This window comes from Trachypithecus francoisi, unplaced genomic scaffold, assembly GCF_009764315.1.
Source record: "Trachypithecus francoisi isolate TF-2019V2 unplaced genomic scaffold, Tfra_2.0 Lachesis_group12, whole genome shotgun sequence".
Classification (NCBI taxonomy): Eukaryota; Metazoa; Chordata; class Mammalia; order Primates; family Cercopithecidae; genus Trachypithecus; species Trachypithecus francoisi.
In genome coordinates, this window is record NW_022681457.1 from 10478938 (window position 1) to 10586921 (window position 107984).

Below are 107984 nucleotides of genomic sequence, written 5' to 3' on the forward strand. Positions count from 1 at the left end.
CTTTGGGAGGCCGAGACGGGCGGATCACGAGGTCAGGAGATAGAGACCATCCTGGCTAACACGGTGAAACCCCGTCTCTACTAAAAATACAAAAACTAGCCGGGCGAGATGGCGGGCACCTGTAGTCCCAGCTACTCGGGAGGCTGAGGCAGGAGAATGGCGTGAACCCGGGAGGCAGAGCTTGCAGTGAGCTGAGGTCCGGCCACTGCACTCCAGCCTGGGCGACAGAGCGAGACTCCGTTTCAAAAAAAAAAAAAAAGAGAGAAGGTACTTTGTAATATTCTCCCCACCCTGAAGAACGTGCTTTGTACGCCTATCCCAAACCTATAAGAACTAATGACAATCCCACCATCCTTTGCTGACTCCTTTTTCGGACTCAGCCCACCTGCACCCAGGTAAAATAAACAGCCTTGTTGCTCACACAAAGCCTGTTTGGTGGACTTTTCACACGGCCGCATGGGACACCAGCATCCCTTGCAACTGGGTATGACAATGTAATTAACTTCTGTCCATGAGACTGAATAGGAATAAACATGTCTCCTTCCATTTTACCCCTGTCTGCTGCCTGCCACAGAGTGGGAACTATCTTACCCTGTGAGCGAAGGCAACCCACCGGGGAAGGTAGCCACAGAGTAGGATGAGCTTGGACCCAGGCAACGTTACAAAAAAGAGCCATCATCCCAGCTCAGACTTTTACATGTGAAAGGAATCAACTATGGTCAGCCAGGCAAAGTGGCTCACACCTGTAATCCCAGCATTTTGAGAGGCTGAAGTGGGAGGCCTGCTTGAGCCCGGGAGGTCGAGGCTGCAGTGAACTGTGATTGCACCACTGCACTCTAGACTGGGTGACAGAGTGAGACGCTGTCCCAAAAAAAGAAGGCGGCGGCCGGGCACGGTGGCTCAAGCCTGTAATCCCAGCACTTTGGGAGGCCGAGACGGGCGGATCACGAGGTCAGGAGATCAAGATCATCCTGGCTAACACGGTGAAACCCCGTCTCTACTAAAAATACAAAAACTAGCGGGCGAGGTGGGGGCGCCTGTAGTCCCAGCTACTCGGGAGGCTGAGGCAGGAGAATGGCGTAAACCCGGGAGGCGGAGCTTGCAGTGAGCTGAGATCTGGCCACTGCACTCCAGCCCGGGTGACAGAGCGAGACTCCGCCTCAAAAAAAAAAAAAAGAAAGAAGAAGAAGAAGGCTGGGCGCGGTGGCTCACACCTATAATCCCAGCACTTTGGGAGATCGAGGTGGGCGGATCACGAGGTCAGGAGATCAAGACCATCCTGGCCAACATGGTGAAACCCCATCCCTACTAAAAATACAAAAAATAAATTAAAAAAAAAATTAGCTGGGTGTGGTGGCCCGGGCCTGTAATCCCAGGTACTCGGGAAGCTGAGGCAGGAGAATCGCTTGAACCAGGGAGGCGGAGCTTGCAGTGACCTGAGATTGCACCGTTGCACTCCAGCCTGATGACACAGCGAGACTCCATCTCAAAAAAAAAGAAAGAAAAAGAAATCAGCTGTTGTCTTGGTCCATTTGGGCTGCTGTAACAGAATACCTTAGACCTGGTAATTTACAAACAATACAAATGCATTGCTCACAGTTCTGTAGCCTGGGAAGACCAAGATCAGGGTGCCAGAAGACTCAGTGTGGAGTGAGGGTCTGCTCTCTGCTTCACGGATGGTGCCTTCTTGCTGTGTCCTCACACAGCAAAGGGGCAAGGGGCTCCCTCAAGCCTCTTTTAGAAGCACATTAACCCCATTTGTGAGGACTCTGCCTTCATGACCTAATCACCTCCTCAAGTCCCATTTAATACTGAAAGAACACATTCCTCAAGACATCACATCCTCCCATATGCATCCACTTCCTGGGCCCGACACAAACACATCACAGCCTTGAGCACATCACATCCCCCCATATGCCTGCCCGACACAAACACATGAAGAAAAACAACACCTGGAGAAGCTCCAATAAGGTTACAACCGTTTGTCAAAGCGCAGGAACCGATAAGAAGGCTGCTAAAAGCATAACTTAACATGTAAACCAATTGTAATTCTGTAGCCTAGAGAAATGCCTTGTTCCTCTGTAACCTGACAAGTCCTGTTTACCTCGAGCTATAAAAAGCAAGCGCACGCATTGTTTGGGGCCCTCTTGAATGCTGTGTTACGGAGGGACCAAGTTCGAACTTGCATTAAAGATCCTTGCCGCTTGGCTTTGACTCTGGACTCTGGTGGTCTTCTTCGGGGAACAAAAGGTCTGGGCATAACAATACTCTTGCATTCATTAGCTTCCAACATATACATGCCGGGGGATTCGTACATTCAAAGCAGAGCAACTGTCTGGTTATTTGGAATGTAGGGCCCAGTGGCCAGACCCATATGGTCCCTAATACACATCCCGAATGGAAAGTCACAAAGGCAGAGCAGCAAACAATAATTATTAATTTGTCACTGAGCTGATTCTCCCATACGAAACTTTACGTGTCACTTTTTAAATGTCCTTTTGCACTTTGTGTGTGTGTGTGTGTGTGTGTGTTTGTGGTGGAGTCTTGCTCTGTCGCCCAGGCTGGAGGGCAGTGGTGTGATCTCGGCTCACTGCAACCTCCCCAGTTCAAGCGATTCTCCTGCCTCAGCCTCCTGAGTAGCTGGGATTATAGGCACCACTACACCCAGCTCATTTTTTTTTTTTTTTTTTTTGTAATTTAGTAGAGCTAGGGTTTCCTAGAGATGGCCAGCTGGTCACCCACTCCTGACCTCAAGAGATCCTCCCGCCTTGAGCTTGGCAGTGAGCCGAGATTGCGCCACTGCACTCCAACCTGGGCGACAGAACAAGACTCCATCTCAAAAAAAAAAAAAAAAAGAAAAAGATCCTCCCACCTCGATCTCCCAAAGTTCTGGGATTACAAGCAGGAGCCACCTCACTTGGCCTGCTTTTGAGTTTCTTAATTTGGATATACTTTACATATCATAAGATGTATCATCTCAAGTACAATTCAGAGTTTTTCAGTATATTCACAGGTTGTGCAACCGTCACCACTAATTCCAGAACACGTTCGTCATCGAAAAAGAAACGCCATTCTCTTCAGCCGTCATCTCTACCCACTGTCCTCCAGCCCCTCAAAAACATGAACCTCCTTCCTGCTTCTATGGATTTGCCTATTCTAGAAAATTCATACAAATGGAATCATATAATATGTGGTCTTTGATGTCTGGTTCCTTTCGCTTAGTATGTTTTCAAGGTTCGTGCATGTCACACCACGTCAGCCCTTCATTCCTTTCCGGGGCTGAACAACATTCCACTGTGTGGATGAACCAACGTATGTTTATCTATTCATCAGTTAATGAACATTTGAGTTGCTTCTGCCTTTTGGCTATTATGAAAAATGCAGTGGGCCAGGCACGGTGGCTCACGGCTGTAATCCAGCACTTCGGGAGGCTGGGGCAGGCGGATCACCTGAGGTCAGGAGTTCAAGACCAGCCTGGCCTACATGGTAAAATCCTGTCTCTACTAAAAATACAAAAATTAGCTGGGATTGGTGGTGGGCGCCTGTAATCCCAGCTACTCAGGAGGCTGAGAATCGCTTGAACCTGGGAGGTAGAGGTTGCGGTGAGCCGAAATCGCACCACTGCACTCCAGCCAGGGTGACAGAGTAAGACTCTGTCTAAAAAAAAAAAAAAAAAAAAAAAAAATGCTGGGCGCAGAGGCTCACACCTGTAATCCCACTACATTGGGAGGCCAAGGCAGGCGGACCACCTGAGGTCAGGAGTTCGAGACCAGCCTGACCAATATGGTGAAACCCCGTCTCTACAAAAATACTAAAATTAGCCAGGCATGGTGGCGGGCACCTGTAGTCCCAGCTGCTTGGGAGGCTGAGACAGGAAAATTGCTTGAACCCGGGAGGTGGAGGTTGCAATGAGCTGAGATCATGCCACTGCGCTCCAGCCTGGGTGACAGAGCAAGACTCTGTCTCAAAAAAAAAACAAATAAATAAATAAAAATGCTGCGGCCGGTGCAGTGGTTCACTCCTATAATCCCAACACTTTCGGAGGCTGATGTGGGAGGATCACTTGAGCCCAGGAATTCAAGGCTGCAGTGAGCCATGATCATGCCACTGCACTGCAGCCTGGGCAACAGAGCAAGACCCTGTCTCTAAAAATTAAAAATAAAGGCCGGGCGCGGCGGCTCATGCCTGTAATCCCAGCACTTTGGGAGGCCGAGGCGGGCGGATCACAAGGTCAGGAAATCGAGACCATCCTGGGGAACACCCCGTCTCTACTAAAAATACAAAAAAATTAGCCAGGTGCGGTGGCGGGCATCTGTAGTCCCAGCTACTCGGGAGGCTGAGGCTGGAGAATGGCGTGAACCCGGGAGGGGGCGGAGCTTGCAGTGAGCCGAGATCACGCCACTGCACTCCAGCCTGGGCGACAGAGCGAGACTCTGTCTCAAAAAATAAAAATAAAAATAAAAATAAAAATGCTACTATGAAATTCATGTGCAAGCTTTTGTGTGGACAAAGGTTCTTGGTTATCTTGGACATCCATCTAGGAGGGGAACGGCTGGGTCCTGTGGAAAGGCTTTCACTTGTTGAGGAACCGCCAGATTGCTTGCAAAGCTGTTGCATTTTCCATTCCCACCAGCAGTGAGTGAAGGTTCAGTCTGCCATACTCTAATGATTATTGGTGACACTCTTTCAAGCAATGGCATGTTGGTAATAAGAAGTCAATTAACCACAAGAGACCAGCCACATATCCACAACAGTAAAGTCAGAGAACCCAGCAGGTGTCTGAGAGGAGCGTTTATTTCAAGCTATCGAAGGGACTAACACTCCGACACTTCCCAGGTGGGTAAGAGCAGGTCACTATCCGGGGCGGCGACCTCACTTCCAGCGGCCTCCAACGCGGCCCTTCCCTGCCCCCTTCCGGCTGTAGAAGAAGGAGGTGGTATCAGGAAGAAGGGGCCCCTCCAGTCTCTGAAATGGGCCCCAGGCCCTCAATTCAGAAAGCCCATTCCCCAAAATATTAGCCCTCCCTGCCCGGAGGAAGCCGTGTGCAAAACAGCTGTCATCCCTTTGGGTTCTACGACTGGGGGGCAGCGGCTGGTGGCCACAGGCCTCACTGACACGTGGGAGCTGACATTTGGGGGTGAGTGCAGGGTGTTCATGAGGGAGCTGATGAATATTTATGAGTCAGGGGCCAGGGTAGGGGGAGGAAGGGTTGGGTGATCTGGGCCTGGGTAGGTAACATGCAGGAAGGGCCGGGGGGAAGAGACAGGAAACGGGAGAAGAGGAGAAGGGAGAGGGAGAGGAGCCAGGAAGACATCAGTGGAGAAACAGAGAGAGAGAGATTCAGAGAAGACCCTCTCGGCTGGATGCAGTGGCTCCCGCCTGTAATCCCAGCACTTTGGGAGGCCAAGGCGGGCAGATCATGAGGTCAGGAGTTTGAGACCAGCCTGACCAACGTGGTGAAACCCCGTCTCTACTAAAAATACAAAAATTAGCCGGGCACGGTGGCGTGCACCTGTAATCGCAGCTACTGAGGAGGCTGAGGCAGGAGAATCGCTTGAACCCAGGGAGGCAGAGGTTGCAGTGAGCTGAGATCGCACTGCTGCATTCTAGCCTGGGTGACAGAGAAAGACTCCGTCTCAGAAAAAAAAAAAAAAAAAAAAAAAAAGAGAAGACCCTCTCAACCTCAGTACCGTAGATATTTGGGCCAGATCATTCTTTGCTGTGTGGGGCCCTGTCTTGGGCATTGTAGGACGCTGAGCAGCATGCGGGGCTCTGCATTCTAGATGCCTGTGGCCCCTTTCCAGGTGCAACAGCCAAATGCCTCCTGACACTGCCCAGTGTCCTGCGGGGAATGAGACTGCCCCTCCCCTCCCCTGCCGTGGATTTAGAGGAACATAGAAAAAGGGGCTGGTTGCAGTGGCTCGGGATTACACCTGTCATCCCAGCACTTTGGGAGGCCGAGGTGGGCGGCTCACCTGTGGTCAGGAGTTCGAGACCAGCCTGATCAACATGGGGAAACCCCGTCTCTACTAAACAAATACAAAAATTAGCCGGGCGTGGTGGCGCATGCCTGTAATCCCAGCTACTCAGGGGGCTGAGGCAGAAGAATCGCTTGAACCCGGGAGATGGAGGTTGCAGTGAGCTGAGATTGCACCTTTGCACTCCAGCCTGGGCAACAGAGCAAGACTCCCTCTCAAAAACTAAAAAGAAAAAAAGAAAAAGACAAAGGGACTGAGACCCAGGATTCCGAGAGCAGAGAGAGGAAGACAGAGAAGGAAGAACAAAGAGAAAGGGGCAGAAATCCAGAGGCAGTGGGGGATGGAGCCCACAGAGGGAGGAAGGAGAGGCCTGAGAGTCCGCGGGACGGTGGGGACGAGAGCAAGGGCTTGAGACAGGATCACACTCACAACTTCTGGGCATGGCTGATGCGGTTGTACAGCACATTGATCTGTGGAAGCAGAAGACAGATGCTGGGACAGCCGGTGGGGACGTGGGGACGGGCCACCCACCCCTGCATGGAACTTGCTGGTCCCTCCCAGCCCAGCCCTACCCTCCCTCCCTGCGGAGCTGAGTCTCACCTCATATTTCTGCTGTTTCAGCTTCGCCATCAGGTCGAACTTCTCAGACTCCAGCTGGTGGATCCAGTTCGACAGCTCCTGGGCTTTCTCCCTGGTAAGGCAGGAGGGCTGTGATGGAGGCAGCCAGGCAGGCCAGGCCCTAGGCCCAGGGACGGAGAGGAACTCGGACCCAGAGAGGTTGTGGGAACCACCCAAAGCCACACAGTGAGACTGTGAGTTCAGCGTTGTCGGCACCATTTGTTAATATTTGAGGCCAAGAGTTTTACGATCTGTGCCTGCTTTCTCTGTATCCGAGCTGGAGCTCTCGCATTTCCCAAGGGGAGAGAAGGGTGTCACGGTTAAGAGACCAGGCTCTGCGGCGCACGCCTGTCATCCCAGCACTTTGGGAGGCAGAGGAGGGCAGATCGCTTGAGGCCAGGAGTTCAAGACCAGCCTGGGCAACATAGAAGACCCTATCTCTGCTAAAAATAAAAAAAAATTAGCCAGGCATGGTGGCATTCCCCTGTGGTCCCGGCTATTCGGGAGGCTGAGGCGGAAGGAACCTGGGAGGTTAAAGCTGCAGTGAGCTGTGATTGCACCACTGCATTCCCGCCTGGGCAACAGGGCAAGATGCAAGAAAAGAAAGGAAAGGAGAAAGGAGACAGGAAAATGGAGAGGGGAGGGGAGGGGAGGGGAGAAGAGGGGAGGGGAGGGGAAGGGAGGGGAGGGGAGGGGGGAAGAAAAGGCAGAAAGAAAAGAGCAAATCCAGGCTCTGCAGTTAGAAGCCCCCGGTTCAAATCCCAGCCATGCCATTCTCTGGTTTATGAATATGTCAAGTGACTTCCTTTAGAATCCTGTTTCCTTCTCTAGAAGATATGGAAATAAAACTATGGAAGAGATGGCTGCTTGCCTACCTGTTAGCCCTTCTCCCTTTCTTCTAGAAATAGAATCTTGTGCAATAGGCTGAGTTGAAAACCGACTCTTCCCAATCTCCCTTGCAGGTAGGGGTGGCTAATGGGACGAAACTAGGTCACTGGGTGGTGTGGGAGGCAAGTCACCCAGGTGCCGAGGCAAGAGACGGAGGGCACGGGCCGTTCCAGTATAATAAAATAAATAAAATAAGAATAGTTATACTAGATATAGATCATAGATATGATTATATATGAATATCATTAATCATTAGCTTGTAGCAATTACTCTTTATTCCAATATTATAATAATCCTTGCTCTATAATCATAACCTAGGAAAAACCAGGCCATATGGAGATAGGAGCTGAAGGGACATGGTGAGAAGTGACCAGAAGACAACCGTGTGAGCCTTCTGTGATGCCCGGGCAGGGCCACTAGAGGGCTTCTTGGTCTAGCGGTAACGCCAGTGTCTGGGAAGATGCCCGTTGCCAAGTGGACCGGGGTTGAGCGGTAGCGTCAGTGCCAAGGAAAAGCACCCGCTACTTAGCAGACCAGGGAAAGGGAGTCTTCCTTTCCCCAGGGGGTATAGAGAAGACGCTACTCCTCCACCTCTCGTGGAAGGCCTGACATCAGTCGGGCCCGCCCGCAGTTATCCGGAGAACTAACTGTCTCCCCGTGATGCTCTGCTTCAGTGGCCACGCTCCTGGTCCGCTTTCTTTTTTTGTTTTTTTTTTGAAATGGAGTCTCACTCTGTCGCCCAGGCTGGAATGCAGTGGCCAGATCTCAGCTCGCTGCAAGCTCCACCTCCCGGGTTCACACCATTCTCCTGCCTCAGCCTCCCGAGTAGCTGGGACTACAGGCGCCCGCCACCTCACCCGGCTAGTTTTTTGTATGTTTTTAGTAGAGATGGGGTTTCACCGTGTTCGCCAGGATGGTCTCGATCTCCTGACCTCGCGATCTGCCCGTCTTGGCCTCCCAAAGTGCTGGGATTACAGGCTTGAGCCACCGCGCCCGGTCTCCTGGTCCAGTTTCATGTTCCATCCTGTACACCTGGCTCTGCCTTCTAGATAGCAGTAGCAAAATTAGTGAAAGTACTAAAAACCTCTGATACGAAGAAATAATGGTGTAGGCTGTGTCCTCTCTCTCTCTCTCTCTCTCCTCCTCAGCTGCTAAACAGGGAAGGGCCCCCTGTACAGTGGACACGTGACTCACGTGACCTTGTCAATCACTGCAGATGGCTCATACTCCCTACTCTGCCCCCTTGTCTTGTATCCAATAAATAACAGCACAGCCTGGCATTCGGGGCCACTACCGATCTCCACGTCTTGGTGGTAGTGGTCCCCCGGGCCCAGCTGTCTTGTCTTTCTTTGTCTTGTGTCTTTATTTCTACAATCCCTCGTCTCTGCACATGGGGAGAAAAACCCACAGACCCTGTGGGGCTGGACCCTACAGGGAGGGCTTCCAAAAAAGATCTGTGGCTCTCCTCTTACATCTTCTTTCTGCTGCTTGGATCATAAATGTGATGGCTGGAGCTCTAGCAGCTATATTGGACTATGAGTGATTTTGAGGATGGAACTATTGGGCTAAAAGTAGTCAGTGAGAAGAAAAAAATAGGAGTCTGGGTGTCTGATTTTGTAGAATTGCCAAACCAGCCCTGGACTAAAACCTACCCCTTCCTTCCTTCTTTCCTTCCTTCCTTCCTTCCTGCCTTCCTTCCTTCCCGCCTGCCTTCCTTCCCACCTGCCTGCCTTCCTTCCCACCTGCCTGCCTTCCTGCCTTCCTGCCTGCCTTCCTGCCTTCCTGCCTGCCTTCCTGCCTTCCTGCCTGCCTGCCTGCCTGCCTGCCTTCCTGCCTGCCTTCCTTCCTACCTTCCTGCCTGCCTGCCTGCCTTCCTGCCTTCCTGCCTGCTTTCCTGCCTTCCTGCCTGCCTTCCTGCCTTCCTGCCTGCCTTCCTGCCTGCCTTCCTGCCTGCCTTCCTTCCTGCCTGCCTTCCTGCCTGCCTTCCTGCCTTCCTGCCTTCCTTCCTGCCTTCCTGCCTGCCTTCCTGCCTCGTTCCCTCCCTCCCTCCCTCTTTCCTTTTCTTTCTTTCTTATAGGGTCTCACTTTGTCACCCAGGCTGGAGTGCAGTGACATGATCACAGCTCACTGCAGCCTCGACCTCCCAGGCTCTAGTGATCCTCCTACCTCAGCCTTTTTTTTTTTTTAGACAGAGTCTTGCTCTTGTCGCCCAGGCTGGAGTGCAGTGGTACGATCTTGGCTCACTGCAACCTTCGCCTCCCAGGTTCAAGTGATTCTCCTGCTTCAGCCTCCAGAGCAGCTGGGAATACAGGCGCAAGCCACCGCTCCTGGCTACTTTTTGTATTTTTAGTAGAGATGAGATTTCATCAGATTGGTCAGGCTGGTCTCGAACTCCTGACCTCAAGTGATTCGCCCACTTCAGCCTCCCAAAGTGCTGGGATTACAGGCATGAGCCACCGTGCCTGGCTGACAATACTTTACACGCATCATGTGCACAGGAAGGAGGGCCCACCACCCCTGCAGAGGGCTTCCAGGAGCCTGCGGTGCACATCTTTTCCCAACTCCACAGTCAGTGTCCTCATACAGTAGTTTAAAAGGAGCAAGGTGGAAGTATTTACACCATGGGAATGGGCATGTGCTAAATCTAGACGTTTTGCCCCCTGGAGAGCAGCTGTTAAACATTTACCATCAAGCCACATTACAGCACAGTAGCAGAGTATGGACTATTGCACCAGACTGCCCGGGTTCAAATCCCAGCTCTTCCACTTGCTAGCTGTGCAACCCTGGAAGGGTTACCTAACCTCTCTGTGCCTCAGGCTCCTCACTATTAACACGAGGATAATAATAGTATCTACCTCACAGGGTTGTAAGCCCTCCATAGGAAGCTGCTGCTGTAATTATTTTTTTTTTAAGGATGGGGTCTCACTACATTGCCCAGGCTGGTCTCCAACTCCTGGCCTCAAGCAATCCTCCCATCTCAGCCTCCCAAAGTGCTGGAATTACAGGCATGAGCCACCAGGCCCAGGCTGTAATTATTATTTCTATCTCACTGCCCTTTCACGGCTCTGTGAGGTTGATTATGTGATTACATCCTTATTCTGCCAGTGAGGAACGGGAGCCCTAGAGAAGTCAGAGAACGTGCCCAGGATCACAAAGTAGTAGACGGAGCTGGCACTGAGCCCCGGGCAGGGGCTTTTGGTGCAAGTGGCAAACCCGATCACTGTGCCACTCTGGGGTGGTTGACGTTTCTGAGCCACAGCCCAGGCTAGAGGACAGAGATGCAGGGGGGCTCCTGAAGCAAGTCCCCGTCAGCCTGCCGTCCTGTGGCTCATCTTATCATGAGAGGCGGGTGGTCTTGGCTCTAGAGGTGAGGGATGCAGCTGGAAAACTCTCACCCGCGTTCCTAGTTTGAATTTAGGTAAAAGGTACAGCCCATCCTGAGCTCCAGGGCACATCACAGCGTTAAAATCTCCTAAACTCGGGGGCAGGGAAGTCATCTTGTCTGGCTTCCCCAGTAACACCTGTCAGATGCTACAGGCCACAGCAGCCACGAAAAGTGGGTTCTCTATCAGTGACAGGTTTCACAGAGAAGGCAGCAGAGGCCCAGAGAGGGGAAGCCACTTGCCCAAAGTCACACAGCACCGGAGCTGAGACCCGGGGTATCTGCCCACCCAGATGTGGGTGTGAGCTCCTTTATCCCCGTCTCACACCCAGGCCCTTGCAGCCCTGAGCCCCCCACAGCACTTACCGGAGCTGTTCCTCCCCCATGTAGTCAATGTCCAGAGGCTTCTTACGCTCAGACAGGATGCGCAGCTTCATCTCCCGCCCTGTCTGCCGCTTACCACGCTTCTGTTCTGCCTGAGGGTTGGGGAAGGGGTACCGTAAACTGGGGGTCACATCCCACAGACCACCGCCATGTCGGGACCCACAGGTCAGATCCCACAGACCACTTCCATATTGGAACCCACAGGTCTGCACCCCAGGCCTTTCTTCACACCTAGGAGTCTAGGCCCACTCCCTCCTCCCTCAGACACACAGCCCCTCCTCTCAGACTGAATTCAAGCCCCAGACCCTCTCCCATTAGGAACCAGAAGTCTGGCCCCCAGCCCCTCCTCCCTCAGACCCAGGAGTCCAGGCCCCAGCCCCTCCTCCCTCAGACCCAGGAGTCCAGGTCCAGCCCCTCCTCCCTCAGACCCAGGAGTCCAGACCCCAGCCCCTCCTCCCTCAGACCCAGGAGTCCAGGCCCCCAGCCCCTCCTCCCTCAGACCCAGGAGTCCAGACCCCCAGCCCCTCCTCCCTCAGACCCAGGAGTCCAGGTCCAGCCCCTCCTCCCTCAGACCCAGGAGTCCAGACCCCCAGCCCCTCCTCCCTCAGACCCAGGTGTCCAGGTCCAGTCCCTCCTCCCTCAGACCCAGGAGTCCAGGCCCAGTCCCTCCTCCCTCAGACCCAGGAGTCCAGGTCCAGCCCCTCCTCCCTCAGACCCAGGAGTCCAGGCCCAGCCCCTCCTCCCTCAGACCCAGGAGTCCAGGTCCAGCCCCTCTTCCCTCAGACCCTGGAATCCAGGCCCCAGCGCCTCCTCCCTCAGACCCAGGAGTCCAGGCCCAGCCCCTCCTCCCTCAGACCCAGGAGTCCAGGCCCCCAGTCCCTCCTCCCTCAGACTCAGGAGTCCAGGCCCAGCCCCTCCTCCCTCAGACCCAGGAGTCCAGGTCCAGCCCCTCCTCCCTCAGACCCAGGAGTCCAGGCCCCCAGCCCCTCCTCCCTCAGACCCAGGAGTCCAGCCCCAGCCCCTCCTCCCTCAGACCCAGGAGTCCAGACCCCCAGCCCCTCCTCCCTCAGACCCAGGAGTCCAGGTCCAGCCCCTCCTCCCTCAGACCCAGGAGTCCAGACCCCCAGCCCCTCCTCCCTCAGACCAGGTGTCCAGGTCCAGTCCCTCCTCCCTCAGACCCAGGAGTCCAGGCCCAGTCCCTCTCCCTCAGACCCAGGAGTCCAGGTCCAGCCCCTCCTCCTCAGACCCAGGAGTCCAGGCCCAGCCCCTCCTCCTCAGACCCAGGAGTCCAGGTCCAGCCCCTCTTCCCCCAGACCCAGGAGTCCAGGCCCCAGCCCCTCCTCCCTCAGACCCAGGAGTCCAGGCCCAGCCCCTCTCCCTCAGACCCAGGAATCTAGGACCCAGCCCCTCCTCCCTCAGATCCAGAGGTCCAGGCCCCCAGCCCCTCTTCCCCCAGACCCAGGAGTCCAGGCCCAGCCCCTCCTCCCTCAGACCCAGGAGTCCAGGCCCCAGCCCCTCCTCCCTCAGACCCAGGAGTCCAGGCCCCAGCCCCTCCTCCCTCAGACCCAGGAGTCCAGGCCCCAGCCCCTCCTCCACTAGGAACCAGAGGTCTGGCCCCAAGCCTCTCCCCCCTCAGAACTTAGACCTCAGGCTCCTGCAGGCTGACTCACCTTGACCAGGTAGCCGCCGAAATGGGCCCCCATGTTGGACAGCACCTTCTTTTTCTTGGCATCATCCTCTGCCCGCTTCTTGGCCTCTTCCTCTTCCTTCCTCATCTTCTCCTCCTGTGGGAAGGAAGGGGTTAACCTCATGGCTGCCCCTCTAGGCCTGAGGGAGGAGGGCCCTGGGATGGGAAGGACGGGGCTCAATTCAGTGCTGAGTGGAGCTGGAGCACAGGGATCAGCAGGCCGGGGAACATCAGAACCAGCAGAGACACAGGTGTCTCCTCCCAGCCCGGCCAGCTCTCCCCGTGTGGTCACCTGTAAGTTCCTTCCCCTCTATGGGTTTTTTTTTTTTTTTTTGAGATGGAGTCTCACTCTGTCGCCCAGGCTGGAGTGCAGTGGCCAGATCTCGGCTCACTGAAACCTCTGCCTCCCAGGTTCAAGTGATTCTCCTGCCTCAGCCTCCTGAGTAGCTGGGACTACAGGCACCCACCAACACGTCTGGCTAATTTTTCTATTTTTAGTAGAGATTGGGTTTCACCATGTTGGCCAGGCTGGTCTCAAACTCCTGACCTCAAGTGATCTGCACACCTCGGCCTCCCAGAGTGCTGGTATTGCGTGAGCCACCACGCCTGGCCCCCTTCCTGGGTCTTAATATCCTCTCAGAAAAAAATGGAAATGAAGGAGAAGGGGAAGGAGAAATGCCTGCTTTTTCTGCATGCCTCCAACCTGAAACAGCCAATAGTGAACTTTGCTATGTGACCTCACTCCAGATGCTCAGCCTGTCTGGGGCGCAGTTGCCCTTAGTCTCAGGAGATGAGAATGTCTGTTTTAAGGGGGTCAAGGAAGGTAACTGGTGATAGGCCAGGGACTGGGGAGATTAAAGAGGCTGATGGCTTCGAGCCTGAAGAAGGGGTTCTAGAATATTTAGCAAAGGAATTACAACATTTGAGAAACTCTTCATTGCGTGTTCCAGAAATAGTGGCTTGTCCAGGCTGAGCCCCCTCTCCTTATGGTGGACATGAGGCTTTTTGTACACCCAGTACTCCGTACCTGAATTAATTTCCTTTCTTTTTTTGAGATGGAGTTTCCCTTTGTCACTCAGGCTGGAGTGCAGTGGTGCAATCTCTGAGCTGCTCACTGCAAACCCCACCTCCTGGGTTCAAGTGATTCTCTCCTGCCTCAGTCTCCCAAGTAACTGGGATTACAGACATGTGCCACCATGACCAGCTAATTTTTGTATTTTTAGTAGAGACAGGGTTTCACCATGTTGCCCAGGCTGGTCGCGAACTACTGGCTTCAAGTGATCCACTTGTCTCCCAAAGTGCTGGGATGACAGGCGTGAGTCACCGTGCCCAACCTTAGTTTCTTATCACTGCTATAACTTGCAAACTTAGTGGCAGAAAAACAATGCAAGCTTGTTGTCTTACAGTTCTGCGGATCAGACATCTGAAGTTGGTGTCACTGGGCTGAAATCAGGTTGTGAACAGAACCAATTTTCTCTGGAGGTTCTAGGGGAGAATTCATTCCCTTCCCTTTTCCAGCTGCTGCCTGCACGTCTGGGCCCATGGACCTACCTCCATCTTCAGAGGCAGCCATGTAGCATCTTCAAATCTCTCAGTATGACCCTCTGGCCTTCCTCTCATAAGGATCCTTGTGATGATCTTGCCCCTCCCCACAAATATTCCAGGACAACCGTCCCATCTCAAGATCCTTAACTTAATCACATCTGCCAAATCCCCTTCTCGGCTAGGTGATGGGCAGGTGGCTTGTGCCTGTAATCCCAGCTACCTGGGAGGCTGAGGCAGGAGGATCACTTGAGCCCAGGAGTTTGGGAACAACGTGGGCAACATAGAAAGACCCTATCTTAAATAATAATAATAATAATAATAATGGCCAGGCATGGTGGCTCATGCCTATAATCCCAGCACTTTGGGAGGCCAGGGGGTGGATCACCTAAGGTCAGGAGTTCGAGACCAGCCTGACCAACACGGAGAAACCCCATTTCTACTAAAAATACAAAAATTAGCCAAGCCGGATGGTGGGTGCCTGTATTCCCAGCTACTCAGGAGGCTGAGGCAAGGGAATCGCTTGAACCAGAAGGCAGAGGTTGCAGTGAGCCGAGATCACGTCACTGCACTCCAGCCTGGGTGACAGAGCAAGACTGTCTCAAAAAAAAAAAAAAAAAGTAAAAAGAAGAAAATGGAAAATCCAGGCTGGGCATGGTGGCTCATGCCTGTAATCCCAGCACTTTGGGAGGCCACAGCAGGTGGATTGCTTGAACTTAGGAGTTGAAGACCAGCCTGGACAACATGGCAAAATGCTGTATCTACAAAAAATTAAAAAAAAAAAAAAAACGAACAAACAAAAAAAACTCCCCGGGCAGAGTGGCGCATGCCTGTAGTCCCAGCGATTCTGGAGGCTGAGGTGGGAAAATCGTTTGAGCCCGGGAAGTCCTAGTTGTAGTGAGCTAGGATCACACCACTGCACTTCAGCCTGGGTGACAGAGCAAGACCCTGCCTCCAAATAAATAAATAGATAATAATAATAGGCCGGGTGTGGTGGCTCATGCCTGTAATCCCAGCACTTTGGGAGGCTGAGGCAGGCGGATCACCTGAGGTCGGGAGTTTGAGACCAGCCTGACCAACACGGAGAAACCTCGTCTCTACTAAAAATATGAAATTAGCCAGGTGTGGTGGCGCAGGCCTGTAATCCCAGCTACTCAGGAGGCTGAGGCAAGAGAATTGCTTGAACCTAGGAGGCGGAGGTTGCAGTGAGCCGAGATCGCGCCATTGCACTCTAGCCTGGGTGACGAGAGTGAAACTCTGTCTCAAAAAAAAAAAAAAAATAATAATAATAATAATAATGGCCGGGCACGGTGGCTCAAGCCTGTAATCCCAGCACTTTGGGAGGCCGAGACGGGCGGATCACGAGGTCAGGAGATCAAGACCATCCTGGCTAACACGGTGAAACCCCGTCTCTACAAAAAAAAAATACAAAACACTAGCCGGGCGAGGTGGCGGCCGCCTGTAGTCCCAGCTACTCGGGAGGCTGAGGCAGGAGAATGGCGGGAACCCGGGAGGCGGAGCTTGCAGTGAGCTGAGATCCGGCCACTGCACTCCAGCCCGGGTGACAGAGCGAGACTCCGTCTCTTTAAAAAAAAAAAAAAAAAAAAAAAAAAAAAAAAAAATAATAATAATAATAATAGGCCGGGCGCGGTGGCTCACGCCTGTAATCCCAGCACTTTATAGTAATAATAATAATAGGCCGGGCACGGTGGCTCACACCTGTAATCCCAGCACTTTGGGAGGCTGAGGCAGGCAGATCACGAGGCCAGGAGATGGAGACCATCATGGCCAACATGGTGAAACCCTGTCTCTACTAAAAATACAAAAATTAGCCAGGCCTGATGGGGAGCACCTGTAGTCCCAGCTACTCGGGAGGATGAGGCAGGAGAATTGCTTGAACCTGGGAGGCAGAGGTTGACGTGAGCTGAGATCACACCACTGCACTCCAGCCTGGGAGACAGAGCTCGACTCAGTTTCAAATAATAATAGTAGTAATAATAATAATAATAACAAAATGGGCACCTGGCTGAAGAAGTAACATTTGGACTTCCAGGGCAGGGGAGGCACCCACCGCCAGCTTAGCCTGACGTTCGCGTTCCTTCTCAGTTCTGAAGCGCTGTTGCTCGGCTCTCTCGGACCGGCGCCGCTCCTGGGGAACGGGGAAGAATAAGGGGGTGCAGGGACGTACCCCCAGTCATCCCTCCCCAGAGTAGGCTAAGAGTGGAGATAAACAGGCTGGAGGGTGGCCACCGACTTGGGTGAATTCCCGAAAGCCTCAGGCTCAGCTCTGTACTAGAAGGAAAACCATTATCTGCATTTCCCAAGATGCAAGGGATCCACATGGAGAGAGGAAGACTGGGGGAACCCAGACTCTCGGCTCACAATGCGCTCTTTCAAGGCAATCAGCTCCTCTTCCTCCTTCTTCCGCTGCTCAAAATGCACGTCGATGAGCGTCTGCAGCTCCAGCAGGTCCTTCTCCATGCGCTTGCGGTGGATGTCCTGCAGGACACACGGGGAGCCCGTCCTGGGAGACCCTGGAGAGGGCAGCAGCCTCCCAGCGTCTCCCCCATGCAGGACGGCGAACTGAACCGTTTCCCAGGACGGTGTCCAGCAGGTGGCAGCAATGCCTCGTGTTTGACACCAATCAACTCTTCCAAAGACGGGAGTGGAGAGCGGGGACCTTTTCTCCCAGGCTGCAGTGAAATGGGGCGATCTCGGCTCACGCAACTTCCGCCTCCCGGGTTCAAGCGATTTTCCTGCCTCCGCCTCTCGAGTAGCTGGGATTACAGACGCCCGCCACCACGCCCAGCTACTTTTTGTATTTGTAGCAGAGACGGGGTTTCACCATATTGACCAGGCTGGTCTCGAACTCCTGACCTCAGCCTCCCAAGGTGCTGGGATTACAGGCATGAGCCACCGCGCCCGGCCCGGCGCCTTTTCATGATTGGCACAAAAGCCCCTTGAAGAGTAGCAACTGTGCCTGGGGAGGGGTCTCTGACACTTACATCGAAGTCAACACGCTCCCCTTCTGGGATCTTTGGCGGGATCAAAGGAGGCACCACAGGGCGGCTGGGTGGACAGAAACAGAGAGACCATGAGTGACCCGACCTCCCTGAGCCACCTCCCACCTCCGGGATGCGCTGTCTGGTGAGGTAGCCGCCAGCCCCCTGAACATGGAGGGCCCCAACTGGGGCAGGCTGTCAGTGAAACACACAGAATCATGTTTTATGCTGATTACATGTTGAAATGATGAAAATTTATGTAACAGATTTTTAGAACTGTGCTATGAAAATTAAATTTTCCTATGTTGTTGTTGAACTTTAAAAATATACCTAGTAAGAATTTTTTTTGTTTTTTTTTTTGGAGACGGAGGCTTGCTCTGTCTCCCAGGCTGGAGTACAATGGCGTCATCTCAGCCCACCACAACCTCCGCCTCCCAGGTTCAAGCGATTCTCCTGCCTCAGCTTCATGAGTAGCTGGGATTACAGGTGCCTGCCACCATGCCTGGATAATTTTTGTATTTTTAGTAGAGATGGGGGTTTCACCGTACTGGCCAGGCTGGTCTTGAACTGCCGACCTCAGGCGATCTGCTTGTCTCAGCCTCCCAATGTGCTGGGATTACAGGTGTGAGCCCCCATGCCCAGCCATTTTTAAATTTTTTGTAGAGATGGTGTTCCACAGGCCAGGCGCGGTAGCTCAGGCCTGTAATCCTAACACTTTGGGAAGCCGAGGCGGGCGAATCACTTGAGATTAGGAGTTCAAAACCAGCTTGGCCATCATGGTGAAACCCCATCTCTACTAAAAATACAAAAGAAAAAGAAGAAAAATTAGCTGGGCGTAGTGGTGCATGCCTGTAATCCCTACTACTCAGGAGGCTGAGGCAGGAGAATCGCTTGAACCCGGGAGGTGGAGGTCCTAAGGAAGGGGACCACTACTCCTCCTGCTGCCCTCCTCCCCCGACCTTGCCTAGTTCACAAGACAGGAGGAAAGAGAGAAACAAAAGTAAGATAAATAGCCAGACAACCTTGGCACCACCACCCAGCCCTAGGAGTTAAACAAAGTAATAATAATAACATCAACCCCTGGCCTAAACTACTTTTATTATCTGTAAATTCCAGACACTGTACGAAAAAAGCATTGTAAAACTTTCTGTTCTGTTAGCTGATGCACGTAGCCCAGCCACGTTTCCCACGCTTGCTCGATTTATCACGACCCTTTCACGTGGATCCCTTAAAGTTGTAAGCCTTTAAAAAGGCCAAGTATTTCTTTCTCGGGGAGCTCGGCTCTTAAGACGCGATTCTGCCAACGCTCCCGGCCAAATAAAAAACCTCTTCCTTCTTTAATCCGGTGTCTGAGGAGTTTTGTCTGCAGCTCATCCTGCTACAGTTGCAGTGAGCCGACATCGTGCCACCGCACTCCAGCCTGGGTGACAGAGGGAGACTCCATCTCAAAAAAAAAAAAAAAAAAAAAAACCAAATATATATATATATATATATATACACATATATATAAATAGATGGCGCTTCACTATGTTGTCCAGGGTGGTCTTGAACTTCTGAGCTCAAGTGATCCTCCCGCCTCAGCCTCCCAGAGTGCTGAGACTACAGGCGTGAGCCACCACGCCCAGCCTTTAGTAAGAAATTGTAAGTGATGTGTGTGTCTTGCCATCTATTCTATTGGGTGGTGCCGCTCTGAGGCTCAGCCCTCAGCCTGCTCTGATTTCCTGCCACTTCCTTGGAATTCTCTTTTCTGGGTTTCTGAGACCGCGAAGAGCGATTCCAAGATGAAGGGGACAGGACTTAGGGGCTGCTGGGCAAGGGGAAGGAGGAGGTGAGGACAACTCCCAGCGGTCTCTGGGCCAGGCAGCCAAGTGCACAGCGGGGCTGTCATCTCCATCTTGGAAAAGTTGATGAGCTCCTTCAGGGCGTCATGTGTGGGAATACAATATGGCTTACCATATTTTACAGGAATAAATACTGGCTTGCCTCCCACCCCTGGGGCTGTTCCATCCCTGTCTCCTGGCCCCCCACACCCCCGTGAGCTGCCAGGGAGCCTTCCTTTTCCCTTTTCTCATCATCAACGCCATTCACTCCAATGACTTCTGGTATCATCAACTGCTGAGGACTCGCCAAGTGTCTCTGGTCCAGACTCTCTCCTAAGCCCCAGACTCAAGTTAACAGGTATCTCCTGAACTTTTCCCACCTTCCCACACACGACGTCCTGACGGAGCTCACCAACTTCTCCGAGAAGGAGATGGCAGCCCCACTGTCCACTTTGTTCCCCAGCCCAGAGACCCTTCGGGGTTGCCCCCATTGCTTCCCTCCCCTTGCCCAACAATCCCCAAATCCTGTCCCTTTGCCTTGGAGTCCCTGTCAGTCCATTTCCTCCATTTTTTTTTTTTTTTTAATATTTTAGATGGAGTTTCACTCTTGTCACCCAGGCTGGAGTGCAATGGCACGATCTTGGCTCACTGCAACCTCTGCCTCGCGGTTCAAGCGATTCTCCCGCCTCAGCCTCCCAAATAGCTGGGATTACAGGTGCCCACCACAATACCTGGCAAATTTTTTTGTATTTTTAGTAGAGACAGGATTTCACCATGTTGGCCACGCTGGTCTCAAACTCCTGACCCCAGGTAATCTGCCCCCCTCAGCCTCCCAAAGTGCTGGAATTACAGGCATGAGCCACTGCGCCCAGCCCCATTCCCCTATTTTTATTTATGTTTTAGAGATGATCTTGCTCTGTTGCCCAGGCTGGAATATCGTGGTGCAATCACAGCTCACTGCAGCCTCCAAATCCTGGGCTCAAACAATCCTCCTTCCCCAGCCTCCTGAGTAGCTGGAATCACAGGTGTGTGCCACTGTGCCCAACTAATTTTTAAAAATTTTTTGTAGGGATGCAGGGGATTTCATCTTGTTACTTAGGCTGGTCTTGAACTTCTATCCTCAAGTGATCCTCCCACCTGCCGCTATGCAGGCAGAGGGCACAGTGTGTGCGAAGGCTCAGGGGTATAAAAGCACGGCATGGCTAGAGAACCATGAAATGCTGTGTGTCTGTCAGTGGGGAAGGGAGATGCTGGAGAGGTCGGCTGGAGCCAGATGGGGAAGGCTTTGAATGCAGGCTAGTGGCTTTGACTTCGTCTTAACGGTGGTGGGGAGTTGAGGAAAGATTCTGAGCAGAGGAGGGGCGGGGTTAGCTCTGGTGTTAGAAAGGTCTCTTTGGAGTCATGGAGGAGGATGAGCCACAAGCTGGAGGCAGGGAGGCCAGAGAGGAGGCTGGGGTGATAGTAAAGGCTCAAGGGGAAGAGGGACCATTAGGTGGAAAGAAGGAAACAGACTGGCTGGCCATGGTAGCTTGTGCCTGTAATCCCAGCACTCTGGGAGGCTGAAGTGGGAAACTTGCTTTAGGATAGGAGTTCGAGACCAACCTGAGCAACATAGCAAGACCTCAGCTCTACAAAAAGGAAAAAAAAAAAACAACCAAAAAAAGCCAGGTGTGGTGGCACATGCCTGTGGTCCCAGCTACTCGGGAGGCTGAGATGGGAGGATTGCTTGAACCCAAGATGTCCAGGCAGTGAGCCAGGATTGGGTCACTGCACTCTAGTCTGGGTAAGAGAGTGGAGACTATGACGATGATGAAGGAGAAGGAGAAGAGGAAGGGGAAGGGGAAAAAGAGGAAGAGGAGGAGGAGGAAAGAGGAGGAGAAGGGAGGATGGAGAGGGGAAGGGGGAGGAGGGGGAGGGAGGAGCAGGAGGAGGCGGAGAAATGTTGACTGCTGTTTCAATTTCCTCCCTCCATCTCTGCCTTTCTCACACCCTATCTCTGGGGATAGAGGGAATATTTAGGAAGATGTATGATTGGGGACCCCCACCCTGTAGGATCTCACCTTGGTTTGGGGCGCTCCTCTTCTGTTGGTGGTGGGGGATACAAAGAGATAATTAGCAAGAGTTTAGAGGAGAGGGACTAGGCCCGACACACCCTGGGGAGGGACCCCCCAAGCCTCGGCCTCCAGGAGCCCAGGGAAGGACTCCAGAGTCCAGTTCTGGAGGAGGGGGATGGGAAGAAGAAAAGAGGGAAGGAAAGTCAGGGTGGCTGTAAAGGAGGAAGAGGGTCACACGCATCAGATATACATTCAGAGCTGGTGTGGGGATGCCCCACTGCCGCTGCCTGCACTCCCAGGAGTGCAAACCCCCAGACCCTTCTCTATTATATGCCCAGAGCGCCTGCCCTCCTCCATTAAGAGCCAGCAGTGCAGGGAGGGCCAACCTCTGTCTTTATTCAGTGACCCCACAGCTCTCTCCTCAGCTCGCCCTCCACCCCCACCTTGGAGACCCTGACTCCCAGGGCTAGCCTCCTCTGCAATCCTAAATTCCAAGCCCCAACCTTTGAATGTATATGGGGGAGAAAATAACAGACAAGGTTGGAGGCGAAGATGAGGGTGACGGGGTGGTGCTTCTCCGCAAACATCCAACCCTTCTATAAAGATTCCTCCAGACTGGGGAAGAAGGCTTGGGTGTCGGTCCCTTTAAGAAGGAAGGGAAAGGGTTAAAGCCACGGCAGGGCCATTTCCCTTCCCGGCCCCAAGAGGGCGCAGGAGCTCTCAAGAGGCTTAAAGGACCGGGCCTGGGGGCGGGTTAGGGGGCGGAGGGAGGGAAGGGTGGTCGTGGAGGTTGGGGCCCGAGGATATCGGGGGTCCCCCCGGGCCCCCGACATCGGTCTCGGGAAGCGAAGCAGCCGCGGTTACCTGGCTCTGCCACCGGCTCCGGCTCTTCGGGGGCTGGGGAGGGGCGGGAGGAGCAGCGAGGGTGTGGGGAGCGAGGGGGAAGCGGCCACGCCCGGGCGCGGGGCGCGGGGGAGAGAGGGAGAGACGGGAGAGGCTGTTAGAGGACCTGGAGCCGAGGCCATCGGGAGCCCCGTCCCGCCCCTCCTCCCGGGCCCAGCGTCCCCGCCCCCAGCCCCCGCCCCCCAGCTCCAGACCTGCAGAGTCCAGGACCTCACCTTCCTCCTCCTCCGCAGCCTCCTCTGGAGATGGGGGCACAGAGGAGAAGGCGTTAGGAGCTCGGGGAGGGAACGGGGGAGTGGCCAGAGACCAGGGTTCCAGCCTCTGCTGGACCGGGGGTCCCTCTGGCCTCGGCTGCGATGGGCATGTGCCCCCTGGCGGTACAGGGATGGCACGGGGAGACGCTCCAGACCCGGAGAGGGCGGGCGAGGGCCCGAGGGCTGAGCTGCCCCTTCCCCGCCAAGGTGCCACAAGCCTCGCCTCCCGTCCCAAGAGTTCCTGGGGGTGTCTCCATCCCATGGGGCCGGCCCACTCCCTACTCACCTTCTGGCTGCTCCCTGCGGACGGGTGTGGGGAAAGAGGAGGGAGGGGAGAGTTAGACCGGGGGTGGGAGAGCCTCTCCACCATTGCACGCCCCCAACCCTCCCAGTGCAGCACTCACTCCTCATATTCCTGCTCCTCGGTGTCCGACATCCTGGTGCGGCCTAAGGAACAGAGAGAAGAGGCCCAGTGGGGTGGGGCCCCAAGGAGGGGGCGACCTAGACTCCTGGGTCTGAGGGAGGAGGGGCTGGGGGCTGGACTCCTGGGTCAGAGAGGAGGAGCTGCAGCCTGGCCTCCTGGGTCTGAGGGAGGAGGGGCTGGGGCCTGGACTCCTGAGTCTGAGGGAGGAGGGGCTGGGGGTCTGGACTCCTGTGTCTGAGGGAGGAAGGGCTGGAGGCCTGGACTCCTGGGTCAGAGAGGAGGAGCTGCAGCCTGGCCTCCTGGGTCTGGACTCCTGGGTCTGAGGGAGGAGGGGCTGGGGCCTGGACACCTGGGTCTGAGGGAGGAGGGGATGGAGGCTTGGACTCCTAGATCTGAGGTAGGAGGGGCCAGGGGCCTGGACTCCTGGGTCTGAGGGAGGAGGGGCTGGGGGTCTGGACTCCTGAGTCTGAGGGAGGAGCGGGGCTGGGGGTCTGGACTCCTGAGTCTGAGGGAGGAGGGGCTGGGGGTCTGGACTCCTGTGTCTGAGGGAGGAGCGGGGCTGGGGGTCTGGACTCCTGGGTCTGAGGGAGGAGGGGCTGGGGGTCTGGACTCCTGGGTCTGAGGGAGGAGGGGCTGGGGGTCTGGACTCCTGGGTCTGAGGCAGGAGGAGCTGGGGTCTGGACTCCTGGGTCTGAGGGAGGAGGGGCTGGGGGTCTGGACTCCTGTGTCTGAGGGAGGAGGGGCTGGGGGTCTGGACTTCTGTGTCTGAGGGAGGAGGGGCTGGGGGTCTGGACTTCTGTGTCTGAGGGAGGAGGGCCCCAGGTGTTGGAGGGGCGGGTCTGGACTCCTGGGTCTGAGGGAGGAGCGGGGCTGGGGGCCTGGACTCCTGGGTCTGAGGGAGGAGGGGCTGGGGGTCTGGACTCCTGTGTCTGAGGGAGGATAGGGCCCCAGGTGTTGGAGGGGCGGGTCTGGACTCCTGGGTCTGAGGGAGGAGGGGACTGGGGGCCTGGACTCCTGGGTCTGAGGGAGGAGGGGCTGGGGGTCTGGACTCCTGGGTCTGAGGGAGGAGGGGACTGGGGGCCTGGACTCCTGCGTCTGAGGAAGGAGGGCTCAGGTCTGGACTCCTGGGTCCAAGGGAGGGGGCTGGCTGTCCTAAAGCATGCATGAGGACAGACTTTGGTAGGTGTGGTCCTGGCACAGCCAGGAGGCTGCAGACCCTGCCCCCTCCACACAGCTGTCCTCTTTTGTCTTATGACAAGTCCATGGGAACCTGATCCAGTTGGGATTAGGAGGAGGCATTTGAGAAGGGACAGTGGCCTGAAGACAATAGCTGCCCCACCCCCAGGAGCTATTTCGGGGGGATGTCATAGATGGTGAAACAGAGGACATTTCCTAAGAAGGGATTTGAGGAAGGGGGGCTTCTGGGAGAATTAGTCACCCTCATCCCCTCTCCCACTCACCCCTCCCCGCTGGCTGGTTTCCTCCCCACCTGTCTCCCCTTTCACCTTCCCATACATCACGCAGAGGGCAGGGGCATAAAGGGCACCTTCTGTCCATAGACCTCACCGTGACCCCTATATTCTTGGACCTCAAAGTCTTTGAGATTCCCTAGGCCGCAGGGTGCCTAGCCCCAAATCCCAATACCCACAGATTCTGAGACCCCCATTTGTGATGCCCATGTTTCTGAGACCAGCAAGTCTTCACAGCTGTTCTTGATAGTCCAGATATGGGCCGGGACATCTTAAGACCACCCCCAGGTCTTGGGACCTAAATTCTGAAACCTCAAGAATATGAGGCCCCCAAAATCTCAATACCGAAACTCAGAGGCCCAATTCATGATACCCGGATAATGACACTCCAGGTTCTCATGCTTTCTATCGTAATACCTCAGATTCCGAGGCCTCCACTCCTAAAACCCCAGATTCTGAGACCCACCCCCAATTCCTGACACCCTCAGAGTCTGAGGCCCCAAATCCTGACACCCAGACTGTTTGACCTCCAAGTCCAGATATCCCTGACTGCTGAGATTTCCCCCAGATTCCCAGAACCCCAAGATCCTAGGAGGTTTTGTTCTGGGACACCCAAGTCTGGGCAGCCCTGGGTTCGGATTTGTGTAACCCACAAATCCCAGTATTTTCCCCTCTATCCTGAGTCCCCCTGCAGTCTGAGCCTCTCAAGTTCCCAGACTTCCAGTTGTGTGCCCCACCTAAGCTCTGCACCATTTCTCCACACCCCACATCTTCCCCACCCGCCTCCTGCCCCCTCCCGTAGGGACACAGTCTTTACAGACCACAGGGCCCCGCAGAGCCTCTTACCTAGGCTGCGTCTGAGATGCTGCGAAGCTCGTGGCTGAGCCTTGCTGAGGGCACTGAAGCTCCCGGGAGTTTATAGCTGGCCCTGGGAGGCTCGGCCCCGCCCCGAAGGGAGAGGGAGGGGGAGAGAATTCCTTTGCTCAAACACAAGTCTGGGAGCTCAGAGACAGCCCGGCTGCCCCTGGCTCCACACTCAGAGTCCAAAAGCCTCCGCGGGCCCCTCCCCAACCCCATGCTAACCCCATCTGCACGGCCCAGGAGCCCCGTTCCCGCCCGCACCCCACCCCCAGGTCCCATGGTGCCGCAGCTACCTCCCTTCTAGCTCCCTGTGCTTTGACATCCCCATGCGCGGCTCACAGTAGGTCCTTGGAGGACCTACTAATGACATATAGGCTATGAGGAATGTTTCCTGTTTTCTTCTCTCTCTTCCCTCTTTCTACCGTGGTCTCTTTCTGGACCCCCGTTTCTGTTGTCTCTGTGGCTCTCCATCTGTGTATCTCTGTGTGTCTGTCTCCACTTCTTAGTCTCCCCTTCTGTCTCTGTCCATCTTTTTGTCTCCCCCTCCCCACCCCACCCTTTTGTCTGCCACGAGGATTCCATCCTGGTGACAACAGGCACTAAAGCCGGGAAGCAGGTGTGGGGAGGGGGAGGGGGTGTCAATTAGGGTGAAACCTCCCCTCCCTCCCCACCTCCATCTAACACTGACCTTTTTGGTGTCCCCCTCCCGCTTCCTAGCCAAGCCGTGACCTTGAGTTCTGGGTTCAAGCCGGCCCTGGAGAGCAGGCTTCCTCCCCTCCCCACCTCTCAGTACCTCTGCCTCTCCTGGTCGGTCTCTGTGTTTCTGTGCTTTTCCTGGGGCCTCTCGCTGGCGTCTGTCTTGGGCTCTCTCTGCATCTGTCTCTTTCTGGGTCCCTCAGTGTGTTTTTTGGCATGTGTCTCCAGGTGGTTTCGTCTCTGCATTTCTGTGGGTGTCTCTGCATGTCTGCCCCTCTCAGCGTTTGTGTCTGTGGAGGCTCACAGTTTCTCTGTGCATTTCTGTCCACCTATGACCCCATTTCTGTCTCTTTTTGGCTCTGGGTCTCTGTGTCCACGTTCACGTCTCTGTCTTTCTAGTTCTCTCCATGTCTTAGTGCCCGCAGTTCCCCCTCTGTGGCTCTCCATTTCCATATCTTACAGGGTCTCCATGTCTCTGCACCTTGCTGCGATTATACCTCTGTCTCTCTTTTCTCCTTTCTTTGCACTTCCTTCTATGCATCCATGGTATTTTCCCCCTCTCTCTTTGGGTCTTTGTCTGGCTCCTTCTCTCTCTACTCCCAACTCAGTCTCTCTGTTGCCGGTATGTCTCTCTGCCTGTCTGTTTCTCTGTGTGTCTCTCTCTTTGAGCTTTAGTCTTGGCATCTCTGTGCACTCCACATGGGCCAGAGGTGCTGTGACAACAGAGATCAGAAGACTGATGGAATGAACTGTTTGTGGCAATAAGATACCAAATTATAAACAAGACCTAAGGCCATGCCAGGCAAGGGTTAAGTCATGCATCCCTACACTTATATAATAAACTATGTTCTAATTGCCACAAGGCTTTTCCTTTTTCTAACAGCTAAACAAGCACTGGCCTCAAGATATGCAATATTACAACAATTGCAGCCATCCATTGCCAGATGCTGACTAACTGAACCCCCTGTTCCGCAAGGCATAGCTACAGCATTAGTTGAATGAGAGACTGATTTCAATAACTTTCTCCTGATAAGATACCATGGACCACGGACTGGTTCTGACTTTTGACAGAGGCTGTGCACTGAGTGCCTTCATATCCCTGCTTCATGTTTCCATACGAATGCATTCAATGGGATGCACTTAAATGTTAAGCCTCCACCACCATGTAAAATGCATATTTGTGGTCAGTCACGGTGGCTCACGCCTGTAATCCCAGCACTTTGGGAGGCCGAGGCGGGTGAATCACGAGGTCAGTAGTTCGAGACCAGCCTGGCCAACATGGTGAAACCCCGTCTCTACTAAAAATACAAAAATTAGCTGGGTGTGATGGTGCATACCTGTAATCCCAGCTACTGGAGAGGCTGAGGCAGGAGAATGGCTTGAACCCAGGAGGCGGCGGTTGCAGTGAGCTGAGATTGTGCCACTGCACTCCAGCCTGGGTGACAGAGCAAGACTCCACTTCAAAAAAAAAAAAAAAAAAAATGCATGTTTGCTTGTCACACGTGTGTGTCCACCTGTCCATGAATATTCATAGCTCCTTCTATAACCAGTTGAATACATGCACGTAGCCAACCCACTCAGCGTAAATTCCTGCCTTGCCCTTCCCTCCCTTAAAGTGTCTGCTTTTGTTTTTTGGCAGGAAGCCACGCTTCCAGTTTGCAGGTTGTGATCTGCTTCTTAAGAAACAAAGCTCCCCTCTCCAAATTCATGAACCCTGGAATTCTTTTTGATAACAGAGCCAAGAGTGCTCCACATGGGAGATCCATCTGGTCCCTGACCTGCTGTATGACTTTGGAGGAGCCCTACCCTCAGTTTTCCCATCTCTCTCCTGCCTAAGCCCTGGGTAATAGACACGGAGTCACTTTCAGCTCAGAGAGAAGCTTTATTCCTCAGGGCCCTCCTCAGGGCGGGGGCAGTAGGTAGGAAGGCTCAGCCCTCAAACTTTTTCTTGCGGCCCTCCATTCCACTCAGTGCATCGATGTTCTTGCGCCAGTCTCCCACCTCCCGGTTTTCCTGGAGGATGGCGATAGAGTCAGAGGTTAGGGTCTCTTCCTGGTCTCCAGTCTCTCAAGAATCCCTGTCTTCCCTCCAGCCTGTGGGGCCACTCTACCCTGGATGCCTGTCTAAGTGTCTAGTTCTGGAGCACTTCCCGTCTTTTCAAGATAATCCCTGCCAATTTTCCCCATACACTTCCTGTCTCCCTCATGCACTTCCTGTCTTCCCCAGCACTTCCTGTCTTTCCCCATGCACTTCCTGTCCCCCTCATGCACTTCCTGTCCCCCATGCACTTCCTGTCTTTCCCCATGCATTTCCTGTCTCACTCACATACTTTGTCTTTCCCCATCCACTTCCTGTCTCCCTCATGCACTTCCTATCTTTCCCCTCCACTTCCTGTCTCCTTCCTTCTTATTGTAGTAGTTCATCCTTATCTGCAATTTTACTTTGTGTGGTTTCAGTAAACCATGGCCCAAAAATATTAAAGGGAAAATTCCAGAAATAATTCATAAGTTTGATGGATTCTCAGGTCAATAGTAGCCTAACGCTAGGTCACAATGCTTATGTCATCCACCTCACTTCATCTCAGCACATAGGCACTGTCATTTTACATCACAAGGAAAAGAAGGGTGACTACAGGGCCATAGGATATTTTGAGAAAGAGACCAATTCATATGAGTTTTGTTATAATTGTTCTATTTTACTATTATTATTATTATTATTATTTGAGACAGGGTCTGGTTCCCTCACCCAAGTTGGAGTGCAATCTCGACTCACTGCAGCCTCAACTTCCTGGGCTCAAGCTATTCTCTCACCTCAGACTCCTGAGTAGCTAGGACCACAGGTGTGTGCCATCATGCCCAGCTAACTTTTTTTCTTTTTTTTTTTTGAGATGGAGTCTCCCACAGTTGCCCGGGCTGGAGTGCAGTGGTGAGATCTCAGCTCACTGCAACCTCTGCCTCCCGGGTTCAAGCAATTCTCCTGCCTCAGCCTCCCAAGTAGCTGGGATTACAGGCATCCACCACCACACCCAGCAAATGTTTGTATTTTTACTAGAGACGGGGTTTGACTGTGTTGGCCAGGCTGGTCTCAAACTCCTGACCTCATGATCCGCCTGTCTTGGCCTCCCAAAGCACTGAGATTACAGGCATGAGTCACCACACCCGGCAACTTTTGTATTTTTTTTTTTTTTGGAGACGGAGTCTCGCTGTGTCGCCCAGGCTGGAGTGCAGTGGCCGGATCTCAGCTCACTGCAAGCTCCGCCTCCTGGGTTCACACCATTCTCCCGCCTCAGCCTCCGAGTAGCTGGGACTACAGGCACCCGCCACCACGTCCGGCTAATTTTTTGTATTTTTAGTAGAGATGGGGTTTCACCATGTTAGCCAGGATGGTCTTGATCTCCTGACCTCGTGATCCACCCGCCTCGGCCTCCCAAAGTGCTGGGATTACAGGCTTGAGCCACCGCGCCCAGCCAACTTTTGTATTTTTTATAGAGACAGGGTCTCGCCATGTTTCCCAGGCTGGTCTCGAACTCCACAGCTCAAGCAATCTGCCCGCCTCAGCATCCCAAAGTGTTGAGATTACAGGCATGAGCCACCATGCCCAGCCTTCTTTTATTATTGTTTATTGTTAATCTCTTACTGTGTCTAGTTTAGAAATGAAACTTTATCATAGGTATGTATGTTTGTATAGGAAAAAAAATTATATATAGGGTTCAGTACAATCCATGGTTTCAGGCATCCACTCCTGTCTTTCCTGTCTTCTTCTTTAAGATGGGGTCTTACTGTATTGCCCAGGCTGGAGTGCAGTGGTGCAGTTGTATCTCACTGCACCCTCGATCTCATGGGCTCAAGCGATCTTCCCGCCTCAGCCTCCTGAGAAGCTGCATGCCACCACCACGACTAATTAATTTTAAAAAGAAACTTGTAGAAATTAAAACAACATCGTGGTGGTGTGCACCTGTAGCTACTCAGGAGGCTGAGGCATGAGAATCACTTGATCCTGGGAGGCGGAGGTTGTGGTGAGCCGAGATGGCGTCACTGCAATCCAGCAGCCCAGATGGTGTCATTGCACTCCAGCCTGGGCAGCAAGGACTCCATCTCAAAAAAAAAGGAAATTAAAAAAAAATTTTTTTTAATCTCAAAGATTACAGGCATGAGCCCCTGCACCCAGCCCTTCATGCACCTCTTTGCTCTTACATGGACTTCCTGTAGCCCTAATGCACTTCCTGTCTTCCTCTTGCATTTCGGAGGACCCCGTACTAGCTGCTTCTAGCCCCAACTCCAAGCACTGTCCGCCCTCAGGCTAGGCCCCAGGGTTGTTGGCACCCACGGCCCTTCCCCTCAGCATCCTCTTTCCTGGCCTTAGCCCACACTCACCTTCTCAGTATCCTCCTTCTTCACCTGCTTGAGGTGGGCCCGCAGGTCCAGGGACTCCTTAGCCCGGGCCCCCAGCAGCGCCTGCATCATGGCGTCCGCAGAGATCCTCACTCTCCGCAGGGTGGGCCGCTTAAACTTGCCCCGAAGGTCAAAGATCTTCTGGGTCAGATCTGCGATCTGGAGGGAGGGGGCATACGGGGGGGGGGGGAATACTCCTCCCTCCATTTCCCCCTCCCCCAACTCTTGCACCCTGCATTCCTTTTTTATTCTCCTTATCTCGTCTTCCAGTACCGAGGCCTCATCCAGTCTCTTCCCAGCTTAGGCTTCCAGGCTAAGCTTCTAATCCTGGAACTGAATCCCCCTCTTCATACGCTCCAGCCTCACCTCACAAAACCACTGGCATAACCTGGTCCGGCTACATGCACATCACAATTCCCTGGCCAATGCCTGAGCTAGTTTACCAACATGTGATGCCCTGAACATGTTCACTAACATAGTTTCTGTTTCCCAAGCCATGGCCTTCCCTGTGCTGCTCCCTCTGCCTAGGGCAGCTTTCCTTGACTCTGTTGCACTCATCCTCCTGCCCCAGCCCTGCCAGGCTCACAGTTGTCCTGGGTCTCCTGGCATGTGCAGCCAAAAGCAGCTGCAAGGGGTCAGGCAGAGACCAAGTCCCAGGTATCTCACTACCCCGAAGGTACCCGAGCTGCCCATGCGTCCCACCTCCGTGATGTTCTTGGTGACTTTTGCCTCTATGTCATATCTCTCTTCATCCACCTTATCCACACGGGCATGGAGCTGTCGGCACAAGTCCTGGAGGAGGAACGTGGTGTGTGTTGTTGGGGGAAGCCTGGAGGCCTGGAGACCTGAACCCCTGGGTCTGAGGGAGGAGGGGCTCGGGGCCGGGACTCCTGGGTCTGAGTGAGGAGGAGCTGAGGGCCTGGACTCCAGGGTCTGAGTGAGGAGGAGCTGAGGGCCTGGACTCCAGGGTCTGAGTGAGGAGGAGCTGGGGGCCTGGACTCCTGGGTCTGAGGGAGGAGGGGCTGGGGGCCTGGACTCCTGGGTCTGAGGGAGGAGGGGCTGAGGGCCTGGACTTCTGGGTCTGAGGGAGGAGGGGTGGGGCCTGGACTCCAGGGTCTGAGTGAGGAGGAGCTGAGGGCCTGGACTCCAGGGTCTGAGGGAGGAGGGGCTGGGGGCCTGGACTCCAGGGTCTGAGGGAGGAGGGGCTGGGGGCCTGGACTCCTGGGTCTGAGGGAGGAGCGGCTGAGGGCCTGGACTTCTGGGTCTGAGGGAGGAGGAGCTGAGGGCCTGGACTCCTGGGTCTGAGGGAGGAGGGGCTGGGGCCTGGACTCCTGTCTGGGATAGGAGGGCCACATGGTCCTGAAGTAGGTTGGAGCCAAGACTTCAGAGACCTGCACACAAAGGGTGTTAGGGGCCGGGAGTCCCATGAACCATATAGAATTGGGTAAGGACAGACATATTGGACGCCTGGGTCCCGAGCAAAAGAGGGGATAGGGGCTGTATTGCTGAATTCCGGGGACTAGAAACCTCGGATCCCAGGCTGGGCAGGAGTACCTGCCTTGGGAGCCGGTACCTGCAGCTCCGCGAAGCCCAGCCCGGCCAACTCCAGCGGCTGGCAGCGGGTGCTCAGAGCGCGCCCCTTCTCTCCGCGCCGCTCCTCCGCCTCTCGCTCCAGCTCCTGCTTTGCAATCTGCAGCAGCAGGGTCTGCGGAGGGGTGGGGGAGAAGCGCAGCCCACCCGGGACATCAGGATAAAGACCAGGCATAGGGAACCGCCTCCGCCCTTCTAAATCCTCGAGTTTGGTCTCCACCGTTCCAAGGCCCCGCCCCACCCGGAGCAGGACTCTCCGATAAAGCCACGCCCCGAGCGGCCAAACCCCCGCCCACTCCCGCCCACCTACCCAGAAAGCCCCACCCACTCTCAAGCTCCGCCCCCTGAGCACGTGCCTGCTCCTTCCCTGTCCCGCCCGTCCTCACCTTCAGCTGCAATTTTCTCGAGGCGGAGATCTTAGATTTTTTCTGCCAGGGTGAGATGGAGCAAGGAAGCATCATGGAGGGGGATCCGGAGACGATGGTGGAGGGGACCTCAAGACACCCCCAGCAACCCCAGCCCGTCCAGATTTGGGCCCATCTCCAACTTGCGCCCTGAGTCTACGACAGGCCACGCCCCTCATTCCCATCCACCAATCCGGGTCTCTGGCATTGGATAGGCACTTCCCATCTATCCCTAAGTAAGTCCAAGGGCAACGGAGCTCCGCCCACAGGCGGCTGTCACCAATCCGAGCGTGACCCTCTGCAAAACTCCGCCCCTGAAGCCTCTCCGCATAGTCCCCGCCCCCTTCGCAGCCTTGGCTCCTCCCCCCATCCCAGGGTCTCGGGTCCCTCCGGCACCTGTACTCGGCCCCCAGGAAGCCCCTTCCCACCTTGGCGTGCGGCTCTGTGGCGTAAGCGCGGTAGTTGGAGGAGCGTCGTCTGATTGGGGCTGGTGCAGGCCGAGGTTCCCCAGCCTGGGTTTGGAGGAGTGGGGACCCCATCACCACCAAGACCCCACCCAGCCCTTACCGTACTGCACCCTCTGCTAGGGCTGCAGCCTCCCGCCCCAGACCCCTCACTGCAGCGCCCACCCTGGCCCTGGGGGTCCCAGCCACGCCTTAGCCCGCTGGTCTCACCACATCGCTGCTCCTGGAAGGAGAGAAACCGGGGAGGGGGGTTAGTGGTGGGCTGTGTCCTGTCTGTCTCCTAAGGGACCCCTGGAGGCCCCTCTGACCAAGAGGTCGGGGGACACCGCTTGCCCTTCCTCTGGTTCCAGGAGTCTGACTCGCAAACCCGCTTCCTTTCTTCAACCAAGAGCCCCTACCCCTACCTCACAGGCCAGGGGTCCAGCCCCTCAGCTCTGACCCCTCTTAGGAACCTGAGAGGTCGCACCCAACTCCCACTTCCTTGGGGCATCACTCACTTATCCGCCATGCTGAGACTCAGGCCGGGAATGGCAGGAGGCAGGGCAAGAACAGGGGCGTTTGGAGGGTCGGTGAGGGGACCGCCCGGGTGACCTTCAGGGTCCCAGGGACCGTCAGTCTCCTCCGGGCTGCTTGAGACTCCCCGAGGACACTGAGATAAAGGGCGAGGACAGAGACTAAATATACTGTCACCTCCTCCTCCCCTGCCCACCATGCGAGATAACGGGGCACATGAGGGGCGGGGTGGGCCCTGCTCCAGCTGGATCACCAGCCACCTTGGGGCACAGGACTCCAGACCCTCCTCCCTCTGATCCTGGAGTCCTAGACCCCTCCTCCCTCAGACCCAGAGAATGCCTGACCTCCCAGCCCCCTCCTTCCTCAGTCCTAGGACCCTGGGAGACCCGAGCCACTTCCTCAGACAAGGAGTCCAGGCCCCCAGCCTCTTCTCTCAGATTGAAGAATCTGGGTCCCCAGCTCCTCCTCCCTCAGACCCAGGAGTCCAGGCCCCCGGCCCCTCCTCCCTCAGACCCAGGAGTCCAGGCCCAGCCCCTCCTCCCTCAGACCCAGGAGTCCAGGCCCAGCCCCTCCTCCCTCAGACCCAGGAGTCCAGGCCCCCAGTCCCTCCTCCCTCAGACCCAGGAGTCCAGGCCCAGCCCCTCCTCCCTCAGACCCAGGAGTCCAGACCCCAGTCCCTCCTCCCTCAGACCCAGGAGTCCAGGCCCAGCCCCTCCTCCCTCAGACCCAGGAGTCCAGGCCCAGCCCCTCCTCCCTCAGACCCAGGAGTCCAGGCCCCAGTCCTGTCCTCCCTCAGACCCACTGGTCAAGTCCCAGAAACCCAGGAATCTGGTTTCTGGCTTCCTCTGTCCACCACTCCTGGGTCTTTCTCTCCCAGCCCTGGAGACAGACATAGGACAGGAAAGACACTTGGACACACAGAGAGGTGGACATAACTTGCTTTACTTGAACCATCTGGGTGCTGACCAGGCCCTGGTGCGGAGACACCCCAGCCCCCAGTCAGCCACAGGGTGCCTGGGAACAAGGGGGCCAAAGTCAAGGGCTTGAGACTCAGGGTCAGATCCTAGACTGGGTTCAGAGCCTCAGAAGTGGAATTTGGAATTCTGAGAGAACAATCTAGAATTCTAGAAATAGAATCTCAGAAATGGAATTTGAAATTCTACCAACACTCCCAGGGTAGGGGTGGCGGGTACTGAGTGGGAACGATTAGAATAAAATTGAGGACTCTAGCAGCGGGCTAAGAATGGTGTCAGCGGGTTCTCATCCTACAACCTGACTTTGGAAGTTGGAGATAAGGGGTATCTAGGGGTTGGGTCAGACTCCAGTTTTGGAGTCTGACTCACAGTTGGACACAGCCAAAGCCCCTTGGGGCTGAGCCAGAACCTCTGAGAGTGAACCTGGAGACTCAGAGGGCAGCTGGCAGGGCTCACAGTGTGGGGTCCCGCCCTGCAGAGGCTGGGTCAGGCCCTCAGGGGCTGGGCTGCTGGCTTCAAGGGGCTGGGCCAGGACGTCAAGGGACGGAGTTCTGGGTTCCACAGCTGGGTCAGTGCTGCCCAGAGCCAATTCCTGGGACTTGCAGAAACGTGCGAAGGTCTCTGAGGGCCTGGCCTCAGTCTGTGGAGCAAATCCAGCTGCCCGAGCGCGTTCGCCGACCTGGGTGTTGAATCCCTGCAGCTGCTCCTGCCGCACGTCCACCAGGTACCTGCAGATGGGGAGCGCCATGTCAGGGACCCAGATATTGATCCCCAGCCAGGAGATTCCTCGCCCTCCACCCCACTGGCTCACCGGGCTAATTCCACAATCAGGTTCCCTCCAGGTGCCACACAGGCCCCAAGCTCGGGGCTGAGAAGATGGACCATCCTGCAGAGGGGACAGAGGACAAGCTGAGATTCAGCTGAGGGAGGAGGGGGCTCTGGGAACCCAGACACTGAGGGAGGAGGGGCTGCAACACTGGAGTCTGGGTCCTGGGAAAGAAGGGAGCAGGAGGTCTGGACTCAGGTACCAGGCAGGAGAAGCTGGGTCTGGACTCCTGGGTCTGAGGGAGGAGGAGCTGGGGGCCTGGACTCCTGGGTCTGAGGGAGGAGGGGTTGGGGCACCTGGACTCCTGGGTCTGAGGGAGGAGGAGGGCCTGGGGCTTGGGTTCCAGGGTCTGAGGGAGGAGGGGCTGGGGGCCTGATCCTGGGTCTTGTGAGCACAGATGCCTCCCTGCTTACCCACAGGCCACATAGAGGAGCTGGAACCGGCCATTGTAGCAGCTTTTGTGGTGGAGAGTCTCAGCAGAATTGAGCGGCAGGAAGTGGACAATGAATGATTCTGGGGTGGGGGCTGCTGGAGGAAGGGGATAGAGGGGTCACCTCTGACGGGCAGAGCCATGAGGCCAGAAAGCCAGAGAGATACATAGAGCTGGGCAGAGCTGGGCAGGCACACAGGACTTGGAGATAACACTTTTTGTCCTCTTGAAGCTTTTAAAAAAATCTTTCCTCTGAGGTGGATTCCTGGAAAATTCTGGGAAGGTCAGCTCGGCAGGCAGAGGCTCACTGTACAGATCAGGCAACTGAGACTCTAGAGAGGGAAAGAGGGTGGGTGGCCAGGGCCACATGTGACATGCCCTGTCGGACAGACACTCAGGGAGGGCCAGGTTGGAGGATGGCTGGAAGGAGGCCCAGCGTGGATCCGGGGTGCAGGAGGGTGTCCAAGGGAGAGCTGGGACCCAGCACCGTGTGAGAATATTCTTGGATAGCTTAGCCCTCTGCAGATAAGATTAGAATTCTACTAATGGAATTCAGAATCCTAAGCATGCTCTCAGAATTTAGGAAAGGGAGAGGAAGAGAAGAGAGGAAAAGACAGAATATCAAGAAGCTGTCACTTGCCCAGGCATTCCAAATCATATCAGTCCACACTCCAGTGTGAAACACTTGGAGGCTAGAGTCCCTGGCTTACCTGTCGTCCCTGGCCTACCTGGGACTTACCTGGAGTCCTGGCTTACCTGTTGTTATCCCTGGCTGACCTGTTATCCCTGGCTGACCTGTTATCCCTGGCTTACCTGGAGTCCCTGGCTTATCTGGGACTTACCTGCAGTCCCTGGCTCACGTGTTCTTATCCCTGGCTTACCTGGAGTCCCTGGCTCCGGGCTTGCCTCCGAGCTCTGCTGCTCCTCCGGGTCCCCCCGGCTGGCTCTCGCGCGCCCCCAGGCGGCCACCTCGCGGAGCAGCTCTGTCACGTTGTGTTGCGTGATCTCCCCGGCCGTCTGGGGTAGGAGGGGCGTGGCCAGACGTCGGGGCCGGGATGGCGGGGCGGGGCTTAGAACGCGGGGAGTCCTCGGTCCAGGACTAGAACTCCCGCAGCTGCTTGGAGGATGTGAAGTGGGGCGGGACCTGTCCCGCGGGGATGGGGCCTGTTCCCTGAATCGAGTCATCCCCGCCCAGTGACGGGTTGGGTTTGGAGCTAGGGGCGGGGCCTGCTGTGGAGGCGGGGCCTTGCGCACCCACCCACCCCCAGCCCTACCCCCAGCCCCAGTCCCAGCCTCGCCGCGCACCTTGACCGGCTGTCCGTTGCTGGTCCGCAGGAGGCTCTCGTCGTCTGCTTCGATGCCGAAGGCCACGAAGGGCCCCGTGGCGATGTCCCCCCAGTACCCGCGCGCTGCCACGCGCTCCCCGCGCTGGAAAAGGAGGCAGAGAGGCGCGGGTGAGGTCGAGGTTGGGGACCCTGACTCCTAGGTCTCCGAGAAGCAGCGGTGGGCCAGGACAGGCAGTGGACACGCACGTAGCTCAGGAGGCGACCCGACGCCAGGGTCCGGTTGGGCACATGATAGGCGCTGGAGTCCCTGAGTTCAAAGGCGACGCCTGTGTCCCGCCAGCGTCGGAACTCTTGGGTGTGAATGACTTGGGCCTGGGGTGGGGGGCAGGAAGAAGGGAGCCCTCAATGAACCCAGCATGGAGGGACCCCTACACCATCCTCCCTCAGACCCAGGAGTCCAGGCCCCAGCCCCTCCTCCCTCAGACCCAGGAGTCCAGACCCCCAGCCCCTCCTCCCTCAGACCCAGGAGTCCAGACCCTCCAGCCCCTCCTCCCTCAGACCCAGGAGTCCAGGCCCCACCCCCTCCTCCCTCAGACCCAGGAGTCCAGACCCCCAGCCCCTCCTCCCTCAGACCCAGGAGTCCAGACCCTCCAGCTCCTCCTCCCTCAGACCCAGGAGTCCGGGGCCCCAACCCCTCCTCCCTCAGACCAGCAGTTCAGAACCCCCAGCCCCTCCTCCCTCAGACCCAGGAGTCCAGACCCAGACCTCAGCCCCTCCTCCCTCAGACCCAGGGAGTCCAGACCCCAGCCCTTCCTCCTGTGCCCCTCACCCCGCGGTCATGCAGCTTCATGCGCAGGTCCCAGTCGCTGACACCGCGCCGGGCGTCGTAGCGGGAGCCCAGGTAGTGGCGCAGCCGCGAATCCCAGAGGCGGCTCATGGCGAAGGCCTCGGGCCCTTTCTCGCCGCCCGCCCAGAAGCGGAACACGGCCTCCAGGGCGTCCCGCTCGCGGAACTGCAGGGCGAGGCACGCGTGGGGAGAGAGGGAGGCAGAGAGGGATGCAGGGAGAGCGGCTTCTAATTGACCCTCTCTTCCATCCCAGAACAGAGGAACGATTCCCCTCTTTCTCGGATGGAAAAACTGAGGTTCCGAAAGCAGAAGCAACCTGCTGCCCCCACGCCAAATCCCACAGTGGGAGTCGGGGAACTGGGATTCGAACTCCCGAACCCGCCGCCTGCTCCATCAACACACGTCCTTTGGACTGCGCACTTCCATTCTTCCCGCGGCCACCCGATCCCAGATGGAGGCCGGGCGGCGGCACCTTGAGGGCGCGGAGGCTGAGCCAGGGCAGCTGCTCCTCCAGGCGGTCCGGCTCGGGGACCAGGTGAGCCAGCAGGTCGGCCTGGGCGCGCACGAAGGCAGCCACCGGCGGGCGCAGCAGGGCGTTCCCCCACACCTCCAGGAAGGTCTCGCTCCGCTCTAGGGAGAGGGGGAGATAATTGGGGGAATGTGCGGAGGAGGGAGCCCAGGAATTAGACCCTTAATATGTTGTTAGGTCGTAGTCATATAATGAAAACAATGAACCCCTGCAAACTCCCCAAGCATTCCAAAAACTACATGAAGAACAGGGCCGCCGGCCTGGTGGCTGGCGCCTGTAGTCGCAGTTACTCGGGAGGCTGAGGCAGGAGAATCGCTTGAACCCGAAGGCGGAGGTTGCAGTGAGCCGAGATCCTGCCATTGCACTCCAACCTGGACAACAGAATGAGACTCCCGCCTCTAAAATAAATAAATAAATAACCACCTAGAAGAGGGAATTGGAGTTGTAGATTCCACACTCAACGCAGACACAGAATATTTGGGGCAAAAGATAACAATACAACAGTAAAACAAAAATACAAATTGTAAAATATGGTGTAAGCATTTACATTGTATTACATATTATAGGTAATTGTTTTTTTTTTTTGAGATGGATTTGTACTCTGAATTCTCTGGGTTATTAATGACTGATATGGTTTGGATCTGTGTCCCACCTAAATCTCATGTTGAATTGTATTCCCCAAATGTTGGAGGTGGGGCCTGCTGCGAGGTGATAGGGTCATGGGGGCAGATTTCTCCCTTACTGTTCTCGTGATAGTGAGTTCCCACAAAATCTGGTTGTTTGAAAGTGTGCGGCTCTTCCCCGCTGCCTCTCTTGCTCCTTCTCCTGCCATGGAACAGGTGCCTGCATCCCCTTCACTTTCTGCATTGATTGTAAGTTTTCTGAGGCCTTCACAGCCATGCGTGCTCCCTGTACAGCCTGTGGAACTGAGTCAATTAAACCTTTTTTCTTGGGGCCGGGTGAGATGGCTCACACCTGTAAACCCAGCACTTTGGCAGGCCAAGGCGGGCGGATTACCTGAGGTCGGGAGCTCAAGACCATCCTGGCCAACATGGTGAAACCCCGGCTGTACTAAAAGTACAAAAAATTAGCCGGGCGTGGTGCTGCATGCCTGTAATCCTAGCTACTTGGGAGACTGAGGCAGGAGAATTGCTTGAATCCAGGAGGCAGAGGTTATGGGGAGCCAAGATTGTGCCATTGCACTCCAACGTGGGCAACGGGGCATGACTCTGCCTCAAAAAACAAACAAACAAACAAATCTGTTTTCTTTTTCTTTTTTAGATGGAGGTTTTGCTCTTGTCACCCAGGCTGGAGTGCAATGGCATGATCTTGGCTCACTGCAACCTCCGCCTCACCGGTTCAAGTGATTCTCCTGCCTCAGCCTCCTGAGTAGCTGGGACTACAGGCACCCCCCACTACGCCCGGCTAATTTTTGTATTTTCAGTAGAGATGGGGTTTTACCATGTTGAGCAGGATGGTCTCGATCTCCTGACCTCGTGATCCGTCCGCCTCGGCCTCCCAAAGTGCTGGGATTACAGGTGTGAACCACTGCACCCAGCCTCTCCTGGAATTTTCTAAGTGACTCTAAGATGTATTATATTTAGCCCCATTTTACAGGTAGGAGAAGCTGAGGCTCTTAAGATGGCAAATTACATCAAAGGGGACCATCACCAATAAATATATATGATTTTTTTTTTCCATCAGTGGTACCACACTGGAAAATGCCAAACATTTTTTTTTTTTTAGATGGAGTTTTGCTCTCGTTACCCAGGCTGGAGTGCAATGGCACGATCTCGGCTCACTGCAACCTCTGCCTCCCAGGAAAATAACCAAACTTGTTCATTGTACCATTGAAATGCCAGAATCCCTCTAGGGAGGGGGAGACCAGCAGTCAGAATGCCTGGGTCCTTAGCAGCAGACCTTGCAGCCCCATCTTCTCCGGATCCTCCAGGGCTAAGCTGAAGAGCAACATGTGTCGGGCCACAGCTTCCAGATTATTCTCCAGCACAAAGAACTAGAAGGATGGACAGGGCAGAATAATTCTGAGACCTGTTTGCCTGAGCCCAAGGAGACCCAGGAGAGCAGGCCCTCAGCTCTTTCCTTCTACACACCCAGGAGTTCTGTACACCAGCCTCTTCCTTCAAACACAGGAGTCTGGGTCCCCAGAGCCCTCTTTCCTTCCATTACTCAGAAGACCTGATCTTTGAGCTCTTCCTCACTACAGAAACCACGAGTTCCAAACCCCAGCCCCTTCCTTTCCCAAGACGCATGAGTTGGCTCCCAACTTCCACCTCCCTCAGATCTAGGAGTCTCCAGCCCCTTCATTCCTGGACCTGAGGTTTTAGAATTCCAATCCCTTCCTCCCTCAAGGACGCGGGAATCTGGGCTCTCATCTCCATCCCAGCTCACGTTGAACCTCCTGCGAGGCCAGAGCTTCGCTCGGGACAGCGTCCGCAGCAGGTGCCGTCCATCCACAGAGCCCAGAAGCAGCACGTCTAGCTCGGGGGTGCTGTGCACCGTATCGGCCTGGGAATCTGGGTCCACAGGAGGACCTGGCAAGATGAAAGCCGGCTAGGGCACCATGGTGGTTGGCAGACCGTCCACCGTAGCATCCCCTACAACAATGGACTACAAATCCAGTAGGCGTCGCGCCTGTGGCCTAGGTTCTAAGAGGAGGTGTTTTCTTCGAGTATTCTGGGATTCATAGTCTGCAGACAGGAACTTGGGGCTGCCCCGGGAGCGCGCCCTCCGCCGTTGGATCCTTGGAGAACGTTAGCGCGCCCCCTGCCACCGACGTTGGGACTACGAGCTCTAAAAGGCCGTCTGCTCAGGCTGGGAAGGCAGACGGTGTATCAGACCTTGCGTGCTGGGACTCACTTTCAGCCTGCAGGTCCAGCGCCGGGGACAGGCCCCACCAGGACACGGAGCCGAAGCCCCTGCCGGAGCCGGCAGGTGTGGTCATCACGCTGCGGAAAAGACATTCTGAGAATCCCACATATTGCCCGCCCCGCTCCCCTCTCACCGCCCCGCACTTCTCGCCCCTTTGCCTCCACATGATACCCTGCCCACACCTTTATCCTCCAAATATCCTGGGACGCCCCTTCCTCTCTGCTCAGTGCAGCACTGTGGACCTGCGGCACTCCGCAACTGCTGGCCAGAATCCCCGCCCTTTTCGATCAATTAACCAATGGGAGCATGGGGGATGGGACCACAGGGATCAACTGACCAATGAAAGTGAGCGAGGCCCGCCCTCTACAAACTTTTGGCCAATGGGAGCACTGAGGGCCAGGCTTCCCCCACCCCTAGGAGAAGAGGACGTGTGGACGCGGTTGTCATGACGACGGCACTGACGGGGAAAGGGGCGGGGCTGAAACAGGTTGGGGCCGAGTCAGGGTCGGTCCAAATTTCTGGAATAGGGGAGGCCTGGGCTGATTAAAATTGAGAGTGAACGGAGCATAATCCTATTTCCTGTTTTGTTTTTTTTTTTTCTTTTTTCCATCTGCTGCCTTTGCTCCTACGTAACTGAATTTTGAGCAACCCAAATAAAGTGAAGTGTCTAGACTTTAGACGGCAGGCTTCTGAGCCCGCTCCCCGCCCCAGCACAACGTGGGCTCTACCACACAGAGCTGCCCACAGGTGGGGCACTGATGTGCAGGTCATTAAATATTCAGGGATTTTTGTGAGTTGGTTATTGTCGCACGAAGCAATAATTTAAACTTACAGCTCTATCCTTTTATAGTTTCTAAGCGGGATGATTGGGTGTTCACGCGCATGTGTGAGATGTGCCTCCTTCAAACCTTGTTACGACATCGGCACGTTACCCTTCTGACATGAATTTTAAAAACTACAGGTAAATTTTGTAATCGTACAGTTAAATGCACTGCATTAAAATAAGGGTAAGTCGGCCGGGCGCGGTGGCTCACACCTGTAATCCCAACACTTTGGGAGGTCGAGGTGGGCAGATCACTTGAGGTCAGGAGTTGGAGACCAGCCTGGCCAACATGGTGAAACAGCGCCTCTACCTTAAAAAATACAAAAATCGGCCGGGCGCGGTGGCTCAAGCCTGTAATCCCAGCACTTTGGGAGGCCGAGACGGGCGGATCACGAGGTCAGGAGATCGAGACCATCCTGGCTAACCCGGTGAAACCCCGTCTCTACTAAAAAAAATACAAAAAACTAGCCGGGCGAGGTGGCGGGTGCCTGTAGTCCCAGCTACTCGGGAGGCTGAGCCAGGAGAATGGCGTAAACCCGGGAGGCGGAGCTTGCAGTGAGCTGAGATCCGGCCACTGCACTCCAGCCTGGGTGACAGAGCGAGACTTCGTCTCAAAAAAAAAAAAAAAAAAAAAAAAAATTAACCGGGCGTGGTGGCACGCACCTGTAATCCTAGCTACTCTGGAGGCTGAGGCAGGAGAGTCTGTTGAACCCGGGAGGCGGAGGTTGCAGTGAGCTGCGCCTCTGGACTCCAGCCTGGGCGACAGAGCAACACTGTCAAAAAACAAAAACAACAACAACAAAAAACAACAGAGTCTGAATGAGGCACATCTCTGAATCACCCCAGCACCCTGCACTGGGCTCAGCGCCCAAGGAGACTTGGCTCTCTGCCTCCTTTCCTTGCTTAGACCAGTCACCCTTTCTGAGCCTCAGTCTCCTGCTCTGTGTGATAGGAATGTAGCGTGCAGCTGGCAGAGGGGCAGCGGATCTGCCTCCTGAGGGCAGATCTGGGCACTGGGAAGACAATACCCACTGGGGAAATGAAGGCTGAGACCTCAGCAGTTCCTGCAGAATCAGCCTGGCTAACCAGCCCCTCCCAGGCCAGCTCTAAGCCTGCAAGAGCCCCAGATCCTGGCTTTCTCTCTGGAGAATTAATGCCTTTCCTCCCTGTTTCTCCCACTCCCCCAGCATATTCTCAGCAAACGAGCCAGAGTGACTTTTTGAGACGGAGTCTTGCTGCGACGCCCAGACTGGAGTGCAGTGGCGCAATCTTGGCTGACTGCAACCTCCGCCTCCCGGGTTCAAGTCATTCTTCTGCCTCAGCCTCCTGAGTAACTGGGATTACAGTCATGCACCACGACGCCTGGCTAATTCTGTATTTTTAGTAGAGACAGGGTTTCTCCGTGTTGGTCAGGCTGGTCTCCAACTCACGACCTCAGGTGATCTGCCCGCCTTGGCCTCTCAAAGTGTTGGAATTACAGGCGTGAGCCACTGAGCCCGCAAATTTTTTTTTTTTTTAAATTTTTTGAGATGGAGTCTTGCTCTGTCGCCCAGGCTGGAGTGCAGTGGCATGATCTTGGCTCACTGCAACCTCCACCTCCTAGGTTCTAGCAATTCTCCTGCCTCAGCCTCCTGAGTAGGTTGGATTACAGGTGCCCACCCCCAAGCCCTGCTAATTTTTGTATTTTTAGTAGAGACGAGGTTTCACCATGCTGCCCAGGCTGGTCTCAAACTCCTGACCTCAAGTGCTCCGCGGGCCTCAGCCTCCCGAAGTGCTTGAATTACAGGCGTGAGCCGCTGCACCTGGCCCAGAGTGATCTTCAACATAAATCAAATAATGTCTCCCACCTCTTCAAATCCTCCAAATGGTTCCCGCCACACCTGGACACATTCCCAGGTCCTTAGCTTGGCTCCCTATGCCCTATGCAGTTATCCACCCCTGAAGCCACACCAGCCTCTTGGCTCCTTGGAGAACACACCACACCGTTTGAACCCCAGGGCCTTTGCAACTTGGGGTTCTTTTGCCTTGAAATCTCTGCCCCCTCATCTTTAGTAGCTGGGACCACAGGCAAGTGCCGCTATGCCTGGATATGTATGTATGTGTGTGTGTATGCATGTGTGTATGTGTATGTGTATGCGTGTGTGTGTATGTGTGTATGTATCTCTGTGTGTATGTGTATGTATATGTGTGTATGTGTGTGTGTATGTATGTGTGTATGTGTGTATGTATCTCTGTGTGTATGTGTATGTATATGTGTGTATGTGTGTATGTATGTATGTGTGTGTATGTGTGTGTGTATCTCTGTGTGTATGTGTATGTATATGTATGTATGTGTGTATGTGTGGGTGTGTATGTGTGTATGTATCTCTGTGTGTATGTGTATGTGTGTATGTATGTATGTATGTGTGTATGTGTGGGTGTGTATGTGTGTATGTATCTCTGTGTGTATGTGTGGGTGTGTATGTATCTCTGTGTGTATGTGTGGGTGTGTATGTATGTATCTCTGTGTGTATCTCTGTGTGTATGTGTATGTATATGTGTGTATGTATGTGTGTATGTATGTGTGTATGTGTGGGTGTGTATGTATGTGTGTATGTATCTCTGTGTGTATGTGTATGTATGTGTGTGTGTATCTCTGTGTGTATGTGTGGGTGTATATGTGTGTATGTGTGTATGTGTGGGTGTGTATGTGTGTATGTATGTGTGTATGTATGTATCTCTGTGTGTGTGTATCTCTGTGTGTATGTGTATGTATATGTGTGTGCATGTATGTGTGTATGTATGTGTGTATGTGTGTATGTATGTGTGTATGTATCTCTGTGTGTATGTGTGTATGTATGTGTGTGTGTATGTATCTCTGTGTGTATCTCTGTGTGTATGTGTATGTATATGTGTATATGTATGTGTGTATGTATGTGTGTATGTGTGGGTGTGTATGTGTGTATGTGTATGTATGTGTGTGTGTATGTGTGTATGTAGCAAAAGGGTCTCACTAGTTGCCCAGGCTGTTATTTATTTATCTGAGACGGAGTTTCACTCTTCTTGCCCAGGCTGGAGTGCAATGTCGCGATCTCGGTTCACTGCAACCTCCACCTCCCCGGTTCAAGCGATTCTCCCACCTCAGCCTCCTGAGTAGTTGGGACTACAGGTATGCGCCACCACACCCAGCTAATTTTGTACTTTCAGTAGAGATGGGGTTTCTTCGTGTTGGTCAGGCTGGTCTCAAACTCCTGACCTCAGGTGATCTGCCTGCCTTGGTCTCCCAAAGTGCTGGGATTACAGGCGTGAGCCACCGCGCCTGGCTTTATTTATTTATTTAAGACAGGGACTTGCTCTGTTGCCCAGACTGGATTACTTCAGCCTGAAACTCCTGGGCTCAAGCGATCCTCCCACCTCTGCACCCCTAGTAGCTAGAACTACAGGCACATTCCCCCATACCTAGCTAACTTTACAAATTTTAAAAATAGAGATGAGGTCTCACTTTATTATCCAGGCTGGTCTCAAACCCTGGGCCCCAAGCGATCCTCCTGCCTCCCAAAGAGCTGGGATTACAGGCCTGAGTCACTATGACTAGACGTTTTTTCTTTTTCTTTTCTTTCTTTCTTTCTTTCTTTCTTTCTTTTCTTTCTTTTTTTTTTTTTTTTTTTTTGACAAGATCTCCTTCTGTGGCACAGGCTGGAATGCAGTGGCATAATCACAACTCACATCAGCCTCTAAATCTTAGGCTCAAGTAGTCCTCCCACCTCAGCCTCCCAGGTAGCGGGGTCTACAGATATGCATTACCATGTTCAGCTGATTTTTTCTATTCTTTTGTAGAGACAGGGTCTCACTATGTTGCCCAGGCTGGTCTGGAACTCCTGGGCTCAAGCAATCCTCCTGCCGTGGCCTCCCAAAGTGCTGGGATTAAGGCATGAGCCATCGTGCTTGGCCTTGTTTTCTTTTTAAACTGGTGTAAAGCACACACACTATTAAGTTAATTGGGAATGACATTTAGTACATTCCCAATGCTGTGCAACCATCACCACTGTCTAGTTCCAGAACTTTCTCTTCACTCCAAAAGAAAACCCATACCCCACTTACCTCCCCATTTCTTTCTCCTCAGTCCCTGACAACCACGAATCTTTCTGTCTCTATGAATTTGTCAGTTCAGGAGGTTTCTTTTGGATGGAATCTTGCACTATTCAGCCATCTGTGTCCGCTTCCCTCACTTGGCATAATATTTTCAGGACTCATCTGTGCTGAAGTAGGAATCAATGCTTCCTTCTGTTTTTATGACCAAATAATATTCCACCATTTTTCTCCCTAACCTTTGCAAGCTTCATTCCTTCTTGTCATTCAAGTCATGGCCCAGACGGCACCTCCTCAGGAAGGCTGCCCCTGTCCACCCTCCCTAAATTATCTCAGCGCTTTTACGTTTTGGTCCCAGTGTGGACTGCCATTTGTAATGCTTTTGTTCTTCTGCCGCTCTGCTTTCTTGTTGAGACGGAGAACCAAGGACCCCATTGTCATCACCTAAATCAATCCCAGGATTTAGAGACAGGCTTTCTGGCTGTGTAATTCTGAGCATTTCACAGGAATTCATTCTCTCTCTCTCTCTCTCTCTTCTCCTCTCTCTCTCTCTCTCTCTCTCTCTCTCTCCTCTCTCTCTCTCTCTCTCTCTCTCTCTCTTTCGTCTCGATGGAGTTTTGCTCTTGTTGTCTGGGCTGGAGTGCAATGGCACGATCTCGACTCACTGCAACCTCCGCCTCCTGGGTTCCAGCGAGTCTCCTGCCTCAGCCTCCTGAGTAGCTGGGATTACAGGTGCCCACCACCACACTCAACTAATTTTTGTATTTTTAGTAGAGACAGGGTTTCAGCATATTGGCCAGGCTGGTCTTGAATTCCTGACCTTACGTGATCCGCCCGCCTCAGCCTCACTTTTACAGGCATGAAACACCATGCCCAGCCCCAAATTCTCTAAAGCATAGTTTGGGCTCAGTTCTCAACCGGGAATAATGATCATGTTTATTTCTTTTTTTTTTTTTTTTGAGACGGAGTCTCGCTCTGTCACCCAGGCTGGAGTGCAGTGGCCGGATCTCTGCTCACTGCAAGTGCCACCTCCCGGGTTTACGCCATTCTGCTGCCTTAGCCTCCCGAGTAGCTGGGACTACAGGTACCCGCCACCTCGCCTGACTAGTTTTTTGTATTTTTTAGTAGAGACGGGGTTTCACCGTGTTAGCCAGGATGGTCTCGATCTCCTGACCTCGTGATCCACCCATCTCGGCCTCCCAAAGTGCTGGGGTTACAAGCTTGAGCCACCGTGCCCGGCTGATCATGTTTATTTCATGAGTTTGCTGTGAGGATTATTATTGGCAGTAATAGTAGTAACATAAAGAGCTGTCTTCATAAAGACATGCTCTACACCAATACACACTCACACACACACACTCACACACATGAAAAGTTACTGAATTCCTTTGGAGAAAAATTTAAAATCTCATGGATATTGTAATCTGTGTAGCTGTGCTATTTTCACTTTCCCCATTGGCTACCAGGAAGCTTAGGAGCAAGTTTGTTTGCTGCCTCCTTTTTTGGTACGTGGGGGTAATTTTTGCCTCATTCTCCACTTAATCTGCTGCTCAGAGAGTTCTCTGGCCAAATCTTATAGGTCTTTGTTCACCACCCAAAATTCTGTATGGGATAAGATAAGGTAGAAGCTAATGGAACTATCATCTTTGCTCGAAACAGTAGGAGGCAGCATTCGTTGAAAGAACACTGAGGTCAGTGTGGCAACTCATGCCTACAGTCCCAGCTACTCAGACAGGAGGACTGCAGGAGTTTGAAACCAGCCTGGGCAACATAGCAAGACCCCATCTCTTAAATAAATAAATAAATAAATAAATAAATACCCAGGCTTGGTTGCATGTGCCTGTGGTCCCATCTACTCAGGAGTCTGAGGCAGGAGGATCCCTTGAGCCCAGGAGGTTGAGGCTGCAGCGAGCTATGATTGTACCACTGCACTCCAACCTGGGGACAGAGTGAAACCCTGTCAAAAAAAGAAGAAAGAAGAGGCTGAGGCAGGAGAATCGCTTGAACCCGGGAGGAGGGGGTTGCAGTGAGCAGAGATTGTGCCACTGCACTCCAGTCTGGGTAACAAGAGCGAAACTCCATCTAAAAAAAAAAAAGAGGCCTGGCGCGGTGGCTCAAGCCTGTAATCCCAGCACTTTGGGAGGCCGAGACGGGCAGATCGCGAGGTCAGGAGATCGAGACCATCCTGGCTAACACGGTGAAACCCCGTCTCTACTAAAAATACAAAAAACTAGCCAGGCGAGATGGCGGGCGCCTGTAGTCCCAGCTACTCGGGAGGCTGAGGCAGGAGAATGGCGTAAACCCGGGAGGCGGAGCTTGCAGTGAGCTGAGATCCGGCCACTGCACTCCAGTCCGGGCAACAGAGCGAGACTCCGCCTCAAAAAAAAAAAAAAATAGCCGGGCGCGGTGGCTCAAGCCTGTAATCCCAGCACTTTGGGAGGCCGAGGCGGGCGGATCACGAGGTCAGGAGATCGAGACCATCCTGGCTAACACGGTGAAACCCCGTCTCTACTAAAAATACAAAAAACTAGCCGGGCGCAGTGGCGGGCGCCTGTAGTCCCAGGTACTCGGAGGCTGAGGCGGGAGAATGGCGTGAACCCGGGAGGCGGAGCTTGCAGTGAGCCGAGATCGCGCCACTGCACTCCAGCCTGGGCGACACAGCGAGACTCCGTCTCAAAAAAATAAATAAATAAATAAATAAATAAATAATAAATAAAAATAATAATAATAATAAAAAAAATAAAAGACAAGAAAAAGAAGGGCCGGGCGCAGTGGCTCACGCCTGTAATCCTAGCACATTGGGCGGCGAGGCGGGCATATCACGAGGCCAGGAGATCGAGACCATCCTGGCTAACACAGTGAAACCCCGTCTCTACTAAAAATACAAAATAATTAGCCACATGTGGTGGCAGGCACCGGTAGTCCCAGCTATTTGAGAGGCTAAGGCAGGAGAATGGCATGAACCCGGGAGGCGGAGCTTGCAGTGAGCCCAGATCAGGCCACTGCACTCCAGCCTGAGTGAAAAAGTGAGATCCTGTCTCAAAAAAAAAAGAAAAGAAAAAAGAAAGGAAGGAGGGAAGGAAGGAAGGAAGGAAGGAAGGAAGGGAAAGAGAGAAAGAAAGAGAAAGAAAGAAGAAAAAGGAAAAAAGAAAAGAAAAAAGAAAGAGGTGAAGTTGAAATCATTGGCTTTCCTTGCTTAACTCCATCCTCTCTCGCAGGCTCTGGAGATTTTATTCCCTGACTCAGTGCCTCTCCTTTGTTTTGATGACAGTAAGTCCCTTGGGGGGTCAGGTCTGTGTTTGCATCTATTCTGGGGCCCCAGCACTCAACAGAGACCTCAAGGAATATGGAATGGAAGGAAGAAAAAAAGAGAGGGAGGGAGGGATGCAGAAATGGGTATGAAAATGGATGTGAGTCCTGGGTGAGCAAGCGAGGGGATAAATTCATGGACAAGCAAGGGAATTCTCGCGGACCCCTCACGGCCAATATGTGGCAGGAGTTATTATTATCCCAACATTCTCCAGAGGAGGAAGCCCAGGCTCAGAGTGGTGAGTGAGGAATGAACGGGTGAGAGTGTGAGGGAGTCCATGGGGCCAGGCCAGTCTCTGTCAGCGGCTTTCAGGACGAAGTGCAAGCTGCCCTGTGCGCGCCCATTCCTGGAAATGAGGTTTCTTTCCTCTTGGGCCCCAGCCCATGCCCACCCCCATCAAAGAGCATGGGCCCAGGCCACCGGAGTTGCTGAAAATTTATTTGGCCCCAGGAGCAGTGCAGGGACGGGCTGTGTTGGAAGAGAGAGGACAGCAGATGAGGATGGCTGATTGTCAAAGCAGGGAGCAGGACCCGGGGGCAGGAGAAACCAGGCTGCCTTCCCTTCCCAGGGGTCCCTGGGGCATCTGGGTGTGTCCGCGGGGGTCGGGGGAGTGTGCTGGACCGTTGTCGTGAGTGGCACCATTGGGGGTGAGAAGACAGGAACGGTTCAGATGGTTGGGGTGGAAGGTCGGGGGAAGGTTAATGGGCAGAGGAAGCTTACGGGTAGGGTTGGCTTGGCTTTGGCCGGTCTCAGTAGCCTGGGGTCAGGGGCTAGAGTCCAGGCTTGGCCAGGGGCTTCGGGTGGGAGTCAGGGCGCAGGCAGCAGTCTCACTCGGTCCGGCGGCCGCAGCGAGTGCCACTGGGCAATGGGCCGCCGTGGGTTGGCCAGCATGTCCGCCCAGTGGCGCAGGCCAGCCCCGCCGGCGGCCGCCCCCACGGCCACCCTCCCGATGGCCTCGTTCTTGCCCAGCTTGTCGTAGTCCAGCACGGTCAGCTCCACCTGCACCTTCTGGGGTGGGCGCGGGAGGAGGAGGAGAGAGGAGCGTGAGGGGAGGAGGCCCGGAAGGGGCAGTGTCCACCCTCACAGCTGAGGGTACCTCTCGCTGCCACCCGAGGGCTCGGGTCCCCGGAGCTCGGCACGGGGGAGGGGGTGGGAGACCGGAGGGACGGAGCCTGCGGGGAGGAGGAGGCGCTGGCGCCTTTCTTCCTGAGCAGCCAGGTTTCTAAGGAAATGAACCCTCAGGACTCGGTTGCGGAGCGGGTGTTCGGCGCCTCTTGGGGGAGCAACCTCCTAAGAGCCGCAAAGCTGCAGAACTTTAACAGGGGCCGAGCTAGGGTAGGCGCCATCCCTAAAGAGGTAAGGGGAGGTCTCTTTTTCTTAGACCCCTGTTCCTGAGGAGGGCGGGGCATCCTGGTGCCGTGTGGGGGGCGGGGCATCCTGGTCCTGCTTGGGGGCGGGGCATCCTGGTCTTGCTTGGGGTGGGGCATCTGGTCCTGCTTAGGAGTGGGGCATCCTGGTCCTGCTTGGGGCGGGGCATCCTGGTCCTGCTCGGGGGCGGGACATCCTGGTCCCACGTGGGGGGCGGGACATTCTGGTTCTGCTTGGGGGCGGGGCATCCTGCTCCTGCTTAGGGCTGGCATCCTGGTCCTGCTTGCGGTGGGGCATCTGGTCCTGCTTAGGAGTGGGTCACTGTGGTCCCGTTTGGGGGCAGGGTATATTGGTCCCGCTTGGTGGGGCGGGGCATACTGATCCTGCTTAGGCTGGGGCATCTGGTCCTGCTTACGGGTGGGGCATCCTAGTCCCGCTTAGGGGGTGGGGCATCCCGGTCCTGCTTACATTAGATAGGATGCCCACATCCAATCTTAAGGAGTCTCTTCCTGGAGTGGAGGAGGCTTCCTGGTCCTCATAGGAGGAAACAGACGGAGGGCATAACTTCAGAGCCCCTCACCTGGTTTCTAGGGAGATGCTAAAAGTCTCCCTCCGCCTAGCAATGGCTATTACTAAGGGTCTGGGCTTTTGGAGAACGACAGGTTTGAGCTCACCTGGACTTGGTCACAGGGCACCTCGAAGCTGAAAGCTTCGTTGTAATAGGGGTTCAGAGTGTTCTTCTTGATGGTGGTTTTCTTCTTCCGCACCTTTTTGCCGCCCTGCAGCAGGTGGACCTTGACGTATGGATCTGGGGAGAGGAAGGAGGAGTCTTATAGCTCTCCACTGCTGAGTTCTTGGGCCAAGATAGAAACACCGCCTACACCCTTCGGGTCTCCGTAGCTCTATCCCAAAATCCACGCCTTCCACGGCAGCCTGGGCCTCCCTGTCCCCGAAGAAACCCTCGGGGCTCAGAAACTGCCAGAACGAGAACCCACCCCACGCCATCCCCACACACCCCACTCCCTTGCTTCCCACACACCTGACAGTCCTCCTACGTCCATCTTCTTCAGGTTTTTAGCCTCCAGGACGATGACCGTGAGCTTCCCGGCCGTGGGGACATAGCGGAGGGAGAAACAGATGTCCCCAAGTTTCTCCTGCTGAAAGAAGGAGAGGGGCCCATCACCAGAGCCCCGGCTCCACATCCGTGCCCCCTCCATTTGTCTTTTCTCCCCACACTTTGGAATGGAACGGTCCACAGTTAAGGACGCAGGGGTACAATCCACGCCGCCCCGAGGGGCTGGAAGGCCTATGATCTGATTGGCTCAAAAAGTTGTGGGCGGAGGCTGGGGCGTGGCTCGGGGCGTGGCCGCACATGCTCACCTCCTCCCGCGGAGCAGCCTGCAGCTCCCGCCAGGTTTGCACCGGCCGCCCCAGGTCCACGGAGCTCATGGGGACCCGCACCTCCCCGATGGCGTCGTTGCGAGAGAAGCGGTCGAAGTCGTACACCGCCATGACCAGCACCCTGCCCCCTAGCTCCACGTAGGGGACCTGGAGTGCACAGAGAATCCGCAGTAGAGAGCAGGAAGTCAGACATAGGGTGAGGCGCAGCACATCCAGAAGGAAGGCGTGGAGTGAAGGAAGGGTCCAAGCGAACAGTTGGGGAAACTCAAATGGGGAAGTCCAGGGATCCATGGGGGAAAAAACCACGGGTCAGTGGAACCCAAATGGTACCGCCCAAGGACCAGGGTACAGCCCAGGAGTCAGCAGTGCCCAGAGTCCAGTGGAATAGCCCCAGAGCGGGTAGCTGCCACCTGAGCTGTGGCCGCCTGCAGGGAAAGCGGAAGGGGTCGGTCCCCAGTGTTCCAGGGACTGGGTGCAGGCTATGGAACGCAGGGCCTGAGGGCAGGAGCTCACCTTGAAGGCAAAGGTCTCCCCAAAGTGAGGGTTCAGCGTCTGCCGATGCACCTTGGTCTCGTACCGCCTCCGTTTGTCCGGCAGCAGGTAGACCCGCACGTAGGGGTCCGAGGAGCCACCCAGATCCAAGGCTGCCAATCCCTCTGCTTGCAGAATGCCCACCAGCAGCTGCAGGGCCCAGGCACAGTGCGGGAGGTGGAGAACACTAGTCTTAGCCTCCCTTCCATGGCTCCTTTCAGAAGTGGTTGGAACCCCTGGACCCTCCCTCCAAAGCATCCCCTTCCTCCAACCCACCTGGCCACTCTGGAAGTCATAATCCAGGGAGTACTGCAGTCGTCCTAGCTCATGCTTGTCTGCCACCTGCTGCCCTGGCCCGGATGGTGCTGGCTCCAGCTCCTCCACTTCTGGCTGCACCTTAGGGAGCCAGGGGTAAGGGTAGGTGAAGTCTTCCCCTGATAGCAGTATCTTTCAGGTTCAGAAGCCAAGAGAGGCTCACAAGTCCCTTGGGCTATACCTGAGCGCTCACAGGCTAAGCAGAGTCAGTATTTGACTAGAGATGTCTGCCACAGGCAGGAAATAGACATGATAACACAGATGCAGTATGTTTGTGAATGTTTGATTAGTGGTGTCTGCTATGGGCAGGGACTAGACATGTGTTTGTCATGCTTAGATTAAAACAAGTACTGATAGTATCCCATTGCCTACAGGAATAATGCAGGTTGTATTTCACATGCTAATGGATGTATCGGGGTGCTAGTCCAAACTGCCATGTTTACTTGTGATCTTAGCACAGCAAAACATGGAGGAGGAATGGCATATTTACTGTGTATTTGTTATTCTAAAGTAGAATGAAAAAGCAGAAGGTGTCTCCTTAACCTAGGCCAGCAATTCTTTTTTTTTTTTTTTTGAGACGGAGTCTCACTCTGTCACCCAGGCTGGAGTGCTGTGGCCGGATCTCAGCTCACTGCAAGCTCCGCCTCCCGGGTTTAAGCCATTCTCCTGCCTCAGCCTCCCAAGTAGCTGGGACTACAGGCGCCGCCACGTCGCCTGGCTAGTTTTTTGTAGTTTTTAGTAGAGACGGGGTTTCACCGTGTTAGCCAGGATGGTCTCGATCTCCTGACGTCGTGATCCATCCGTCTCGGCCTCCCAAAGTGCTGGGATTACAGGCTTGAGCCACCGTGCCCGGCCTAGCAATTCTTAAAATTCAATGTAAACCTGAATTCCCCTGAGTCCTGTGACAAAATGTCTGAGGTCACCTCTTCAGGGATGCTGACTCAACAGGTCAGGTGCTAGCTCCAGAATTTGCATTTCAACAAGTACCCTGTGTGATTCTGCTGCAGTCTTTGAACATCACTGGTTTAAGGGATAGGGATGGGGCTGGACACCAGGACCCTAAATGGCATCTTTACAGATAGTAATTGTATCAGCTCCTGATTGAGAAGGAAGGAGGGGAAATACCAAGTTAGTGACCGCAAACTTGAGGTTCAGAGAGGGACAGTGAATTCTCCAAGGTCACACAACCGGGAAATGGTCCCTCTTGGTTGGAAACCTAGTGCTGTCTGGCTCCCAGGCAAACATTGCACTCTGCGCTGAGAGACTTAATTTTCAGACCCTGCAGTGACCACTTTCCATTCCAACAGCCTCGTCCAGTGCAAATCTCTTTTATCCTCTCTGGGCTGCTGCTGCACTGGCCTCCTCCCCGGATTCCTCGCCGCAGATCTGTCCTACGCAGGGGTTCCAGAGGAGTCATCCTAACACCATCTGACCCTGTCCCTCTCATGCTCAAAACCTATTTGTAGCTTTCATCACCCTCATGACGTGGATACTGCTGAGTTCTCCAGACACTTCACTCCAGAGTGCAGCTATTGTGAAAAACGACTCTTTGTTCCCCAAATAAGCCTCAGAATCTGGATATGGGGCCTGAATCTGGGTATGCGGCCTCAACACTTGCTCCAACTTGGACTAGAATGTCCTTCTCTCTGGTCTCAGTTAACTCTGTTCCTTGGGTCTCAGTACAGAGTCACCACCACCATGAAGCCTCCTCTGTTTGACCCTCTGTTTTAAAATTTTTCTTACTGTAAATACGTCTCATTCTCTGAAAGAAATCAGCACATTTTAAAGTATTCTGGCACAAAGCTGGTTTTCAGCTTTCAAAGCCATTTATTTATTTATTTATTTATTTATTTATTGGAGACAAGAGTCTTGCTCTGTCACCCAGGTTGGAGTGCAGTGGCGTGATCACAGCTCACTGCAGCCTCCACCTCTCCATTTCAGTGCCTCAGCCTCTCGAGTAGCTGGGATTATACCATGCCACCACGCCTGGCTAATTTTTTTTTTTTTTTTGAGACGGAGTCTGGCTCTGTCGCCCGGGCTGGAGTGCAGTGGCCGGATCTCAGCTCACTGCAAGCTCCGCCTCCCGGGTTTACTCCATTCTCCTGCCTCAGCCTCCTGAGTAGCTGAGACTACAGGCGCCCGCCACCGCGCCCGACTAATTTTTTGTATTTTTAGTAGAGATGGGGTTTCACCTGTGGTCTCGATCTCCTGACCTTGTGATCCGCCCGCCTCGGCCTCCCAAAGTGCTGGGATTACAGGCGTGAGCCACCGCGCCCGGATTCCTGGCTAATTTTTTGTATTTTAAGTAGAGACAGGTTTTCATCATGTTGCCCAGGCTACTCTAGAATTCATGACCTCAGGCAATCTGCCCACCTCAGCCTCCCAAGTGCTAGGATTACAGGTGTGAGCCACCGCACCTGGCCCAGAGCCAAATATTTATACGTTTCGGTAGATTTCTATACAGTGGGATGCCTTTTCTGCGCTCCTATGAGACCCTGTAGTACCGCACATATTACCCTGTGTGGTGAGTGTCTGTGTCAGTGCCTGACTACCCCACCAGACTGGAAAGTTCTTGTGAACAGCAGCTAGTTCTGTTCCATCTCCAGGTCCCCAGAGTCCAGTTGAGGGCTAGACACACAGGGAGGATGAGCCAGTAAGGTGGGTTCCTATAGGAGGGAAGGGAGCAGGGACTGGGACCCGCTGGGCCATTGAGAGGAGCAGGGTGCGGGAAGGGGCCGGGTAGAGGGGCTGGGCCGGGCCACACCTTGTCTATGTAACTCTGGCCCAGCCCCTTCACTTCCTGAAGGTGGACCTGGGCTTGGGCCTGGCTCTTCTTGCCCGTCCGCCTCCGACAGCGCTTCCGGTAGAGACAGAAACAGCAGCTCAAGACGAGGAGGCCTGAGACCAGCACGATGGTGGCCAGGGCCCAGGGGGGCACTGCAGAGGGGTGGAGACAACACACATTGAGGCCTGGGCAGCGCGCTGGCTGATTCAGTCCTGATTATACGCGGAAGCTGGAATGCTGGCCTCCTTTTCCCTCCAGCCATTTTCATTCCATTTCTTTCCGCGTTTTTCTTCCACCTAATGTGGCCTATAGAGAGATTCGATGCCCTAACCCAGGCTGACACCATCTGGATTTGCTTGCCTATTAGTTCTGCCTTTCCTTACCCGCCCCCGCCCCCCATGTCTGCTCAACTCCTGATGCTTTTTAGAAGAAGCCCTGCTCCTCATCGGGCCTCAGTTTCCTTATCTGTAAAAGAAGGGCTAGGTGGACCTTCCAATTCTAAGATCCCATTCCATGCAACACCCCTTGATCCGGTTTCGATTTCTGTTCCTTCCTTTTTCCCGATTTCTTTTGCGTTCTACTCCAGGATGATGACCCGGAATCCCAGCCGGATTTTCCAGCCCGCCTGCTCGAGTACACCTGTCCGAATCCTGCCCCTCGGAATCCTGGCCGGGCTTTCTCTCTGCTCGTCCCCCCCACCCCCTACCGTCTTTCCCCGGGTCTTGCTCACCGGGGCCGTGGTTGATGCGACTGGAGTCGGGAGGCGTGTCGGGCGATGGAGGCCCCGGGGTTGGGGGCTCCGGGAACATGGTGGCGGGTTCCTAGAGTCTTTTCTGCAGAGGCACTCAAGCACCCTAGTCCCCCATTCCCACCCCAGACATCCATTGAGCCCCACGCACAACAAAGAACTCCAACTCCCATGAGGCCCATGCGCGAACAGCCGCGCAGAAACCGGACAGCCACCGCGAGTCATGCTGGGAGTTGTAGTTTCAGCCTCCCTGCGCTTGAGAGGGGGTGTCCAGGACCTAGTTGCATCCCAAAGGGATACCCTCTTCCTCCACGGTCCCACAGGCATTCCGCTGACTTCTGCCTCGTCCTCGCCCCTCCGCAGGGCCTGAACCGGAAGCGGGCGAAGGCAGGCGTGGGAACCAGCGGACTGCGTTGCCCAGAGCAACAGCAGGGCTCCTCTCGAGCGGGGTGGGAGCAAAGCTGGTTGCCCGGGCAACGGTCTGTTGCCAGGACAACGGGCGGGGCTGACGCACAGACGCGGAGTCTCGGCGGGGCAGGCTCGCTCCGGGGCCCACTGGTGCCTGGGAACCCCCCGATAGCCCGACTGGGATCCTCAGGTCCCGCGAGGTGGGGAGGGGCAGCCTGTGGTCCGAGCGGCCACAGCCGACTACTCCCTCCGCACTTGGTCCTGGGAGCTGAGACGCAGGTTCCCTCTTCCCTCTCCCCAGTTTTGCTGGAGGGCGGGTCGGGGGCTGCCTGGTGCCTGTGCTGAGCCCCCCTCATCCTTCTTGGCCTGTTGGTCTCTCCACGCATCCGTGCTGTCTTCACACCTGCTCTCGTGACCGCCTCGGTCTCCACGCTGTCTCTTGACCCCAAATAGGCGTCTTCCCTGTGTCTGCCTCCCCATTCCGCCCGTCTGTCTTGCCTATCGCCTGGCCTCTGTCCCCAGGGTCTCTACCCCTTCGCTCCGCCTGCGCTCCCCTCCCCGCCCTCGGCTCTTTGTCTTCTCCATACCTGACTCGCGTCCCCAAATCCCTGTCTCTCCGCTTCAGGCTCCAGCCCTCCCACTGTCTCTGTTGGTCCCCCCAGTGCCCCAGCCCCCACTCCCACACCCCTTTCCTCTAGGGATGCGGATGCGGATGGGCTGAGGGCGGGGGTCCCAGCAGCTCCTACCTGCTCGGCGGCTGGACGGGACGCTCCCGGGAGACGCGGAGGCGCCAGCCCCGCCCGGACCCCGCCCCCCGCACGTGGGCGGTGGCGCTGTCCCGGGTGCTGATCGCGGAACTCGGCGGGGCGGGGGAGCCGCGGAGCGAAGCCGGATCCCGTGCGCGCGTGTGTGCCCGTGCGCGTGTGCGCGCGTGTGTGGTGTGTATTGTGTGTGCCTGTATTTGGTCTCGGGTAGGCGGAAAGCCCCGCCCCGCCCCTCCTCCCGCCTCCACCCGGGAACCTCGATGACGCCCACAGATATTTATCCTGGTGCCTTAGACTTTTCTGCCCTCTGGTCCAGTCGTTGGCCGTCCAGACCACTCCACTCCTCCCGCCCCAACACACACGACACACACCCAAAGAACGGCATGCCAGGATACTCAGTCCTAGGACCTAGGAGACCCTAGACCCTCACTGGAGACCTAGACTCTGTGGGGTTCAGCATCAAAGTCCCCAGCTATCAGCCCCCAGACATCGCCCCCTAAGTTCTCCTAACACCAGTCCCAAGAGGCGGCCAGTGCGGTGACTCACACCTGTAATCTCAGCAGTTTGGGAGGTCGAAGCAGGAGGAATGCTTGAGCTCAGGAGCTGGAGACCAGCCTGGGCAACATAGCAAAATCCCGTCTCTACAAAAATGAGTCCGGCGTGGTGGTGCCTACCTGTGATCACAGCTACTCTAGAGGCTGAGTTGGGAAGATCACCTGGGCCCAGGAGGTCAAGGCTGCAGTAAGCCACTGCACTCCAGACTGGGCAACAAAGGAAGACCATGTCTCAAAAACAAAAACAGAACAAAACAACAACAACAACAACAAAAAGAGTAAAAGAAAAGCTCAGAAAGCAAGTCCCCAAGCACCTAGCTCCAGCGAGCCCTGTCCATACTGCCCAGACCCTGGACACAGACGTCTGGACACCGCCTTCTCTGAGAGACTCAACCACCCAAACCTACATTTTTTCATTGCAAATGTGTGGGTCCCTCTAGTCCCCTCCTGGACGTTTGCCTCTATCCCTAGATACCAGGAACCCATCCCTACTCCCAACCCAATATTATTTCCGGACCCAGAAATCCATGGAACAACTGTCTCTGGGGAGAACAGTGATTTAATAAATTATGGGATAGAAGGAAACATATATGTGGATGGTGGGGTGCAGGGAGACCTTGGGCACAGGGACACCCTCTGACCTCAGATTACAGAAGACTGATTTGGTTTCTGAAGTAAAAGCAGGGCAGGATCCTGCCTGCCTTTGGTCCTCAAGTAGCCAGAACTCCAGACCCGAATTCCTTCCTGCCTCAGAATCCAGGCTCCAGTTTGTTTCTTCCCGTATCCTGGACTCCCAGCTTCCTCCTCCCTGAAAGACCTAGGAAATCCAAGCTACCACCTCTCTCCTTCAAAGAACCAGGAATCCGGATCCCCAGCTCCCATAGGGTTCATCTGAAGCCCATCAGACCACTCTGTCCTGGGGAAACCAGAGTTTGGGATCCCAGTCTCCTCCTGCCACAGCACCTAGGAGTCTGGGAGCCCAGCCCTCTGCTCTTCCAGGAATCTGGGCTCAAGTGGGCATCCAGAGCTTGAGGATGCTTGGGCTGCCAACCCAGCCCTCTCGTCACTTAGACCTGCAACTTGTGGGCCTGGATGGCGGCCACGTTCTCATAGATGAGATTTTCGACACTCTCATACGGGACCTCCTTCTTGGCTGGGGCCTGGGCTGACTGTTGGAGGAACTGCAGGATGCACTGGTGCAGGAACACGTACTGAGCCTGGGAAACGGTCATGGGAGTGAGGGGCGTCCCCCTAAGTCTGGGCTGTATGGAGCCCCAGGGTACCTCCACCCACCAACTCCCGTCCTGTGTCGCTGAGGGGCTGCCTCACCTCAGTCTGCACCATCAACGGCCGGCTCTCTCTCATCTTCCTCACAAAGCTGAAGGGCCCAAGGAGACCCTGGGACTGCAGCTGCCGGAGCAGGACGTCCAGGGCAATGAGGGTGCCTGTGCGACCCACGCCAGCACTAGGCAGAACAAGGGAAGGGTCAGACCAAGGGGCAGCAGTGCGAGGGTCCGGGGTCATGGCTGATTGGAGGGATCTGTGTTTGAATGATGACAATAACTATGCCTGCTCACACCTGTAATCCCAGCACTTCGGGAGGCCAAAGCCAGTGGATCACCCAAGGTCAGGAGGTCGAGACCAGCCTGGCCAACCTGGCGAAACACTATCTCTACTAAAAATACAAAAATTAGCCGGGTATGGTGGCGCACGCCTGTAATCCCAGCTACTTGGGAGGCTGAGGTGAAGAATTGCTTGAACCCAGAAGGTGGAGGTTGCAGTGAGCTGAGATCGCACCATTGCACACCAGCCTGGGCAACAAGAGCAAAACTCCATCTCAAACAACAACAACAACAAAACTATGCCTGGAGTTCCTTCCATCTGTTAGGCTCTAAGTGCCTGATGGGCCTTCTTCCCTCCTCCCAAACCTAAGAAGTGGGATGTACCAGCACATCCTTTGTACAGATGGGGAAATGGAGGCTGAGTGAGGTGAAGTCCCATACCCCAGGCCACTCAGCTAATAAGTGACAGAGCTGGGGTTCAAACACAGGAATAAGAACTCTCCAGCCAATCATTTAATAATTCCTTTAAACACAAAATTAGTCTTCCGTTTTGTTTTGTTTGTCACGCAGGCTGGAGTACAGTGGCATGACCTCGGCTCACTGCACCCTTGACCTCCTGGGCTCAAGTGATCCTCCTGTCTCAGCCTCCTGAGTAGCTCGGATTACAGGCACGCACCACTGCATCTGGCTAACTTATTTAATGTTTTTATAGAGACAGGGTCTTGCCATGTTGCCCAGGCTGGTCTCAAACTCCTGGACTCAAGTGATCCTCCCACCTCAGTCCCCCAAAGTGCTAGGATTACAGGCATGAGCTACGGTGCCCAGTGAAAAAATTAGCTGTTTTAGGTTGGGCACAGTGGCTCACACCTGTAATCCCAGCACTTTGTGAGGCTGAGGTGGGTGGATCACGAGGTGAGGAGATCAAGACCATCCTGGCCAACATGGTGAAACTCCATCTCTACTAAAAATACCAAAAAAAAAAAAAAAAAAAATTAGCCAGGCATAGTGGCATACTCCTGTAGTCCCAGCAACTCGAGAGGCTGAGGCAGGGGAATCGCTTGAACCTGGGAGGCAGAGGTTGCAGTGAGCCAAGATCACACCACTTCACTCTAGCCTGGGTGACAGAGCGAGACTCCATCTCAAAAAAAAAAAAAAAAAAAAAAAAAAAGCTATTTTAGGCTGGGCGCAGTGGCTCACGCCTGTAATCCCAGCACTTTGGGAGGCTGAAGTGGGCGGATCACCTGAGGTCAGGCATTGGAGACAAGCCTGGCCAACATGGAGAAACCCCATCTCTACTAAAAATACCAAAATTAGCCAGATGGGGTGGCTATTCCCAGCTACTCAGGATGCCGAGGCAGGAGAATCACTTGAACCCAGGAGGCGGAGGTTACAGTGAGCTGAGATCAAGCCATTGCACTCCAGCCTGGGTGACACAGCGAGACTCCGTCTCCAAAAAAAAAAGACAAAAAATTTAGCTATTTGAATGTGAGCAATTTATCACACTCACAACATTGTGCAGCCTCCACCTCTATCTACTTGCAAAACACTTTCATCACCCTTAAAGCAGACACCACGCCCATGAGGCCACCTCTCCCCATTCCGTATCTCCCTCCAGGGCCTGGAAGCTACTAATCTGTTTAGTGTCTGTTGCTTTGGCTATTCTAGATATGCTTCTGGACATGTATACTAATGGAATGATGTAATGATATCCACTCAACTCTAAAATGGGGGGGACATTGCCGGGCGTGGTGGTTCACACCTGTAATCCCAGCACTTTGGGAGGCCGAGGTGGTCGGATCACCTGGGGTTGGGAGTTCGAGACCCACCTGACCAACATGATAAAACCCCGTGTCTACTAAAAATACAAAATTAGCCAGGCGTGGTGGCACATGCCTGTAATCCCAGCTACTCAGGAGGCTGAGGCAGGAGAATCGCTTGAACCCGGGAGGCAGAGGTTGCAGTGAGCCGAGATCGCACCATTGCACTCCAGCCTGGGCAACGAGAGCGAAATTCCGCCTCCAAAATAAACAAACAAACAAATAAATAAAATAAAATGGGGAGGACAATTTTACCATGAGGCTGTTATGAGGAGCAGTAGGACTGTGTAAATATTCACTGTCACTGAAACCAGAGCCCCAGTCTCAGGGGTTGTCACTCCTCCTCATCTCCCTAATAGTTACCGTTAGGTGAAATCTGACCTATGGGACTTCAGCATAAATATCAGGAAAGCGTCAGGTGCTGTGGCTCACACCTGTCATCCCAGTACTTTGGGAGGCCGAGGCGGGCGGATCACGAGGTCAGGAGTTCGAGACCAGCCTGGCCAACATGGTGAAACCCCATCTCTACTAAAAATACAAATATTAGCCAGGTGCAGGAGTGAGCATCTGTAGTCCCAGCTACTCAGGAGGCTGAGACAGGAGAATTGCTTGAACCTGGAAGGCAGAGGTTGCAGTGAGCTGAGATTGTGCCATTGCACTCCAGCCTGGGCGACAGGGCGAGACTCTATCTCAAATAAAATAAAATAAAATAAAACAAAAATAAGTATCAGGGAAGCAGTTGATGCGGGAGGCCCTGCACTCTAGTGCAAGGAAGTGTCTCCAGTGTTTCTCAGAATCTGTGGCCACGTCTCTGTCCTGTGCCTTCATCCTTTCTCCCTTCTCTTCTACATTCAACTTTCTCTGCCTTTACCTTTTCATCTCTCTTTTTTTCCTTTTTTTTTTTTTCTTAAATTGAGACAGAGTCACCCAGGCTGGAGTGTGGTGTGCGACCTCGGCTCACTGCAACCTCCGCCTCTCGGGTTCAAGCGATTCTCCTGCCTCAGGGTCCCGAGTAGCTGGGATTACAGGTGCCCGCCACCACACCTGGCTAATTTTTGTATGTTTAGTAGAGACAGGGTTTCGCTATGTTGGCCAGGCTGGTCTCAAACTCCTGAAGTCAAGTGATCCACCCGCCTCAGCCTCCCAAAGTGCTGGGATTTACAGGCGTGAGCCACCACGCCTGGCCTGCCTTTTCATCTTTCATTCCCATTTTTTCATCCTTATCCTCCTTTTCATTTTTTTTTTTTTTTTTTTTTTGAGACAGAGTCTCGCTCTGTCGCCCAGGCTGGAGTGCAGTGGCATGTCCTCGGCTTACTGCAAGCTCCGCCTCCTGGGTTTACGCCATTCTCCTGCCTCAGCCTCCCGAGTAGCTGGGACTACAGGCACCCACCACCACGCCCGGCCAATTTTTTGTATTTTTAGTAGAGATGGGGTTTCACCGTGTTAGCCAGGATGGTCTCGATCTCCTGACCTCGTGATCCACCTGCCTCGGCCTCCCAAAGTGCTGGGATTACAGGTGTGAGCTACTGCACCTGGCCCCTCCTTCTTTTCTTAACTGCTTCACATCCCCCTTTATCTTCCGCATCCACCTCCTCCTTCTCTCCCTCTTCCACCTCCCATGTAAGTTCCCAGGGTCCCATCTAACACCACTGTCTGAGCCCCAAGGGAGTGGTTCTCTCAAGACCGAGGGTCCTGGGCTGGTCCCCACCTGCAGTGTACAATGGGTGGGCCTCCCTCCGTGGTCTGATCCAGCCACTGCCGGAGCATCCTCCAGAAAGCCAGCAAGATGTCTGGGGAAGAGGGAACGCCGTGATCTGGCCAGGCTTGGTAGTGGAATTGCCGCACGGATAGCGTCTTCTGTTCCTCCACCTGGAAGGAGGGAGCACTCAGGCTCTGGAGATGAACGTAAGGAGGACCTGGCTTCTACCACTAGGAGTGGGTTCCCCGGGGCACACTGCAGCTCCTCAGAGGAGTGAGTGGAAGGCTGGAGCTGGTGGAGGGTCCTGGAGGCATGGCGTATGTCACAGGGGAAGGCTGAGGCCAGGACGGGGCTGTACACACGCACCTGGAGGAGCTGCAGCTCCCGCACCGTCCAGTTCTCCATCACTTCCTCACCCACCAGGGTTACCTGCAGCTGCCCATGGGTGCAGGGCTGCGAGTCCAGAGGCCAGTAATGCTCACACTTCACCTGGGGGAGGGGAAGGGGTCAGAGAACAGAACTCCTCTACCCCAGATCTGTGGGGTCTGCTTTAGGCCCCATATGTGAACCAGCAGATGGGCTGGGGGGAGAGTGGGCAACAGGTCTACACTGAAGACACCTGGGGTCACCCTGGGGGAATCCGTGAGGTCTGGGTGTGGGGTCTACATTGGATCAGTGTTCAGTGCAGGGTCCTGCACCCAGTCAGCACCCAGGACTCAGATCTCTCACCCGGCCGGCCTCCATGCAGTTGGTCAGCATGACCAGCGTGTGGCTCTGCTGTTCCCACACCAGGCGCCAGAAGTCACCCACCGTCTGTGGCAGGGGACCCTGGGTGGCAATGAACTCCTGGGGGTTCCAGAGACCCTGGTTGAGGAAGGCAGGCGGGTCAGGGAGGTCTTTAGATGACCCCCGCCAGCTCTGATCTCTCCAGGCCTTCTGGGCACCCTTTCAGTCCCAACCACGACCTTACGGGCATGAAGCTGGCATTGATGTAGTCAGAGCCTGGCTCCTCGTGGATGGGCTTCAGGGGCACCCGGGACCAGTCGTCTAGGAGAAGAGGCCAGCATTAGCCAGGAAGAGAGACCCAGAGAGGCACACAGACAAGACCAAGACCCATGGACAGAAGTCATGCTGAGATGCCGGCAGACGCTGGGAGCTATACAGGGATTGAGAGGGGCAGAGGGACCTCAGCTGCAGGGAGCAGGCCAGGAGGACTCTCAAAGGGACCCACAGCCAGGCGCAGTGGCTCACGCCTGTAATCCCAGCACTTTGGGAGGCCGAGACGGGTGGATCACCTGAGGTCAGGAATTTGAGACCAGCCTGGCCAACATGGTGAAACCCAGTCACTACTAAAAATACAAAAATTAGCCAGGCACGGTGGCAGGCGCCTGTAGTCCCAGCTACTAGGGAGGCTGAGGTGGGAGGATCGCTTGAACCCGAGAGGTGGAGGTTGCAGTGAGCCAAGGTGGCACCATTTCACTCCAGCCTGGGCAACAGAGCAAGACTCTGTCTCAAAGGAAAAAAATGGGTGGGCCGGGTGCGGTGGCTCAAGCCTGTAATCCCAGCACTTTGGGAGGCCGAGACGGGTGGATCACAAGGTCAGGAGATCGAGACCATCCTGGCTAACACGGTGAAACCCCGTCTCTACTAAAAAATACAAAAAAACTAGCCGGGCGAGGTGGCGGGCGCCTGTAGTCCCAGCTACTCGGGAGGCTGAGGCAGGAGAATGGCGTGAACCCGGGAGGCGGAGCTTGCAGTGAGCTGAGATCCGGCCACTGCACTCCAGCCTGGGCCACAGAGCGAGACTCCGTCTCAAAAATAAAAAAAAAGAAAAAAAAAATGAAAAAAAAAAATTAGCCGGGTGTGGCGGCAGGTCCCTGTAGTCCCAGCTACTCGGGAGGCTGAGGCAGGAGAATGGCGGGAACCCGGGAGGCGGAGCTTGCAGTGAGCCGAGATCGCACCACTGCACTCCAGCCTGGGCCACAGAGCGAGACTTGTCTCAAAAAAAAAAAGAAAAAGAAAAAGAAAAAGAGAAAGAAAAAGAAAGAAAAGAAAAATAAAGAAAAAAGTGTGTGGGGTACCCACGGTAGGAGGCAGGTCTTGTTTCTCAAAGCGGGTAGGAGAAGGGGACGGGGATGGGGTACTCGGTAGATTGGGGCTGGGACGAAAGCAGCAGAAGCCTACGACTCACAGGGCAGTACATTTCTGTAGCGGTTCTTGCCGTTGTTCTCTGGAGCTGACGCCACCATCTGAGACTGGCTGTGGTCCACCAGGGACAGTTGCTGGGGGTGCAGGCAGAGGCGGTACCTGGTGTTGGATTTTCTCTACTTTCCCTCGAGGGTACCCCCCAGGCTCCCCTGGCCTTCTTCGACATCACCCCTTGTTTATCCCTTGTACCTGAGATTCTATGGCACCCACCAAAACAGAACATATGTGTGCCACCTGCCCTGTGGGGCGTTCAGGAGGATTTAGGGAGCCATGGGACTTCCTCGGCAGGCAAGAAAGCAGGTGTCAGGGGAGAAAGGACTCACTTGGTGGGAGCGGAGAGAGTTACTTTAGGACTGACCCGCCATTATTTTAAGATGTCAGTGAGCGGAAAGATAACATGCCTGGGAATCTCTGCACAATCCAATGACTTATGCGATGCTGCTTTTGCTTAATCCTGAAAGCCATGAGGTCTGGCCAGGGCGTGGGGATTGGGGATTAGGCCACCAGAGGGAGGCTGAGCTCAGCCCTTCTGTCCTGTCCCTACCTGATACTCGTCCGCAAAACCGCAGTTGCTGTCCTTCTCATTCTTCCTGACGTGGTCAGCGAAGTCTTCAGCCAGGATGTCCCCTGGGAAGCTACGGGTTTTGGGGGAGCAGGGAGAAAAGACCGTAACCTCTTTTAATCTTGTACTTTTGAGGGCTGGGCATGGTGGCTCACATCTGTAATCCCAGCACTTGGGAGGCCGAGACGGGTGGATCACCTGAGGTCAGGAATTTGAGACCAGCCTGGCCAACATGGTGAAACCCAGTCACTACTAAAAATACAAAAATTAGCCAGGCACGGTGGCAGGCGCCTGTAGTCCCAGCTACTAGGGAGGCTGAGGTGGGAGGATCGCTTGAACCCGAGAGGTGGAGGTTGCAGTGAGCCAAGGTGGCACCATTTCACTCCAGCCTGGGCAACAGAGCAAGACTCTGTCTCAAAGGAAAAAAATGGGTGGGCCGGGTGCGGTGGCTCAAGCCTGTAATCCCAGCACTTTGGGAGGCCGAGACGGGTGGATCACAAGGTCAGGAGATCGAGACCATCCTGGCTAACACGGTGAAACCCCGTCTCTACTAAAAATACAAAAAAACTAGCCGGGCGAGGTGGCGGGCGCCTGTAGTCCCAGCTACTCGGGAGGCTGAGGCAGGAGAATGGCGTGAACCCGGGAGGCGGAGCTTGCAGTGAGCTGAGATCCGGCCACTGCACTCCAGCCTGGGCCACAGAGCGAGACTCCGTCTCAAAAATAAAAAAAAAGAAAAAAAAAATGAAAAAAAAAAATTAGCCGGGTGTGGCGGCAGGTCCTGTAGTCCCAGCTACTCGGGAGGCTGAGGCAGGAGAATGGCGGGAACCCGGGAGGCGGAGCTTGCAGTGAGCCGAGATCGCACCACTGCACTCCAGCCTGGGCCACAGAGCGAGACTTGTCTCAAAAAAAAAAAGAAAAAGAAAAAGAAAAAGAAAAAGAGAAAGAAAAAGAAAGAAAAGAAAAATAAAGAAAAAAGTGTGTGGGGTACCCACGGTAGGAGGCAGGTCTTGTTTCTCAAAGCGGGTAGGAGAAGGGGACGGGGATGGGGTACTCGGTAGATTGGGGCTGGGACGAAAGCAGCAGAAGCCTACGACTCACAGGGCAGTACATTTCTGTAGCGGTTCTTGCCGTTGTTCTCTGGAGCTGACGCCACCATCTGAGACTGGCTGTGGTCCACCAGGGACAGTTGCTGGGGGTGCAGGCAGAGGCGGTACCTGGTGTTGGATTTTCTCTACTTTCCTCGAGGGTACCCCCCAGGCTCCCCTGGCCTTCTTCGACATCACCCCTTGTTTATCCCTTGTACCCTGAGATTCTATGGCACCCACCAAAACAGAACATATGTGTGCCACCTGCCCTGTGGGGCGTTCAGGAGGATTTAGGGAGCCATGGGACTTCCTCGGCAGGCAAGAAAGCAGGTGTCAGGGGAGAAAGGACTCACTTGGTGGGAGCGGAGAGAGTTACTTTAGGACTGACCCGCCATTATTTTAAGATGTCAGTGAGCGGAAAGATAACATGCCTGGGAATCTCTGCACAATCCAATGACTTATGCGATGCTGCTTTTGCTTAATCCTGAAAGCCATGAGGTCTGGCCAGGGCGTGGGGATTGGGGATTAGGCCACCAGAGGGAGGCTGAGCTCAGCCCTTCTGTCCTGTCCCTACCTGATACTCGTCCGCAAAACCGCAGTTGCTGTCCTTCTCATTCTTCCTGACGTGGTCAGCGAAGTCTTCAGCCAGGATGTCCCCTGGGAAGCTACGGGTTTTGGGGGAGCAGGGAGAAAAGACCGTAACCTCTTTTAATCTTGTACTTTTGAGGGCTGGGCATGGTGGCTCACATCTGTAATCCCAGCACTTTGGGAGGTTGAGGCGGGCAGATCACCTGAGGTCAGGAGTTTGAGACCAGCCTGACCAACATGGAGAAACCCCATCTCTACTAAAAATACAAAAATTAGCCGGGCGTGATGGTGTCTGCCTATAGTCTACTAGCTACTCAGGAGGCTGAGGCAGGAGAATCGCTTGTACTGGGGAGGTGGAGGTTGAGTAAGCCAAGATTGCACCACTGAACTCCAGCCTGGGCAACAGAACAAGACTCTGTCCATTTCTCTCTCTCTCTCTATATATATATACACACACACACACACACACATATATATCCTTTCCACTCACTGAAATCTTATAATAATGGTATGTGTATATATATATACACACATATATGTATGTGTGTGTATGTGTATATATATACACACATGTATATTTTATATATATATAGTGCTTTTGGGATCAATGAAAAGGTGTTTTTGATCCAGCAATGCCACTCCTGGGTATATCCCCAAAATAACTGAAAGCAAAGACTCAAAAACCTATTTGCATGCCCATATCTATAATGTTCAGGATAGCCCAGAGGTGGACACAACCTAAGCCTCCATCTATGGGAGAACAGATAAACCAAACGTGGTCGAGCCATACAATGGACTATGATTCAGCCTCAAAAACAAGGGAGGCTCGGCGCGGTGGCTCACGCCTGTCATTCCAGCACTTTGAGAGGCTGAGGTAGAAGGATTGTTTGAGCCCAGGAGTTTAAGACCAGCCTGGGCAACACAGCAGGACCCTGTCTCCACAGAAATTTAAGTATTAGCCAGGCATGGTGGTGCACAACTGTGGTCCCAGCTACTTGCAGGCTGAGATGAGAGGATCACTTGAACCAGGAGGTCAAGGCTGCAGCGAGCTGTGTTTGCCACACTATACTCCAGCCTAGAGTGAGATCCTGTCTCAATTTTTAAAACTAAAATTAAAACATTAGAAAAAGTTGCTTGACTTCATGGAACTTCAGCTCCTTCTCACTCTTCCTCTTGTAATATAATTTTTTTTTTTTCCTTTGGAGACAGAGTCTCGTTCTGTCGCCCAGGCTGGAGCACAGTGGCACGATCTCAGCTCCCTGTAACCTCTGCCTCCCAGGTTCAAGCAATTCTCCTGCCTCAGCCTCCCGAGTAGCTGGGACTACAGGTGCCTGCCACCCCACCCGGCTAATTTTTTGTATTTTAGTACAGATAGGGTTTCACCGTATTTCCCAGGCTGGTCTCAGACTCCTGATCTCAGGCAATCCTCCTGCCTCGGCCTCCCAAAGTGCTAGGATTACAGGCATGAGCCACTGCACCCAGCTTGTAATAGAATTTTATAAATGCTGTCTCGACGGGCGCAATGCCTCATACCTGTAATCCCAGCACTTTGGGAGGCTGAGGCAGGTGGATCACGAGGTCAGGAGTTTGAGACCAGCCTGGCCAACATGGCGAAACCCCATCTCTACTAGAAATACACAAATCAGCTGGGCGTGGTGTTGCGCACCTGTAATCCCGATTACTCAGGAGGCTGAGGCAGGAGAATCGCTTGAACCCGTGATGCGGAGGTTGCAGCGAACCGAGATCACACCACTATGCTCCAACCTGGGTGACGGGGAGACTCCATCTCAAAAAATAAAAAATAAAATAATAATAATAATAAACCTACTCAGACAGCCCTACACTCAAACTTCTCATGCAGACCAGTGTTTCTCCTTCCTGTCATCCCATCACCATGGCCTGGAGTCTATCTACCACTCCAGGGAACACCTTTCTCCAAAATCGTCATGACCTCCCTGTCTGTCATTGCAAAGGCCACGTTTCAGCCCCCACCGGCCTCACTGCTCCGTATTATTTAGCACCACCTCCTGTGCCTGCCTGTTTCCTGGATCTGCACTGTTCCTGAACACCAGTCCTGGCTTGGCCCCCACCTACCCAGCTGCTGCTCATCCATTTCCTGGGCAGGTCCCTCCTCCTCTGTCCGTCTTAAAAGGTAACTGTTCCCCAGTGTCCAACCCCAAGCCACTTTTCTCACTGGACACACACGTCTTACAGGGTTTGGCCCATTCCTGTAGTTTCACTTTCTTTCTTTCTCTTTTTTTTGTTTTTTGAGACAGAGTCTCATTCTGTTGCCCAGGCTGCAGTGCAGTGGTGTGATCTCGGCTCACTGCCACCTCGGCCTCCGAAGCTCAAGCAATTCTCCTGCTTCTGCCTCCTGAGATTACAGGCGCCCACAACCATGCCCGGCTAATTTTTGTATTTTTAGTAGAAACGGGGTTTCACCATGTTGGTCAGGCTGGTCTCGGACTCCTGACCTCAAGTGATCCTCCCGCCTTGGCCTCCCAACGTACTGGGATTACAGGTGTGAGCCACCGCGCCTGGCCTCTTGTCTGGATTATTACAGATCTCTTCCCTTTGCTTCTTACACCTGTTAGACTGTGTCACTAATCTATTCAAAATCTTCCAAGAACTCCCATCTCACAATAAATCCAAAGTCCTAACTTTCATCTACAAGCCTGTGCCTGCTCTGGCCCCACTGACGTCTCTGATCTCACTTACCACCACCCTCCCCTTCCTTGCTGTACTCAGTGGGAGATGCATGATGTTCTCTGAATCTCACGTGTGCTGCTGCCTCGGGCCCTCCACTTGCCTGCCCCTGTCCTCGGAACGCCCTTCCCAGATGCGTGCACTGCTCCTCTCCCACTTGCGTAGGTTTGTACTCAGATGACTTCCTCTTAGTCATCTCGTTAGCAAGGCTTTCCTTGAATATCCTGCCTAAAATATTCCTGCAGGGTGTGGCGGCTCACGCCTGTAATGTTAACACTTGGGAGGCCGAAGTGGAAGGATTGCTTGAGGCCAGGAGTTTGAGACCAGCCTGGGCAACCTAGTAAGACCGCCCCCTCCCACCCCCATCTCTACAAAAAATTTAAAAACTAGCCAGGCATTGTGGTGCATGCCTGTGGTCCCAGCTACAGGGGAAGCTGAGGTGGGAGGGCCACTGGAGCCCAGGAGGTCGAGGCTGTGGTGAGCTATGATAGGGCCACTGTACTCCAGCCTGGGCCACAGAGTGAGACCCTGTCTTGACAAATTAATAAATAAAATAAAATAATTCTTCTGATTTTCTCTTTAATTTCTTCTAATTTTCACATTAGAAGAATATCAAAATAGGCCAGGGGCCATGGCTCACACGTGTAATCCCAGCACTTTGGGAAGCCAAGGTGAGTGGATCACAAGGTCAGGAGTTCGAGACCAGCCTGGCCAACATAGTGAAACCCCATCTCTACTAAAAATTACAAAAATTAGCCGGGCGTAGTGGTGCATGCCTGTGGTCCCAGCTACTCAGGAGGCTGAGGCAGCAGGAGATTTGCTGGAACCCGGGAGGTGGAGGTTGTGGTGAGCCAAGATCATGCCACTGCACTCCAGCCTGGGCAACAGAGCAAGACTCCACCTCAAAAAAAAAAAAAAAAAAAAAAAGAATATCAAAATATTCCTCTACCCTTCCTATCCCCTCCTCTTGCTTTGTCTCCAAGTTTATTCTTTATATATATGGTACAATCTCGGCTCACTGCAACCTCTGTTCCTGGATTCAAGTGACTCTCCTGCCCCAGCCTCCTGAGTAGCTGGGATTATAGGTGTGCACCACTGTGCCTGGCTCTGTCTGAAAGTTTATATCATATTTTTAATGACTTTATTTATTTATTTATTTATTTATTTATTTATTTATTTTTATTTTTTCAGATGGAGTCTCGCTCTGTCACCCAGGCTGGAGTGCAGTGGTGTGATGTTGGCTCACTGCAAGCTCCGCTTCCCAGGTTCCTGCCATTCTCCTCCTCAGCCTCCCAAGTACCTGGGACTACAGGGGCCCGCCACCACACCCAGCTAATTTTTTGTATTTTTAGTAGAGATGGGGTTTCACCGTGTTAGCCAGGATGGTCTCGATCTCCTGACCTCATGATCCGCCCGTCTCGGCCTCCCAAAGTCCTGGGATTACAGGCTTGAGCCACCGCGCCCAGCGATCTTGTTTACTGATATCTCCTGTACTAGGATATAAGCCCCTGGCGGGCAGGAATCTTGGTTTAATTTGCTGTTTGTTTGGCACCTAGAACAGTGCCTGATACATGCTGGTGCTCAGCTGATATTTGCTGAATGAATGAATGAATGAATTCTGCTGAATGAATGAATGAATGTCCAGGAGTTGAGACCAGAACTGAATTCACTGGCCCAGGCTGCTTGGGGAGTGAGTCGAGATGGAAGGGCTGTGGTCCCCGTCGCAGAAGTCGCAGAGGCCTGGGTCCCTTCTGAGACCTTTGTGGGTAGATGCACTGATCCACCCTCTGGCGGTCTTACTAGGTGGCCCAGGCTGGTCTCGAGCTCCTGGCCTCAAGCAATGCTTCCACCTCAGCCTCCCAAAGTGTTAGCATTACAGGCGTGAGCCGCCACACCCCGTGGGAATATTTTAGGCAGCATATTCAAGGAAAGCCCTCTGACCCAGCCGGCAGCCAGCAAACACCCCTTGATTTGACCAGATTCTTTCCGATGCACCCCCGAGACCTTCTGCTCACCTGAAGACCAGATCCCTGAGTTCTGGTTTCTGCTGGTTCTTCTTATTCCTGGGAAAAGGACGTTAGGACGAAAGGCTCAGGGGTGAGGCTGCAACCAGGGATCCTCCTCCTTCTTCTCTAGCCCCCACCCTCCAGGCGGTCAGCCCTGTGCGGCGTCTCACCTCCTCTTCAGGAAGAAAAACAGCAGGACCACCAGGATGAGAAATAGGAGGATGCCCACGATGGCTCCAGCAATGACCCCTGTGGGGAGGAGTCATTGGGAACTCTTAGAACGCAGGTCTTATCTTGTCATCTGTCTCCAACCTTGCCCAGCCTTTCCTCTTCCCCAGAAGCCTGGTCCAACTACAGCTGACCCTTGAACATCACGGGTGTGAACTGCGTGGGTCCAGTTATACTTACACACTTATCCATGGATTTTCCTCTACCCCTGAGACAGCAAGACCAGCCCCCCTCCTTCCTCCTCCTCCTCTGCCTACTCAACACGAAGACCACAAGGATGAAGACCATTATGATGATCCACTTCATAAACAGTGAATACATTTTCTCTTCCTTAGGATGTTCTTAAGAACTTTTTTTCTCTAGCTACTTGATTATAAGAATACAGTATATAGTACAGCCAGGCGGGGTGGTTCATGACTGTAATCCTAGCACTTTGGGAGGCCGAGGCAGGTAGATCACGAGGTCAGGAGATCGAGACCATCCTGACTAACACGATGAAACCCTGTCTCTACTAAAAATACAAAAAAAAAAAAAAATTAGCCAGGCATGGTGGCAGGCGCCTGTAGTCCCAACTACTCGGGGGCTGAGGCAGGAGGATGGCGTGAACCCGGGAGGCGGGTCTTGCACTGAGCCGAGATCGCGCCACTGCATTCCAGCCTGGGTGACAGAGCAAGACTCTGTCTCAAAAACAAACAAACAAACAAACAAAAAGAATACAGTACACAGTACATATTACAGACAAAATATATGTTCTTTATGTTATTGGTAAGACTTCCAATCAAGAGTAGGTATTAGTAGTTAAATTTTGGGGGAGTCAAATGTTACATGCAGATTTTTTTTCTTTTTCTTTTTTTGAGCCTGTCGCCCAGGCTGGAGTGCGGTGGTGCGATCTCAGCTCACTGCAAGCTCCGCCTCCCTGGTTCACACCCTTCTCCTGCCTCAGCCCCCTGAGTAGCTGGGACTACAGACGCCCGCCACCACACCCGGCTAATTTTTTGTGTCTTTAGGAGAGATGGGCTTTCACCATGTTAGCCTGGGTGGTCTTGATCTCCTGACCTCATGATTCGCCCGCCTTGGCCTCCCAAAGTGCTGGGATTACAGGCGTGAGCCACCGCACCCAGGCATTATATGCAGATTTTCTATTGTGTAGGGGACCATTGTTCAAAAGTCAACTGTCCATCATTTTCAGAAGTGACCTGGGTGCTGAAGAATGACTCCTGGCCAGGTGCGATGGCTCACGCCTGTAATCCCAACACTTTGGGAGCCTGAGGTGGGTGGATCACTTGAGCCCAGGAGTTTGAGACCAGCCTGGGCAACATAACAAAACCCCGCCTCTACTAAAAATACAAAAATTAGCTGAGTATGGTGGTGCACACCTGTCATCCCAGCTACTAAGGAGGCTGAGCATGAGAATCACTTGAACTCGGGAGGCAGAGGTTGCAGTGAGCTGAGATTGCACCACTGCGCTCCAGCCTGGGTGATACAGCGAGACTCTGTCTCAAAAAAAAAAAAGGACCCCAACAAAATAGCTGGTCATGGTAGTACATGCCTGTAGTCCCAGCTACTCAGGGGACTGAGGCAGGAGGATCACTTGAGCCTGGGAGGTGGAGGCTGCAGTGAGCCATGATCGTATTGTTGTACTCCAGCCTGGGCAACAGAGGGAAATCATGTCTCAAAAAATAACAAAAACAAAAACAAAAGCAAAAGGGACTCTCACCTTCCTTAGCTTAGACTTGTGGTTCTCAACAAGCGTGATTTTCTTCCCAAAGAGACACTGGGCAATGTCTGGAGACATTTTTGGTTGTCACAGCTGGGAAGTGGGAGTGCTACTGGCATCTAGTTGGTGGGAACCAGAGGTGTGGCTCAATATCCTACAATGCACAGGATGCCCCCCACCCACCCCCTCCCCGCAACAAAGAAGGATCTAGCCTGAAACATCTGTAGTGCCGAGGCGGAGGAAGCACTGTGCTGGTTGTGAAATCGTCCCCAGCATGGACGGCTTCTGTTCTCCCCAGAATTGAGGCTTCATCTTCTCAGAGGTCCTGCTGGCTGGGGAAGGGCTCTCCAGCAGCGGAGCCTACCGAGATCTGGTGGTGTCTTTTTTTTTTTTTGGTTTGTTTTTTGAGACAGAGTTTTGCCCTGTTGCCCAGGCTGGAGTGCAATGGCACGATCCCGGCTCACTGCAACCTCCACCTCTTGGGTTCTAGTGATTCTCCTGCCTCAGTCTCCTGAGTAGCTGGGATTACGGGCACACGCCACTAGGCCTGGCTAATTTTTTGTATTTTTAGTAGAGACAGGGTTTCTCCATGTTGGTCAGCCTGGTCTCGAACTCCTGACCTCAGGTGACCCGCCTGCCTCAGCCTCCCAAAGTGCTGGGATGACAGGCGTGAGCCACCGCGCCTGGCTGATCTGTGGTGTGGTGTCTATGGCTGCTCTCAGGCTGATGGCACAGTTCTTCCAAGACCTGTCATTAAATGTCTGGTCTTAAGGGTAGACTCAAGCCTATGGCCCATCTCCATCAGCCTTGAAGGCCACCAAGCTGCAGCTTCTCAACAATCCTGGGAAGAGTGTACTTGTTGACAGGGAACTGCAGAGTCTTACAGCCTATAGGGGAGACTTGTTCATGGACTTGGGCTCACAGAATTGGACTAGAGGACCTGTTCTCTCAGGGATCCTTGTTACTAAGGGAGAGAACTTTCCAGGCAATGGGGTCTGGCAAAGCCCAGTTCAAACAGCATCCACTGATCGCTGCATCAACCCCTAGTCTCTCTCCAGATTGGAGACCCAATCTCATAAGAAACCCTATTCCTAGGGAGTGATCAATGGGGAAGAGTGAGGCTTATGGCCATGGTCTTGGCACATGGCCAGGTCTTTCCAAAGTCTAAGCTCCAAACTTCTTCAAGTATCCCATTGATTAATGCAAGATGATACAACCACATTAGGAAAAAAAAGAGGGGGGGGCAGTTAGACATATAGTTCGCATGTGATCCCTCAGTACCACTACCGGGTATAGACCCAAGAGAAATACAAACATACGTCTGCACAAAACCTGTCCACAAACGTTCCTAGTGGCATTACCTGTAACAGTCAAAAGTGGAAACTACTCAACTGATCCATCAACTGGATCAGGGAATGAATAAAAATGAATGGATGGACCAGGTGCGGTGGCTCACGCCTGTAATCCCAACACTTTGGGAGGCAGAGGCAGGAGGATTACTTGAGGTCAGGAGTTCAAGACCAGTCTGGCCAACATGGCAAAACCCCATCTCTACTAAAAGTATAAAAATTAGCTGGGTGGGCCGGGCGCGGTGGCTCAAGCCTGTAATCCCAGCACTTTGGGAGGCCGAGACGGGCGGATCACGAGGTCAGGAGATCGAGACCACCCTGGCTAACACGGTGAAACCCCGTCTCTACTAAAAAATACAGAAAAACTAGCTGGGCGAGGTGGCGGGCGCCTGTAGTCCCAGCTACTCGGGAGGCTGAGGCAGGAGAATGGCGTAAACCCGGGAGGCGGAGCTTGCAGTGAGCTGAGATCCGGCCACTGCACTCCAGCCTGGGCGACAGAGCGAAACTCCGCCTCAACAACAACAACAACAACAACAACAAAAATTAGCTGGGTGTGGTAGCAGGCGCCTATAATCCCAGCTACTCAGGAGGCTGAGGCAGGAGAATCACTTGAACCCGGGAGGTGGAGATTGCAGTGAGCCGAGATCACACCACTGCATTCCAGCTTGGGCAACAAGTGCAAAACTCCATCTCGAAATATAAAATAAAAATGATGTTTCAAAGGAAATGAGAAACGAAAGAGTCCCATTGATTTCCTCACAACGGGGCCTGATGGGGTCTACTGAGAATTTCATCGTAGCTGCCTGACCCACACGGCTCCGCTCACCTGCACTCTCAGTGTGGCAGGTCACAGAGGGAGAGACAACCCTCATTCCATCCCAGATGGTCGTGATGGTGGCTGGGTAGGACTGAGCCGGCCCAAGACCTGACACAGACACACCCTTCCCACATGAAGATCTGTCCTGGGAGCCCCGCTGTCCTCCCACCTCCAACTCAAAGGTCTCGTAGCCTCCCTGGGGGCAGGACCAGGTCAAGATGACTCCATAGCCCCCTGAGGTGCTGACGCAGGAAGTGATGGTGACTGTGTCTGGGTCTGGGTGAAGGAAGCAAGAGGTCAGCAACACCATCCAAGGTGGTTTTCCACCCCCTCCACCCCCACCCCCACTACTCAGGCCAGTTTTCTGAGATAAGCCCATCCCTTCCTCCCCAAATGCAAATTACCTCATCTTCCCTCCTTTTCTGTCCTCCCCAAATGGACACAAATTAAGTCCCTTCCAACTACAACTCCCATGAGGCCTTGGGCTCCTCCATCACTGCAGCTCATGAAGTCATGGCCCGTGGCCTGATGGGATTTGTATTCCATTCATCTCTCAGCCCTCAAGGCCTGAGATAAGCCCAGTTCACCATGTGAAGGCAGGAAGGGGAGTGTCTCACATGTGGACGCACGGAGGCTCTGCATGGAACTGGCTACGTCATTCCTCTCCGCCCACACGGTGAAGTTGTACAGAGTCCCGGGTTCCAGGGCCTCCACCTTGTACTGTGTCTCATTGGTCCTACTGGTCTGGTTGGCCCAATTCGCTCGGGGATATTGCCCCCTCTGGGGATGTCCCTCGCTGGCCCACTGGACCCAGTATATGTACAGCTGAAAGTGGGGGTCTCCAGGGGCCTTCCACCACAGTGTGACTGAGTTCTTAGTCTGAGTTTTATTCTGGAGATCTGTTACCTCACTGGGAGCTGAGAAGTGAGAACAGAGGCCTAAGTGGGTATCCTCGAAGACCCTCCTACCTTAGCCTGCCTGCCTCTCCCCCCCAGCAAAGCTGAGATACCCATTATCAATGGCTCCAGTGACTAAGGAGGCTGAACCACAGGAAAGAGCCTAGACACTGAAAGATTGTGGGGACCAGAATCTCCTAGCCCTCTCCATCCCCTGGCTACAGCCCTGGGTCCCACCCTGTCATCTTTTTGTTCTTCCCAAATGCACACCAATCTCACCCACTGAAACTACAACTCCCATGAGGCCATGGACTCTCTGTATCGCTGCAGCTTATGAAGTCATGGCTCCATGGTGTGATGGGATTTGTAGTCCACCACCTCTCATAGCCCTTGAGATCTGATCTCTGTATTTTCTTTCCCACAGGAACCCCAGGTAGGGTGCCTTCTCACTCTAGACACACCACGTTTCTAGAGGGAGCTGACAAATTTCATCTTTTTAGCCCAAATGACCAAGGATTGAAGAGTTCCAGGTTTAGGCTAGGCATGGTGGCTCACTCATATAATCTCAGTGTCTAGGGAGGCCAAGGCAGGAGGATCACTTGAGCCCAAGAGTTCGAGACCAGCTTGGGCAACATAATGAGACCCTGTCTCTACAAAAAATAATGTTTTAAATGAGCTGGGCATGGTGGCTCATGCTTGTGGTCCCAGTTACTCAGGAGGTTGAGATGGGAGGATCACTTGAGCCCAGGAGGTCGAGGATGCAGTGAACCATGATCACACCCCTGCACTCCAGCCTGGGTAACAGAGCAAGACCCTGTCTCAAAAAAAAACAAAAACAAACCAAAAAGAATGAACCTAGTCTCCAGAGTGATTTTGATTTTTCTCATGAGTGGGACCCACCGTGCCCAGGCTGAGAGATGGGGCCCTCTTGGTTCATCTAATTCCCTGGGACCAGCTATTGGCTATTGTCCAGCTGGTGACTGTCAGCTCCTGAGAGGTGGTTCTGGACAACTGAGGGCTCTCCCTGACCCCAAAGAGCCCATTTCCCAAAGGGAGAAAAAACAGGTCCCACAGTTTGGAAAGCCCTGTCTGCTAAGAGATGACACCCGCTAGGAACGGGGCCTATAGGTTTAAGCTCCGGCCGGTGAGGCTGGAGGGACCCATGGATACTCTTCGTCTCCCAAGGAGCTCCCAAAGTCCCTTCATATTTTCCCTTCCCCCATACTAATAGAGTTGTATTCAGAACCAACCGTGTCTCACCAGTGGCTGCAGTGAGGGTGCTGTTATAGCCTCTGACCTCATTCCTCTCGGCCCAGACAGTGAGGTGGTACAGGCGGCCAGCTTCCAGTTTGTTTAGGATGATTTCAGTACCTGAGGTGTTTTGGGTCCTGGGGTCAGTCATACCCTCCCCGATCCATGAGACCCAGTAGGTGTAGGAAGACTGGCCTGGGCCCTGGGGAGCTGTCCAGCGCAACGTAATAGAGCTGTTGGTTCCGTCCTTCTTGCTGAGGCTTCTCACTGCGTTGGGGGCTGGGAGAGGGAGCAGAGTCAGGATTTCCACGTCCCCTAGTCCCCAAGAGTCCAGAACACAGTGCTATGCCCTGTCCTTGTGCAGCCCAGCTCATTAAGAAACACTTCCTGGCAGGGCACAGTGGCTCAGGCCTGTAATCTCAGCACTTTGGGAAGCTAAATCGGGAGGACTACCTGAGCCTGGGAATTTGAGATCAACCTGAGCAACATAGTGAGACTCTAGCTCTACTAAAAATTAAAACAAATTAGCTGGGCACAGTAGCACATGTCTGTAGTCCCAGCTACTAGGGAGGCTGAGGTGGGAGGATCGCTTGAGCTTGGGAGGTTCAGGCTGCCTCTGCACTCCAGCCTGGGAGACAGAGCAGGATCATCTCAAAAAAGAGAGAGAGAGAGAGAGGTCAGGTGCAGTGGCTCTCGCCTGTAATCCCAACAATTTGGGAGGCCAAGGTGGGTGGATCACTTGAGGCCAGGAATTCAACACAAGTCTGGGCAACATGGCAAAACCCTGTCTCTACTAAAAATACACAAATTAGCTGGGTGTGGTGGTGCCTGCCTGTAGTCACAGCTACTTGGAAGGCAGAGGCGGGAGAATTGCTTGAGCCCAGGAGGCTGAGTTGCGGTGAGCTGAGATTGTGCCATTGCACTCCAGCCTGGGTGACAGAGGAAAATTCTGTCTCAAGAAAAAAGAAAGAAAAGAAGGAAAGAAGGAAAGGGAAAGAAAGAAAGAAAGAAAGAAAGAAGAAAGAGAGAGAGAGAGGGAGGGAGGGAGGGAGGGAGGGAGGGAGGAAGGAAGGAAGGAAGGAAGGAAGGAAGGAAAGAAGGAAGGAAGGAAGGGAAAGAAAGAAAGAGGAAGGGGAAGGGGAAGAAAGAAAAGGCCTGTGCCCCCGAAGCCCCACGATCAGCGGCAGGAGACGTCTGCACAGGCTGTCTTCTTCTTCAGGGCAGAGCCAGCCCCCAGCTGTCATTACATCTACCTGTGAACTTGGAGAGGGGGATGCCTGAGCTCAGAGAGGCTGAAGAGCCTAGACTACAGAGCCAGAGCCCAGAGGAAGTGCCACGCTGCTGCTGCCGGTTCTGAACCTCTCACCAAAACAGGGAGTGGGCACTGAGGGTTCCTACCTGTGGAGATGCTGAGATTCTGCCTGGAGCCACGTGCTCCATTTTTTTCTGCCCATACAGAGAATGTGTACAAGGTTCCGGGTTCGAGTCCCTCAGCTGTCACATTGGCATTTGCTGTGTTTCGGGTCTCAGTTCCACCACCGTCTCCAGTGTACTCTACCCAGTAGGTATAGTCCTGAAGGTCTGGGCCATCGGGGACTTCCCAGCTCAGGGTGATGGAGCTGTTGGTCTGAGTATCCATATGGAGGTTTCTCACTGGGTTGGGGGCTGAGAAATTAGGAAGAAGATCCTATGTGGGCAGAGATACAGAACAAAATGGGGCAGGAGTGGGCCCCTCACTGCCCTCCATGATCTTAGCTCTTGTTCAACTGCTGGTACCAGCAGACAGAGGGTGTATGTTCTAGACCGTGTTTCTCAAACTTTAATGTGTCGGGCGCAGTGGCTCGCGCCTGTGATCCCAGCACTTTGGGAGGCTGAGGCAAGTGGATCACCTGAGGTCAGGAGTTCAAGACCAGCCCGGGCAACATGGTCAACGGGGTTTAGTAGAAACGCTGTCTTGGCCAGGCGCAGTGGCTCATGCCTGTAATCCCAGCACTTTGGGAGGCCGAGGCGGGTGGATTACCTGAGGTCGGGAGTTCGAGACCAACCTGGTCAACATGGTGAAATCCCTTCTCTACTAAAAATACAAAAATTAGCCAGGCGTGGTGGCAGGTGCCTGTAATCCCAGCGACTCGGGAGGCTGAGGCAGGAGAATTGCTTGAACCCAGGAGGCAGAGATTGCAGTGAGCCGAGATTGCACCATTGCACTCCAACCTGGGGAACAAGAGTGAGACTTCATCTCAAAAAAAAAAAAAAGAAACGCTGTCTCTACTAAAAATACAAAAGTTAGCCAGGCATGGTGTGGCGGGCGCCTGTAATTCCAGCTACTCGGGAAGCTGAGGCATGAGAATCACTTGAACCCAGGAGGCAGAGGTTGCAGTGAGCTGAGATTGCACCACTGCACTCCAGCCCGGGCAACAGAGCAAGACTCTATCTCAAAAAAAAAAAAAAAAAAAGAAAAGAAAAGAAAAGAAAAAAAGAAAAAACTTTAATGTGTGCACATCTCACGGGGGATCTCGTTAAATGCGGGTTCTGAGCAGTAGGTCTGGGGTGGAGCTGAGATACTCATTTCCAGTCAGCTTCCCGGAACACTGATGCAGCTCACACGTGGGTCATAATTTTAGTAGTACTATAGTCTCCATATGTGTGTCCCCTTCCACAAATTCATATGCTGAAACCTAATCTCCAATGAAATAGCATTAAGAGGTAGGGCCCTTACAAGGAGATTTTTTTTTCTTTTTTTTCTTTTTCTTGAGATGGAGTCTCGCTCTGTTGCCCGGGCTGGAGTGCGGTGGCCGGATCTCAGCTCACTGCAAGCTCCGCCTCCCGGGTTTACGCCATTCTCCTGCCTCAGCCTCCCGAGTAGCTGGGAGTACAGGCGCCCGCCACCTCGCCCGGCTAGTTTTTTGTATTTTTTAGTAGAGATGGGGTTTCACCGTGTTAGCCAGAATGGTCTCGATCTCCTGACCTCGTGATCCGCCCGTCTCGGCCTCCCAAAGTGCTGGGATTACAGGCTTGAGCCACCGTGCCCGGCCAAGGAGATTATATCATAAAGGTGAAGGCTTTATGCCTGGAGTCACTGCCTAAGAGAGGCCCCATGGCCCAGCACAATTGCTCACGCCTGGAATCTCAGCAATTGGGGGGCAGAGGTTGGGAGACTGCTTGAGGCCAGGAGTTAGAGACCAGCCTGGATCACATAGCAAGACCTCATCTCTAAAAAAAATAAATTAGTCAGGCATGGTGGCCCACGTCTATAGTCCCTGCTACTTGGGAGGCTGAGGTGGGCAGATGGCTTCAGCCCAGGAATTTCAGGCTGCAGTGAGCTATGATCCTGCCACTGCACTCCAGCCTGGGTGACAAAGCGAGACTCTGACTCTTAAAAAAAAGAAAAAAATAAGAGAGAATCAAGGGATTCTTGTGTGGTGGTGAAGATGGCCTCTGACTTTCCAATATGGTAGGCATTAGCACAGTGGAGGATGAAGGCGGGACTGGGAGTCCCTCAACAGGCCTTTTGAGCACACGAAATGTGAAACTGAATTTGCAGTTTCATGCAACTTTAATGAGTTTAAATCTAATAGCCACGTGTGGCTAGTGGCTACCATATGGGACAGTGGAGGTGTAGACACAGGCAGCTGTCCACATCAGGGTCATGGAGCTGATGATCTGCGTTTCCATCTTCAATATGGGACACAGTTAGGAACTAGAAGAAGAGTCAGAGGGTCAGAGTGTCCCCACTCACAGTATCTCATTCTTTGAAAGCTCAGGTAACATGCCTTGGCCCCTACACATTCCTGTCAGTGCAGGAAGATGCTCCTGGACATTATGGTCCACATTCTAGAGAGTTCTAGACACAGACTGGCCCCAACTTCACAGCTGGAGGTACCATGGACATTCATTCCTTCTTCATCTCCTGAGCTGAGACTGCCCCAGGATGTGGACAAGGGTACCTGGCTCAATGTGGGCCAGAGGGACTATGGACCAGACGATCAGCCACGTTCTCCTGCCTACCGTCCCTTAAACAAATAAGAGATCAAACAAATGGCGACTGCCTCTCACCTGTGGTGGCCTTTCCAGTCTCCTGGGAGCTGTTGATTCCGTTCTTCTCCACCCACACGGAAAACACGTACAAAGACCCGGGTTCAAGTCCATCCACGGTGATGCTGGTGTCTGTTGTGCTTCGAGTCTCCCTTCTGTCACCGTCTCTGGTGTACTCAACCCAGTAGGTGGAGTTCTGTGGGTCTGGGCCCTCGGGGACCTCCCAGGTCAGGGCGAGGGAGCTGTTGGTTTGAGCCTCCACTCTCAGGTTTCTCACTGGGTTGGGAGCTGAAAACCAGTACAGGAGGGAAATGAGTTGTAGTTTCTGGCCCTCGAACTTTCCAGCCCTTCCTTAACCCCTGGATCCAGCAGGTGGAGGCCGGGAGGCCCAGCTCTGCACTGTCCAATGTGGTAGCCACGAGTTTCACGTGAATGTTGAGCACTCGTAACGTGGCTTTTGTGAAATGAGATGAACCATTAGTGTGAGATCCACACCAGCTTTTGAAGAGCTGGTGTGAAATTAAGAATGTCAACTATCTCATTGATCCTTTTTATATATTTTTTATTTTTGTGGGTATATTCGGTGTATATATTTAATGATCCTTTTTATATTGATTACATGTCAAAATGATAATATTTTGTATCTGCTGGGTGTGGTGGCTCACACCTCTAATCCCCGCACTTTGGGAGGCCAAGGCAGGTGGATCACCTGAGGTCAGGAGTTGGAGACCAGCCTGGCCAACATGGCAAAAGTCCGTCTCTACTAAAAATACAAAAGTTAGCCAGGCGTGGTGGCACGTGCCTGTAGTCCCAGCTACTCGGGATGCTGAGGCAGGAGAATTGCTTGAATCCAGGAGGTGGAGGCTGCAGTGAGTCAAGATTATGCCACTGCATTTCAGGCTGGGAGACAGAGAGAGACTCCGTCTCAAGAAAAAATTAAAAAAAAATGTATCTGATATGTATCTGATGGACTACATAAAATGTCTCATAGTAATTTAGTTTGTTTATCTCTTTCTGTCTGTCTTTCTTTTCCTCTCCTTCTCTCTTCTTTCTTTCTTTTCCTCTCCTTCTCTCTTCTTCCTTCCTTCCTTCCTTTCTTTCCCCTTCCTTTCTTCCTTTCTTCCTCCCTCCCTCCCTCTCTCTCTCTCTCTTTCTTTCTTTCCTCTTTTTTTTTGAGACAGGATGTCTCTGTTGCCCAGGCTGGAGTGCAGTGGTCCAGTCAGAGCTCACTGCAACCTCTGCCTCCCGGGCTCAAGCGATTCTCACACCTCAGCCACCCGAGGACATGGAACCACAGGAACACGCCACCACAGCTAATTTTTAAATTTTTTTGGAGAGACAAGCTGACCAGTTTCTTTTTACTTATTTTTATGTGGCTGATAGAAAATTGAAATTCTCATGTGTGGCTTCCACTGTGTTTCGATTCGACTAAAGAACCTGTCGCATTTTGTCAGCTCTCAACCCACCCCCTACCACTGTCCTTACAAAAGGAACAAAAATAAAACAGTGACTGCCTCTTACCTGTGGCAGTAGTGACAGTCTCCACAGAGCTGTTTACTCCGTCTTTCTCCACCCACACAGAAAACATATACAATGACCTGGGTTCAAGTCCATCCACGGTGACGTTGGTGTCTGTTGTGGGTCGTGTCTCGGTTCTACCACCGTCTCCAGTGCACTGAACCCAGTAGGTGGAGTTCTGTGGGTCTGCGCCATCGGGGACCTCCCAGCTCAGGGAGATGGAGCTGGTGGTCTGAGCCTCCACTCTCAGGTTTCTCACTGGGTTGGGGGCTGAGAAATTAGGAAGAAAGATCTAATATGAGCAGGACTACAGAACATAATGGGGGCAGCCAGTGAGCTTTTTGTTTGTTTTTTTGAGACAGAGTCTCCATCTGTCATCCAGGCCATAGTGCAGTGGCATGATCTCGGCTCACCACAACCTCCGCTGCCCAGGTTCAAGCAATCCTCCTGCTTTAGCCTCCCGAGTAGGTGGGACTACAGGTGTGCACCACCACATCCAGCTAATTTTTATATCTTTTCACCATGTTGGCCAGGCTGGTCTCGAACTCCGGTCCTCAAGTGGTCCTCCCACCTCGGCCTCCCAAAGTGCTGGGACTACAGGCATGAGGCAACGTGCCCGGCCAAGTGGGCATTTTTGATCATCAGACTTCCTAGTTCTCCCTCAACCCCTGGCGCCAGTAGATGCAGGGTGTATGGTCTGGACCAGTGCTTCTCATTCTTTGCTGTGTGTACATCTCACAGGGGACCTTGTGAAAGGCAGGTTCTCACTCAGCAGGGCTAGGATGGAGCTGAGAGTCAGCACTCCCCCCCGACCCTTTTTTTTTTCCCACCAGTGTCACTTGCCAATATATTTCCAATCAGATCTCAGAGACATGGATGCCACCTACACACGGACCACATTTTGAGTAGCAAGGACTTGAGTCAGCGCTTTCCAACTGAGCTTCCTCAATGACGAAAATGCTCTCCCACCTTCAAGTGTGGTAGGAGAAGAGAGAAGGAAATGGAAGCCGTTCAACATGGCTTTCAAACATATGAAACATGAAATTGAATTTGCAGTTTCATGCAACTTTAATGAGTTTAAATCTAATAGCTGCGTGTGGCTAGTGGCTACCATATGGGACAGTGGAGGTGTAGACACAGGCAGCTGTCCACATCAGGGTCATGGAGCTGATGATCTGCGTTTCCATCTTCAATATGGGACACAGTTGGGAACTAGAAGAAGAGTCAGAGGGTCAGAGTGTCCCCACTCACAGTATCTCATTCTTTGAAAGCTCAGGTAACATGCCTTGGCCCCTACACATTCCTGTCAGTGCAGGAAGATGCTCCTGGACATTATGGTCCACATTCTAGAGAGTTCTAGACACAGACTGGCCCCAGCTTTGCAGCTGGAGGTACCATGGACATTCATTCCTTCTTCATCTCCTGAGCTGAGACTGCCCCAGGATGTGGACAAGGGTACCTGGCTCAATGTGGGCCAGAGGGACTATGGACCAGACAATCAGCCACGTTCTCCTGCCTACCGTCCCTTAAACAAATAAGAGATCAAACAAATGGCGACTGCCTCTCACCTGTGGTGGCATTTCCAGTCTTCTGGGAGCTGTTGATTCCGTTCTTCCCCACCCACACGGAAAACACGTACAAAGACCCGGGTTCAAGTCCATCCACGGTGATGCTGGTGTCTGTTGTGCTTCGAGTCTCCCTCCTGTCACTGTCTCTGGTGTACTCAACCCAGTAGGTGGAGTTCTGTGGGTCTGGGCCCTCGGGGACCTCCCAGGTCAGGGCGAGGGAGCTGTTGGTTTGAGCCTCCACTCTCAGGTTTCTCACTGGGTTGGGAGCTGAAAACCAGTACAGGAGGGGAAATGAGTTGTAGTTTCTGGCCCTCGAACTTTCCAGCCCTTCCTTAACCCCTGGATCCAGCAGGTGGAGGCCGGGAGGCCCAGCTCTGCACTGTCCAGTGTGGCAGCCACAAGTTCTATGTGAGTGTTGAGCATTTGTGATGTGGCTTTTGTGAAATGAGATGAACCATTAGTGTGAGATCCACACCAGCTTTTGAAGAGTTGGCATGAAATTAAGAATGTTAACTATCTCATTAATCCTTTGTATATATGTATTTTTTGTGGGTATATACTTGGTGTATATATTTAATGATCCTTTTTATACTGATTACATGTCAAAGTGATAATATTTTGTATCTGCTGGGTGTGGTGACTCACACCTGTAATCCCCGCACTTTGGGAGGCCAAGGCAGGTGGATCACCTGAGGTCAGGAGTTGGAGACCAGCCTGGCCAACATGGCAAAACCCCATCTCAAGTAAAAATACAAAAGTCAGCCGGGCATGGTGACACGTGCCTGTAATCCCAGCTACTTGGGAGGCTGAAGCAGGAGAATCACTTGAACCTGGGAGGCAGAGGTTGCAGTGAGTCAAGATCATGCCACTGCACACCAACCTGGGCGACCAGAGTGAGACTCTGTCTCAAAAAAAAAAAAAAAAAAAAGTATCTGATGGACTACATAAAGTGTCTCATAGTAATTTAGTTTATTTGTTTCTTTCTGTTTTCTTTTTCTTTCTTTTTTTGTTTTTTTTTGTTTTTTTTGTTTTTGTTTTTGAGACAGGGTTTCTCTTTGTTACCCAGGCTGGAGTGCAGTGGTCCAGTCAGAGCTCACTGCAACCTCTGCCTCCCGGGCTCAAGCGATTCTCACACCTCAGCCTCCTGAGAAGATGGAACCACAGGAACACGCCACCACACTCCGCTAAGGTTTTAATTTTTTTGGAGAGACAAGCTGACCGATTTCTTTTTACTTATTTTTACGTGGCTGATAGAAAAATTGAAATTCTCATGTGTGGCTTCCACTGTGTTTCGATTCGACTAAAGAACCTGTCGCATTTTGTCAGCTCTCAACCCACCCCCTACCACTGTCCTTACAAAAGGAACAAAAATAAAACAGTGACTGCCTCTTACCTGTGGCAGTAGTGACAGTCTCCACAGAGCTATTTCCTCCGTCTTTCTCCACCCACACAGAACACGTATACAATGACCCGGGTTCAAGTCCATCCACGGTGACGTTGGTGTCTGTTGTGGGTCGTGCCTCTGTTCTGTCACCGTCTCCAGTGCACTGAACCCAGTAGGTGGAGTTCTGTGGGTTTGGGTCATTGGGGACCTCCCAGCTCAGGGAGATGGAGCTGGTGGTCTGAGCCTCCACTCTCAGGTTTCTCACTAGATTAGGGGCTAAGAATTGGGAAGGAGGGTCCGGTGAAAAGGGAACCAGGTCCGCACCATCCCTCCCAACCGCTTGAGCTTGTGCCCCAAGTCCAGAAACAACAGCGCTCACAAGCGCTACCATGGACCACTGGGCCCCACGCGGACCCCCCAGAGGCTCATGGCAGTTGTGGTCCCACCTCTTTGAATGGGCAGTGAGTTCAGGCAGGGGTCACTCACCGGCCGCCCTGGTACCTGTCCAGCTGCACAGGCCCTGGAGGGAACCCAGAGAAAACGGAGTCAGCCTCTCAACCACTCCTCCGCCCAGTGAGGCGGTGGGGCTGGGAGGAGCGGCTGGTCCCCCGCCCCATGAGTCACCCTTGCACGGGTGGAGTCACCCTTGCACCGGGCCCGCGCTAGGCTGGCTGTCACGAAGGTCACCCAAACCGTCTTTCCTGGGTCGAGAAGGGGGAGCATGGCAGGGGCGGAGTCGGGGGCTGGGGTTGGCTCCACCCAAGAAGGCCGAGAGATAAAATTAATGATTTCATTTCCCGAAATATATGGCCTTGGAAAACCGAGGGCAGAGAGCAATGAACAGACTGGGAAGAGAGAAAAAAAACCAAGGTTGGGGACCAAGAACCTTGGCCTGAGGGTGGAGGGCCTGGGGGCCTGGGTCTCAGGGTGGAGGGGCTGGGGATCTGGACTCCTGGGTCTGGGGGTAGAGGGGTTGGGGATCTGGACCCCTGGTTTGAGGGAGGAGAGGTTGGGGGCCTGGACTCCTGGGTCTGAGGGAGGAAAGGTTGGGGATCTGGACTCCTGGGTCTGAGGGAAGAGGAGCTAAGGGTCTGGACTCCTGAGTCTGAGGGAGGAGAGACTGGGGTCTGGACTCCTAGTCTGAAGGAGGAGGGGCTGGGGTCTGGACTCCTAGTCTGAGGGAAGAGGGTCTGGGGTTCTGGACTCTTAGTCTGAGGGAGGAGGGGCTGCTCCCTGTCCGTCAGTCATTGTGAGCACAGCTGTGTGTCGCCTGAAGCCAGTGTCCCCGCAGCAGACATGGCAGTATCTAGGAGCCCCAGTGAAGCCGGTGTCCCTGCAGCAGACACAGCAGTGTCTAAGAGCCCGGGTGAAGCCAGTGTCCCCGCAGCAGACATGGCAGTATCTACGAGTCCAGGTGAAGCCGGTGTCTCTGCCGCAGCCAACAGTCTCTAAGAGCCCGGGTGAAGCCGGTGTCCCCGCAGCAGACACAGCAGTCTCTAAGAGCCCAGGTGTAAGACTCTCCTACAGTTTCTGCCAAGCCTGAAGCCCTCTTCCTTCTCCAGGGGATCTTTAGCACCTCCTTCCTCAGGATCGAGGTGCAGGGACCCAGCTCCTTCTCCCTCAGACCTGGGAGTCCCTGCCTTGGGAGCCCGCTCTGGGTGGGGAGCACTTACCAGCAGCACCAGGTTCCCCCAGACCCCAAGGCCCCCGCCAGCCCCAGCCATGCCTCCAGATACTGCCGGGGACACCAGGAGTCCCAGGCCTGGTCCGTCCACCTGCTGGACTTTACACTCAAGAATTTCCCCTTTCCCAGATCATTGGTGAAGCCAGAGGCCAGGGCGGGAAGGGGAGGAGGAGGAAGTGGAACCCAGCTTCCAGCCCTGCCCTGCTGGCCCTCACCTTCCTCCCTCACTGCTGCCTCTAGCTCTGACACTGGAGACGCCTCCGATCCTTTCTCCAGCCCCACGTAGAATCATCAGCCCTCAGCCCACTCCACTTTGTCCCCTGAAATCTCCCTCTGCATCCGAGGTACTGGGTGCTGCGTCCCACTGCTGCACGGACGTGGGTCGTGGCGCAGAGGATGAGAGTGGGGGGTGTTGAGAGAAAAGCCAGCTGACTCCCTTGCCTCCTTGCTGGGTGATTACACATCAAGAGCAGCCTGAGGCTTAGACCTCACGCCCCTCGTCGTTGAAGCACACTCTGCCATTCAGGCTGTGATGTCTTTCCCCTCTCTGTCTCCCACAAGCCCCTGCAGCTCTCACAAAATGAGCCCAGCGGGCTCCCACCTCCTGGCCTTTGCCTAGACTGTCTCCCCCACCAGGTGCACCTGCCTACTTTCCCCCCAGCAGTCTCCTACCTACTCCTCCATTAGGATTCAGCTTGGAAATGACCCACACTGGGGCCAGGGCCTTTCTAGGCCAGTCAGGACCCTGTGCGCTGTCTTCCACACCACAGACTCTCTAATTTGCATATTCATCTGCATATTCATATTCATCATCAGCAATTCATCTGACCCTGGGCAAATGACTTAAGTCCTCAGTGACTCAGACTCCTCATCTCTAAAGAATGGGCACCCTTGTAAATATGCTAAGATAAATAGATGAGTTACTACGTGGGAAGTCTTGGAACAATGCCTGGCCCTTTTTAAACACTTGAATCTTAGTCACATTTATTTTTAGTTCATCCCTAGGCCACCTGTGCTCAGAAGGGGCCTGACACCCAGGGCTTTTCAAGGTGTTTTCGTTGACTTGCTAATTATGTGCACAGGTGGACTGCCTTAATCTCACATATAGTATGGAAGTTAAGAATACAAACCCCAGCCTGGCATGTTGGTGTGTGCCCAGCTACTCAGGAGGCTGAAGTGGGAAGATCACTTGAGCCCAGGAGTTTGAGACCAGCCCGGGCGATATAGCAAACCCCATTTTTGCAAAGAAAAACAAAAAGAAAGAAAAAATTACCCAGCCATGGTGCTCACCTGTAGTCCCAGCTACCCGGGAGGCTGAGGTGGGAGGATCACCTGAGCCTGGGAGGTCAAGCCTGCAGTAGGCTGTGATTGTGCCACTGAACTCCAGCCTGGGTGACAGAGTGAGTCCCTGTCTCAGAAAACAAAACGGCTGGGCATGGTTACTCATGTCTGTAATTCCAGCAATTTGGGAGGCTGAGGCGAGAGAATCTCTTGAGCCCGGGAGTTCAAGACCAGCCTGGGCAACATAGGGAGATTCCGTCTCTATAAAAAGTGAAAGTAAATTACCAGGTATGGTGGTGTATGCCTGTGGTCTCAGTTCCTCAGGAGGCTGAGGAGGGGGGATCAGTTGAGCCCAAGAGGTGGAGGCTGCAGTGAGCTGTGTTTGCATCACTGCACTCCAGCCTGGGGGACAGAGGAAGACTCTGTCTCAAAATAAACAAAATAAATAAATAAGTTCTCGCACCACTGCTCTTGGGAAGTCAGTTTCTCTGTCTCTGAGAGCCTTGGTTTCCCCATCTGTATACAGAAGGGTTTGGTTGCGAGAAGTTTCCTTTCAGTAGGCACCGGATGTCATTCCTGCCAGTCACTTGGGTTTCTGTTCTAAACTTTCTCTGTTTCTCTCTTATATCTTAAATTTCTCTTTTAAATAGAGACGGGGTCTTGTTATGTTGCCCAGACTGCTCTCGAACTCCTAGGCTCAAGTGATCCTCCCACCTTGGCCTCCCAAAGTCCTGGGATTACAGGCATGAGCCACCACACCCAGCTGTCTCCCTATACTTTTTGATCTCTCTCTCTCTCTTTCTCTCTCCCTCCCTCCCTTTCCCTCTCCCTCTCCCCCACTCACTCTCTCTCTCTTCCCTCTTTCTTTCTCTCTTCCCTCCCATCTAGATCTCCAACTTATAAACATGCTCACCCTCCCTGTCTGAAAAAAAACACATTACTTATGTTGACTCCACACTCACCATCCTACCACACTAGACTTGCCTTCTCTTCAAAACCCAACTCCTTGGCTAGGCATGGTGCCTCACGCCTGTAATCCCAGCACTTTGGAAGACCGAGGTGGGCGGATCACCTGAGGTCAGGAGTTCAAGACCAGCCTGGCCACTATGGTGGCCATCTCTATTGAAAAATACAAAAATTAGCTGGGCGTGATGGTGCATACCTGTAATCACAGCTACTAAGGAGACTGAGGCAGGAGAATCACTTGAACCTGGGAGGCGGAGGCGGAGGCTGCAGTGAGCCGAGATCATAGCACTGCACTCTAGCCTGGGTGACAGAGGGATACTCCATCTCAAAAAACAAAAAGTAACAATAAAAAAATCAACCACTCCACAAAATGGCCCACATTCCCCAGCTTCCAAAGTCCTCATGGAGCAGCTGCCTGTGTATGGGGAAGGCACACTAAAAACAAAACCTGTAGGACCTTGGATGTGGGACCTCCAACTCCCAGTCCAGTCTTCAGATGAATGCAGCCCCAGCCAACCTCTTAGCAGCAACCTCAGGAGAGACTCAGCCGTGCTCCTCTTTTCTCCTTAAGAGCAGAAATTCCCAAGGAGCCACTAATGAGAGACCCTGTTAGCATGACCCTCACCACCTGAGTTATTTTCAATTCCTCTTACCAGTGTGATAAGAAGCACCAAGACAGTGTTACTTGGTGTATATGATACCATCTCTAGGTCTGGTGAGCAGGCACCAGAGTCACCACAGTGGGGCAGCACAGGGCCTTGGCTCAGGTTTCCCAGAAGCAGAGCCTGAGGCAAGGGTTCAGACACCCATGAACTGTTTGAGGGTTTGCTTTCAGAAGAAAGAGAGTGAAGAAAGCAGTGTGGGGCAGAGGAAGGAGCCAAGGGAGGCTATCACTTCAGAAGGATCCCATTACAGAGACAGGATATGAACTTTTAACCTCTAATCTTTGTCTATGGGCTTCTCCTGGGAAGAGAGTTTCATGACTTTCTTAGCTAGTAAAACACATTCCTCTCAGGTCAAGAGCAACAGCAAGTCTCAATTTTTTTTTTTTTTTGAGATGAAGTCTTGCTCTCATTCTGTCACCTGGGCTGAAGTGCAGTGGCACCATCTTGGCTCACTGCAACCTCCACTTCCCAGATTAAATGATTCTCCTGCCTCAGCCTCCGGAGTAGCTGGGATTATGGCACCTGCCATCACACCCAGCTACTTTTCGTTGTTGTTGTTGTTTTGTTTTTTTGAGACAGAGTCTTGCTCTGTCGCCCAGGCTGGAGTGCAGTGGCACAGTCTCGGCTCACTGCAATCTCCGCCTCCCAGGTTCATGCCTTTCTCCTGCCTCAGCCTCCCAAGTAACTGGGATTACAGGCGCCCGCCACCACGCCTGGCTAATTTTTTGTATCTTTAGTAGATATAAACATGGGGTTTCACCGTGTTAGCCAGGATGGTCTCGATCTCCTGACCTCATAATCCGCCCACCTTAGCCTCCCAAAGTGCTGGGATTACAGGCGTGAGCCACCGCACCTGGCCAGTTTTTGTAGTTTTAGTAGAGACAGGGTTTCACCATGTTGGCCAGGCTGGTCTCGAACTCCTGACTCCGTGTGATCCACCTGCCTCGGTGTCTCAAAGTACTGGGATTACAGGTGTGAGCCACTGCGCCCAGCCAAGACCAAGTCTCTTGAGAACGTGGCATCTGCAAGCAGCCAACACACTGCTTAGGAATGAGTGTTTGGTGCCTGCAAAGGAGATCTGGGTGAGGCACCAGCACGTCCACCCATAAAGCCTCGCACCTGTTCCCGGTCCTGAGCCAGTTCTCGGTCTTGGAATCCCTTCCATGTAGGGGATGCTTTTCCCTCAGGGAGGACTCACTGATAATAGTCAAAGTATACACTGTAAACCTTTCTCCCAGTTTTTGCTAAAGGGCAATGTCCATGGTCGCTGGGGATTGGAGAAAGAGGAAAGATTACTGGACTCTGACTCTGACTGAATCCTAATTTGTAGGGACACAAAGTTTGCTATGAATCCTGGTCTGACTGGCGTGCTTGGGGGTGTCAGGTAACGAATGGAGGATTTACCCAAAGACCATCACACAGTGGGTCAAGGTGGCTCCAAAGACCCCGTGTGGCTCCTTCCTCAGGCCTTGAGAGTGAAGTTGAAATCGACCTACTCATAAAAGGGCAGACACAACGCTTTGGCTTCCCTGATCTGTAATGTGAAAGCTTTGATGTTGGAAAGAAGAAATGGAAGCCCCTGGAAATTGCCCCATCTATATTAGGCCAGTCTTTCATTGCTATAAAGAAATACCTGAGGGGGGAGGGATGGCATTAGGAGATTTACCTAATGTAAATGACGAGTTAATGGGTGCAGCACACCAACAAGGCACATGTATACATATGTAAAAAACCTGCACGTTGTGCACATGTACCCTAGAACTTAAAGTATAATAATAATAATAAAAAGAGGCCGGGCGCGGTGGCTCAAGCCTGTAATCCCAGCACTTTGGGAGGCCGAGATGGGCGGATCACGAGGTCAGGAGATCGAGACCATCCTGGCTAACACGGTGAAACCCCGTCTCTACTAAAAAATGCAAAAAAACTAGCCGGGCGAGGTGGCGGTGCCTATAGTCCCAGCTACTCGGGAGGCTGAGGCAGGAGAATGGCATGAACCCGGGAGGCGGAGCTTGCAGTGAGCTGAGATCCGGCCACTGCACTCCAGCCTGGGCGACAGAGCAAGACTCCGTCTCAAAAAAAAAAAAAAAAAAAAAAAAAAAAAAAACAGATTTAATTGGCTCGCGGTTCGGTTCCGCAGGCTGTGCAGGAAGCATGGTGCTGGCATCTGCTCAGCTTCTGGGGAAGCCTCAGGAAGCTTTTCCACTCATAGCATAAGGTGAAGAGGGAGCAGGCACAGAACGTGTCGAAAGCAGAAGCAAGAGAGAGAGGATGGGAGGTGCCACACACTTTTTTAAATTTTATTATTATTAAAATTTTGAGATATCACCCAGGCTGGAGTGCAGTGGCACCATCTTGGCTCACTACAACCTCCACCTCCCGGGTTCAACTCCCAGCTAAGTTTTGTATTTTTAGTAGAGATGAGGTTTCACCATGTTGCCCAGGCTGGTCTCAAACTCCTGACCTCAGGCGATCCACGCACCTCGGCCTCCCAAAGTGCTGAGATTACAGGTGTGAGTCACCGCGCCAGGCCTTGCCACGCAGTTTAAAATAACCAGATGTCTTGTGAGCTCACTCATCACCATGGGGATGGTACTGTAGCAGGACGACCCTCAGACAAAACTCCTCAGACACCGGATTAAAGAAGGAAGAGGTTTTTTATTGTCATTTATTTAATTATGAACACGTTGTATGGCTATTTTTAAAGCCTGCATTTGCTTTTGTTAACATTAATTTCTTTAGTTTCTGGAGGTCACCTTTAATTTGACCTATGATTTGGGGATGGATGACTGAACAAAATCTTATAGGACAAATACCTAGTCTGTTTCGTGGGGGTGCACCTAACTCGGAGGAGGACCGTAGGCAGAAACTGATATTATCTTAAATGAGCAAACAAGCACGAGCATGTACTGATAGCCTCCAGCACAGGGCACTTCTGTAAAGTCTATAAACAAGTTTTCACAAGGTATGGCTCTTCTTCCTGTTTAAGTTTCTTAGAGGAGGGATTCTTCTTCCCACATTTGAAACTCTATTTAGTGGCTTAGCCTTCAGCGAGAAATTGGAATCCAGATATGGCAGAATCTTGCTGTTTTTAACTTCTTTTTTTTTTTTTTTTTTTTTTTTGAGACGGAGTCTTGCTCTGTCGCCCGGGCTGGAGTGCAGTGGCCGGATCTCAGCTCACTGCAAGCTCCGCCTCCCGGGTTCACGCCATTCTCCTGCCTCAGCCTCCCGAGTAGCTGGGACTACAGGCGCCCGCCACCTCGCCCGGCTAGTTTTTTGCACTTTTTAGTAGAGATGGGGTTTCACCGTGTTAGCCAGGATGGTCTCTATCTCCTGACCTCGTGATCCGCCCGCCTCGGCCTCCCAAAGTGCTGGGATTACAGGCTTGAGCCACCGCGCCCGGCCTGTTTTTAACTTCTAATGCGACTATGAGCTCCTGGGAGCCTAATGAGAAGGTGCATATTCTGCCCTAGTCTTTCCATTCCTCAGCTCCTGTCAGTCTGATCAGATCAGTATTTGGTTCCTCCAAGGTGAGGCAGCCCTTGGCCAATGGCCTGTTTGTCTTGCGACCTTGGCCGTTTTCTTTATTGCCTTGTGAACATTTACCCTTCTAGTGTCCTTTGTTTTTGCATCTCGCACATTAATCTCTCTCTAGCCTTGTCCGGCTCTTGAATCCTTGTCTAACTTGACTTTTTTTTTTTTTTTTTTTTGAGACGGAGTCTTGCTCTGTGACCCAGGCTGGAGTGCAGTGGCCGGATCTCAGCTCACTGCAAGCTCCGCCTCCCGGGTTCACGCCATTCTCCTGCCTCAGCCTCCCAAGTAGCTGGGACTACAGGCACCCGCCACCTCGCCCGGCTAGTTTTTTGTATTTTTTAGTAGAGACGGGGTTTCACTGTGTTAGCCAGGATGGTCTCGATCTCCTGACCTCGTGATCCGCCCATCTCGGCCTCCCAAAGTGCTGGGATTACAGGCTTGAGCCACGGCACCCGGCCTAACTTGACTTTTTTTTTACACTTACATCCACGTCCATGTCTTCTCACATTGCTAATTTTTCTTCTTTACACTTACTCTTAGTCTTTCTTTTTTCTACCAGCGCTTAACCTCTGCAGAAGTGCTTCTCAGTACCTCTGCAAATGCTGAAGCTGAGTCGCATTTTCTGGGTGTTTTTCCCCTTTTTCCTAGAGCTTAACAGGCTCTTTTCATTTATATAATTTTTCATGCACTTGGAGGGTTAACAGGCATACCAAGAGTCAGTGTTTACAGTCTTACCTTCACTGAGTTCTAAGGCCCGAATTAAAGCAATGGGCTCAGCTTAACGACAGTGTCCAGGGTTACCACCGCATACTCTGCACATCTCTCTCCTTGTGGGTTGATGAAGCTGTTCCCGTCCACGTATAGCTCCTAGTCTACCCAAGCCTGGTTCCGTAGGTCAGGTCTGCTAGAATAAACTTGAGTCCAACACCTCTTCACAGTCATGCTCGACAGGGCTCTAGCTGCCGGGAGCAAGGTGGTGGGACCAGGGTGCTTCCAGTTTAGTAGATTAATGGTTGAAAAGGGCTGATAGATGAAAGTCTGTTGCCCCTATGGATGTGGGTCTGGTCATTATTATAGACAGGTCCTCGCGTCTCCCTGAGACGTATTTGTATAGCTCGAGCAAGACCAGATCTGAGATGGCCACTTGACTATCTTGACTTCCTTCCTTGGTCTCTCAAGACTCCGATCCTCCCCTTCGAGGTGAGACCTGGGGCGTGTTAGCTCCTGAATCTTGTTTCTGAGGGGGCTGTTGGCCTCGGTAAAGCGGGGTAGGCTGGGACACATGGAGAAACAATTTCTGTTATCTCTGACGGCTCCTGCAAAACTGCCTTCTCTTGCTGTTTCTGGGACTGCCTTTTTTAACTCTGTGTCTGCTGGCGAAGCTGCTCTTACTTTTACTTTTGGCTTTTCTTTTTTTTTTTTTTTTGAGACGGAGTCTCGCTCTGTCGCCTGGGATGGAGTGCGGTGGCCGGATCTCAGCTCACTGCAAGCTCCGCCTCCCGGGTTCACGCCATTCTCCTACCTCAGCCTCCCGAGTAGCTGGGACTACAGGCGCCCGCCACCTCACCCGGCTAGTTTTTTGTAATTTTAGTAGAGATGGGGTTTCACCGTGTTAGCCAGGATGGTCTCGATCTCCTGACCTCGTGATCCGCCCGTCTCGGCCTCCCAAAGTGCTGGGATTACAGGCTTGAGCCACTGCGCCCGGCCTACTTTTGGCTTTTCTGCAATAAGCTGTTAAACAGGGCTAAATTTATGCTGGTTTTGTCTATATTATATTTAACCATGAGTCAATAAAAAGGAACTTGGTCTAGGTACACTGGCTGTCCTCCAACCCCTGTCACCACCTTAAATGCATGGCCAGTCGTTTCTTGTCTATCGTTCCTTCGGTGGGCCATCCAACACCAAAAGAGGGCAATTCTAATTCACACAGAGCTCTTAACCTCTAAGGGGTTAACTTAACTCTATAATTTCCTGCAAAACCTTTCTTAAGGTTCTGTAACCTGCATTTTAATAGAGTAAGTTTTGATGATTTGATGACTTTCCTTTTTTTTTTGGAAATGTTTTAACACAGTTCCTAGCGGGTGGGCTTACTGTGTGTCTGACCTATTTTTCTCTCGAGACAAAACAACATTCACACCACAAGAAGGAAACGGTAAAAGGTCACTCACTCATGTCATTCACACTAAATCAAAATCAAAACTAAAACCAAGTGTTGTTAAAGGCACACCTGTTTGTCAAGCAATTTAAGCCAAGTCAAAATCAGCACCAAAACCAAAGTGCCAATAAAGGCACGCCTGTTTATCAAGCCATTCAAGTCAAGTCAAAATCAAAACTAAAATCAAAGTATCCAGCAATCAATTCACGTCAAATCAAAAACAAAAACCAAAGTGCCGGGACAGGCACGCCGTAGGTGATCAGGCCACGCTTCCACTCAAATGGAGTGGGCGAGTTCCAAAGATCAGTCTTAGCAAGTTTCAGATGTCCGGACTTAAAGTGCCAGTTCCTTCCCGGTGTTCAGCCACCGTGTGGATCCTCCGCGGGGGTCTGCTGTGCACTGCTCTGACGAGGAGTTCCACCGGGGCCATTGCCTACCCTGGAGCGCTCTCAGGATCCGCGTCGCTCAAGCTGGCTAGAGTCCCCTGCAGGGATGCTCTACAGGGCAGGCCTAAGCTGCCTAAGAAGCTGCCTCGACCGTCCTTTAATCACCTCGCTTCCCCGTCAGGGAACCAAGAAATGGAGCAGGACCAGCCGTAGACAAAACTCCTCAGACACCAGATTAAAGAAGGAAGAGGTTCTTTATTCGACCGGGAGCGTTGGCAGACTTGCGTCTTAAGAGCCGAGCTCCCTCAAAAAGAAATTCTTGGCCTTTTTAAAGGCTTACAGCTTTAAGGGGTCCACGTGAAAGGGTTGTGATAAATCAAGCAAGCGTGGGAAACGTGACTGGCGGCTACGTGCATCAGCTAACAGAACAAAGTTTTACAATGCTTTTTCATACAGTGTCTGGAATTTACAGGTAACACAAGTAGTTTAGGTCGGGGCTGATGTTATTATTATTACTTGTTTTAACTCCTAAGGCCGGGTGGTGGTGCCAAGGTTGTCTGGCTATTTATCTTACTTTTGTTTCTTTCTCTCTTTCCTCCTGTCTTGTGAACCAGGCAAGGCCGGGGGAGGAGGGCAGCAGGAGGAGTAGTGGTCCCCTTCCTTAGCACTAAATCATTCATGAGGGGTCCACCCCCAAGATCCAAACACCTTCCACCAAGTCCTGCCTCCAACACTGGGGATTCCATTTCAACATGAGATTTGGCGGGGACGCAGATCCAAACTACAGTATCATCCTTCCCAAATAGTCAACCCAGGGAATCACAGAGATTAGCGCCAGCATCAAGCCTTGGAAGACACGGCGGGGTGGATGGGAGGGTGATTCCTAGAACATTGTCCTTTGATTCACGTGATTAATCTGTGCGGGAGCTGATGGATCTTGGAAGACAGAAGTAAGAAATGGTGATACCAGCCGGGCGCGGTGGCTCACGCCTGTAATCCCAGCACTTTGGGAGGCCGAGGTGAGCAGATCACGAGGTCAGGAGATCGAGACCATCCTGGCTAACACGGTGAAACCCCGTCTCTACTAAAAATACAGAAATTAGCTGGGTGTGGTGGCAGGAACCTGTAATTCCAGCTACTCGGGAGGCTGAGGCAGGAGAACAGTGTGAACCCGGGAGGCGGAGCTTGCAGTGAGATGAGATCACGTCACTGCACTCCAACCTGGACAACAAGGGGAACTCCCATCTCAAAAATAAAAAAGATGAAAAAAAGAAAAGAAAAGAAAGAAAAAAGAAATGGTGATACCTTCGGGGGTGGCTGGTCTCCTCAGGGTAAGGTCTCTTCAGTAAATCAACAGCCTCTGGCCCCTGGTATTCAGCAAGTGAACTGGAAAAGGCTTTTTGCCTGTAGAAGTTAGCCTGAATGAAGAGGGTTCTTTACTCCAACAGTCTGATTCCCTTTAGACTGTCTGGGACCTTGGTCATCTTATCAACGCATAAGACATCGCACTGTTCCCCTCACTTCTGGGTAGCAATTTATCCTCACTGGGATGGATACTTATAGACGTTTATTCATTTCTCAGTAAGATTTGTTGAATGAATGAATGAATGAATGAATGATGTCTTTACCTTGAGATTGGAGTTCTTTCAGATCTGCTCTCTGCCCACCTCACCAGCCTCTTCTCCTATCTTTACTCCAGCTACCCAGATGTCCGTGATTTTCTTTGAGATGGAATCTTGTTCTGTCACCCAGGCTGGAGTGCAGTGGCGTCATCTTGGCTCACTGCAACCTCTGCCTCCTGGGTTCAAGTGATTCTCCTGTCTTGGCCTCCCAAGTAGCTAGGATTACAGGCATGCTCCAGCACGCCCCGCTAATTTTTGTATTTTTAGTAGAGATGGGGTTTTGCCATGTTGGCTAGGCTGTTCTCGAACTCCTGACCTCATGTGATCCACCGGCCTCAGCCTCCCGAAGGGCTGGGATTACAGGCATGAGCCACCACGCTGGGCCACGATTAGATCTTTGATCTCATTTCAGGTGAACCAGTCCAAACCCCTACCCGGGTTTTCCAGCTTGCTCGCTCCTCACGCTGTGTCCTGTGTTGCTCGTTTCCACCGAATCCAGCCTGTATTTTCACTCTTCCTGGCCTTGCGGGGAGCCAGGATGGAAAGATCCAGGAAGTGACAGGGGCCTGACTCATCATCAGTAAGAGAGCTGGGGTTCTCCTAGCGCCATCCTCGCAACCGAGGCCAGAAATGAGGAGCCAGGGCAGGGAGCCTCTTGGGGGTGGTGGGCTGCCAACACCAGGCAGGCAGGGAGTGGCGATTTTCACTTGTATCGTGGGGGATGTTACGCACAGACGTGAATCGGGATAGCCTGGACCGTGTCCTGAGGTCAGAGGTGGGGCCAGCCAGGACCTGCCCGGGGGCTACTGCCTATCAATCAATACCTCCAGGGGCCCTACGTTGACACCCATGGCCTCCCACTCTCCACCCTCCGTCCTGCGTGAGGCACGTAGTGCTCACTGGGCGTCTGTATAGTGGGTTGAAGGCTGGGGCTGGAATAAGGGCGTGGCGGCCACAGGCTCCAGGGCACGACGGTCCTTCCCCTTCCACTTCTCAGCCACATCTGGGGCTCCGTCCCTGCCGCCCAGGCTCCCTGGCGCTGTCCTTGGTGCTGACGCGGTTCTGGACGTGCGGTTCCAGGGTGGCTGGTGCCCCTCCCGACGGAAAACCCCACCAACCCCACAAAGCACAGACTCAGGAGAGAACACACCACACGTCTTTAGCGAATCTTACCAGCCCAGGGCCAAAGCGTCCTGCACCCCAGAGCAGCACTCGTGGTGGGAACACAGGCTGATGAAATCAACAGAAAAGTGACTGCGGAGGATGGGGAAGGCGGGATGTCCTTAGCGTCCCATGGAAAAAAACATACTTCCTCCCGATGGGATCATCGATAACTTTTTTGAGTCTTGAGTAAATAACCATGGGCCCGGCGCGGTGGCTCAAACCTGAAATCCCAGCACTTTGGGAGGCCGAGGCAGGTGGATCACTTGAGGTCAGGAGTTCGAGACCAGCCTGGCCAATATGGTGAAAACCCCGTCTCTACTAAAAATACAAAAATTAGCTGGGCATGGTGGCGTGCTCCTGTAATCCCAGCTACTCAGGAGGCTGAGGCAGGAGAATTGCTTGAACGCGGGAGGTGGAGGTTGCAGTGAGCCGAGATCGTGCCACTGCACTCCAGCCTTGGTGACAGAGTGAGACTCTGTCTCAAAAAAAGAAAGAAAGGACCGGGCGCGGTGGCTCACGCCTGTAATCCCAGCACTTTGGGAGGCCGAGACGGGAGGATCACGAGGTCAGGAGATCGAGAGCATCCTGGCTAACACGGTGAAACCCTGTCTCTACTAAAAATACAAAAATTAGCCGGGCGTTGTGGTAGATGCCTGTAGTCCCAGCTACTACACAGGAGGCTGAGGCAGGAGAATGGCGTGAACCCAGGAAGTGGAGCTTGCAGTGAGTGGAGATTGCGCCACTGCACTCCAGCCTGGGTGACAGAGCGAGACTCCGTCTCAAAAAAAAAAAAAAAGAAAAGAAAAGAAAGAAAGAAAGAAAGGAAAACCATGAGAAAATTCCATCCCCCAGTTGTTCAGAACGTCGGAATCTGGGCACTGTTGGGTTTTCCCAAAAAACTGGTATATTCGTTTGCTAGGGCTACTGCAACAAAGAGCATAGACTAGGTGACCCAAACAGCAGAGATTTGTTTTCTCACCGTTCTGGAGGCTGCAGGCCCAAGATGAAGATGTGGGCAGGCTTGGTTCCTCCTGAGGCCTCTCTCTCCTTGGCTTGCAAATGGCCACCTTCTCTCTTGTCCTCCATGTGTCTGTGCCCTAACCTCCTCTTCTAATAGGACACCAGTCAGGTTGGATTATGGCCCACCCTAGTGACTTTTTTTTTTTGAGATGGAGTCTCGCTCTGTCGCCCAGGCTGGAGTGGTGATCTTGGCTCACTGCAACTTCTGCCTCCCGTATTCAAGAGATTCTCCTGCCTCAGCCTCCTGAGTAGCTGGGATTACAGGCACCCACCACCACACCCAGCTAATTTTTTTGTATTTTTAGTTGAGATGGGGTTTCACCATGTTGGCCAGGCTGGTCTTGAACTCTTGACCTCAGGTGATCCACCCGCCTCAGCCTCTCAAAGTGCTGGGATTACAGGCGTGAGCCACTGTGCCTGGCCTAATTTTTGTATTTTTAAGTAGAGACTGGGTTTCACCATGTTGGCCAGGCTGGTCTTGAACTCCTAACCTCAAGCGATCCATCTGCCTCTGCCTCCCAAAGTGCTAGGATTACAGGCGTCAGCCACCGTGCCCAGCCTGACTAACTTAAAAAAATTTTTTTTTTTTTTTTTTGGAGATGGGGTTCTTGCCATGCTGTCCAGGTAGATTTCAAACTCCTGGGCTCAAGTGATCCATCTGCCTCAGCATCCCAAACTGACCTCATTTTAACTTAATCACTTCTTCAAAGACCCTATCTCCAAATACAATCACATTCTGAGGTACCAGAGGTTAGGATGCCAACTTAGAAATTTTTGAAGGAGGATGAAATTTTTTAGTTCATAATAGCAGTGATGAGCTTTATGCCCTCTGAAAAAGACACACTTCGCCAGGTGGATTCATCTGTTGGTGTTTTTGTTTGTTCTGAGACAAAGTCTCACTCTGTCACCCAGGCTGCAGTGCACAACCTCCACCTCTCGGGTTCAAGCAATTATCCTGCCTCACCCTCCCGAGTAGCTGGGATTACTGGCACCCACCACCATGCCCGGCTAATTTTTGTATTTTCAGTAGAGATATATTGGCCAGGTTCAGTAGAGATATGTATTGCCATATTGGCCAGTCTAGTCTGGAACTCCTGACCTCACTTGGTCTCCCAAAGTGGTTTTTTTTTTTGGTTTGGTGTTTTTTTTTTTTTTTTTTTTTTTAGATGGGGTCTCGCTCTATCACCCAAGCTATAGTGCAGTGGCGCCATCTCAGCTCACTGCAAGCTCCACCTCCAAAGTTCATGCCGTTCTCCTGCCTCAGCCTCCCAAGTAGCTGGAACTACAGGCCCCCTCCACCAGGCCCAGTTAATTTTTTGATTTTTTGTGTTTTTAGTAGAAACGGGGTTTCACCACGTTAGCCAGGATGGTCTCAATCTCCTGACCTCGTGGTCCTCCCGCCTCGGCCTCCCAAAGTGCTGGGATTACAGGCATGAGCCACCGTGCCTGGCCCCAAAGTGCTTTCAAAGTCTTCATTCAAAACTATGGCACAATCCCACCCCCACCCCCACTGCTCAGAACCCAGGGAGCACTGGGTTTGGCAATTCCTTCTTCCACGCCCAGAGTAAGTTTTCTCAGCTCCATTCCCCAAATGATGCCGACTTGGGGCAGGGGAAGAATGCTTTGGTAGCTCAGGGGAAAGGACTGTGGAGTTTCTGCCTTTCTTCCTTCCAGGATCCAAGGGTGCTACAGATCTTTCTGTGTTCATGGTCAGAAGTGAGGAGGTAGAAAGACCAGGAGCCACAGCTCTTAGTCATCTCACAGGCAAGAAACATCCAACAGAGGCCAGCTTCTGCGGGGCATGCTGGACCACATCATTTTTTTTTTTTTTTTTTTGAGACGGAGTCTTGCTCTGTCGCCCAGGCTGGAGTGCAGTGGCCAGATCTCAGCTCACTGCAAGCTCCGCCTCCCAGGTTCACACCATTCTCCTGCCTCAGCCTCCCAAGTAGCTGGGACTACAGGCGCCTGCCACCACGCCCAGCTAGTTTTTTTGTATTTTTTAGTAGAGACAGGGTTTCACCGTGTTAGCCAGGATGGTCTCGATCTCCTGACCTCGTGATCCACCCGTCTCGGCCTCCCAAAGTGCTGGGATTACAGGCTTGAGCCACCGCACCGGCCTAGGACCACATCATTTTTGCCAGTGTCCTGGGATAAGGAAGTGCAGGAAGGCAGACCGTGGGGCTCCTCCCTACTGTGCTCATCAGGGTACCCAGGTGAGGGATGAAGTTGTCCTAAAGGCTTTCCAGAACTCACACACACGTGTCCCCACCTCTCCCCTCCTTGATCAGGTCTCCATTTTAGGTATTTACTGATCATCTTATGCTATTGTTAAAGTCGAAGCTGAGGGGTGAAACCACAGCAGAAAGCAAGGAAGGCTCAACCCCAGACCACAGAGGAAGAGGTGGACAGAGAGCATGGTTCCGCCCATTTGCAGCCATTTCTGGGCCTCTAGGCTCTGGCGGCTCCTGGGATCGCTGTCCTCGGTGCTGAATACACGTTTGTTAGGGGCGCACCTGACCAAGTTTGTCACTCTCAGGGAAAACCCAGTCTCTTGGCGCTGAGAAGAAACCATGGCACAGCCCTTCTCAGTTCTCCAGCAACCCTGGACTCCGCAGGAGAACAGAGAAATTCCCTACATTTGTGTCTGTGAGAGAAGGGAAGGCTGGTGCAGGGAGTGGGGGAAATCTCTGCAGTCCTCTTGGAAAGCAAACCCTTCCATACTTGTGATCCCATGCGATTTAGCAGAGCCCTGAGTTAACACTAGGCCATGATGACACTTAGTGACACAAACATCTGAAAAAAGAGCTGTACCCTTTATATTTTCAAAGGCTTCCTACAAATTAAGGAAGGCAGAAGACCCATTTAATGGGCAATGGACTTGAAGAGACATTTTACCAAGCAGAATATCCAAATGGCCACACACACACACACACACACACACACACAAATGGGAAGGTGTTCAACTTCACTAGTCATTATGGAAATTAAACCACAAGGAAGTATCAGAACACTGCAGCAGCAGAACTAAAATGGAAAGGACGAACAACCATTTGCAAGTATATGGGGCAAATGAAGCTTCCTCACATTGCTGGCAGGATGGTCACCTGGTAAGCTGCTTTGAGAAATGGTTTGTCAGTAACTATGAAAGCTAAAGGTACATATATCATCACTCAGCAATTCCATTGCTAGGCAGACACCTGAGACAAAGAACTTCCTGTGTGCTCCCAAAGACATGGACAGAAATGTTCATGGTAGCTTTATTCATAGTGGTCCAAAACTAGAAACATAAAATATTCATGAAGAGCTGGATGAAACAATAAATTGTAATACATTCAAATGATAAATACTACACAGCAATAAAAATAAAAACACACAGCATGGATCCACACTTCATCCACCATGTTGAGTGAAGAAAGCCAGAATCAAATAACTATATACTGTGTAATTCCCCTTAGAGAAAGTTCCGGGACAGACTACACTAATTTATGGTGATAAAGATCAGGAGACTGGTCATCTTGGGGAAGGGGGGTACAAACGGGAGAGGAGCCAGGAGAACCTGCTAAGATGCAGAAAATTTATTTTTGAGACGGAGTTTCGCTCTTGTTGCCCAGGCTGGAGTGCAATGGTGTGATCTCGGCTCACCACAACCTCCGCCTCCTGGGTTCAAGTGATTCTACAGGCATGTGCTACCACACCCGGCTAGTTATATATTTTTAGTAGAGACAGGGTTTCTCCATGTTGGTCAGGCTGGTCTCCAACTCCCTACCTCAGGTGATCCGCCTGCCACGGCCTCCCAAAGTGCTGGGATTGCAGGCGTGAGCCACCACATCAGGCTATTTATTTATTTTGAGACAGAGTCTTACTCTGTCACCCAGGCTAGAGTGCAATGGTACGATCTAGGCTCACTGCAACCTCCACTTCCCAAATTCAAGGGATTCTCCTGCCTCAGGCTCTCAAGTAGCTGGGATTACAGTCATGTGCCACCATGCCTGGCTAATTTTTGTATTTTTAGTAGAGATGGGGTTGCATCATGTTGTCCAGGCTGGTCTTGAACTCCTGACCTGGTGATCTGACTGCCTTGGCCTCCCAAAGTGCTGGGATTACAGACGTGAGCCACCATGCCCAGCTATTTATTTCTGGAGACGGAGTTTTGCTCTGGTCACCTAGACTGGAGTGCAGTGGCACGATCTTGGCTCACTGCAACCTCCACCTCCTGGGTTCAAGCGATTCTCCTGCCTCAGCCTCCTGAGTAGCTGGGATTACAGGCATGCACCACCACATCCAGCTAATTTTCTTGTATTTTTAGTAGAGACAGTGTTTCATCATGTTGGCCAGGCTGGTCTTGAGCTCCTGACCTCAGGTCATCTGCCCACATCGGCCTCCGAAAGTGCAGGGATTACAGGCGTGAGCCACCGCACCTTTCAGTCCACACAATGAAGGTTTATGAAACCCCAGATTCCAGGGCCTCCACCACGACCCCCTCTCTGCCACATTTCTGGTCCCCCTGGGGACTGTGGTCCCTGCCCACTGGACCCAGTAGGTGTAGGTGTGGGGGTCTGGGCCCAGCGGGGATACACACCTTAGTGTCACAGAACTCGGAGTCTAAGCCTGTATCCTCAGATCCATGACCTGACCAGGCAAGGAAAGGAAGGGAAGGGGGTCAGGGTTCCTGCAGGAAGGTTCTCTGGGTGGCCTTAAACAGACCCAGTCGTCTCTTACTTGTAGTTCTCAAGAGTAACTGTAGAATGTGCTGGGAATGCAACATCCTGAGATATGGAGGGACTGGCCATGCAGCCTGGGCTCCACTCCCGCCTACTCTGGAAACAGAATGCTGTTCAGTGCTTGAGCCTGGCGACTCAGGTTTCACCCAGAGTAGAAAATGCAGGGCTGGGTACTTTTTGGGGTCCCTCAACTGCCATACAAGTGAGACACACACAATTGTGACCCTATTCTCCCTAGGCCACTTTCCTAAGCCTTGGGGGATCAGCTCACAACGGACCCTGGGCTTCTCCTGTCCCTTGCTGCCCATCTGTGAGGAACAAGCCCACTTCTCGTCACTTTTTGCATGTGTGGTGTTCTGTCTCATCGGGCTCTGGTAAGCTGGTCACCAGGGCACAGGGAACCTGCTTTGCAGACCACACGCCATAGAGCCCGGGCCTCCAGAGCCAAGGGAAGCATCCCCTCCTTCCCACAGCCCTGCTTGTCATGGAGGCATGCACCCTATCAGTGGAGGCCAGAAGCCAGAGGCCTCCTGAGGCCTCCTACTCCCCAGGCCCGGGTGCTCTCGCCCCTCTCACCTGTGGCCTCTGTGAGCATCTGGCTGGGGCTGTTGACCTCATGCTACTGTGCCCACATGCTGGGCTACTGGGTCCCTGCAGTCAGGCCCTCCACAGGCACCCTGATGTCTGAGGAGTCACTGGCCCAGTGGAGCCAGTAGGGGCAGGTCTTGGGGTCTGGGCCTGCGGGGGGCTCAGGGTGAGGGAGCTGGTGATCTGAGCCTGCGTGACCAGGCCAGGGACTAGTTTGGGAATGTGGAAAGAAGAGTCATTTGATGAAGTTTGTGGCTCTAATCATGAGAATGAAGTGCACAGCCTGGCACTTTTTACAAATGTGCAAACACACACGCACGTGCACACACACAGAGGCGCACACACACAGGCACATGTTGCTGGGCAGTGGACAGGTGGCCCCTCTGACCTGTGGACATGCTCAGGACGTCCCTGCGGCTACCTCTTCCTTTCCTCTCGGCCCACACAGAGAAGGTAGAGGGTCTCAGGCTGAAGCCCCTCCACCCCTAGCCAGCAGTCTGACGTGCTTGTGTTCCCGCTGGCCATGCCCGCCCCCGGACCCAGTCGATGGAAGTCTGCAGGTCTGGGCCCTTGGGGCTGCCCAGCTCAGGGTGATGGAGGTGGAGGTCCGAGCCTCCGCACTCAGGATTCTGACTGCCTTGGGAGCTGAGACATGGGGAGAAGGCTCTGTGGTGAAGAGAAGAGGGAATCCCACGGCCCTTCCTAGACGTGCAGGATGGAGGCTGATGGGGTCACTAACCTGCTGCTGTGCCCTCTGTCATCCAGAGGGCCTGGGGAGGGACCAGACAGGGAATCAGACCCAGGGGTGGTCTGACCTGCAGGATGGGAATGAAGGCTGCTGAGTCCCACCCCACCTCATCCCCACCAGTCACCCTGACTTGAGAGGGAAGACGGAGACGGCGTTTTGCCCCTTGCCCCAGGTCTGGGTCCTGGCAGGGCTGGAAGGAGCCTGAGGGGGATGTGCACAGCACCTCTGAGAGCTCTGCTTTAGAGAAACATGAATCAGACTGTGAGAAAGCAGACCTTTG

General features: G+C 53.2%; 5 protein-coding genes and 1 non-coding gene across 15 annotated transcripts; 1 reads left to right on the plus strand and 5 right to left on the minus strand.

The window, feature by feature from the left end:
- Positions 1–4744: 4744 nt before the first annotated feature.
- On the minus strand, positions 4745–25446 carry TNNT1 (troponin T1, slow skeletal type). Of its 2 annotated transcripts, XM_033224429.1 has the most exons (14): positions 25252–25446; positions 22917–22959; positions 22799–22812; positions 22474–22497; positions 22220–22252; positions 21362–21383; positions 17485–17548; positions 16862–16978; positions 16551–16628; positions 12921–13034; positions 11233–11342; positions 6579–6669; positions 6408–6448; positions 4745–4918 (listed from the first exon to the last, which is right to left on the minus strand). In XM_033224429.1, the coding sequence occupies exons 2-14, from the start codon at positions 22946–22948 to the stop codon at positions 4873–4875; spliced, it is 786 nt and encodes a 261-aa protein (XP_033080320.1). In that variant the 5' UTR covers positions 22949–22959; positions 25252–25446; the 3' UTR covers positions 4745–4872. The 2 variants fall into 2 exon arrangements, with proteins under 2 accessions (XP_033080320.1, XP_033080321.1); XM_033224430.1 differs by lacking the exon at positions 22220–22252 and having other exon boundaries at positions 25252–25433.
- Positions 25447–27824: 2378 nt separating this feature from the next.
- Positions 27825–33480, minus strand: TNNI3 (troponin I3, cardiac type). Its single transcript, XM_033224431.1, has 8 exons — positions 33309–33480; positions 33022–33034; positions 32776–32859; positions 32330–32371; positions 31927–32058; positions 31056–31145; positions 30336–30512; positions 27825–27975 (listed from the first exon to the last, which is right to left on the minus strand). The coding sequence occupies exons 1-8, from the start codon at positions 33317–33319 to the stop codon at positions 27892–27894; spliced, it is 633 nt and encodes a 210-aa protein (XP_033080322.1). The 5' UTR covers positions 33320–33480; the 3' UTR covers positions 27825–27891.
- Positions 33481–34247: 767 nt separating this feature from the next.
- On the minus strand, positions 34248–41676 carry DNAAF3 (dynein axonemal assembly factor 3). 4 transcript variants are annotated; one of them, XM_033224434.1, is made up of 12 exons: positions 41288–41675; positions 41094–41182; positions 40626–40768; positions 40137–40230; positions 38160–38317; positions 37670–37852; positions 37087–37212; positions 36860–36982; positions 36436–36571; positions 35538–35652; positions 35110–35184; positions 34248–35026 (listed from the first exon to the last, which is right to left on the minus strand). In XM_033224434.1, the coding sequence occupies exons 2-12, from the start codon at positions 41176–41178 to the stop codon at positions 34639–34641; spliced, it is 1626 nt and encodes a 541-aa protein (XP_033080325.1). In that variant the 5' UTR covers positions 41179–41182; positions 41288–41675; the 3' UTR covers positions 34248–34638. The 4 variants fall into 4 exon arrangements, with proteins under 4 accessions (XP_033080325.1, XP_033080324.1, XP_033080323.1 ...); XM_033224433.1 differs by having other exon boundaries at positions 35538–35649; positions 41094–41676; XM_033224432.1 differs by having other exon boundaries at positions 41094–41675.
- A 267-nt stretch (positions 41677–41943) lies between these two features.
- Positions 41944–42047, plus strand: LOC117094091. The gene has a single exon (XR_004441416.1). It is a non-coding gene; the product is annotated as a small nucleolar RNA U13 (small nucleolar RNA).
- A 7676-nt stretch (positions 42048–49723) lies between these two features.
- On the minus strand, positions 49724–58168 carry SYT5 (synaptotagmin 5). 3 transcript variants are annotated; one of them, XM_033224441.1, is made up of 9 exons: positions 57609–58168; positions 56437–56560; positions 55686–55858; positions 52883–53002; positions 52589–52756; positions 52055–52222; positions 51714–51828; positions 51349–51482; positions 49724–50314 (listed from the first exon to the last, which is right to left on the minus strand). In XM_033224441.1, the coding sequence occupies exons 2-9, from the start codon at positions 56513–56515 to the stop codon at positions 50114–50116; spliced, it is 1158 nt and encodes a 385-aa protein (XP_033080332.1). In that variant the 5' UTR covers positions 56516–56560; positions 57609–58168; the 3' UTR covers positions 49724–50113. The 3 variants fall into 3 exon arrangements, with proteins under 3 accessions (XP_033080332.1, XP_033080331.1, XP_033080333.1); XM_033224440.1 differs by having other exon boundaries at positions 51714–51831; positions 57609–58167; XM_033224442.1 differs by lacking the exons at positions 55686–55858; positions 57609–58168 and having other exon boundaries at positions 56437–57591.
- A 553-nt stretch (positions 58169–58721) lies between these two features.
- PTPRH (protein tyrosine phosphatase receptor type H) lies at positions 58722–88965 on the minus strand. Of its 4 annotated transcripts, XM_033224436.1 has the most exons (20): positions 88847–88965; positions 87660–87693; positions 87183–87449; positions 85790–86056; positions 84225–84491; positions 82725–82991; positions 80070–80336; positions 78681–78950; positions 77142–77441; positions 76534–76800; positions 72584–72662; positions 72423–72470; positions 67688–67778; positions 67127–67217; positions 64229–64305; positions 63988–64122; positions 63625–63747; positions 63268–63428; positions 59510–59645; positions 58722–59397 (listed from the first exon to the last, which is right to left on the minus strand). In XM_033224436.1, the coding sequence occupies exons 1-20, from the start codon at positions 88895–88897 to the stop codon at positions 59248–59250; spliced, it is 3348 nt and encodes a 1115-aa protein (XP_033080327.1). In that variant the 5' UTR covers positions 88898–88965; the 3' UTR covers positions 58722–59247. The 4 variants fall into 4 exon arrangements, with proteins under 4 accessions (XP_033080327.1, XP_033080328.1, XP_033080330.1 ...); XM_033224437.1 differs by lacking the exon at positions 77142–77441; XM_033224439.1 differs by lacking the exon at positions 88847–88965 and having other exon boundaries at positions 87620–87688.
- Between the last annotated feature and the right edge of the window lie 19019 nt (positions 88966–107984).

Coding starts and splice junctions, on each gene's coding strand:
- TNNI3 (XM_033224431.1), bottom strand. Junction 32,372..32,775: donor CCACAGAGCCGCACGCCAAG/GTGGGAAGGGGC, acceptor TCACCCTGGCAG/AAAAAATCTAAGATCTCCGC. Junction 31,146..31,926: donor TGGGCTTCGCGGAGCTGCAG/GTACCGGCTCCC, acceptor TTCCTCCTCCAG/GACTTGTGCCGACAGCTCCA.
- PTPRH (XM_033224436.1), bottom strand. CDS start 88,897: ATGGCTGGGGCTGGCGGGGGCCTTGGGGTCTGGGGGAACCTGGTGCTG. Junction 72,471..72,583: donor TTTTTCTTCCTGAAGAGGAG/GTGAGACGCCGC, acceptor TCCTTTTCCCAG/GAATAAGAAGAACCAGCAGA. Junction 59,646..63,267: donor CCACCCATTGTACACTGCAG/GTGGGGACCAGC, acceptor TGTTCTGCCTAG/TGCTGGCGTGGGTCGCACAG.
- TNNT1 (XM_033224429.1), bottom strand. CDS start 22,948: ATGTCGGACACCGAGGAGCAGGAATATGAGGA. Junction 6,670..11,232: donor ATGGGGGAGGAACAGCTCCG/GTAAGTGCTGTG, acceptor CTGCCTTACCAG/GGAGAAAGCCCAGGAGCTGT. Junction 6,449..6,578: donor TGAAACAGCAGAAATATGAG/GTGAGACTCAGC, acceptor CTGCTTCCACAG/ATCAATGTGCTGTACAACCG.
- DNAAF3 (XM_033224432.1), bottom strand. CDS start 41,271: ATGTGGAGGCAAAGGGGCGAGAAGTGCGGGGCGGTGAGAGGGGAGCGG. Junction 40,769..41,093: donor GCTGGACCTGCAGGCTGAAA/GTGAGTCCCAGC, acceptor TCATCTTGCCAG/GTCCTCCTGTGGACCCAGAT. Junction 35,185..35,537: donor CTCCTCTATGTGGCCTGTGG/GTAAGCAGGGAG, acceptor TCCCCTCTGCAG/GATGGTCCATCTTCTCAGCC.
- SYT5 (XM_033224442.1), bottom strand. CDS start 56,781: ATGCCTGTGGGACCGTGGAGGAAGAGGGTATCCCTTTGGGATGCAACT. Junction 52,757..52,882: donor ATGACTTCCAGAGTGGCCAG/GTGGGTTGGAGG, acceptor TGGGCCCTGCAG/CTGCTGGTGGGCATTCTGCA. Junction 51,829..52,054: donor AGGCTGCTCCGCGGGAGGAG/GTGAGCATGTGC, acceptor TTCTTTCAGCAG/GAGAAACTTGGGGACATCTG.